This window comes from Amborella trichopoda, chromosome 7 (genome assembly GCF_054954075.1).
Source record: "Amborella trichopoda isolate Santa Cruz 75 chromosome 7, AtrichopodaSantaCruz75HAP2 v2.0, whole genome shotgun sequence".
In the NCBI taxonomy this organism is placed as follows: domain Eukaryota; kingdom Viridiplantae; phylum Streptophyta; class Magnoliopsida; order Amborellales; family Amborellaceae; genus Amborella; species Amborella trichopoda.
Window position 1 is genome coordinate 31698535 of NC_142342.1, and position 144179 is coordinate 31842713.

At 35.6% G+C, this 144179-nt stretch overlaps 2 protein-coding genes and 1 long non-coding RNA gene across 18 annotated transcripts; 1 reads left to right on the plus strand and 2 right to left on the minus strand.

Moving 5' to 3' along the window:
• Positions 1 to 16956: 16956 nt before the first annotated feature.
• Positions 16957 to 19223, minus strand: LOC148781344 (uncharacterized). Its single transcript, XR_016058764.1, has 2 exons — positions 18576 to 19223; positions 16957 to 17426 (listed from the first exon to the last, which is right to left on the minus strand). It is a non-coding gene; the product is annotated as an uncharacterized LOC148781344 (long non-coding RNA).
• Positions 19224 to 23176: 3953 nt separating this feature from the next.
• Positions 23177 to 27093, minus strand: LOC18426511 (heat shock cognate 70 kDa protein 2). The gene is made up of 2 exons (XM_006833156.4): positions 26771 to 27093; positions 23177 to 25247 (listed from the first exon to the last, which is right to left on the minus strand). Exons 1-2 carry the CDS (start codon positions 26982 to 26984, stop codon positions 23488 to 23490), a joined length of 1974 nt encoding a protein of 657 aa, XP_006833219.1. The 5' UTR covers positions 26985 to 27093; the 3' UTR covers positions 23177 to 23487.
• Positions 27094 to 41806: 14713 nt separating this feature from the next.
• Positions 41807 to 97018, plus strand: ATVPS33 (Sec1/munc18-like (SM) proteins superfamily). 16 transcript variants are annotated; one of them, XR_016058766.1, is made up of 25 exons: positions 41807 to 42049; positions 42149 to 42188; positions 42300 to 42380; positions 44382 to 44579; positions 45875 to 45985; positions 46075 to 46140; positions 51007 to 51111; positions 51236 to 51280; positions 59090 to 59146; positions 59684 to 59778; positions 66187 to 66238; positions 66375 to 66431; positions 68437 to 68499; positions 68609 to 68715; positions 69191 to 69313; positions 76696 to 76777; positions 77432 to 77502; positions 80945 to 81025; positions 89655 to 89712; positions 89796 to 89857; positions 91396 to 91575; positions 91838 to 92230; positions 94393 to 94486; positions 96400 to 96494; positions 96583 to 96857. XR_016058766.1 is itself a non-coding variant. In XM_020662491.2 (25 exons), exons 1-24 carry the CDS (start codon positions 41997 to 41999, stop codon positions 96487 to 96489), a joined length of 1971 nt encoding a protein of 656 aa, XP_020518150.1. In that variant the 5' UTR covers positions 41807 to 41996; the 3' UTR covers positions 96490 to 96494; positions 96583 to 97018. The 16 variants fall into 16 exon arrangements, 7 of the variants coding, with proteins under 7 accessions (XP_020518150.1, XP_020518151.1, XP_020518152.1 ...); XR_016058767.1 differs by having other exon boundaries at positions 91396 to 91537; XR_016058771.1 differs by lacking the exon at positions 91396 to 91575 and adding an exon at positions 92522 to 92641.
• Positions 97019 to 144179: the final 47161 nt, after the last annotated feature.

The window sequence follows — 144179 nt, forward strand, 5'->3', positions numbered from 1 at the left end:
AGCAGTCGAGACGGGTAAAAGAACAACCAGAGAACCATTCACAGATAAAAACATACAAGATCGAGCCAAAGCACAGTAACAGACGATCATATGAGAACAGAACAACGAGGATATAATCTCTGGCTTTGATACTATGTGAAGTATTTGAGACTCTTTGTGTCTATTAATATATATGAATATGCAAATTTGCTTTATATAGACAAATAACACTTTTCATAACAATTTCTAATACCCAATAAGCTAGAGAGCAAAGGACCATGTGGCCCATTTTATACCTCATACAAAGATGGTTCATGAGTCTATAATAGGATGAATAATAGGGTGTTTCTCTCTAAATGAGTTTTGACGAGTTATCATAGTCCGAGTCCTTGCGCAAGTCGTTACAAGGTTCACACAGCCATTTCATAACGAATACATGATCTTCAATTTAGGGTCTGGTGTTTCTGGGGATTTTTATGGTTTTCATACATAGAATATGCTCAGGCAATTTCAAAGTTTATAAATTGATCCGCCCTCTCACAAGGAGAGAGAGTGAGAGAGAGATATGTAAGAAGCGTGTGGAACGTTTTCAGTTAAGAATCTCTTTCATTTCAATTTGCACTTCTTATCTTCCTCTCCTGCATATTGAATCTTTCTCTGGATATGCAGGTTGGCATAATGAACGATAATATGCACATACATGGATAATGGACAACGCATGGTTGTGATTTTGAACCGTAACCCACCTGCCCATCAACAAAAGGTTCTTCATGTTCGTCTTAATAACTAAATTCCTTTAAATTTGAATGAAGTATCACTAAGAAAACAAAAATTGCTTCAAATGAACCTGGTTTGTCAAGCAGTTGCCAAGATAATGGTGAAGGAGCTTAACTTAGATGATGAATGGCTTCTGCATGAACTCTGCAAGGTAATTGCAATGGTTTTTGCTGCTTTGAAATCATGCTATTGGTGTATATGTTCTAATTTTGACTTTTTTGTATGAATTACTACCAAATGTTGGGAAATATTACTAGAAGTTTGCTCTTATGCGGTTGGTTCAGCATAGTTGCATTGTTTACTACGAGTAATGGTTCTATTGGAAAGTAATGCTTTTCCATTATTTGTTCTGTAATCAATAATAGGTTCATTTACTGAATGCTAATGTTTTCGGTTTCTCTTCTATTCTAGTTAGTCACAAAAGTATTTTTAATATTCACCCTCACCCTGAAAAAGATTTTTCTAAAAACCATTATGCTATATTGGTCTTAACTATCGATGACATCCCTAATCTAATTTATAAAACAATTATATGATCCTCATCTGCCTTGAAATATCTTTATCTTTCTATTTGAATGTTCGAGCTAATTGTAGGTATTAATGCTTCAATTATGTCTTTCACTTCAATTAGTGCAATGTACATGCTTCTAGATAGTTTATATACATATGCAAAGCTATAGCTTACATAAGGGTCACTCTTCCATTTGCTCTCACATATGCAGGTTTATCTGTTCATGCCTTTGTCAGAGAATTGTTGGATGTCTTGTGGCAGAACCGATTAGATACGCCTACAAAGTCATCTTAAACTCCTCTTCAGTCATAAATTCAAAGAGTTCATGTTCAAAAAAGAACTCAAAAACAAGTAACAATGTGCTCCAATTTGGTATGTCAGTTTTGAGAGAGAAACAATTCAAAGAATCATGTTTACTGGTGTTGCATGTCGGTTTTGACAGAGAAACACACCCACACCCACACCCACACCCACCCACGTACATGCACATATGTATACATGCATATATTTGGTTCAAATAATCATGGTGTTATGGATTTGTGGGAAGAATTTCCTCATGGCTTATGTCCTTTTTTTTTTATATAACAAGAGTGTTGAATATTATTTAAAGGGTGTGGTTTCCATAAGGTTGCAACCTTAGACAATCCATTTAAGGCACACCTTCAAATTTTATCATAACATTTAATTTTGATGTAAAATATTCTTAAGATTATCTCAAAATCTATTTTCAATTCTAATTATAAAATTTTAAACTCCAAAAATGAATTAAATCAAGTAGATCAATAAATATATGAAACTCTTGAAAATGGACGGTCTAGATAATTTATTGTAAGATGCACCATTTATGGGACTCAAAATTCTTTTTTTTCATGGTCATACATCTCGATGTCGAGACGATCAATTAGAGGGTTTTTCAAAATTAAAACAATCTTTACGGATGGATTTTTGAGGTGCATCTCTAGTTCTATATTTTAAGGTTGCAACCTTATGTAAACTTTACCCTTATTTAAATCATGAGGTCATTACGACCATAAGCACATAAAAAATGAAAAAAGAAACCAACATTAAAACAAAGAAAAAGAAACCCTTAACGAGAGAAGGGATGCCCCCTTCCTCATCTTTCATAATATTAACTTCTCTATCTATGTTTAAAAATTAATCGATCTGAATCGAAATCATCCAACGATGTTTAAAAATTAATCGATCTGAATCGAAATCATCGGATAATCACCAAGAGCGATTGGTATCGGTCTCATCACACAACAGCATTGGTATCACACGACGTCATTGGTATGATGGGCCCTCCTCACGACGTCATTGGTATGATGGGCCCTCCTCCCTCCGTTCTCATCACTCAAAATCATTGGTATCACACGACATCACTGGTATGAGGTGGGCCGCCTCGCTCCGCGCACGCGTCCGCGGCAATTGTTGTGTTGTCAGCTTCTCCATGAAACCAGCAACTCACCGCTCGTGCGCTAAAGGTCCTGGCCTTTATATGGCCATTTTACCCTCTCATTGTGAGTTGTGGGACAATTCCTGCATCTTTTCGACTTACATGGAGCTGTTAATTGATGAGCATCTAAAAGCCAGCATATTGTTTAGCGGTCGTATTCAATGAGCCACTAAATTTAATGAGCATCTCAAAACAACATCTAAAATGAGCATCTCAAAACAACATCTGAATATGATCATTAATTAACATCCTTATTAGCGGTTAATTAATGAGCATCTAAAACAGCATATTGTTGAGCACATCATTTTTCCAAATTAGCTTGTCGTATTCAATGAACCTCATCAACATATTTTTTTAATTAAATGCATTACTGTCATATAAGAGTTTTTGCTATGTATTACTGCCAAATTAGCATGTCGTATTTCTAAATTTTATTTCCATATGTATTCTTATTTTTATTGTAACCATTTTACATGTTGTCGATAGGCTTTTTTTAAAAAAAAAATATTAATATCTTTATTTTCATTTTTTTGCATAACAGTTTTTTGAATTTTTTAATATCATAACATTAGAATTTATTGGGGATCTTTATTTTTAGTAATATGATATGGAAGCATTTTCTAATAATTTTTTAATCATGTTTACTATACTGTTATAATTAATAATTATACATTGATAACAAAATCTTGTATTCTATTTATTGCTTTATTTACATTATAAATTATATAATGTATTATTTTTCTTATAGTTGTAAATAAATTTTTTTAATTAGATGCTATTATTATAAGACATTTTAGATTTGTTTGTACAGCAAAATAATTATTAAATATAAACCAACAGTTTCAATTTTATTATATAATATTATAGTTAGTTAGGTTATGATAATTTTGGATGAATAAAGCGAATTAATAAATATTTAATACTTTGATATGATTCTAATTCCATTTTATATGGAAAATTATTATTTTTATATTATTATAATACTCTATTATAATTAATAATTATATTGACATCCAGACAAAAAAAACGTATCAGTATTCACCTATTTTTATAAAGTAATGAAAGTACATAATGCATCACTCCTAATTACGTTTAGAAACTAAAATAACACTATTTTTAGAGATTTATACTTCATCCATGATAATTCTATGTTTCACCTTTTGTGTGATATAAATTTAATAGTTAACAGTAGTTCATATAGGGAAAGAACATCTCAATATTCGCATATTGATAAAAAAAAATGAATGTTATTAATGGAGTACCCCCATTTCTTATTGGATTCTTAAAAAACAACATTTATAATGAATTTTAATAATTTTTTTGGATTTTTTTAAGTATGAATCCAACCATTTTGGTCAATTCCAAATCTGAATCACCGATCCACCCAACCGGATGGGTTTTGGGGGCATCTAATCCAATGCACCAATCCATTTTTTAAACCACTGCTCTCTATATATATGGTTGAAGGTAATGTTACTGCCAGCAAATAATTCTTTAATGTGCGACCATATATATCTCATACGCCAAGGTGTAATAGATAAGCAGTTACACCAGTCCCTCGCATTCTTAGAGTCCCCTTCCACAAATAGGGAGTCCCCCAAGCTCGTCTCCTTTCATAGCTTGATACCTTGTAGGACGGCTGCCATTTCAGCATAGTCGCAGTAGCATCACCACACGGTCCTGCAAAACATAAAGCTAAATTCCCACTTGAATCCCTGCATACTCCACCCACCCCAATCCTACTTGGATTTTCCATAGAAGAGCCATCAACATTCAATTTAAAGCAACCACTCAAAGGAGGCTGCCAGCTGCTTCTTGGCCTCACCTTAAGAAATACTAACGAGGTTAATTGATCAAGATTATCATCTACATCTATTTTTGAAGTCCCCCATCCTTCATTAGTAATTCTAAGCCAATTCCATGTTTAAGGTTGCCAAATCCACTGCCACACTTTCGAAAATCCTCCTATTTCTTTCAAGCCATTCTTCCCATAACAATGAACCACAAAAAATATTCCAAATAATTCGCCCAACCCTTGGAACTCCAACAATTTTCAATTGATTCATAATATGCCAAACAAATGAAGGGAAATTCATAGAAAACCCAACGTTTTGCAAACCCCAATACCAAAGTGCAGAAGTGACCAGACAAAGTAAAAACAAGTGATCATGTATTTACTCGTCAATTTTACAAAAAAGGCATACATTTACCATGATCTTACCTCGTTTTCGCAAATTGTCCCCCGTTAAGCATTTATTTTGCACCAAAATCCAAATAAAAGCTTGCACATTATGAGGGATTTTCCAACTCCATATATCTTTTAAAAAAGGTTGATTTCATCTTACACGGTCATGGAACAAAATATCATATGCTGACCTTACCGAGAAGGCACCATCAGATTCCAGCTCCCATATGGCAGCGTCCTCTTCAAACTTGAGATGAAAAAATTCCCCAAGACACTTTGCAATTCCAAATACTTATCAACGACAGCAACAGGTAACCTATTGTATAAGCAAGTAACATTCCATACAATGGACTGCCCAATGCCACTACCTACATCATGCACAGTAGCCATCTGTTGCAAACTTCTATGATAAATATCATGGAAAAGTGCTTTCAATGAGAGGTTAGATGCCCATTTCGAGTGCCAAAACAAATCCATATCACCTTTACCCACCGTCCATCTTAAATGACAAAGGAAAAAAGATCGCATAGACACTGTTGTCCTCCAAATGGTTGACTGTCTACCAACATGACCTACTACAACCATATTATAACATGGATCAACTCCATATTTGGTTTTCAAGACATCAATTCAGAGATGACCATCCCTATTCAACGACCACACCACCATTTCGTAATTAGAGATTGATTGACAAGCTTTAATTTCGAATCCCCAAACCCCCTTCAGCCTTGGGTGTACAAATTCTATCCCAACTAATAAGATGATATCTCTTTGTTTCATCATCAAATCCCCACAAAAAGTCCCTCATCAACTTTTCCAATTTCTTGATGATATCTACATGCATAAGAAACATTGACATTTGATAAATAGGGAGGATGGAAAAGGAAGACTTAATCAAAGTTATTTCTTCCTCCTGATGATAGTTGTTTTGATTTCCAAATATCCAGTTTAGAATTAGTCCTCTTAATCACCAGATACCAAACCTCCTTAGGCAACCTAGAATCTGAAAGAGGCATACCCAAATATGTAATTGGAAGTTATTCAACTTTACAATGAAACAATTGTGCCAATGTTTTCACCACAACTTGATCACAACAAACCCCAATAATAGATGTTTTGGTGAAATTAACTTAGCACCCAAAGCAAACTCACAACATCTCAAGAATCTCTGAATACTCAACACTTGTTGAGAATTTGTCTCATAAATAACTAGCGTATCATCGGCATATTGTAGATGAGATATTGATGGACTGTTAGGGCTAACTTGAAAGCCAAAAAAAATATGACTGTCCACCACATTTTTAATCATCAAACTGAATGTTTCACCCACCAAAGTAAAGAGGAAGGGGATAAGGGGTATCCTTTTCTGATGTCCCTAGAAGCCTGAAAAAAACCTTTTGAACAACCATTAACCAAAACTGATAATTGTGTCGAAGACAAGCATCCTGAAATCCACTTCCGTCATTTAACACCAAAACCCATTCGCATAAGGATTTCATCCCATACTACCCTTTTTATACGGTCATATGCTTTTTCCATGTCAATTTCAATCATAACCCCCGGTGTCCCATTTTATGTTATTGGATGAATGCACTCTTAGGCAATCAGAACCCCAGCCATAATCATTCTACCCTTGATGAATGTTGATTGAGTGCCTAAATTAATACTATGAATAACCATTTTTAATCTTTTAGCTAAAACTTTGGATATGATCTTCTAGAGGCTAGTCAAAAAACCAATCGGTCAAATATCATTAATACTCGCCATTGAGGATTTCTTAGGGATCAAAGCAATAGAAGTTGAATTTATACCCTTATTCGATGATCCCCTAAGCAAAAACTCATTAATCATCAACAGAACTTCATCTTTGAGCAAATCCTAGAATTTATGAAAGAAAATCAAAGGAAAACCATCTGACCCAGGAGCCTTATCTCCATGCCATGCAAAAACAGCATGCCTCAATTCATCCATATCCACCCTCCTTTCCAAAAAAGTCACCACCACCGGTGAAAGTATTGTAAAAGGGACTCCCTCATAATGAGCCCGGAAATGAAGCTCACTAGTGAAGGTCTTTTATGAATGGTTAACAAATTCATTCTCCCATGCTACATAATCAACATTATCTATACCACTACATTCAATACCAGAAATATCATTCTGTCTACGCCATGCATTAGCAATAGAGTGAAAGAATTTAGTGTTAACATCTCCCTCTTTCAACCATTTGACTCTTGATCTTTGTTTCCAATATATTGAAAGAAAGACCTATGTGATCTTTTACTGGGGAATTTTTTTTTTATTTCACCCCTTTTGTTTTAGCAAAATATCACTTACAAGTGGTCTTTATTACAATAAGATAAATTTCAAAATAAAATCAACATAACAATAAAACCAAGATCTTAACGACTTGATGTCATTAAAACAATTATTGATAATAAAAGATAAGATTGCAAGAAATAAAAGGAAGATTGCTAGAGATTACCTCAACTGGGCTTATTACACCCACACTGATTCACCACCATCCGATGGCGTGGGATCAACTGTCTAGATTCAATCTCGAACTAAGAAAGCAAATTTCTGCCAAACTATTTCATACAACCCTTTTGTAACTCATCAAATCTAGATCCTAACCGCAAAATATTTTGGCAAACTTCCCAACCCTCCCTAGGGCTGGGTGTGCCGCCGCTGTGGTTGGGAGAGAGAAGATCTAGAGAGAGAAAGAGGAGAGAGAGTGGGGTGTGCCCCTTAAAGGAAAGAGAGAGAGCGAGTTGTGAGAAAGATAAGAGAGAAGGTGCAGAGAATGGGGGGACACCCTATCTATAGTGCAAAATTAGGTTTAGGGTTTCTCATAGTTTACCTCTTAAGTGAGATTGAACATAGACCGTCGATCAAGAGTGACTTGTGGGGTGAGAGATCTGAGCAATCCATTCCATAGATGGATCATCAACATTATGGAAGGTGCATGGACCCTTATCTCATTTTCCTAAACCATTTTCCCATCAATAGAAAATAAATTAAATTAATTTTAATTGAATATTGTGCATTCTATAAAATAGCACATCTCTACATATATTTTCCATAAATCTATCAAAGATATATCAAGGCAGTATTTACTTCCATATTAAGTCAATATATGATCAATACATATCCAATGCATATTTAACCACATGTCACAATTTAAAGTAACCAAAATATTACAAAAACGTATTCAAAGTGGGTGGGGCGTCCCACCTATGGAAGGCACATATGGGCCCCACCTTCTAAAAACATGGTGGGCCCATGTGCACAATGGGCCCCCATGATATTTTTTTATGCATTAAAAATAATAAAATAATTTATAGTATTTATATAAATATTTATACTATTGTAAAAATCAATATCTTTAATTTTATAAATCCAAAAAATATAAATAAAATAACCAGTGGTTCATAAAAATATATAAATAAAATATCCAGTGGTTCATAAAAAATTCAAATAATAATTCTAAAATAATTATCATCATAAAACAAACACAATTAAATTAATTCGATTGGAAAATGATCCATATGGTTTAGGAATTGAATCAGAAATCATGGGGTACTCTACCTTCAATTGTGGACTACGGACCACACTTACTTTATCAGACCAACCTAGTATTTTTCATGACCCACAGTCCAAGCAGGGGCTTATTAGTGGATCACTAAAGTTTGGTCGATGAGCCAAGGAGTCACAATCTCAGTCAGTGGATTATAGGTACTCCCCTAGAGACGAGTCAAGGTCACCAAGATCTGATGAAACCACAACTCTATGGTGTATAGGGATATCTTTTGTACATGCATACGCTTCACCATAAAAGATGGATATCTAGCTTTCCCAAACGATCTATCGATATACATGCCGTGTGATGGCACATGGATGAGGCTTTGGCCCCCGTCTTTGTAGGGCACCATCACACACAAAGGTCACACAATCCCTCGGCTCACTCATCCGAGCATGTGCTCCAACCTCATCAAGGGCTAACCCATTGGAACCTTTATCGGTTTGTTCTTCATGCTCAGGTAACATGGGTTTTTTCCAATCAACTGGCCTAGATCGTCAAGCACATATTGGTATCTGCAAACACTGTTTGTATAGTATGGTTCAAATGGGACCACACTCCCACTTAGTTTATGTTCCATTATATCAAATGTTTTCATTACAAACACTCATTAGGCCTTTAAACGTCACATAAACCCAACATCTCCCACTTGGCCTTTAAAGGCCTTACATTCTCTTTTCCTTACTTTCTCTCATTCCAATCTCTCTCACATGTCTTACAAAAACTTTAGGAGCAACCCCCTTAGTTAGAGGATCTGCAATCATCAGATATGTGGATATATAGTTAATCTTGATCTCTTTCAATCTCAGCTCATTCCTCAAGTAATAGAAATAAGGTTTGATATGTTTGGAATTCTTGTGAAACTGTGGCTCCTTAGATATGCAAATTGGCGCTGTGTTGTCGCATAAAATCCTTAATGCCTCATAATGCACGAGATGAAAATTGAGCTGATTAAGAAACTTCTTAATCCATATGGCCTCCTTGGCTACTAGACATCATGCCACATATTCAGCTTCTATGGTGGATAACGCTACTATATCAAGTTTCTTCGACTTTCAAGAAACTATAACCCCTCCAAGCATAAACAAATATCCAGATGTAGACTTCGCATCATCTGGACCCACGATATAGCTTGCATCTGAATATCCCTCTATTATTATTTTAGTTCCCCCTTTGTATGTGAGCGCATAGTTTATAGTCCCTTTTAGATATCTAAAGACTCTCTTAATTGCCTTTCAATGTTCCTCTCCAGGATTACTTTGGAAACGACTAACCAGGCTCATAACGAAAGACAATTCATGTCTTGTTCCCTTCATATTGTACATAAGAGACCCAACTGCACTCCTCTAAGGAACTCTTTCCATGGCTCTTTTATCAATATCTTCGGTATGACACATTTTATTACTAAGCTTCGTCTTTTTGTCAATTAGAGTTGACATGGGCTTACACTCAATCATATCAAACTTTTCCAGTATCCTCTTGCAGTAGGTTGTCTGGGAAAGTTGGATAGTTTTCTCTCTTTTGTTTCTTATTATTTTGATGCCCAACACATATGAAGCTTCTCCAAGATCCTTCATATTGAAGTGTTGTGCAAAGAAATTTTTCGTCTCTACTACTAGGGCAATCAAGCTACTAACAATTAGCATATCATGTACATATAAAGAAATAAAGACCACATCACTTCCACTGACCCTTTGATATATACAGTAGTCCTCATTATTTGTAGAGAACCTTACAAGTGCAAGGGTATTTGGAAATTATATGTACCACTGTCGCGATGCTTGTTTTAGGCCATAGAGGGATTTATTAAGTTTACAGACTAGGTTCTCCTTCCTTTTTTCCACAAACCCTCGGGTTGGGTCATGTAGATTTCTTCTTCTATATCTCCATTTAGAAAAGTTATTTTGACATCCATCTAATGAACCTCAAAATCAAAATGGGCTGCTATGGCTATAAGGATTCAGATAGATGGAATTTGGCAACAGGGGAAAAGGTATCCTCATAGTTTATCCTTTCTTTTTGGGTGAAACCCTTTGCAACCAGCTTAGTGTTGTATTTTTCTATTTTTCCTTTTGTATTTAACTTTTTCTTGAAAATCTACTTACAACCAATGGCCTTACGTTTCCGAGGTAGAGGTACTAATTCCTACACATGGTTTTGGTTGATGGAAGCATATTCATCTTTTATGACTTCTACTCAGTATTCCCTTTCAGGACAAGACAAGGCTCCATAGTAATTTTTAGGTTCAGAATCAGGATCCTCCCCAACTCTTACAAAGTGTTCCCTTAGATAGACGAATTGTTCTAGCTATAGGGGATGTCTACTGATTCGGTTACTTCGTCTTGGTTTGGGTCCACGTTCACTTTCTTTAGGGAGTTTAGGTTCAGGTTCAAGTTCAGGTCGATTGGAAGTCTCACGTTCGGGTGCTCGAATCACATCCTTGTTTGTGGCCTTCACAAATAAGTCGGCTTGTTTTTTACTAAACCTTGCTACAACGAATTCTTCTTCGAAGAAGTGAGTATCACAACTCTCAATGACCGCTCTTGTTTCAAGGTTGTAGAAATGGTACCCCTTACCATGATCTGTGTAACCAATGAAAATGGACTTAACAGTTTTGGGTTGAAGTTTGGTCATATTTTCGTGTGGTATGAGAACATGAGCTGAGCAACCCCAAACTTTCAGGTGATCAAGGAAGGGAACACGATCTATGAATATTTCTTGAGGAGTAAGTGAGATGGCTTTTGTGTGAGTCCGATTAAGGATATAACATGCCGTTAACACGGCTTCTCCCCTAAAGTCTAGGGAATGACTGGCATGCCCCATCATACTCCTTCCAATTTTCATCATCCTAAAAGATGGATATTTGGCTTTCCCAAACGATCTATCGATATGCATGTCATGTGATGACACATGGATGAGGCGTTGGCCCCCATCTCTGTAGGCTACCATCACACACAAGGGTCACATAGTCCCTCGGCTCACTCATCCGAGCATGTGCTCCTACCTCATCAAAGGCTAACCCATTAGAACCCTTATCGTTTGTTTTTTATGCCCGGGTAACATGGGTTTTTTCCAACCGACTGACCTAGATCGTCAAGCACAAATCGGTATCTGTAAACACTGTTTGCATAGTAAGGTCCACGAGGGTCCACACTCCCACTTGGTTTATGTTCTACTATATCAAATATTTTCATTACAAACACTCATAAGGCCTTTAAAGGCCACATAAACCCAACATATATCTCATCCATTCTCATCAAATTATGCAAGTTACTAACCAAATTCACCATCTCCATAGCCAAAACATTTATAATCACCCCATTATTCAAAGAAGAAACGTCTATATTTTGAATACGATTAGCAGTTTTGTGTATCCTATTTGTTATACAAAAATTCTTTTATTTTTTCCACTGAAGTAACTTATGCTTGACAATAATCAACTTCTTAAACAATCTTAAGCCAGCCCAGCCCATAACAACATTACTTTTCCAAGCATTTCTAACAATATCGCGCACTTCATGATCTTCCAATCATACCATATCCAATCTAAAAGGCCTACGTCCCAAAATAGAGTTTTTAGTTTGAATAAGAATAGTTGTATGGTCCGATGAAAATCTACCCAAAGCATTAACCCTGGCTAATGAAAATTGAGATTCCCAAACCTCATTAATCAAGAATCTATCCAACTTACTCATGATCAAATTATTCTCCGAATTATTTGTCCAAGTAAAAACAATCTCATTTAACAGAAGATCCATCAACAAATTACAATGAATGAAATTATTGAACAACGGCATATAAGAATTGTGAGGGGTATTAGAACTAATTTCATATGGCCATTGAATGAAATTGAAATCACCAGAATTAGCATCAGAATTTTGCCCAATGCTGGCGATGGGTGCACCATTAGTAGAATCAACACTTTCACTCTCACTTAGGGGAAAAAACATGGACGGTTCACAAAAAACCACCCCCTCATCATGAATTCTTGGTTTGATTTTGCAGCAATTTTGGCAGAATGCCTAGTTGCCTGCAATGGGATCTTTCCTTTCGTCTTCCAAACCTGCGTAACCACAGAAACATCCCTACCTACTGAAACCAGAGTTTGCTGAGACTCTAGATCATCTAACACTCCCTTCTTCAACTTTTCTTTCATCTCTTCTAGAACCTCACGTGTGGCCTAATGGAAATCAACTCTCATAACTAAGAACGTCTCCATATAGTCCTTATCTGAAGCTGATAATTGCACTTAATTGTCCTTCCCATTACCAATAACCCCATCAGCAAAAATTCCAGCCACCTGCTCAGCTCCTCCATTAACAAACGCCTAACCACCAACACTATTATCAGCATTATTCAATGCACTAACATCTTTTGGTATATTCCCCTCACCTCCTGCAGGGAATTCTAAAACGTTGGCAGTATAACCCTCTAATACCTCTTGTTCAACCTCCTCTAGTTGCATCAAAGGTGGCACAAATGCAATTTCCTCTCCAAACCAAGCATCAAATTGCTCACCAAAAAGTAATGTACCCGACTCAGATGGTGGAAGTAAACTGATGATTTTCTCCAATGCCATCCGCCACAATAATTGGTAGCCCTTGTTTTTCAGGTGGAGCCCTTTGGCTTGACCGGAACCACCTTTTTATGTGCAGCCTTCTTAAAGGGCAACCATCCTTCCGCCATATCAAACCCCAAAGAGGAAAAGATCTTATCCGCCTGAAACAGAAGATTAGCCAAAGCAAGAATGGCCTCTTCCTTAGTCCAACAGATGGGTTGTAACAACTCACCACCTTCCTTTTCTAAAACCATCTTATTGAGGCAATATTTTTGCATATAGTATCTGCAATCATAGCATTAGAGGCAGTTGGTTCCTTCTCCAACACAAAATTAGCACTGCTTCTTAAAGGTTCCACATCTTTGGTCCCTGAGCAATGACCTTTCTGAGGCTCCCTACTTCCTTCCACATGTATGAGCTCTTCAATCTTCTCTTCATTCAAAGAATCACGTCCCCTTCTCTTAATTTTTGCAAAATTATCATAGCCATCAACAAATTGAGAATCCTCACTAGAATCCAAAAAATGTTTGCTACCATTCAAAATAGAGTCGGCCTTTTTACCCTTATCGTGAATAGAAGTATCCATCATCAAACTTCTTATTCTTAGGTAGCCATACTTGCCTCTTGAAAAAAGGCAGTTTCTTAGAAACAGCAAAAGAGGATTGACTACCTTTCCATCCTCCATGTGGTTGTCCCTGATCTCACAATTTGGTCCACTAAACTCATCATTTTGTACTTTCTGATAAACATTAATTTTCCTCTGCGTAGGAAGCTGGGTCGCTATCTGAGGTGGTACCCCAACTTTTCCATTCTGTACATTGATATCTTTAAAAGATAATTTAAAATCAAAAGCCCCAAGCTTGAGGATACCTTCCTTGGGATATTTCAATCCTCATATTTCCACCAAAAAGACCAAGAATGATAGTTTGTCAGATTCCAATCAATCTTAATAAGACAACCACAAAGATTGGCCACATCTCTAAAAACAGTAGAAGACCGAGCGATGATTGAAATACCAGACACAGCAAGCCAAGCAAATCTTAGTTTGATCATAGAAGTCTCTAAAGTAGGACCCCATTTATCAACAAAATAATCTACACCTCTATACTTCCAAAAGCATTGTGAGACTACTATTGCAGATCTAATAAAACAAATAATTATACCTCCAGAAATGGACCGACAAAGACTAGGAATAGAAGACTAAGTCCTATCCACCCATTTTTTAAACAAACCAATCTCACCAAACACCTTTTTGAAAATAACGATCACCACTGAAAGTAATCTTTTTTCTCGTTCTCTGATGATCTCACCACCTTCCCTGAGAAATTAGACGATCAGGACCTCTTCCTTACATCTTTCTCAATCTCAATCATCCTTATCTCAAATCTCTTCCTCTCTCTATCTCCTTCACGAGGCAATCTCTACTCTTTCTCAATTATCTTCCTCAATCTTCATGCAATCTCTACTCTTTCTCCTTCACGAGGCAATCTCTACTCTTTCTCAATTATCTTCCTCAATCTTCATGCAATCTCTACTCTTTCTCCTTCACGAGGCAATCTCTACTCTTTCTCAATTATCTTTCTCAATCTTCATGCAATGTGACATATCAGAGGAAGCTTCCCTTATCTCTTTCTAGAGAGACAAAGACAAGGCGTGTCTACACAAAATCCATCCCTATTGAAACCCATTGGGGCCCTCCTAATCTGCATTCTCTCGGCCAACATCTTTAAAGAGGCATTTGCCGCCAAGTATTGCAGTACGAACTCATTCCTGGTTTAATATACCAGATGTGTAAAATTTATATACCAATCAGTAATCCAATGAAGAATTTCTCAATTGAAAAAGAGGAGGAGAGGCATTTGTTGCATAAGTTGAACCCATCCCATGGGATGCCTCTTATTGAAAACTAAACAGATAGGCTCTTCCATTTGATTTATGGTCTTAAAACCTGGAAATTGTGTATCGTAAAAAACTGATCGTTTTTTATCCTTAATGAAGTTGATATTTACTTTTATTTGTCTTATCAATTAATCTCGGATATGCTCTCACAGTGAGCGGTTTTCCTTTGAACTCTACTCAGATGACTACAATTCATTTATCTTGATTGATAGAATTCTAGTGGTAATGTTCAAAAAATCGACTCGACTAATATATACTCAGACTTTGGCCGAGGTGAGTCACTCTCCCGGGTTCGAGTAACTCGGGCGAGTTCATATCATACTTTAAAAAAGAATAATGAACGTAAATAAGGTTTATATATAATACAATAGCTAAATTTTACAATAGTAAGGAAGTAGTGTATTGGTAAATTGCTGGTGCCTTTTTTATAAGAGGTCGAGGGCTCTTGCGCACCACTTGAGTTCATTGTTTTTTTATTTTATATGTTTTAATAAAATAAAATACGTTTTTTATAAGAGGTCAAGGCCTCAAATCCGGCCCTTGTGCACCACTTGAGTTCATTGCTTTGTTATTTTATATTTTTTAATAAAATAAAATATGTCGGGATCTTGGCCTCAAATCCCGCCCCTTGCACCACTTGAGTCCATTGTTTTTTTATTTTTTATATTTTTAATCTAATATAAGACGTCAATTTTTTTAATAAAAAAAATAGGAGATCGTGCCCCTGCAGACATGAGGCAGCATCAGCATATGTAATGACCAACAAGCCACTTAGGTGCAATATGAATAAGATTGCGAATAACAATATATAAATAAAATCAGTACGTAGTTCACCATAAGCCGAGTCCGAGTCACCTCGGCCGAGTCCAAAAACCTTGCCCAGTGGACAACATCCAACCAGAACATAAACTCTTGATATCAATTCGAAATCCCCAAAGTAGTCCAAGGTGTTAAAATATTGAACTTGTTCCTTTATGGGTCATTTGGGACCTTGTAACATGTGGTGCGTACTTTTTGTTTCATTCTCCTATAAAACAAGAAGAAATCAAAATTAAGACCACAGTAAAAAGATAAGGACAAAGAATTGGTCAAACATCCTATCCGAAACATTCACAAGTTGCTAGCACTCACCTACCACAACTCTCCCCCATGGAGGTTTCTCATCCTTTTGTTCAACTGTAGGGCAAAGCTCTACTTCTTTGCAGATCACCAATGGCGATATTGTATATATTTTGGGAGGTGAATCTGACTGCTGATTGCCTTGAGGCGGCATTCATGCACAAACCACAGTTTAACGGGCATGTCCCCCTAATTTTGTCACTCTGTTCATTTCGCAGGAAGGGCCTGGTTAATTTCTCGTACATATTATCCTCTGTGATGTAACTTTTTTCTTGTGTTCATTAATAAAAACAAAATGAATAGGGACTCGTTATCCCATTGACTTACCTAAAAAAAACGGCAACCACAATCTTCTATTAAATATGGTTCTTTCCCATTGCATAGGTGCAACGGAATATGCTTGCAACTTCCTCGTTTTCCTGTTATAGTCTGTTATAGATATGTTATTGCATTCAAGTTTATATCACAAAAAAATAGAGCGTATTGAAAAACCCATGAAAATCCAATTCTGTCATATCTTAGCCTGCCAATCCTTTGAATGTGAACTTAACATGCAGTACAATGATTGTATTGACATTCTCTGAAAAGCAAAAGAAAGGAGTTCAAAGGAAAACAAGGGCCAAATCAAGCAATAAAGTTTGGGGCATGCATATGCGCCTCAGCAATCCCAACTACCCAGTTCTCACCTATTAGCATCCTAGCTCCAAATGAAAACATTAAAAAAGGAAAAGTCCAATTAGGATTTCAAATATTTTTTCAATAAGTAAAATTTTGGACCATTTATTCGTTTATGCATGTCAGCTTTGCACATTCACATTATGTAAAAGGGTTTGGAATTTCTTTTCTTTTATAGTTAAAGATTTTGGATTTTTAAACGCAAGGAAAACACCATGTCTTTGCCTAAACCTTTGAAGCTCAAGTAACCATACATTTAGAAGGGATGATACATGTTCGGAAAACGTCTCAGACAACATTTAAATACTATTACTTTTCTCTCTCTTACCTTCGAAGCTTGAATTTATCCCCAATCAAGAGAGAGAAAGTCGATATCTTTAGAGTGGGTCTTTGGCCGGAAACCTGTGACAATAAACCTTCCATGTCCTGCAAGGCAAGAAGGTTATGATCGCAGCTCATTGCAACAAGCTCATCGAGACCAATTCCATAACCATATGGAACCGGTCTAGTAACGTCTTGAGGAGGACTTGGTACTTTCCCTTCACTAGCTGCATGAGTACAAGTGCTGCTTGCCTCCATCGCGTGACCTTCTCAATGGGAGCTTTCTTGGCTGGAATATGGAAAAGTCCAAAGTCATCTGAATCGAAGGGCGACAAATCACCATCTGCCCTCTCCAAAAAAGAGGATACCCTAAAAGATTTGTATAATAATCAGAATACTCCAAAAGAAAGTCAAAGAACACCGAAAGAGAATCAGAGAACCTCAAAAGAATCGAAGTCATGAGCATCTTCTTGCTGAAAACCATTGAACAACGAACATATTTATTCAAGCGAGGCGGGATTTGCATACCACGAAATTTTCGGAACTTGAATAATAATGAAATTTCCCGAACGAATATGAGCCAATAACAATGAAATTTTCTGACCTCATATCTGAGGTTGACGAGCTCAAATCGGAGCGGAGCAGGATATGGTGACTCTGATACCAAGTTAGAGTTCGTGGGAGCATGCATGCACAGACATTGAATGGAGAGAGAAGAAGATAAAACACAACATTTACGTGGTTCAGGCTGAAGCATTACGTCTACGGATCTAAAATCCAACTTGCTACATCTTCACTATTTTGGATGAACGTTTATATCAATAAGCACATCTATATATAGAGGACAATCATACAATTACATGAGATAAATATATTATGATAACTTGAAGACCAAGTAACTTGGTCTCCATCTTCTAGATACCTAACCTTATCAAAAGATATATACATATACATCCATAATGATGTATATCAATATGAACCCGAGATATCCACGGATCCATATCTTAACAAGGAAAATACCATGTCTTTGCCCAAACCTTTGAAGCTCCAGTAACCATACATTTAGAAGAGATGATACATGTTCGAAAAACGTCTCAGACAACATTACATGCACCACATTACATGCACCATGACATAATAGATATATCTAGTATAGGAAATTCTTCTTGTGAAATATTTAAGCAGTGCATTCCAACTCAAATATTTAACAGAATCGTCCATGATTTCAATTACATTAAATAAATGTCTGGTTGGTTAATTCAATCCAGTATAATCTATCAACTCTTCTCACAAAGAAAGGAACAAGGTAAAACTACAGCTTTGTCACATGCTGCCAACCAGATTTATGAATATTAGGACAAAAATAAAATCAAGACCATAAGAAGTTCGTTCCTGTCAAATACCATTGTTCAATACAGTGTTCGCAAACTCAAAAAACTTGAGTTATGGGCATAAGAATGCACAATAAAATGATAAAAAGGGGCAAAAAAAGCACCAAAAAAATTAGTGTTTACTCACCCATTCCATTCAACGAAAACCGGTTCGCAGTAGAGGTCACGGTAGAGTAAGAGTGCTAGGGTTTCTCACCTGTAAATTTCGAATGAATCAATCAGAATTGGGAAAGACCTTTCATTGAAAGACCAATCAATGTGTCATTTTGAGCTTTTGGATGTGTATAGGCATGTCTGATTCATAGGCTTGTGGCTGAAGTGAACCAAAGAGAAAATTCCCCAAAAGTAAAGGAGATCTCAAGCAAAATTCCCAAATGCAGTTAGTTACTACAATGAATTTCAAGGTTCAATGCTTAGGGCTAGAGCTATTTTGGATGAGGACCAATCTTAACAAGGATGGGGTTAAACAGGTTTCTATAGTTTTACCTCTATATCCCAAATGAGTTGAGTTTGATGTAAAAGAGGGGTTAAATTGTTCTAGCCATGAACCCCTTAAGAAACACCTACGATTGTAAACAACTGCATTATGGGCAACTTATAAACAGGCCCCTAATCATCCTCCTTGGTTGAACCCCATTTGAAAACCCTCATTTGGTGGAATAAGAGCCAGATAAATGAGGAGAATAACCCAGTCATCCAATATTAAGAGAAACTGAGGAACTCTATTTCCTTTGCTCTATGTGATTCTCAAGTGTGAATTCTGCCAGTATAATGTTATATCCATAAGTTGAAGAATTCCTATAGTTTATAATGGATTTAGACCTCGCCATAGCTAAGATGTCATTTTATGTACAATAAGTGAGAATTGCAAAATGTATGTTCACAACCTTTTTGTTCCGGCACCCTTCCTGCAGAAGGTGTTGTAATATTTGATTAAAATTGTCTAAAATTTGTAAAACGAGAAATTGTAAACTACGACTCCCTTGAGCTTTGTAGAATTTTTGAACGAAATGAAAAGACATCCACCAGTGAAACCAAGAAAAAAGACATCGAAAAACAAAAAGATGAAATATCAAATAAAAGCTTAGACGCTTAGGTTATATAAATTCTAGTTTGTGTGAAAGGAGGAAGCCCAACTCATTTAACACTGGTGGCAGCCAAAAATTACATTTAGGATGTTTCATAAAACCTTGTGTCCTCTGCCACCATTTCAATAATATGCTCTTAAAACCGTTAATACAATATCCCACTGTAAATAGTACAGTTGCGAGGTTTCTATCTTTTATTTTTACAAAAAGAGTTTGGTTCGTATAAGGTTTTGACCTTAAACAATCAAAGAGAGGTTGCACTTCTAAATCTTGCTAAAGGATGCAATTTCCATGTCATAAGCTTTTACAATAATCTAAAAATTTATTACCACCCCTATTATGAAATTTAAATTTTCAAAAATAGTATAGATCGAGCAAATCTATAAACATTTGAAAATTTTGAAGATTAAACAGTCTTAAAAATGTGCTGCAAGATGCGCCCCTAGTTGAATCTTTGTTTTTGTGAAAAATTGTTTCATGCGCGCTGGACCTCATTTCTACAATATGCGGTCCAGAGGTATAAAGCATCTATCTTAAAGATAGATGCAAATAGGTGGTCCATCTAAAAACAATTGTAACTAATGGTCCAAATGTTTTCTTAATATAATTATTATTTCTAGTTTTCAAAAGAAAAATTCATACTCATGATCTCCATGTTAAAGATTATATATATTCTAAAAATTAGGATCAAATTATATTTGAAAATATATTTCTCGTCAAACCCACATTTCTACAATATGCGGGCTGGCCGCATGCTACCCGCTACCTTTTTTCTCTCTTTTTTTTTTAATATCCATACATCATAAGGTCAAAATGATCAATTGTAAGGATTTTCAACATCAGAATTATCTTTTTGGGTAGATTTTTGAGGTACACCTTACTTATAGTCTTATACCGATATAAGGTTGACACCTTATATAAACCCTTTCCTTTTACAAAAGTATCCTCAAGATTCATGTTTCACAATGTGTTCCAATGCAAAAGGTGCAAGCAAAAAATGTTGCCTTGGCTACCAACATGATGATAAACGAATACACTAACTCATTTTAATTTTATCTGAAATACTACTCTCAATTAGCAGTTTTTAAAAAACAAAAAACAAAAAAACAAAGCAAGGGTAAAATACCAATTCAACCATCTCCTTAGGTTAGGGTTTAGATGCATCCAAGAATGTGCCTACTGTAGTAGATGCACCCTTCTCAAATCCATGTTGGAGATGGATTGAGGATTAAAAAATTCACAAGTCTAAAATTGGTGGTTCTGTATCTAGAACATAATCCACCCTATTTTGAAAGCAAGTAAATTTAATTTTTCTTTTCTACATAGAAAAATTAGTTCCATTAAGTTTTTCAAGTTTAGATAGTTCTGACATGATTAACCTAAATGCCACTTTTAATTTTAGATAATGCCTAAAGGAAAAAGTTTATATAATGTAGAATTATAGATGCACCTAAAAAATCCATCGGAAAAGGTTGTTTTAATTTTGAAAAACTCTCTAATTGATCATCTCAATGGGATGTATGAATTTTTAAAAAAAAAGATTTTGAGTCCCCAAAATAGTGCATCTTGCAACATATTATCTAGACCGTCTATTTTCAAGATTTTCATATGTTTATAGATCTACTTGACTTTAACCATTTTTAGAATTTAAAATTTGATAATTAGATATAAAACTAGATTTTGAGATAATCTTGAGAATGTTTTACACCAAAATTACATGTTATGATAAAATTTGGAGGTGCACCCTCAATTGGATTGTTTAAGGTTGCAACCTTCTAGAACTACACTAGCTCAAAAATTTAATTGTATTTAAGAAAATGATTGCCGACACTCAGTGGGCTGACCTCAACGAAAAATTTTCTCGAACTACTTACATTCGCACTGCTGTGATGCAAGAAACTAAAAAAAAAAAGGCAAAAAAACTACTTTATGCAATTCTTGCACACAGCTAGTTTTTATAAATATATAAATATGTTTTAGCTCTAGAGAGAGAGCCTACAATGATATTTGATATTTTCAACAAAAATAGGGCATAATATAATCACAAAAATGAATTCAAGATCATGAAATTTTCTCAATTAAAGAGACCAAAGCATAGGATAATTATACCGAGCAATGATAATTGTGATGCAAATAGAATAGGTAGATATATCCCTAAATTATAAATTAAGCATGCTACATAAAATGAACAAGTAAATAAATCAGACTAATATGTAGTAAAATATATTTTTTTAGACACTGATTTTCAGAGCAGTTATATCTCTGTCTCTCTCTCTCAAATTTCAGCAACACTACACAATTTCAAGATGTCTTTGGTTTCGATTGCAAAAACACTATTGTACCTCAGACGAGTCACATCTTATATCCAAAGAGAATAATACCCTCCCAACCTCAGACGAGTCACATCTTATATCCAAAGAGAATACCCTCCCAACCTCAGACGAGTCTCGTGAATCCTAAACGGGAAATCCATATAATTGCAGACAAAAAATTTGGATTCGCCACGACTTCCAAAACAAGTAGTCTCACGAACCACGATCTTGTATTAAGATTTCTAAAATGGATAGAGTCAAACAACTTGAAGAATTATGTGTACCCTTGTTCTCTACACGTGTCAATGCGCACAACCAGAAGCCGACCCACTTGACCAAAGGCGCCTTGCTGTCTAAACTTGCACGTGCCCACAACCAGATGCCGACCCACTTGATTCCAATTTTCAAAATTTATGAAGATTATGTTTTGGGTGTGGTTTGCATAAGTTAAGGCCCTAAATTTTCATAGAAATGCCTCTAAATAATCATAGAAGAGCATACCCCTAAATAGTGTGTAAAGATGATTTTTCAACAACAAAAACTCATTTCCATCTTCAATTATAGAATTTAAATCTTTAAAATTGGATAAATCAAATAAATCTATAAAAAAGATCATATAAAATTCCAAAAAATTACCATTAAATTTGATACATATTTATAAAAATCAAATCCCACATCCACCTAATAACTTTTTCATATTTTAAATAATAACTTTTTCACACCCTATGTGATAACTTTTCTATAAATTCATACCAAATTTAATGGTGATTATATATAAACTTTTCCATAGACTCATATCAAATTTAATGGTGATTTTTTAAATCCTATACAACAGATGGAGAAAGGTCTTATAATATCATTACTCATCTATATAACACTTAAATCTATAAGCACTCGAAAATACTAAAAATTAACAGTACAAATAATACATGACCGGATGTACCATATCCCAAACTTGGAACCTTTATTTTTAATATAGATCTCAACATCATCATATCAGAGTTTATATATCTCAACGTCATCATTTCAAAGTTAAACATCAAGACAACCTCTTCTAGTAATTATTGAGGTGCGCCTCTATTTGATTGTTTAAAGCCTCAACAACCATGAGTAAAGTTTTTCCAAATAACGTACAGAACAATCCGTTCATTTAAATCATAAGGTAGAGCCGTCACTAGCCATCCTTCGATCAAGTAAATAAACATTAATAAATCAAAATGAATGATGATGGAAAGAGTTCAGATGCAAAGAGTTCAGAGACAATCGAGTCACAACCATTACTGCATCCAAATAAATAAGATTAACAAATAAAAACCAACACGCACACATAAGAAAAAAAACTAACTCTATTTAGTTATCCACCAATTTCCCACGGGAATATATTTTATCAAATCCAGCCAAAAAAGGCAATTGGCCCATTAGAAAAGGCCGCCGACCAACTATACCAAAAAGAACTAGTTCAAGAGTATTCGATGAGCATGCAATCAAAAGCAGCTCATAATCCCAAAACAAAAATAGAGAATGGCAATATGTAGAAGGGGAAAGGGGGGAAGGGGGAAGGGGGAAGGGGGAGGGGGAATTGTCTTCACCAAATACAAAAAACAAGCACCATGGATTGAAAAAGAGGAGAAAAAATTGCTTAATCGACCTCCTCGATCTTGGGGCCAGCACCACCACCGCTGCTGAAGGACTCACCACCAGGCATATCAGCACCACCAGCAAATGGAGGTGCACTACCAGGCATATCAGCCCCACCAGCCTGATACATCTTAGCAATGATGGGGTTGCAAATGGTCTCGAGCTCCTTCATCTTGTCCTCAAACTCATCTGCCTCAGCCAACTGGTTGTTGTCGAGCCATTGAATTGCCTGCTCAATGGCATCCTCTATCTTCTTCTTGTCAGCAGCATCGAGCTTGGCAGCAATCTTGTCATCCTTGATTGTGTTTCTCATGTTGTAGGCGTAGTTTTCAAGGGCATTTTTGGCCTCTACCCTCTTCTTGTGTTCCTCATCCTCGGACTTGTACTTCTCAGCCTCCTGGACCATTTTCTCAATCTCCTCCTTGCTCAGACGCCCCTTGTCATTGGTAATGGTAATCTTGTTTTTCTGACCTGTGGTCTTGTCCTCAGCAGAAACATTCAAGATACCATTGGCATCGATATCAAAGCACACTGTGATTTGGGGCACCCCACGAGGAGCAGGAGGAATGCCAGAGAGCTCAAACTTCCCAAGAAGGTTGTTGTCACGAGTCCTGGTCCTCTCTCCCTCATATACCTGGATCAAGACACCAGGCTGGTTGTCTGAGTAGGTGGAGAACACCTGCTCCTTCTTTGTGGGAATGGTCGTGTTACGGGGAATCAAGACAGTCATGACACCACCAGCAGTCTCAAGACCAAGGGAGAGAGGAGTAACATCAAGCAAGAGGAGGTCTTGGACCTTCTCATTGCCCTCTCCACTGAGGATGGCAGCCTGGACAGCTGCACCATAGGCCACAGCCTCATCTGGGTTGATGCTCTTGCAGAGCTCCTTCCCATTGAAAAAGTCTTGGAGGAGTTGCTGGACCCTTGGGATACGGGTCGAGCCACCAACCAAGACAACATCATGGATGGTGTTCTTGTCCATCTTAGCATCACGAAGGCACTTCTCAACTGGTTCCATACACTTCCTGAAGAGGTCCATGTTAAGCTCCTCGAATCTGGCTCGGGTGATGGTAGAGTAGAAATCAATACCCTCATAGAGAGAGTCAATCTCAATGGTGGTCTGGGCGGTGGATGAAAGGGTACGCTTGGCCCTCTCACAAGAGGTCCTCAATCGACGGAGAGCACGAGGATTTCCACTGATATCCTTCTTGTGTTTCCTCTTAAATTCCTGAACGAAGTGGTTCACCATCCTGTTGTCAAAGTCCTCACCACCCAAGTGGGTATCACCAGCAGTTGACTTGACCTCAAAAATTCCCTCCTCAATGGTGAGAAGAGAGACATCAAAAGTGCCACCACCCAAATCAAAGATCAATACATTCTTCTCACCCACACTGGTTGCCTTCTTGTCAAGACCATAGGCAATAGCAGCAGCTGTGGGCTCATTGATGATACGCATGACATTGAGGCCAGCAATGACACCAGCATCCTTAGTGGCCTGGCGCTGGGAGTCATTGAAATAGGCAGGGACTGTGACAACTGCATTCTTAACAGCAGATCCTAGATACGCCTCAGCGATCTCACGCATCTTCATCAGGACCATGGAGGAGATCTCCTCTGCCGCAAACTGCTTATCCTCACCCTTGTATTGTACAACAATCATGGGCTTGTCACCAGGTCCTGGGATGACCTTGAAGGGCCATAGCTTGATATCACTCTGGACTGAGGCATCAGAAAACCTCCTGCCAATCAAACGCTTAGCATCTGCATGCAACATAGAAAGGCATCAATGTTAAGTACGATGTAAATACAATCTCTACAGTATCTATCAAAGAAGATTTAACAGAGCTAAAACATGCAAAAGTATTGCAAGCATTGAACAACTTAAAAATAATTGTTGATTCACAAGTATACTGAATACTGATAAAACTTTACAACTGGAAAATAAGTGTGCCATAAGCCTTGTAAATTTTACAAAAACTAGGAAAGGAAAGTTTTTCAACAAGGAAAAAATTTCAAGTTAGAAATCTTGAATTAAGAACTGGCAAAGGAGATTTTCAACTCAACAAAAATAGGAAAAAACGACTGTAAGAAAAGAACTTCAAACTCAACCTATGGCACTTACAAGTTGTTACAGAAAACAAACTACAGAAACATTTTTAAAAAACAAACATGCCCAAACCGGCCTCCACCTACTTCTTCAAAGCACTGTAACAGGGGGCTCATTGCTTTGGGTTTAAGCTCAAACAAGGAAATAGAGATGTATGAAAATCCAAATCGAAAAATAGCTACAGGTCAAGGATACATAACTGACGAGGACAAGACTTTTTTTAAAAGAAACTGACAAGAAAACAACATTCCAAATATAATTCTAAAGACAAACATCAGGCAGAATCTATCTTTCTAAAAACAAAATACAAAAACAAACGAGACAAATTCACATTGCCCAAATAAATAAAAAAACAAGTAAACGAACACCAAGTTCACAACATCATAAAAGGCACATTCCTACATGTCAAACATATCACATCACTTTAAAATTTTCAAAAACAGTACTTACAAAAAAACAATAAACATTGTTATTATCTTACATGGTACATGCAAAACTGAATATTCAACAAGTATAAGAAATTAACCAAAACATGCACATATCAAAGAATCAAAGTTCTACAGCAAAAATTATTATGATGACTAGTTAATCAAAACACATGGATCTGATCAATAAACAATTACAAAACAAGTGAGAAATCTGTATTAAAAGAAACAAAAGAGAAGGCCTTGTAACACAAATTGCATACTTCAATTAAATAACTCCTTGATGTTATATTTCAAAATCAAAACAGCCAATAATCAATAAACAATAATGACTGCTGCTTAAACAATCCATTACATAACATGAATCAATCAAGACGGCATAATAGGGAAATCTCTCCAAATTTTTCAATGGCTAGATTCACCCTATAGCATTGCTTGAGCAAAATAAACCTTCAGATAACCAAACAAATGGCATAATCCACAGATCCATAGCCTCATTGCAAAAAAACCTAATCAGAGTTCATTGTTCCAAAACCTGAAGCATCCTAGAACACAAAGATCTACACCAAAGAAAGCGGATCTGATAGAGTTTCAGAGATAGATCACAAACAACTAAGCAAAACACGACTACAGAATCATATTTTGAGCTAGCATCCATCTCAAAAGACGAACCTACTACACATAACCTAAAACACATAGATCTATGAATAAAACAAGGATCCAGGTTACAGAGAAAGCTCAGAAAAACTCACCGAATACAGTGTTAACTGGGTTCATGGCAACCTGGTTCTTGGCAGCATCTCCGATGAGCCTCTCTGTATCAGTGAAGGCAACGTAAGAAGGGGTAGTCCTGTTACCCTGGTCATTGGCGATGATCTCAACTCTATCATGTTGCCAGACGCCGACACAAGAGTAGGTGGTACCAAGATCGATACCAATGGCTGGACCCTCTCCTTTACCCGCCATTGAAGAAACTCGAAAACCGGAACAAATACAGAGAATAATAGAGCAAAAACGCAAAGAAAGCGAAGAAAAAACACAACAAGAGAAGAGAAAACCCTAAATTATCAGATCTGAGATGAATGCCTGGGGTCCTGGCTTTTATAATGAAACTCCCGAGTTCTGGGTTCGAGAATGTTCGAAAGGGATATTATTGGCCGTCCATCTCTTGCAGATGGACGGTGGAAGACGTGTAAAAAGCACTTTCTTTCTCTAACCCTAGCGAATCAGAAGCATGTTTGCCCCCAGCACACCCATTTGACCGAATTGGCCGAACCCTCTGGAAAAATCTAGAATGCCCTTTTCCTTTTCGTAAATGATAACCGCGTCCTTTCTTATCGCGTGCCTGCGGTGGAACTCTCGCCGAAGCATCTAGTCAGTCGGCTGACCGATTACTAGATAGCATTTTAATTCTTCGGCAGGAGTATACTGTACATATTTCATTAATCAATAAGTTCATAGAAAATGGTTTTGATAGGATTGCAGCTCTATCAAGTAAAGTCTCATTTCATAACTTATCAAAAATTACAAGTCAAGTATTAGAAAATTTTTATATCAATCATTTTGGCTTAAACATTATGGTTGTGAAAAAAAATGAGCTTTCAAACTCTAAAAATAATATATATTGTAACAAATTATTTAGATTGTCCATTTTGCCCTAAAAATAAGTGTTTATATATCCGTGATATTAATATCATTTTTTGAATTTCGAATTTCATTATTGATGTTGGAACTTGATTTTAGAGCCATCATAGATATTTCTGTTGCCGAGAGTGCTTTGTGGACGAAGATTTAAAGTAAGGGTTTCTTTCATTTTTATGAAGCCTAGGCCTTATAGAAACATCATCCTAAATTTATTTGGGGAGGGTTTCTTTAATCCTAAATTTTGACCCTATAAAAATTAGTCCGTCTTTGTTAAATCTTGTGACAGCATCTTTTTTTTGTTGAGGTAATCTATGAGTTGAAGAGTTTACCTCTCAAAAAATTTGGGTCTTAGAATTGCTCTAAGTTTGAGTTTTATGCTAGGAAGTAAATAACAGTGTGATCCCTCGGTAACATAGAAACTTTAGTATTATTATATTCCTAACTTTCGGCCTCGGGTGAAATACATAATTCAAAATAATTAGTTAAAAAAATAATAATATTCCTAACTTTAGTTGAGAAAATAATTAGTTGAAAATACATACGTAATCACTTTATGCACAAAATCCCTTCAACCAAATTATTTGGAAAGTGATAAACATGAAACAGCAACATATTAAATGAGGGAAATGTAGCATAGGAAAGGTTGATACTTAGCTTAATTAAGGAAATGCCATTTTTCCTATTTGTTAAATGGCAATATCAGTAGCTCATTTCTAAGTTTTAACATACAAAGAGAGGTCTAATTTTTAATTATATAAAAAGAAAATACTTCGATGCAAGTTTCCTATATAACACAAATAGATTTGTATTTAATCATTTTTTTTACTTTTTAATTTGAACGAAAGTATAACGCAATAGAAATGGCCCTAGGTAAATACTAAAATAATGGATACTTTTATTTTGAATGCTATTATTCTCCATAAAATTAAGGAAATTTATCAAATTATATATAAGAGATCCATATCTTATCGATATTTCATATTTAATTTCAAAAAAAACCATCAATGTCTGAGTTGCAATCATAGTTAGCAAGGCGACATAAAAAACAAGATTTTTTCAAAAAAGGGTCATTTTATTATAATACGTTTTAAACTGCATTACTTTGAAAATATCAAGAAAAAACATGTTATTTTTATAAAAACGTTAAAAAAGAATTTTAATGATTTTTTCAAAAAAAGCTGATAAAAGACAAACTTCTCACTTATTGCATCCAAATTCAATTTTATTTGAAAAGTTGCATATTTTTATTCCTTATATTCCAAATAAATTTGTTTTAAAAAAAACTTTCCTGTTTTTGTGCATCCAATTTCAAAAATTTTAAAACTTCTTTCTTCATCATTTCTATTTTGGATTTCCTTCTATATTGATTTATACACACATACACACACACACATATATATATATATATGGAAAAGTCTTTCCATTGCCTATAGGAGAAAATGAATAGTAATTTCGCATACTCTCATCACTGTCCAAATTTCATCGCACTGTCATAATTATCTGGTAGTGTTTTATTTTTCATTTTTTTCTACAAATCGAAATGACTTGAAATTTGGAGAGTATGTACATCTTACTAAGGCTCATCTAATAAAAAATATAACAATAATTATCCACAAAAAATAAATTGACCAAAATACCCCCAAAATATTTCGGGGATATTTTGGTCAATGTTTTTCAGGTAAAATATTTTTTTAATACTTTGCAAAGATTCCCCTATATTTGACAAATACACGTTCCAAATTTCAGATCATTTTGATTTATAGAAAAAAATAAAAAAATGAAATACTATCGGACAATCGTGACAGCACGATGAGCTTTGAATGGTGATGGAGGTAGACAAAATCACTGATCATTTTCGCCTATAGGCATTGCGTAGTGTTTTCCATATATATATATATATATATATATATATATAAATAGTCTAAGAAAGTTTCAAATCCAATTTTTTTCAACTTTCTATCTTTATCTTCAATTCCACAATTTTGGAAGGTGCTTTCTCTCTGCCTTATATTTTGATTTTTTTTTTGGCATAAAAATGTTCCAAATAACTTTCAAATCCAATTCAATTTGTTTTAACTTGCTATTTCATCCCTTTTAAAAATCGTATTCTCCCAAAAAAAAAAAAAAAAAGTTATAATAATTCAACACCTATTTTCTGAAAAAAAATAAATTCCTTGAAAAAAGAATTGCGTATCCAAAAAAAACACAAACCATCACAAAGAAGATAATGATGAGAAAAAAAAAATCTACTTTTCTTGGCTTATACATTATTTTATTTTTTCTTATGGTCATTTTATCCTAGATTTGAAGTTTTTATCTAGCAAGAATTCCCCTTTTTATTTATACTGACAATCTACCATGCCTACTAATTTGTTATATTGTCTTTCATGTATTTAAATTTGGATCTAGTGACTTTGTTCTGCTTTATGATTTATTTTTTATTTTTGGCCTTGTTTGTATTTAATATTGGATCATGGGATGAGACATCAAATAGTTGACTTTATTATATCAGAGTAACAAAATTTTCATGGATACAACTCTTATGGATGGTTATTGCAAATTTAAAAATTTTACATATTTGCTTTTTTAGTCTGATTTTTTAATCCATGTTTGATATAATCATGATGTTTTTATTTACGATATTTTTCCAAGTCAATTTTTTGCCATAATTTTTGCATACGACTTTTTGAACCAAAATCGATTTAATCTCAATTTTGTAGTGAGCCAATATATTATTTCCCCTCGACCTTCTAACTATGACACTAATTTTGCTGGTTTAGACCATTGAAAAGGTAAAAGAAAGCCTCTAAATTCCATATAAGGTTTTGCAAGGAAGTTATTAATCTAAAACTTAAACATCAAATAAATTAGCAAGGTTATGAAGAGTGTTAAAAAATAAACAAATTATAGTAAAGAGCATTGTTTTAACTTTTTTCTTAATTATATTGGTGTTGATGACAGTATCAAATACAAAGTTTAATGAAATAAAGGTATTTTATTGGAAATATTTTTTGAGTCCCCTCGATTTATAAGTTAGAGTCTAGTGGTGAGAGACTCCATTGCCAAGGGTTCAAAATGAGGCATAATCCTTCTTCCTTCTTTTCTTTTGCAAATAAATGAGGCAGAAACATCTTGATCTATGTGAAATGGGAGGGACTTTAGTATCTTCAATCTTTATTTCACAAAATTTCACAAACTCTATCTTCAAAGTCTACTTTACCTAAAATGGCTACATGCTTTCATGGTGGCTCTAAAGAGTCTAGACCAACTTTACTAGTTTAGGTTATCAGATACATAAAGTTACAATGAAATATGATAATATCCATTTATTTACCCAAAAATCATATTCATAATCATATTGATGATACATAAATCCAATTTACATAAGAGTAGTCGACAAAACCATCTATAAATATGGTTGAACCAGTGTTTAAAAAACCGAATAGGTGGAGCAGATGTCCGCCCTTAATCCTTATTCGGATTGGCTAAATCGATGATTCGGATCGTTCTCGAATCTTTTGGATCGGTGTTCCAAAAGAATTAAAAAACAATACAATAAAATAAAAATAAAAATAGAGGTTTATGGGCTGGGGATTTAGGTGGGGACCACAAAAAATATTAGATAAGCTTAAAGAAAAGAGGAAAAGAAAAAGAAAAATTGAGGATTTGGGGGAAACCAGACTAGGACCTATACCATTATGGAACATGTTCAACCTCTACTAATTTCGCATCCAAATTAGTGACCCCGATCGGAAATCATCGGGATTTAAAACAGTAGGTTGAAGTTCGTTTCAGAGTCTCTTTTGGAGAAAAATGAAGCAATTTGGGGGAAGACTTCAAAAAAAATTTAATTCAATATAAATAAGTTAGATAGTTATATATATACAAATGATGGAAAAAATAAAAAAAAATAAAAAAAATTAAATAAAAAATTAAAAAATTAGATAGCTATTTCTTTGTTGGTCAAAGCTGAAAGATACTCCAAGCATACCCGAAGCGGTCCGAATTTGACCGAAGTAGCCTAAAGCGGTCTAAATCTGACCAAAGCGGCTGCTCCAAGCTTCGCTTCTCTTCAGTTTGTGCCTAAAATCTAACGGCTTCGGCCTCTTCAGCCAAAGCGGGAATTTGACAATATTGGGTTGAGCAATGTTTCACTTAGAGTTGACATGCCCAATTTGTAATTTAGATACAATTTCTTGTACTAATAATAGTCATATCAAAGAAATAGTCTCTCACTTATGTTTATGGTAAATTTAGTTAAATTATACTCATTTTTTCATAATAGAAGAAAAATAGTTTATTTTCCTACCCTTTTTTTTTAAAAAAAAAAGAAAAAGAAAAAAAGAAACCTTATAGGTGCTTTGATACTGTTTGTAGATAGGTAAAACCAGTAATACAAATTTGCCACGAATAGCAGGAAAACCTACTGGCCTTTATCACTATTGAATGTATGGGCAAAAAAGTGGCATTATTCCTAAAATTTCATGCTTGTAAAATAACTTGACTTAATATTTATCGAGAAAAATCATCTCAAAATAAATAACGATAGAATTGGTTTTTCTACTTTCTAGTCCATTTAAAGAAAGCTACAGGAGCTAAAACACTTAACAGGAGTGTACCTATCTCGGTGACCATATTTTCTCTCGACTCTCTTAGGATAGTTAATACCTAAGATGAGGTTATCACTTCCTCTAGGATTTGAGACCTTGTTGTGGGTTATTCTAGGTTCTTGAGTTTTTCTCTTCGGCCTGAAATTTCCAGTATTAGGCCAATAGAGGTTAACACCTAATGCACGACAGGCTTATTAAAGGGCACTTTGATCTCTATTGTGGAGGTTTTGTTTTTTTTTGGAGTAAGATTTCTTTAATTCTGGCCTTCTATAGGGTCTTAGAGGAGGAATCAAATCTATTTTATGCATCAAATTGTCTTGGATCCTTGACTTTCCCTCTCATGGTTCCTCGTTGCACCCTCTTCTCTCTCATTTAATTTTTTAAATTCTACTTCTCAGTCACTGGTTGCGCCAACACCCTCAGATGCCACTATGTTTAAGCATTGCGAATGTGTTGTCCCAACCCCAACCAGCGTGTTTGTTCTAGATGGGATGAGGTTAAGGAGTGGTTTGAGTAGTAAGGGATTGGGCTAAGGGACTATAGAGGGCTGGGACTGAATGGTTGTAATTGGTTAGCGGCAATTAAGAGTTTGTTGGTAGTGTAGGGTAATTAAGGGTTTGGGTGTTGGTAGGTCTAGTTTGGAAGTAGAAGATTTTGTCTCTATGTCTTGCTCTATACATACTCATTTTTAATAATATTTTATTATTGATGTTAGGAATTTATTTTCAGGCACCACAATATAACTTGTGACCTACGAACATAATCAAAATTGACCTCCAGATAGATAGTGTGTTGAGAGTGACAGCATTTGAATTTGAAAAAGATTATTTGAGCGGTTGACATATCTTTGACTTATCTTGGTTTGCCGTAAATATTGACTGTAACCATATCCTTGATTTACTAAGTCAAATATTATTATCTAGTTGTTCTTGTCTACTTATATATACTATTTATGTACCACTCAATTAATTAAGGGATAATTACACATTCTCTTTATGGTATCGGAGCTTGGTACTCGGCCTTGAATATGGACGCTTCTCTCTCTCTCTCTCTGTTGAGAGCTTTCTTTATTTTACAGGTGGCATCTTTATCTCTCTCTCTTTTTTTTTTGCTTATTTTATCTCTCCAACTTTTTTTGACCCAACATCTCTCTCTCTCCATATCCATTTTTCATTTTCTAGCTCTTCATCTTCATAACCCAACGTCTCTCTCTCGTATATATTGTCCTTTTCTATCTCTTCCTCTTCATAACCCAACATCTCCATATACATTTTCGTTTGTACTCTCTTCCTCTTCATATACATTTCCATTTTCTATCCCTTCTTCTACATAGTTGACTTGTGCTTTTGCACTCCAAAATCCTTCTTCTCATGTGAACGTAGAAACCAATAAGAAAAATAACGCCTCTTATTACCCCTTGTAAACCAGACCAGACCCTATTCTCTCTTATATGCTATTTAGAATGACGTCAAACACAACCTCATATAGTACCAAGATTGAGGGGATTACGCCATTTGTGCCCGGACTGCCTAATCTCTCTTGGGTCACGATCAAATTAGATCATAACAAGTATATGATGTGGAAGAATCGGTTGCTACTCACACTTTACAACACTGATATGCTTTCTTTTGTAGATGGAAGTTCCTCTAAAGGAGAACATTGAAAGCGTCAATGAATCAGGTGAAAAGATGCTCTAAATCCTGAGTATATTATTTCGAAAAAAAGATATCAATTGCTCCTCAGTTGGCTTCATGCAACTCTTACTCCAGCTATCTTCGCCCAAGTGGTTGGGTACACTACTGCTTGTGATACATGGTAGGCCCTTGAAAGGATATTTACTTCCCAAACTAATGCTCGATTGTATCAGGTCAAGCCTGTAATCTCTAGCCTTCGAAAAGATTCACTCACTATATATCGGTATATGGAGAAAATTAAATCTCTTGCAGATGAGTTGACAGTCACAGAACAACCAGTCTCACAAGAAGACTTCATTTTCTATGTATCGGATGGTCTTAGTATTTATTATGATTCACTGATTGCATCACTTACCACAAACATTGCGCTACCTTCCTTTGAAGCTCTCTACAACATGCTTCTTAATTGTGAGAAGCAGTTAGAACAATATCATTCTTCAACAAATGAAAATATTGGATATGCTTTCTTTACTCCCCGTGGCCGCAAACGTAAGAATTGAGCTCATGGTCACGGTCGAGGAGGTGGCCGAGGACATGATACTCATACTCGTATAGGTGGTTCATCTCATGCCTCTCGTGGCCGTGGGATATTTGCTCCCAATTCTTATGGTCCACCTGCCCCTCTAGGACGCTCATCTATTGTTTGTTAGATATGTAAAAAGTCTGGTCATAATGCCTTGCATTACCGACATCGCCACAATTACACATATCAACCTGATGATCTGCTAACAGCTTTCTCTGTCATGAACCTCTTTACAGATCTTTATGATTCTACTTGGTACCCTGATACAGGAGCAACCAACCACATGACAACAAATGCTAATAGCATCACACATCCATCTCATTATAATACTCAATAACATATTGTGGTGGCAAATGGTAATACTATTTCTATTAACAATCGTGGTACTACATCCCTTCATATTCATTTGTTTAGTTTTCTTTCAAGAGATATTTTGCATGTATCAAGTAAACCTTATATTTGTATCACGGTTTACTAAAGACAATGACTGCATATTTATTTTTCATTATCATAGATTTTGTATTAAGAATCGACGAACATGGAAGATTTTGCACGAAGGACCGACTCAAAATGAACTCTTCCCAATCAAAGCTGCAATTGTGTGAGACACCACAGTTTGCTGGATGTGTTCAAAGGAATTCTACAAGTGATATTTGGCACAAGTGTTTGGGTCATCATGGCTCTCGCATTATCGATCTTCTTGTAAAAAATAAGTGCCTCTCTGTGATTGGTAGACGAACTTTAATAGATTGTTTGGATTGTGGTGTTAATAAAAATTGTTGATTGAAATTTCATCTTTCCAACTCTTTATCTCCTATTGCTTTACACTTAATTCATACAGATGTGTGGGGACCAGCCCCTAAGATACTACATAATATTTGTGGGCGATTATTCAAAATACACTTGGACTTTCCCTCTACAGCACTATTGACTATTCCAAAAAATTTTAAAAAGTAATTGAAAACATTTTCGCTACTACAATAAACTTTGTGCATTTTGATGGTGGTTGTGAGTATGTTAATATATTATTCTCGCAATTATTGTCGAACTCTAGCATTCAACACCGTTTGTTTGGCTCTCATACTCCTGAAAAAATGGAGTTGTAGAGCGCAAGCATCGCCATATTGTTGAGACTGGTCATACTCTCATCCACCATGCTCACATGCATCGACGCTTTGGATGGAGGCCTTCTCCATGCTATTTTCTTAATAAATCGTTTGCCAACTCCAACTTTGGACTACAAGTCTCCATATGAAGTTATTCTATTTAGTACTCTACCATACTACAATATTTTGCGCATCTCTGATAAATTAGAGCCTAGATCTATTCCTTGTGTATTTCTTGGCTACAGATCCCAACACAAAGGATACAAATGTCTTGATCATGCCACCGGTCACATTTATCTTTCTCGCCATGTTCGCTTTAATAAAACTCTCTATCCTTTTGCAGGCTTGTCATTGGAAGACCAACCCACTAATATCAACCCTCGAGACTATTGGTTCAATCCACCTCCTTTTATCTCCTCACCACATGATTCTTTCATTGTTCTACCCTTTAGCACTGTTGCATCTCTCTCTGAGGTGCCCACTCCATTGCAAAATGTTCATCGGATTCCCTCTTCAACGACTATGCCTCCCTCTCTAGAATCTAGCCCGACCTTGCCTTCATCAATTGAATCATCCATACCAACGGTTGACTGTAGTCCTTCTCCTTCTCTCATTCTCATTCATCATATGATCACTCGCATAATAGATGGGACCCGTCGACCAAAAATACCCTTTAACTACTTCACCTCTCGGCATCTGCTTCCTACTTGCCTTCAAACCACGCTTGCTTCATCCCAACCCATTGAACCCACCTGCTATTCCAATGTTGTCAAAGATCCCATTTGGAGGGTTGTTATGGTTGATGAGCTTAATGCCCTTTTAAATAAGCGCACATGATCATTGGTTCCTGCCTCATCTGCCTCTAATATAGTTGGTTATGTATAAGCTAAAACAACATGCTGATAGATCGATTGAACAATATAAAGTTTGCTTAGTCGTTAAAGGGTTTAATCAACGATATGGCTTAGAATATGAGGAAACGTTTAGCCCTATAGTTAAAGCCCATACAATACAACCAGTTCTTTCCAATGCAGTTAATTGTGGTTTGCCCATTAAACAACTTGATGTTAAAAATGCTTTTGTATGTGGTACACTCCGTGAAGTTGTGTATATCAATGTTCGTAAAATCGAACCGAAACGGTTACCGGAAGCGATTTAATCGACCTAAAACCGGTCGATTCAACCACTCTAATCGGGCAAGTCCCGTACGATAAAAAAAAGTGTTAAAAAAATAAAAAAAACAATCTATGAAAATATGAAAAGCATATAAAGAATGTGATTAAAACAAAACACACTCAAATGACGTTGAAAATTAATGAAAAAAATGGATTTTAACGAATCGATTTGTGTCAAGGGGTATTTTTTAAAATTTTCTGAAAAAGATGGGAAAATATAAAAGTATCATTGACCAATTTTTTTTTTACCGTAATGTAAACAATATTAAAATAGTGTTGAAAAAATCGACTTGACCAAAGAAAATGAAGCAAAAACTTAAGTAATATATAATATAGCCCCTTCTTTTTGTCGACTGTAAATGGTGTATTAGTTAGTGGGTCTAAAAAAAAAAGATTCGTTTCCAGTTCGATTCTCATGGGCAGTAAATGTTTTGAATTTCATGGGCAGTAAATGTTTTGAATCAACGACGAAATGAATTCGAATTCTTAAAAGAAAAAACACAAAAATGCTAGGATTAGAACCATGATTCACATGCAACTTAACCATCAAAGCTAACCAATAAAACATTCTAACATATTTAATATAAATTTGGAGTAGTATTGTATGTAAAGTTTAAAATATCGGTTGATCACCAAAACCGCCCAAAACCGGAACCAACCTGTGACAAGCCATTGTCTGGTTCCGATCTAACAGGGCAGTTACCAGTTAGATCGGTCAGTTTTGTGAACATTGGTTTATATACACCAACCCCATGTTTTGTTGACAAGAACTACCCTAACCGTGCTTGTCACCTGCACAAAGCTATCTACAGTCTCAAACAAGCTCCTCGAGCCAGGTTCACTGGTTTTAGCTCTTATTTACTAAAACTTGGTTTCTTGTGTAGCTCATCTGCCACATCCATGTTCATTCATCATGGCTCCCATGGACTCATTATACCTCTTATATGTTGATGACATAATACTAACAGGGGTCGATTCTCATTTTCTATTTGTTGTTATTGTTAAGCTTTGCAACAGGTTTAAGGTTAAAGATTTGGGTGACCTCCATTTCTGTCTTGGTATAGAGTATGCTCTTGATCTCCTTAAATGGTTAGCTATGCTTGATGCGAACCCTTTCTCTTCTCCAGTCACTTCTACTTCCAAGCTTTCTCTCTATGATGGTGATCCTCTTAGTGATGTCTCAAGCTATTGCAATATTGTTGGGGCATTGCAATACCTCACAATGACTCGATATCACTTATGCAATTAATTAGGTTTGTCAATCCATGCACCAACCTCGCACCAAACACCTCGTTGTGGTTAAACACATTCTTCATTGTATCAAAGGGATTTCTAATCTTTGAATTACTATAAAAACGTTATTATGATGAGAAACTTCAGGCTTACTCTGATGTTGATTGGGCTGACTGCTCGGATAGTCATCGTTCTACTTCTGACACGTTTGTTTTCTTTGGACCGAATCTCTTGACTTGGCACACAAAGAAGCGACCTGTAGTATCTCGGTTTACTGCTGAAGCAGAGTATCGTGCTCTTGCTACGACAACTACAGATATTCAATGGACTATCTTTCTACTTCGTGACTTGCATATATTTTTACCTTCTTCCCCGGTGATTCACTGTGATAACGTCGGTGCCACATATTTAGCATCCAATCTGGTACTCATGCACGAACTAAGCATATTGATATTGATTATCGATTCATTCGAGAACATGTTGCCTAATGTTCATTATGTATTTCGGTTTGGTCCCAGCTTTGCACAAATCGGTGATATCTTTACCAAAGGCCTATCTCCTACTCGTTTTTATTCTCTAAGAGACCATTTGCCCATTCGTCCAGTTGCGCGCCATCTTGTGGGAGGGTGTTGAGAGAAAGAGCATTTGACTTTGGAAAATATTATTTGAGTGGTTAACATATCTTTGACATTTTTTGGTTTGTTGTAAATATTGAGTGTAACCATATCCTTAATTTACTCAGTCAAGGATCCTTATCCAGTTGTTCTTATATACTATTATATATTCCCTTGCTGTACCACTCAATTAATTAGTAGATAATTACACATTCACTTCATAGTGAATAACACTCTCTTTATAAAATTTGACAAGTTGATCATTTTTCAAATACTCAAAATGATCTTATATGCCAATCACTTTTTTTTTTTTTTTTGCATCTGTACATGGTTAAAATGATCTCTACATTTTTATGTCATGATAAGAAATCAAAAGTCCATAAAAAAACATCATACCATGTTGTAATAAGTATGTCTACAATAACAAAAGTTTGAAGGTATCGAAGAGTATTGCCCTCACGATACCTAATCAATTGACCTCTACGAGGGGTTTGGACAATACTGTAGGCGTCTTGAAATTGCCATCGCCAACTTATGATGCTTTTAAGCTATGAAAATTTTAGTCATAGAAACCATCGTAATGGAACAAAAAAGATTTAGAGATCCTCCTGATATGTTTGTCCCTTTAAGTGGTGTTCCAACCGCTATTTTGCTTCTAGGAATGCTAAATTTTAAATTTTAAATGAGAGTACAATGAAAGTGAAGCCCTCACGTGAATGTGATTACACAAGAAGTGTAAGGGGGATTGGATTCCATAGGGCTTTCCCTGAGAGATAGACATAGACTCTTCATCTTTGTCACATGGCGGTCACAAATCACAATTACTCCTAGTCAAATAAAATGGCTTGTGGTGTGTCACAAAATTTGTGAATTTTTTCTGAACTTCGTGTCTATTCATTGAAATGACCACCACATTTGAAATTTAATGGGTAATAATGATTGTGACCTCTTTATACTGAAAGTAAATGGTCTATTTGAGAATGGGCTTGGGGTTGTGGTGGTAGTATCACCTGAGTCCCAGTTAAAGGTCCTATCATCTATTGTCACTAACTTTAAAAAAATTGACTCTTTCCAAAATGGGAATGTCTTAGGAGAGACCATTTACTTTTCAAATAAGGTGGTCACAAATATGGTGGCTGTAAAGATTTTAGCTTCATCCAGAATCACATACGAATAACTGGAAATCCAGGTTATGCTTCGGTTGCAAGTTGATTTTTTAATTAATATTTTCTATCAATTTTTCATCCCCTCCTTCTCTCTCTGAAAAAATGCTTATCCTTAAAACCAATCAGTACTCTCTCCCCAAACCTCTTTTCTCTTTAAAAAAAACTCATCCTCACAAAAAACTAATTGCATGCAAGCTCAAACCTTCCCTCTTGTTGAAAAAATCCCTCCCACCTCTCTCTCTCTCTCTCTCTTCTTATCCATTTTGGTTTCTTTCTCTCTTTATGGGGTTTTGAGGTTTTTTTCAATATTTTATTATTTATATGTCTATGAGCTTATGAATTTTACTCTCTCTCTCTATAGTTTTCCCTTCAACCTCTTTGGTATCAGTAATTCATTTGTATAATTTCATAACCTTTTGAATTCTAATCTCTCTCTCTCTCCACACACACAAATGATAACAAAAAAAAAAAAACACGAAAAAACTTGCTTAACTGTTGTGCTCCTTATTCTTTCGATTTTCATTCGTCCATTCACTTGCACCAGTTATCTCTCTCCCTCTCTCTCTCTCTGTCTCTTATATTTCACGCACCTGGTAATAAATTAGGACTATTCTCTTTGTCGCTCTTCATCATCCATTCATTCACTGACAATATATCTCTCTCTCTCATCTCATTATTTTGATTTTCTTTCATAAGTTGTCACTCTCTCTCATCTCGTTCTTTTGATGTTCTCTCATCATTGGTCTCTCTCTCTTCATACATTCATTCACTAATAAAATCTCTTTATGGTTTTGAAGAGGGAAGATGAGGGTTTGTGAGCGTATGTTGTCTTCACCCATTCACACAGTAACACTATCTCTCTCTCTTTGGTTTTGAAGAGGGAAGAAGGAGGTTTGAGGGAGTACGCAATTTGTTTTTGGTGATGGTGTGTTTTTTAAAGAGAGAAAAAATAGGCTTGCCAATAAAAAGAAGCAAAATAGTCCCTTTAATTTATTTTATAAAACAAAAGTGTACCTCGAAATAATATGGTTGTTCAATATTCAATATTTAGATCTTTCGATAAATTTTTCAAACCCAAGACCCAAATTGTTACTCGACAATAGTCATGATTATTGTTGATTATTAAAAAAATATGGGTGCAGTTGGCATACAGATGCATCCGTAACTGTAGAGGTAACGTGCACTTTCAAATTTTATCATGGTATATAATTTTGATGTAAAATATTCTTAGGATTATCTCAAAATCTATTTTTATATCTAATTATAAAATTTTAAATTTCAAAAATGGTTAAAATCGCATAGATCTATAAACGAATGAAAATCTTATAAATGGATGGTGTAGATAGTATGTTGTAAAATGTATTATTTTTGAGATTTAATTTTTATTTTTATTTTTAATGGTCATACATCTCGATGTCGAGACGATCAATCAAAGGGTTTTCAACATTAAAACTACCTTTTCTGATGGATTTTTGAGGTGCATCTATAGTTCTACATTACAAAGTTGCATCTTTACATAAACTTTTTCCAAAAAATATATATAAAGTTGCAACCTAGAAGTAAGGTGCATATAAAAAATATTGTAGGAAAGAGTATTATGAAGTTCGAAAACCTTTCAATTGATCATCTCGACCTCGAGATGTATTTAAAAATAATAATAATTTTAAGTCATAAAAATATTGTATCTAGTAACAAATTATTTGGACTATCTATTTTTAAGATTTTAAAATTTTTTATATATTAGTTATGATTTGTAATATTTTTAAAATTCTAAAGTTTCATGAGACCATAAAAGTATACCGTACTTTTATAAAAGTACGCCGTACTTTTATAATATACAGTGGACACCTTAAAAAAAAAAAGCACAAAAAAACTCAACACGCGTGCGTAGATTATGCTCCTCGGGAGCATAATACCCGTGTGATCCGTATGAGACAGCGAAAGAGAGAGCGGGGTTTGACACTCGTGAGTGAGTGAGAGAGAGAGAGGATACATTACATTCGTTTACAGGTTTCTCTAGAAAGAGAGAGAGGATCCATTCGATTAGAGGTTTTTTAGAGAGAGAGAGAGGGGGCAGGTTTTTTTTTGAGAGAGAGAGAGAGAGAGGGGGATGGGGGAGGGAAATCCATTCTGTTGAAGGCCCAGAGCAAGGGGCTACATTGGATTACAGGTTTTTCTAGAGAGAGAGAGGATAATTCGCTTTGCAGGCCTTGATGGCCCAAATTCCAAGCTTGGACAATGCCCCTCTGAATCTCACTTCTCTCAGGTCTGAAAAATTTCATTCCTTTACCTATTCCAGTTTATATAATAAAACAAGCTACAATTCTCTGATTTTTTATTTTCTCTCTCGTACTTTCATGATCAGGGAGCAATCTCGAAAGGAGCTCATCAACATACTAAAAAATGTGAGTGTCCCAGTTTATCTATCGCCAATTTTCTTGAAAGATTTGTCTGATAATTTTTATTTGATCCCCTGACTTAAAATTATATGATTGCTTGATTTTAATTGAATTTAGATACGAGGAAGGAAGCTACTTCTTGTTGATCCCAAACTCAGCGGTTCTCTTAATCTCATCACACAGTTTTCACTTCTGAAAGTAAGTAGTGTTTTACTCAGTGTTTTGTCGTATAATTTGCTGCAAAAGATGGTGCTTTGAGTTCTATAGCTATCTATACCAATCATGGTATTGTTTTCCTTTAACCTTTATAAATCAATCCATTGGCTTGACATATGCGTTTGATTCTACGGAAATTGAAGTTTCAAAAGGTGGTTGATCAGTTCATCTCAAAACTATTCTGTAATTTAGTTCATATCATTCATGTGTGGCATCTAACCCTTGTATTATACTTAATTGCATTCTTGGACCTAATTAAATTATGCAAATGGAACATGCTTGAACCATTTGCCTTCCAAATCCTGCTCCACAAGAAAAAGGGACAGACTGAGAAAAAAAAGAACAAAAAAAAGTGAGAATTATGTTTTGTGTTGAACAGGCTCGATTGGGTTAGCGTCAAATGCTCATAATATAAACCTTCCACTTTGTCCTTTTAGTGTGAATCCGTTGATTACTTAGTACCGCAGCTTAAGTGGAAGCCTAGACGAAGATTGAATATTTTGCAAGGTAACATTCTTTAGGTCCTGCTCTTTCATCTGGAAATGAAGCTGGAAGCACACTAAAGGAACATTTAGGGCATTATCCAACTTGTTTTCAGCAAAATCTCAGTAACACACTCCATATAATTTTCTTTTTTAAATTATTGACACTATGTCAATTTATAGATAACTGCAATATGTACTCACAAGAAGTGAGTGGATGGAAGCGACAAACTGGATCCTCTTCTACAAAAAATGATTTTGTTTAATCAAAAAAGAAAGAATCAGAGGAGAGTTGTAGGTTATCTGCAAGATGGAAACTCTGCCTCTTGAGAAAACTGATGGAGGGTAACAAAGAAGAAAGGAGCGAAAAGGTGTGATGGAGGATAGACTGGGGAAATTGGCTAAATGAAACGCAGCAAAGGTATATAGTGAGGGAGATTGGGTAGGAAGGTAGAAGGGAAGACAGGGAGAGGGGGAGAGTTGGAAGAAAGCCTATGTACAATTTATAAAGAAAAGCTAGGAGGGGTGGGGGGGTTGGCAAAAGGAGGTGAAGAGACCTAACTAGACTAAGTGTCAAAACAGATTGGAAGCCACCCACAAACCAGGTGCTCATCTTCTGGGATGGGAAGAGAGGTAAAGTCCGTTCCAAGTCTAGTAGAACTGGATCAGAACCAAGAAAAGAAGTGCTGGGTGCTCAAAGAGAGAAAGAAAGTTGGCAACTCACAAACCGGGCTCTTGGAGCAAGAGAGAAAAGGTGAAAGGGCAGCCAACAAGCTGGGTGCTCAGTGTAAGAAAGAAAACTGGCCCACACTCCATATAATTTTCTTTTGTCTAATAAATAGTCCAAATAAATCTGGCTCAATGTAGTACATGGACTTTAATTTGCCACTCAATCCAATTATTTTCTGGCAGAAAACCATGATCACTATTCATTCAAGTAAAATCAAAGTAGTCATTTTGTTACTTCTTGAAGCCTGGATTCACTAAATTAACAATTCTTTACTTCTAAAAAGTTACATTCTCCCTTTATTATCAACAAAAAGGCTAGCATAGGGCTGGAAATAGATTTCCAGACCATCACAGGGGTCTCTTGTTCCGGAAATGCATTTTTGGGGTTTTGAGATGCGGCTTTACTTTTATCGTAGAGCCTAGGCCTTATGCTAACCGCATCCAGTGACCAAGTGACCAAAGAACTGTCATTTTATGTCAAAGCTTTGATTTATTGAGTTATATAGAATCTTCCTTTGATTTATTTTGTGGTTTTTTCTTGAGGCTTAACGTTGCTTGAATGACAAATGCAAAACATGATATTACCTGTTGAATGCATGAAATATCTTTCTATATGTTCTTCTAATAAGTCTCTCCTCTTTTTATCCTTTTTTCTTCTATAAAAGAAAAAAGTTACTTCTATTTTTGTTGGAAGAACTTATAATGGCTTTGTCCCTGGAGGTGCAATTCTTAGTTACTCCTCTTGATTGTTATATTTTTGTATAACTGACAGGAACATGCTGTGGAAAATTTGCGGCATATTTTGGGAGAGCCTATTCAATCTGATTGTAGAAGTATACTTTACCTTGTTCGCTCTGAAATCAATTTGATGAAGTTTATTTCTTCACATATTCAACATGATGTTTCCCAAGGACTTCAAAGAGAATATTTTGTCTATTTTGTTCCTCGCCGCACGGTCGTATGTGAGAAGGTAACTTTTACTAATGTCTTGTTATCACCTTCAAATGTTTGCTGATTGGGGTTATGAGCATTAGTATTTATGCATATCATTTGTGTAGGTTGGTAGATCTGCTTGATTATTAGAGATTTTCAGCACACACACAAGAATTTTGTTAATTTTGTTGATAGATTGCCATATGAAGGTATAGTCTAAGAAAGGTGAGGACCTTAAATTTTTCCATAACCTGTCTCAAGTCCCGGGTAAAGGAGGTGGGTTGTGTTAGGTAAGCAGTCAGCTTAAAACTTTTCCACATCTTATCATGAATCTTGAACCTATTTCATGTGAAGGCTCTAAAACAGTAAGGGGCCCAAAAAGACATGGATAGAAGTAGTGAGAAAAGATATGGTGACCTTTGGTCTTACTGAGGATATGACCAATAGAGAAGAATGGAGGAACATGGTTCATGTAGCCGACCCCAATTACTTGGGATAAAGGCTTTGATGATGATGGTCATGAGATTGCCATATGAGCATTGGATGTGTTATGTCTAATTTACATGTCTCATCCCCAGTTTTCTCCATATTGTATTGCTCTACTGATGCAGACAAAAATTGGCTCTTTAATTTTTTTTTTATGGGTTATTATTACTTTTTTAGGAAGTGGGAGGTGGGCATTGAAGGTGGTACATTTTTGTTTTTGGCAATGCTTATCTTAGATTTATCCTTGAAAATCCATTTTATTGAGTTTGTTAAAATGATAGAAGTTTATCTCTTAGATAGGATATGGACTTGGGATAACGTGAGCATAAGGAAAGAAGTCCTCTTCATATGGACTTAGGATTTAGAAAGAGATTTGGGGGCTGGATAAAGAGAGATCCACATGAGGAGAGAGAAGCTAGGGATAAAGAGAGATTCACACGAGGAGAGAGAAGATAGGGAGAGAAAAATCATAGGAAAGAGAGAGAGAAATAGAGTTGTATTTTTATGGGTTTTTTTTTTCTTCTAAGTGTATTTTAAGGGAAGAGGTCCCTTTTTTGAAAACAAATTATTGGGGCTTGAGTAAAGAGTTTGATCTTGTTGGACGGCCAAGCTTTGTATGCAGAAGCTATTGTAGGTCCCTCACATTGTAATGCTTGATCTTCTATTTAAAATCTGACTTTTTGGTTTCATTTCCGTTTATGTGCATTTAGTGGTTAGGGATTGTATTTTTGTTGCTTGTTTTATATTTTGTGCTGAGGTGTTTCGACTTTCACCTTCAGTTTGGTAGAAATAAAGCCTTTATCTCCTTGGGCATGCCCATAAAACAGTTATGTTTCTTTGTTGCAGATTTTGGAGGAAGCAAAGGTGCATCAGATGCTCACTATAGGGGAATATCCTTTATATACACTTCCTCTAGATGAGGATGTCCTATCCTTCGAACTTGATTTTGCATATAAAGTATGTAGCTCTTAGGTTGAAAGCATGGCATGAATCAATATATTCTTATGAGTCATCACTACTAATTGTGTACCTGTCCATATAAATAGGAGTGTCAGATTGATGGTGATACAAGCTCCCTTTGGCATATTGCTAAAGCCATCCATAAGCTCGAGGTGTGTGCTACAACTGCAACTTTCTACGATAGTCTATTTCTGAAAGAATAGTGTAAAACATGTGGATGAGAGAAATTTAATATGTACTAGAGTTGTTGTGATATCTTTTGGGTTGAAGTTCTTTAAATTTCTTGACTTCAGCACCATTGACTTTTTGGATCACTTTTTGGATATCTCATTTGCTCTTACATGAAGAATTAATTTTTTGTTTATTAACACAATTTCTTTTCTGCTTCAAATGTAAGTACATTCCATTTGGTGTTGTAGTGGAATCTTACCATGAATTCTAGTTACCTGGATTTCCTCACATTGGTGGCGACCCCTGCTCACAGAGTGGGGTTGCAGTCTGTTCGCGATTCCATACCAGGGGAAGTGTGATCCCAGTCCAATAGGAGTCAGTCAACAAGTTTGCGCACCCATACTTTTTACATTTTTAAAAGAAAAAAAGCATAAATGCATGCCAATCAAAAAAATAATGCAATATATGCATATCCATAAGAAAACATGAATGCGGAAAAAATGAAGTAATAATTATTCAAATCCATGTTCCATTTGTTTTCCAAAGAGGAGATTCTAATAGCTGCATCAGTTGGAAAAAGAGTTTTAAAATTCAGTACTCCCAACATCGCATTAACGTAGGGAATGGTGGTCCAACTTTTGCCACAAATTATTATTGGATTTTGAGCCATCATCTTTTTAAAAAAGTATACAAGAGAGCATGATGTCTTTCTTGTCTTTCTCTATATCTTTCTCTCTCTCTATTTCTGTATTTATTTGCTCTCCAGACCTCATGCTTCGATTTTTATTTTCAATTGAAATGGAAGCGGATATGTGAAGAAAAGGGTAAGACTTGTAGTAATTTCACGAAAATATTATTCTTTATTATCATTTAGAATGTAAGATCAAATAAATAACTTTAATATATTGTTATGAAGAACTCATATTTGAGATGACTCAAGCAAATAAAAATAAGTTAATACTCTCAAATATTACGACTAAATTATTTATGAGTACAACCAACATTTCTAATATATTAATTTTATATTTAAATATTATTATAAATTGTCATTAATCTTTTATTTTTTTAAAGTTTCTCCAAATTTATATCTTAGTTCTATGGGCACTTTCAAACTCGGGAACTCATAGCAATCAGTGATTCTCCAATCCTGCTCCCATTCCTGCACCACTCCTGCCTCCAACAATGATGGTATGAATTGAATCATCCCCGTATTTAGCGATATGTACTCCCTTCTAGTGTATTCCTTGGGCTTAACCATGATACATACTTGTACGGAGTTTCATTCTCCATTTTAGAATATGAGCGTTGTTTCAATCTGTCTATCATCCTTGAGATGAAATGCATACCACTATCAGGTTTAGAGGGCAAACTAGTTTGAGTTGAATCCAACATTGTTAGGGAAAACACTCATAAAGGAACTCCAGAAAATGCACAAATTCCTTATGGACACTAGAAGAGGGGATTCCTCGTAGGGCGGTAGTGTCCTTTTATGATCATACTTGTGGAAGGTAGATTGTTCGAGAAAATTGCTCTCTGAGATGAAATACATACCACTATCAGGTTTAGAGGGCAAATTAGTTTGAGTTGAATCCAACATTGTTAGGGAAAAAACTCATAAAGGAACTCCAGAAAATGCACAAATTCCTTATGGACACAAGAAGAGGGGATTCCTTGTAGGGCGGTAGAGTCCTTTTATGATCATACTTGTGGAAAGGTAGATTGTTAGAGGAAATTGCTCTCATAGTGATTACCATGTTAACATTGCACGAACTTGTGAATCTTTGTATGTGCTTAAATCCCACAACAAGCATATGGAAAGGCCTAATTTTTCTTCTTAGGGTTTTTTTCCTACCTCTAACTGTACCCTTCTTTGCTTTCTAACAAAGTTTTATTACTGGAATTTTGTGTTTTTATTCCACTTAAGATGGTTATGATAAAATTTGTAAGATAACATTTTTAGGATATTAGGCCTTTTGAATTTTGATTTTTGAGTTTGGCGTACCCATGGCATGTGGGCTTCTTTTATATGAGAAATAGACATATTTGCACTTCTTTTTCCCCGGGCTTCTTGTAACTTATCAAGCTTCTTTTTTTCATTTTTCATAGCTTTTTCTCTCGTTCCACTCTCTCTCAAAACCCGTGTTATTTCCTGTAGATAGAATCGTTAAAGAGAGTCAAGGGTTTGATGGAGAGAGGACGGATTTGATGGGGCCAATATCGGAGGGGGAGGGAAGGGGGAGAGAGAGTGTTTTTATGGGGAAGTAGCTTGATTGGGAGAACCAGAGTGCTGTTATTTTTTTTGGGGGAGGGGGGAGAGAGAGAGAGAGAGAGAGAGAGAGAGAGAGAGAGAGAGAGAGAGAGAGAGAGAGTGAATGAACAAAGACATATAAAGAGGAGGAAAGAGGCGTGGCATCATAATCGAAAGTGAGTTTCCTTGTCACGGTTAAATTTTGTTGGGGGCGTTGAACTAACTAGAATCATTTTTTTTTGTTCTGGTGATATTTCCGGCACATTGGAGTTGGCTGATAGGAGCTTCACCACTGAGAAAGCAAAGATTATGGAGGGAGATGAGTTCGTTTGCAGTGTGAACATGGAGAATATCTTGCGCTCGGTCTTCTTGGCAACTGCAAAATGCCCCTTCAAACAAAAGCAACAATTTTCCTTTTGTAGAGAAATTTGTTTTATGGGATCCAAGACTGTTGGTTTTAGAGAGAGAAATAGAGTTTCCAGGGATCAAGGGAGAGATGCAGGGTTTGGGATCTAAAGATGATGGTGGTTGGAGGGAGGAGATGGAAACAACTATTGGTTTTATGGGATTCGAGAGTGTTGGTTTTAGAGAGAGAAAGTGACTGTACAGAAATTAAAGCAGGTTTTGGGAGGTCAAAAGATGATGTTGTTTGGAGTAATTGAGGAGAGTGAAACAACTGTGTTTGCTTGTTATGTTGGTGATGCAGGGGAAGCATGTAAGGCCTCACACGCACAACAGAGCACCAATACCTCTCATTTGAAGAAATCGAGCCATAAGAATGTATCCTTCCCAAGAGAGAGGAGAGGTGTTGGGTCTGTTGAAAACAGAGCATGAGAGCATTGGTGGAAGACTAAGGTTATAAAAAGAATGTAAAGGGAGGGTAAATTTGTCTTTTGTCACTCTCAAAAGCCATCTCGAAATTTTAGAGCCTAAACCATAAGGCAAAAACAATGTAGGTCCAATATGTTAAAAAGCATCTTTCATGATTTTCTTCTTTAAAAGACTAATTTGGAAATAACTTTTCTCTAATATGTTGCTGGAACCAGACGGTTTTACGTTGAATTGGACAATTCAATTATTGAACTGTTTCGCTCAAATGGTTTTTCTTTTAAACTTTTTTTTTCCCTTTTTGGGTTATTCTATGGTTAACATGGTTCAAAGCCTAGGTTATATTTTGAATGGGATGTGAAACATTAAATTACTTCAGTTGCTCCTTCCTTTATGCCATGCCGATAAAATGATTGAGCTCAATTCTGACATTCAAAAGGATATAGTTGATATTTTGCTGAACGAGAGGATGCTTTTAAATTTTCATTTATATTAATAATGTACTTAGAGTATCAATCCAGAACTACCATTGTCTTGTACTAAGATATCAACCATACGCTTTTAAATGACAAAAACGCTTGTACTCATTTTATATGCATGATTATAAGGAGTACCAAATGTAATTTAGCAGTTTGCACCCTATTCTAAATGTAGGTATTTGAACTATTTTAACCATAGAAAAACCTTTTCTGTTCTTTTGTTTTCTATCCACTGGAATGGTTTAAGCTTTTGTTCTTGGTCCAACTGGTTGAACCGGGCAGTCTGGTCTGGTCGACAAAACCATGATTGACTCTGTTTCGTTATTGTAATGTCACTTACATTTATGGGCTCTCATCTACACCCAATTTTGAATAAGCAAATTCTTTGAAATGTGTAGAGAATATTAAGCATAAAGGAAATTAAAAAACTTGGAAATATTTGGAAATGAAGAAAATAAAAAATATAAAAGTGAACATACAAAAACAATGTAGAGAACCAGAAATCTTGCAAAAAACTATTAAAATTTGTCTGTGGGTGACATCGGACCACTCTTATCATGTAATCTTTTACCATTTTAGTACAAGTTAACTTCATCATCAAAAAAATTGTCTTTGTGGGAATGGTCGATGTCTCAATTATCGACTCATGGGGAATTGTTTAGTTAGCATGGACTCGAAACAGATTCTTTCATATTGGTTGCTTTCATCATTATAAATAGTCAACGATTCGGAAATTTTTAATTTTTTTACTGGTTACATGGAGAAAAGCCTAATTGCTAAACGTAAAAGCAAAGAAACAGTTAAGAGCGTTGGCAAAGAGACAGATGAATTCGATTGCTTGTTCAAATGAGATTTTGAGGTGAATAGTTAAATTTGAAGTGCACTGATTGTTGGATTGATCTTATACATTTTGAACTAGGTTCACCCTTTTTTTAATAATTATATAACATTGTTAATATCGAGCAAGTGGAGCAAATGGTTTTTTTGAGAGATCTCTTCTTTCCCTTGTTTTGTTCTGGATGAATGAGCTGTTGCGATCAATTGTTCTATACTTTTCTTTTCAGTCCGAGCAAGAACTTTTTGTATAAAGAGTTGTTAGTGACCAAGAGAAGCGAAGTAGCAAGAGATATGCTTCAAGACAATTTTATTTACCTATTTTGCCCTCAGATTCCTATCTTCCATGGATGCAATATTGTTTCCAAGTTCACGAAGTGATTGCCTAAGTTTACTACGAATTGATTGCCTAAGTTTACTAACTTTTGATTGTTTTTACTCATTTCATATTGGTACAGTTTTCGTTCGGATTGATTCCCAATGTGAGAGCGAAAGGCAAAGCTTCAACAAAAGTTGTGGACATTCTGAATCGCATGCATCGGGAGAATGCAGTTGGCTCAGATGTAATTCTTCTTGGAATTTTTCTTTATCCTTGGCTTTGATACCCTTTGTGATTTAGTCAAGTAAATGGACATGCTTTTACCTAAAAAGAATTGTTATGCTCACTTCATTTCCATGAAACTTTAGGTCGGCGTCCCAGAAATAAATACACTTATCTTGCTCGATCGAGAGGTAAGAAAGCTTATGAGGTTTTTTTTTGATATGATTGTGAGTATGTTAGATCGGTGAAATTGCTTCATCATCATAGCCTTTTCCCTACTAATTGGGGTTGGCATATGTGATGGCGCTCGTGAGCTTTTATTTTCTGTTTTAACTTTGAGCAACTATTCTACTTATGATTTTATAAACACTTCATTAATGTTAGTAGAATAAATGGGTTCCAACAAAGGGCTTAAGTTGATTCCATTATGTTTCTTTATTGCCTGACTTCAGATAACATACGTGCAGGTCACTTGCATGTCATTATTGAGCAAAGTTGGTTGTAGAACATATCCTTCTTTTTATCAATCATTTTCCTTCATGAAATATAGATGAGCCCTAGTAGAAGAATCCTATGTACTCTTTTGATTTTATTTTATTTGATACACCTTTTTGATTGGTCACTTAGATAAATGGATATTGCAGAAAGAAATTTTGCATGGAAGAAACTCATACGATCTATTGATAGAAAATAAAAGAAGGAAGCTTGCAAGCTAGACTTTAATAGCTTTGCATTGGTTAAACCAAGAATAAGATCTCAAAACTCAACTTTGAATGAAAATCCCTATTTATAATAAAATACCTTACTTAGAACATAAGAAATCTTGATTCTAATTGAACTAGAAGTCCTAATTAAATTAAAATTTGTAATGACACTTTGTCCTTGACAGTGTATTAAAAAGCGCTAGGCGGGTCCTAGGCGGCCTAGGGGGTCCAAGTCGCCCAGCGCCTAGGTGGGCGCTCAGAACTTCTGGGTGCCTGCCCAGTTGAAAAAAACATACCAATATACCATATTCTAAGTTGAAAAGAAAAAAGGATAGACGTCGAGAAGTGAATTTTGATAAACCATATTGTTAAAGCAATAAACTGTAACCATACAAGTGTAGGATATAAAAGTCAACACTCAACACAACAAAAATATACAGAAATTTAGAAAATATGCAGTCTAACAAAGGTCAACACTCATGACTCAACACAACGGTCAACACTCACTCAGCACCAAGAGGCAAGAGTTTTCAGTCGTGATCATCATCATAAAAAAAAATATCAATAGGGCAAGCCTCATCATATGCATCAGAGTCAAGGCCATCTTCATCAGAGTCATCTCCCTCTTCAATATAACGCTCTTCAATATAACGCTCGTCCTCTTCAATATAACGCTCTTCCTCCTCTTCTTATACCTTCTTCTTAACAATATGTGCAGCATTTGCAGATGAGGCCCTAGGAGTCTTGGCTGCTCAACCCTTTTCTTTGTGCTTCTCTGAACTCAAATATTGTATAATTTCCTCCCCGGTAGCCTCAGGATCATTTTTACACGGGTCAACATCCCCCTTAATACCGGCAAGGTATTTATTAAACCGATAAATGCCCCCATTAGTATCATTTCCACAATAATTACATTTAATACGATTTTTATCATTTGGATTCGGGTGATAGCCATACTTCCAACCCGGATCACCACTTCGACTAGAACCCGTAGAAGATACTTCCATAGAACAAGGCTTATTTTCATCATTTTCTGGTTCATCTAAATCAGAAGATGCTTAATCTCATCTCGAACTGCTTCAGGAACCTTTGTACAAGAAGCAACATTACCTCTAACACCAGCAATGCATTTTTTGAATCGGCTAATACCCCCATTGGTATATTTTTTAAAAAAATTACACCTTATACAATTTTTATCATTTGGTTTTGGGTTGTACCCATACTTCCAACCCGGATCACTTCTTCTAGAAGTAGCAGAAATAGATCTATGACAAGGATTTTGTTATTGTTTTTGTTTTACATAACTTATATATTGCTTGATCTCCTCTCTGATAGCTTCAAGAACATTTTTACAAGGGGCAATATCCCCCTTAATACCGACAAGATGTTTCTTAAACCGGTTTATGCCTCCTTTTGTATCTTTTCATTTGGATTCGAGTTGTGTCCATATTTTCAACCTGGATCTTCACTCCGACTTACTTCTAAAGAAGACATCCCAAAATAAAACAAGCAATCTAAAACATAATGTTTTGCACTTACTTTGATTGCTCAAATTCCAAACTTTGAGAAACACTTTGATCCAATGAAATATAGTTTTCTGGAGGTTTCTTTCTCTCTAAAAGGGGTTCTTGTGGGTTTAGGGTTTAGGTTTCAAATGAACCTAAAACTCCTCCTTTTAACCTTTTATATCTTAAAAAAAAAAAAAAGAAAGAAAAAGGGTTCGCCTCTAGGCCGGGCACAGGCCCTGGGCAGCCACCCAGGGCTGGGCGGGTTCCGTACGCCTAGGCGGTCGCCCAGGGACCACCGTCCAGTTTGGCCGCGTAGGCTTGGGCGATACACCCAGGCCTTCTGGACTGCCTAGGCGTTGGGCGGTCTCTTTTTTTGAACACTGGCCCCCGATAAAACATATAATTCCATAAGCACTCCATTTATTTCTCCAAAACTGCCTCGCAATCCTTAACTAAAAAAAAGAAAAAGAAAAAGGATAAAGAACTAGCACTCTTAACTGCTTCCCAACTTGGAGAATTAGGTTTCTCCACATTTGTCCACATCTATTCATTACTTTCTAGATCCAGGCCAAGATTTGTAGTTTGCGAGTTTGACTACACTTCGCTTGCACCACTCTAATTCCAATGCCCTAAATCTCTTGATTGCTCTATGCAATATCCTTGAGATCTTTAATGGCCTTGATTTTAATTAGGCTTTCCTGCTGCTTTGTCGCTGTATTCCTCACGACCAAAATCCTTATCTCTTGAGCCTGCAAAGAAATCAGTTGCACTAGCTTGTATGGAGCTAACATCCCTCTCCGATCTTTATCAACATTCTAATCATCAGCCCTATTTATAATAAAAAGTCCCTACTTAGAACTCAAGAAATCCTAATTCTAGAAATAATAGTCCTAATTAAAATAAAATTTGCAATAACATTTTTAACCTTGATAGACAAATAAGCACTCTTAACTACTTTTCCATGCAGCCCCTAAAATCCTAGAAAAGGCCTAGAAAACCCTAAAATCATTAAACAACTTTAAAGCAAGCCCTAATGATAACCCTTGAAAAATCCCAAAAATATATTCCTGAAAGTTAATAAGACCTGTTGTGCATCGATGGAAGTGGTGAAGAGGATGCACTTTGTAGAGAATTATCCTTCAACTGTAAGGACTTATTATGTACAATGTTATTTTTTTTATATCCGATGAATATTGCAAATATTAGTATCTGGATTTTTTTTGACTTTCAAGCAAATATACATCTCTTATGCTCATGGGTTATAAGTACTAAGAATATGCTTTTTCTTCTCCCTTGCGTTGTGTGTGAGGTCCAACCATTTGGCATTAGCTATAAGTCAATTGATAACGAAGCACTTAGAAAATTTGTGTCATGGCATTTAGGAGTTTTGGATACTTTTGCTAGTTGATGTTAAGAGATGATGTCCTTACATTTAGCTTACGGTGGCCATCCGTTTTTTTCCTTGTCTTTGAAGAATGATTATCTGCCTCATTATGTTGGGTTTCTATCTCTAATATTAATTGAGATGACTTGAGCTAATATAGCTGTAGGACTTGTTTATAGGCATAGGAACAGGGATATAACATTGTAAAAGGAATGCAATTTAGTTTGTGCCTTTGTAAATTGTTGTAGCACTGCCTGTTATGATATTGGAGATTGTAGATTGTAGATTGTTAGTAGTTAAAATACAACTAATATGTAAGAGATAAAAGTGTATAAGAGAGATTAAGTCTAGAAAGATAGAGACAGTTAGAGATAGATAGGTGAGAGAGTCACGTGAAAAACAAGACAGAAGCGTCATGGTTCAGTCCTATTGACCCCCACACCCCACTTATATTCTTTCGTACTAATGATAGAAAGCCTAAAGTACAAAGCTTCCCTTAAATAAGGGAAAAGAAAAACTAGTCCTTAGGGACTTAAATACCAGATGAAATAATATAGATTTATCTATTCACAACACTTCTGCTTAAGCTGGTGTATAGGTATCTGTCATGCATAGCTTGCTTAAGATCATTTGTAGTTGAGGTTTCCCAACATCCTTAGTAAGAATGTCTTCTAGATGGTCTTCTGTTTTAACATATGAAAGACAACTTTCCTTAGTAGGAACCTTTCGTGATTAAATATCATAAAAGGAAAAAAAAAGGTAAAAGAAAAAAACCAAATGATTCACAATATAATACGTTATAGCAAAAAAAAATCATAACCCTTATTCAAATATGTTAATACTTTAAAAATATCAAAATCAAAACGATGTCAGTCCAAACCTCGTCTGTTGGGTCTCCAAAAGTCCTCAAAATCGACCACTCGAAGCTCCAAATACTACCACGAACTATTGCCTTTGATTTCAAAAGAAATAATAATAAAAAAAAATCGATCTTTTGATAAATCATAGATTCGAGGTTTTTAGGGAATTTTTAGCTCTCTGGAGGCCGTGAATTCGGTTGTGGGGGTTTAGAATGCCCCCCAGAATCCTTCCCCCCCCCCCCCCCTTCTGTTTTTTGGGGGTGGGGGGAAACTACTAAATTGACCTTGGCCTAGGCGATTTTTCCGCCCTCGGCAAGTTGTGTCGAGGTGGCGCCTAGGCGGCCGCCTTGAGTAAACCGCCTAGACGGGCACCTAGACGCAAGCCGCCTAGGATCTCTGCCTAGATGCCGCCTAGGCATTTTGCTCACTCATCCGATTAGGCGTCTGGGCACCCGCGTTTTCGAACATACCATTGACATTACTATCCTACCAGGGGTGTGATATGTTATAAGAATCCAACAACCATTTTTGAAACACCAAAACATCCATGCTAGTTCTAGTTTTTTAACTCAACATTACAAACTCGACATGGATAGAAAATAACCATGAAATTATGATTCGATGCACCATACCAATTTTTCAAATATGAGTTTCCAATCCACACCAATTATATAATAGGGTTTCGACCAACATTAGTGTCTAGATCTAGGTTTTCCAGATCTAAGGTTTCGATCCACACCGACTAGGAATTTCGATCCATACCAACCAAATCTAGTCACGCACACGCACACGCACACGTACACGCACACGCACACGCACACTCGTCCTCACAATCAGGTTACATCATTAGGGTTTCAAACAAATAGCCCTAAGCTTCCTGCTTTGATACCAAGTTAAAATACACACTCACATGCACGTCCTCACAACCAGGTTACATCATTAGGGTTTCAAACAAATAGCCCTAAGCGTCCTGCTTTGATACCAAGTTAAAATACAACAAACTAATTTGTAAGAGATGAAAGAGTATAAGAGAGATCAAGATCTGGAAAGAGAGAATAAGTTAGAGAAGGAGATAGGTATGGGAGAGAGAGAGTCCTTGATCTGGAAAGAGAGAATAAGTTAGAGAAGAAGAATAGGTATGGGAGAGAGAGAGTCGTGAAGAAGAAGAAGAGGAGAGAAGGTCATTGTTTAGTCCTACTAGCCCCCACACCCCCCTTATGTTCTTTTATACTAATAATAGAAAGGGAAAAATTATGTCTGTACCGTATATAAAACGGGAAATATTGTCATATACACTTTTATAGGAATATTATTCGCAAGGATGTCGGTTCGAGATTTACAACATCGAACTTGTGCCTTTTCTGAAAAAAAATGCCTCACGGCCTTTGTTTTCCCTACTTTGGCTCGATGTTTGAAACTCTCAACATTGGACTAGGAAATTGACATTTTATTTTTTTATTTTGTTGGGGGCGTAGGCAGTCCGATATTTCAAACCTCGTACAACTGTTAATATAGGTCGTTTGATATTTCAAATTTCAGATTGCTTGTTATCCTTAAATTTAACGTAGAACAAGGTCCAGACTTAAAAACATCGGACTGAAAACATTCACATAACTTGGAACAAAAAGTGGTTCTAGGTTGAAAATCTTGGGCAACTTAACTTGTTCATGGTATATGCCCTGGAAACAATAGCAAGCTGTCCAATGTGTTGAACCTCGGACCACTTGTGCTCCTTATCTTAGTGCGAGAACAAGCAGTCCAAGATTCTAAACCTCTAACCGATACATTACGTACTTGCCTCGACACAGTTCGGGCAATTGAACCATATTTAGGGCTGTTTGATATTTGGAACATTGAACTTTTTCAAATATGCTCTCCCAATGAACCTGAGAGCCCAACCGTTTGGAAAAAGGGGAAAGAAAAGAAGATATAGAACCGGTCTGATATTGCTAATATGCATGCCCTTTCATGTAAATTTTGCATAAAATTGAACAAAAACATAGAAAATATAAAATAAAGTGGTACAGAGGTAATTTTTTCTAATTAAAAGTCCAAATTACAAAACTGCCCTTAAGTAAGAGAAGAGACAAATGAGTCCTTAGGGATTTAAATACAAGAAAAGGTATTCACAACATTAGTTTGCTTTCCAGCTTAGATTTTCTATTGGTTGTGCCCTTCCAAACATCATAATTATTCAAGTGAAGTTTAGGGTCATTATATAAGTTCTTTGGCAACCTTAAAAAAAAAAGGAAAAAAAAAAAGAAGCTCTATGGCTTGCAAAACTTTCTTTCTTGATGTGAGAAACTAATTTTTTTCTTTTCTTAACTCAATGTTCAATATCTGAAAATGGTGTTCGTTTGGTTTAATGGATGATAAGCTCCTAGAATAACTAACGTCGTGCCTGTTGGCTACTATGATGCAAGTATGTAGACAATTAAAATCTCAGTGAAATTTTTATATTTACTAATGGCATAATTTCAATAGTAATCTTTGGATTATTATTTCTTACTACACATGCATAGGGAATATCTTGGTGAATTTAAATGGGACAGAATGTAGAGATAGATTATCGTTAAAAATATCATATTAACCACCAAAGGAGCACTAATGTTTGGAGTGGTTCTTGTTTACAAAATTCTTTCAACTAGCCATTATATTCATGTTGCTGAAGGTGTTTATGAGAATTTGTTGAGATGCTACTAGAGGGATTTGTTGTAGGTTAGGCAGTGGTGGTGGTCATGAAAATTGGGGCCTGTACTCTGTGTATGCTATTAGAACTTACAATGGAAGGTTAGGTTTTGGATACACTTTTAATTTTGAGGGATTGCTTTGAACTGTTCTTGCTTAGCATCTTCTGCCAAGTGCCTTGCGATGGGAGGTTGGTAGTTATCCATCGATTATCACCAACAATCATGTTGTGGACATTCTCTGTAGGTAGAAGTCGCAAGGAGAAAACTAATAGAGACCATAACAGGCGGACTAAGAATTGCAGATATATAACTACCCAGTAGAACGAGAAACAAAAAGTAGACTATGTGAGCTAATTCGTATTTGTATTTTGCCCTAAAAAGTGGACTATGTTATTATGTATACAACTTGGTTATTTACATCTGTTTTGGACAGAAATGCCTGTACAGCTTATAGAGAACATTAAAACCCACATTATAATACTGGTAACGACACATACCCCAAGTCATCAAATTTATCTCAAAATATCTGAAGTAAGTGTGAGTACCTGTGATTCCCTTAGTTTGATGTGATAGAAGATAGAAAATTGACCCTGCCTTTTGAAAATTCATGTGGCTTAACTACTTTTATGTGTAGGTTATTCTTGTTAGTATAGTTTACATTGATTGCCTGACCATTTGTATCAGACAATTAGCATTGTGTCATCCCAGCGCACTATTCCCTATTATGAGCTTAAATTTTTTCTCTTATGGTTTAAATTATTTATTTATTTATTTATTTTGTGGGATGAAGAATATGAAATGATATTGCTTGGAAACTTTAGGAATGAGTTATTGATTTCATTTTCGTATTGTAGGTGGATATGATAACTCCTATGTGTTCTCAATTGACATATGAGGGACTTCTGGACGAGGTATGCTTATGGAGATTACAGTGCAATGGTTCCATGCCTATTCTAAATGGATCTGAAACTAATCATCGACAGTGTTATGAATAGATGGACAGCATTAGTTTAAAGTATATGGACTGAATGATATGATTTTGGAGCAGTGGTGCTGGTCATTTGAACTAATTTGGGATTGTTGTGTGCTATTTGGATTGACTGGGCCAAATGTTTCAGTCTGCCTCTATGGACTAATCTTTTCGTATATCTGAAAGTTTTTTCTTTTAAAGAAGTAAACATGTTTTTATATGCATATTACCTAGAAATTGTATGTTTGTCAACCTTTTTTTTTGAGAATGAATGTTTATCAATTTTTCAGTGGACATGACAGCTATCATTCTCTAGATATCAAAAGTATGACATATTCTAGTTCAACACTCTCCATGATGTTTTCTATTGAATATTTTGATATATATGGCTTAAGATATGTATATAATGTTTTTGTAACATTTGGTTCTTTTATCTGTTTGATTTTATTATTGATCTGTTGTAATACTTCCAGTGCAGTTTTTCCACATCAATAATGGTTCAGTTGAGCTAGATGCATCAATCATGGGGTCTCAGCAGAGTGGAAAGAAGATGAAGGTCCCACTTAATTCAAGGTCACATATTGGAATATGTAAATTATATTGGGATTGGCATCTGATTTAAGTGATATTTATTGTTCTTTTCTAAAAGTGATATGCTTGCATCAGATTTCTACCTTTACTTTCTTTCCTATATTTCTTTCTCCCCATCCCTCTCTCCTCCATCTTCTGGAAAATTTTCTGAAAAAGCTTTTTATAGAATGTTTCTAATGATGTTGTTTTGATTCTCGTTGGATAGCTCTTCATGACAATCTTTTTTTTTTGTTTTTTTAAGTTTTCCTTATTCATCCTTTCTACTTTAAGTTATGGCTCGAGGACATGTGTTTAGCAATCTCTGTGTGCGTGTTTGCGTGCGTGTGCATGTCTGTCGCATGTGCTGAATTGGTACTATGGACATTAGATGACAAATACAGGAACTCATGAATTGTTGCACTTGAAAATTGAAGAAATATTGTTAATCACAAAATCATCTACGGGTGACGTTGAACTCTTATGTAATCCTTCTTGTCTTTAATATAATGTTAACTTTCTCTCAAAAAAAAAAAATATTGTTAATCACAAAATCAAGAATAAATACAATGAAGGAAAATTCAGTACGAGATTGGTATTAGTCTTGTAAACAGAGAAAAGTATCTTTCAAGATATATCTTTAGGATCCTGTGAATCTCTTAATGTACTAATTGATCTCTTTCCCCCCTTCGCCCATTCTATGGAGTGCCTCTTCTTTGTAGGAAGTTCCCAACCTGTGACTTAATAGCCTCTTGATAATGATATCTTACTCTCTATCTTTGAATAATTATATTTCCGTGTTGTTCTCTTTGTGTGAGTGGTTATGATGGCTGAAGAAATATTGATGAAGGGATGATAGTTCAAATAATGGAGTGTGCATCGTGCATGTGTGCATGTGCTTGCTAGGATGGCCAAAGTTGTGGAGCTTAGGCCATCGAAGCTCCAAATCTGAGAGGAAGAGTTGGTAAAAGGTGTGTACAGTGAAGATGAGGCTGTTGGTGTTAGGATGGATAAGAAAGTGATATGCTGAAAGCTGAGAGTAATTGGTTTTGATATCCTTTGCATATTGATGGAGCCCTTGCTGTAGTGCTGGAGTAGAGCATTTCTTTGTCATGGATATCTTTCAATGTTTCAAAAAGCGTTAGGCGGCACCTAGGTGGCCGTGGGGGCCCAGGCCGCCCAGCTCCTTGGCGGGCACCCAAAACCTGGGCGGTGCAGTAGAAAGAAAAATGTTAGAATTTTGATATTCTAACCATAAATGAGGAGACTTTTGATATTCTGACCATAAATATTAGAATTTTGATATTCTATCCATAATCCATATTTGATATTTCCCTGAATGAGGAGAATTTTGATAGTCCATAGTCCATAGTTTCATACAATGCTAAAACCGTACAAGCATACACTGATACACACAAAAGTTAGATAGTAGAAACTAGAAACTAAAACTAAGAAAAAGAAAATATATAGAAATTTAGAAAGTATACGGTTTAGGACATGAATCAATAGTCAACACTCAACAATCAACACCAAGAGTCGAGCGTCTTCAACTTTGCATTCTTTAGTCATCATCATCATCATCATCAGAAGGAGTAGCATAAGCCTCTTCATATACATCAGATTCGAAGCCATCATCATCAGAGTCATCTTCCTCTTCAACATAACGCTCGACGTCCTCTGTTTCATCTGAATTTACGTCTTACTCTGTGCAGATGCGGCCCTCGGAGTCTTGGTAGCATCAAAATGTTCATGAGGCTACCAGGCTAAAAAATGTTCATGAGGCTACCAGGGAGACTATCATCATCAGAGTCATCTTCCTGTTTGTGTTTTACTGAACTCATATATTGGTTAATCTCCTCTCTGATAGCTTCAGGAACGTTTTTACAAGAGGCAACATTCCCTTTAATACTGGCAAGATGTTTTTTAAATCGGTTTATGCCCCCTTTTGTATCTTTTTCACAATAATTGCATCTTATTCAATTTTTGTCATTCGGATTCGGTTTATATCCATATTTCCAACCCTTATCTCCACTTCGACTAGATATTGAAGAAGACATCTCAAAATAAAACAACCAATCTAAAAAATAATTTTTTGCATTTACTTTGATTGCTTGAACTCCAAACTTCCACCTTTGAGATGTTTTCTCATGCTAATATTCAAAAACACCCTCTAATAGGACTAAAAAAACTCCAAAACTAAATTTAATCTTGATGGGTGATGTTTGGATCCATTTTCTGTAACTTTGAGAAACACTTCAATCGCATTAAAATCATAAAATCTAGTTTTTTTGAGGTTTTTCTCTCTCTAAAATGGGTTCTTGTGGGTTTAGGTTTCAAATGGACCTAAAACCCACCTTTAAAAGCATTTTTTTTTTTTTTTTTAAAAACCCTAAAAGAACCCTGAGAAAAAAACCCATTTCCGCCCCTAGGCGAGGCGCAAGCCTTGGGCGGCCTCCTGCTTAGGCGGGTGCCATACCGCCTAGGCACTGGGCGGTTTGCTTTTTGAATCACTGATATCTTTGCACTTGAGGTTCTATTAAATATCGGGTAGAGGATAATGTGCAAGCTTTCTGTGTTATGGCATTTTGGTGCTTTGGATATCAATTAAGTGGATTCTCCTACCTTTTATTCAAGTTGGTCCATGTATTGAGAAGTTGTGTCTGAAGAGAGAGAAGAGTAGATGGGTAGGTTGTAAAGAGGGAGAAGAATAATTAGAAGAAATCAGATGAAGCTTTCCACTAGAAAGTTGTTCTTAGAATGCCAAAGGTGGTCCTCATGGGCTAGTGAGAAGAATTCAAAGCAGATCTTGTTTTTCTTTCGTTCATTTGATTGACTTTCTTTCTAAGAATGTCTGCATTCTGCTGCTGCTACATTCTGGATATGTTGCTGATATTGCTTTAACTTTGAGTGTGCTGGTTTGTGAATGTGATTTAATGGCCATTGTGGGCTATGGATACTCCAGATGGTGTCTTGTTCAATGGATGGTCTCTCTCTCTTAGTACTCAGTTTTAGACTTATCTGGTTATTATTGTGTACCATGGATTATTGATGGCTGCAAGTTGCTTGAGGGGAATGGATGTGCATAAGGTTTGCTGGTGGTGGGGTGGCCTATGGTTTTTCATAAAAAATGGGGTGGCCTATAGTTAAGTGGAAGTGGGGCATTAATAGTTAGTGACTATCAATCATATTTGAGGATTTTCTTTGGGTCACTCATATTTGGAAAAATGAGTAGTTTTGGATTTTGATGGTTTTTGAACAAATACTAGTGTTTAAAAAAATGGTGATCCAGATCAGAACCGGCTTATCTGGATAAGGAATCGGTCAAACTGATTTCGATCCTGTAAAGTATCAGGAATCAGTCAATTCTGTCAGAGAACTGACCGGTTCTATTAGTCAGAGAGCCGGCCCCAATTTTTTCATTTTTTTTTTAATTTTTTAATTACTAGTTTTAGAATTCGGATTGCCGATCCGCTAAACTGGCTTAGAAATCCGAAGGTGCGATTTGGATCAACAAACCGTGTTTTAAACATTGCAAATAACTGTCTTGGGCCCAGTTTTGATGGCAGAGCAACTCCAACAAGAAGCTGTTTATTTGGTGTTTGTTTGATAACAAAGTCTTTTGAATGTTAAGAAATTTGAAAATCTCAAGAAAGAGTTTGTTGGCTTTCCATGTTTCTCAATAACGTATTATCTCAATGTGCTTCTTCTTCTCTCTATTTGACTGTATAGTTGAATTCAAGAATTTTTTATAGATGTAATATTTTGACTGTTTGGTTTAATAATAGGAGTAGAGATGAGTAAGTAGCTGAGATTGACGGCCAAGAAATACTAAAAAGACCGCACTTTCGATATCTTGGGTCGATAATCTAGGAAAATGGAGAGATTGAGGAAGATGTCGCACATAGACTTAGAGCTGGGTGGACAAAATGGAGATGTGCAACCGGAGTTTATGTGATCGCCGTATACCAATGAAGCTGAAGGGCAAGTTCTATAGGACAACTATGAGACTAGCTTTACTTTATGAGGTGGAATGTTAGGCAGTAAAAAAACAATATACGTATAGAATGAGTGTAGCTAAGACGAGGATGTTGAGATGGATGAGTGTCAAGACAAGAAAAGATAGAATTCAAAATGAATACATTCGGGAGAATTTAGGTGTGTCACCAATAAGTAATAAGATAGAGAAAGTAGACTTAGGTGGGCTGGCCATGTGTGGCGCAGACCCAGTACAACACTTGTTAGGAGGTGCGAGTTAGTTTAAGTGGAAGGCTCAAAAAGGACAAGGGATAGGCCCAAAGGACATGGTTGGAAGTAGTGAGAAGATATGGGGACTTATGGCCTCACTGAGGGTATGACCCTTAATAGAGGGGAATGACGGATCAGGATTCATGTAGCCAGCCCCAATTAGTTGGGAAAAGGCTTTGATGATAATGATGATGTTGATGACATTTTGACTGTTTGCCTGACAAAATTAGAATTTATACAAAGCTAAGTCTCCCTCATGCATTTCATTGAACAATTTTCAAGACTTGGTCATGGTACTAGAGCTCGAGTATCCAACAATCATGGTCGGTTCCAAGAAGCTAGTTTTTCATAGCCATTTTAGCAAACATTTTATAATCAGATTGTTTATCAAAGCATTTACCACATCTATCTCCTATGAAATTAATCCATGAAGCATATTGCCTAAATACAAATTTTCTAACATACAAATCCAAGCCCAAAGAATACTAACCAATTGTTTGTTATAATAAGATAAATTCCATGTATACAAAATTTCAACGCAAATGAACATATCTGTAACAACTAACAACAATCAGAACTGTCTCAAGTTATTGCCCAGCATCTGTGACTGCAAACACTCTAAATTTGCATAATATTACTAACTAAATTACCTAAACAACAAAAAGAAGCAAAAAATAAATAAAGTTCTTTAGTTTATTCATGGGAAAGGTTCCATAAGAATAAAATTCATTAGTTTATTCATGGGAAAGGTTCTATAAGAGAAATTAAACTATAGAATTTTCACCCTGAAGAAATGGGGTAAGCAACAAACTTGCAAATGTTAGATTTGAAGTGGAGCCCTTATGGCTGGGATTTTGAAACCCAAGGCATTTGAAACTGGAATCCAGATTCTCCAAACTTTGATTGAGTGGAGACTTAGTTGGTACAGTTGGGTTGTTCAGAGAAACAGAACATCACAAGAAACAAATTCAAATTCATAAAAAACACTGTTACACAACCAAAACCCAACAACAAGACCACTCCAAATAGATGGTTCTTTTACTTAAAGAGCTCACTTTCAAGAAGAAAACAGCCAAGAAACCTCCAACACAAGGCTAACAAGAGAGAGGGAGAGCATTCGAACTGGAACCGAGTTCCTCCAAATTCTGATTGAGCAGAGACCTAATTAGTACAGTTGGGCTCTGCAGAGAAACGGTACATCACAAATGAAATGAACTCAAATGCATAAAAACCACGGTTACAAAATAAAAAACAACCAAAACCCAATTACAAAACTAATCCAAATAAATGGTTCTTTAACTTAAAGATCTCTTTTCAGGAAGAAATCAGCTGAGAAACCTGCAAATAAAAGGTTAACCAGAGGGATAGAGGGCATTTGAAACTGGAACCCAGATCCTCCAAACTTTGATTGGGCGGAGACCTAGTTGTTACAGTTGGGTTCTGCAGAGAAACGGAACATTACAAAAGAAACAAATAGATGGTTTTTTTTAACCTAAAGAGCTCAGCTAGATAGGTAGGTGGTGAGGACCCGGTTGGGGGGGTGTTGAGGGTATTTCACTCCTAAATGGATGGTGGAAAAAGGGCTTTGTTCCCAAAATTTGATCTATCCTAAGGGGGCCTTATTTCATTGTATTCATTGAAGGAAATATGCATAATCATCCTTTTGGGTAGGGGATTATCTAGCTATTATGTTAAACCTACATGATTGAAAGATGTTTTGCAAATTAGTTGCTGATTATTTGCAGAAATATTGGGTTGTTGTTCTTGTCCATTGGATATTATAATGTCCTGATGGAGGTATATTGGATCACATTGGTCCTTTGTGGCTCAACAAGAAATGGGTTTTGATCATTCATTTGACTTTTCACTGCCATGAGGCTAGTCCCATTATTTATTCTAAATTGGATTTTTCTTTCCCCAAACTTTCACTTCAGTAATCCTTTGTTCTATAGAAAAGCATAATCTTTTTGTGATGACTTGTTGGGATATGGTAAATATGAGGAAGCTTAGGTCATGGATTAGGGTATTTGTGTTTCCTTACCAGTTTAGGAAATGCTTTTCTTAGTCCCTTCCAGCTATTTTGGCTGTTATTTTTTACTTGTCACTGATGCAGTTGATAAACATGTATTTTCACTACTTTCACTCTCTGACTTATAGTTTCCGTTTCAGTGATAAGCTTTACAAGGAGATACGAGATCTTAACTTTGAAGTGGTAGTTCAGGTGGATATTCTTTTGAATGTCACTTTATTCTGTCTGATCTTTCTTAATTGGCACCAGTATTTTGCAATAAAAGGTGCATTGGGATGGTCAGGTCTCCTGGATTTCTGAGTTTTATTTACTGTGTACTTTTCTTTAGGTGCTTCGTCAAAAGGCAACTTCAATGAAGCAGGATTATACAGAAGTGACAACTCAAGTAAGTTGTGTAAAGATACAATTGAAAACTGTTCTTGCACTTCATTCATCCAGTTTATATTTTTATGTGTAGTATTTTGCGACTGTGTTTGTAGGATTGTGCCTTTTGGACTTTAAAACAAACAATAACCTCTTATGCAGTTAAAAGTATAAAAAAAAAACAAAACAAACAATAACCTCTTATGTGTTGGAAAGCCAATTGTTTACCTTCTTGTCAACTTGCAATGAAGTGCAACCCTTTGGGCATTCCTCTAAATTTATAAGTTCAACTTTTTTTTTGTGTGGATATCGATACACCCATTTAAGATTACTAACTTAATACGTCATCCTTGTTTTTTTTATATTATTTCAACAGTCCATTTGACTGCTTGAACCTGTTGGCATGGAAATTTCCAATTTCACTCATGCACATAAAATAATTTGACACAACATACCCATAGGATGAGTGTAGCTGAGATGATGATGTTGAGATGGATGATTGGCAAGACAAGATTGGATAGAATTCAAAATGAATACACATTCGGGAGAACTTAGATGTGGCTTCAATAGGCGATAAGATGAGAGAAAGTAGACTTAGATGGGCTGGCCATGTGCAGCGCAGACCCGGTACAACACCTTTAGGAGGTGCGAGTTGGTTCAAGTGAAAGGCTAAAAAGAGGAAAGGGGGGTAGGCTCAGAAAGATATGGTTGGAAGTAGTGAGAAAAGATATGGGGACTTACAGCCTCATTGAGAGTATGGTTCTTGATAGAGTAGAATGGCGGATTAGGATTCATGTAGCAAATCCCAAATAGTTGAAAAAAGGCTTTGATGGTGATGGTGATGATGATGATGGCAAAAATGGAAATTGGCTTGACAACATGTTCTGACCTAGTCAGATGGATTTTTAAATTAATAGAAAGTGCACGCTTGAAGCACTAAATTCCTAATCTATTGTAGTTGGTTTGGTGAAAACTCATATAAGAGTAGTTTGTTTAGTATAATAGAATTTGGATTATCTCTAATCATACTATGCTTGGAAATTGCACTGTGCCAATGGCCCTACTCCTCCAAATTCTATATGAACTAAACTCTTGGGTATTTGGAATATATAAGGCTATATGAGTTTTTTCCTTTCATTTAGATGAGAAGTCCATGGATTTAATTCCTTAGACGTGTTGAATACGCGTGAAGTGATGCCATAGGAAGTTAAGGTACCATTCATCCAAAAATAACCTACAAATCTCTTTCCAAACAATTACAAAAAATTGGTCTTGGGGAGAAAAGAATATTGCTATGTTGGGGGTGAGTAAATGTCTTATGGGCATCAGTTTTTCTCCAAGTGGTCCATTATTTATTGAAGAAGTCCCCTTGCCCAACCACAAAATGGTATTGGGCAACAAAAAAGATCACCATCTTTTGAAACTGCAGGTAGGTGACTTGTGGAATCTCCTTATTCAGAATTATTTTGGACGAAAGATGTGTCTTACATTGTATGTTCATCGAGAAGAACAGCTGCAACAGTGAACCCTTCAAGAAATGAAGCTTGTATTGATATGCGTTCTATTGATATGCTACAGGCTTCTCATAGGTTAGGTTTGTGTCCTCGATATCGGAAGATTGTAATCAACAGAACTTAGAGGTATACATGGGATGGATCCCATTCAGTTGATCAAGGAATATAATAAAATGGGAGGCACTGCATCTTATATGGTATTATAGTTCCCTGACTTTGGCATATGGGAGGCCTTGTGTTACAAGTAGTTCACGTGATGGCTTGGAGTCGATTCATGGTATGGTGGGTCAAATAAGCTTCTTTCATCAGGCACAAGTTTAGCACATCTATTCATCAGTAATCAGAATGGTTCATGCCTAGGCATCCTAATTATTTGATCGACCATTATGTGCTTTTGATGTCTTAATTTGAAATTCTTCTTTTATTGGTTACTGATTTGGAATTGTTGTCTTTGTTGTGCCCTACAATCTGTCACCTTTATTGGCTGTCTCAATTTGGATATTGCACGTACAGAGTCAAACGGTGTCTGAGTTGAAGGATTTTGTCAAGAAGCTTAACTCACTACCAGAGATGACAGTAAGTTCTTCATGGATACTTCCATTGCTTCATTTTCTCCCCAAGGCTCCCTAGGGATGAATTTCTGTTGTTGGTTTGCTCGTTTATTTATTTATAATTTATACTGCAGAAACATATAAATCTTGCTCAAGAATTGTCCAAACACACAACGAAGCCATCGTTTTTAGGACGACTTGACATAGAGCACACGATTGTGGATGGTCAAAGTTATGAAATGTGAGCTTCATTTCTATTTTCTCCAATCCTTGGGCATTCCCAGTGTTTCCTTCTATTCTTTAATATATATGTTTAAAGCATTCACAAACTGTTGTCTATTGCGGTTTTTGTGAGTGATGCTATCATACTGTTAAGACATTATTGGCATGCCTACTTTTCACTTCAAGGTCATCTGCTGTAAAAGGACACTGTGGTGGATTTCATATGCACTCCTAAAATTTTCAAACAGTTGTCTGATTTTCATTTTTGGGTCGGGGAGGTGGGCTTCGAACCTTGACCGTTAGTGCTCTAGCCCTCACACACTGACCGCTAATCCAAGAGGTTGAATTGCTTGGCTTTCCTTTTTGTGGATCTGCATAAAGATACGTCTGCTAGATATCTAGTTATCTGACAGGCTAGTCTCTGACTTAGCCTGCGAATCCTATTATCTTGTCATAATTTTATCTTAATATAATTACATGTTTAACCAATCCAGATGCTTTGAGTATATAGAGGAAATAATCCATAAGCAAGAACCAATTGGCAACGTCCTACGCCTACTTGTGATGTTCTCCATTACAAATGCTGGTTTGCCAAAGAAACACTTCGATTATTTCAGGTATGGATCAGTATTTTTACTCTTCTTATCGGGTTTGTCGGGTGTCTCAGATATCTTGTATGTCTTCCTATATTAGTGTTTGAAAATGTTATATCCGTGAGTTGTTCTACGTTTCCGCTTTGCACGAATAGGGCTCAGATCTCTTCATGCTTAGCTTAACCATATTTTCTGCTGTCGACAATACAAAACTAGATCACAACTAGATCTGCTAATTAACATCTGGTTCAAGTTTTAAGAATTTGCTACTAGGGTTAAAAATTGCAGAAACCTAAAGCGCTTAGAAGGACAAAAGGGTGCCTTTTCCTTAAATGTTTTGATCAGCAACATTAATATTTTATGAGTCTTAATCATTATTAATAAGACCGAACTGGAGGTTGAACTAGTGGGCCACTAGTCCCGTCGAACCAGACTGGTTCACTTCTTAGAACGGTAAAAAAATAAAAGCAATAAAAAATTGAAAATAGATAAAAATACAAAAAAAAAAGGAAAAAACCTTACAAATTCTAAATAATAGAAAAAAACTCAGAAAATTATTAGGAACAACGAAAAAACCATAAATTATTGATGCAAATTTCATCGAGTAATAACAATGAAATTGAAGGCAGAAAGTCATAAAGTCAAGAATCATGAAGTTAGGATCTGTGAAATTATAAAAAAAAGAACCAGTCCACGCAAGTGTACCACGCAAGAAATTTGAAAGATATAATTCCATTTCAAGAAAACAATCAGAGAAGTGCAAAATTAGGGATCAATGTCTCCCTAGATCATACAAAGATCAGGAATTTTTCTTTATATGTTAAAAATTGAATACGGGAAGAGTTTTGAGCGCTCTTAAGCAGCTGTTTCATTTACATCCAATCTTAGATAGAAAGGAAGACATTTGATCCGTGGTTATAGAGAGTTACAGAGAATCAAAGAAAATTACAGTAATATAATACTGGAAAATATAACATTTCTGTATACCTTAATTGTGGAGGGTGTCAAGCTGGTTCTTCTTCTTCAAAGTTCCTTCACAACTTTGCTTTGAAATTAAATCAATTCTCTCTCTTTCTCTGGAAGTTGTCAAGATCTCTGTATAGTTGAGAAGCCCTGTGAATACCTTACCTTCAAACTTGTTTAAATCGTTCTTAAAGAATCCCTTTATATAGAGGTCTAAGATTGCTTGGCCAACGAAGGTTCTTCCAATTTGGAGACTTTCCTTCTTCCAATCTTCTGCTCCTATCTAGAGGCATTATAGGATTTCCAGAGATTTAATGCCTTGTTGGGCGCAAAATAACATGAATTCAGCATCAAAACTTTAAGATTGGAAAGTTCATTGCGAATGGCGGCTAGGTCTGAAAATCAGGGCCTTTAAATCCCAATTGTTATTAACTATGAGGTTTAAAATATGGTTGACCTCTGATCTTGATTTAGGATCGAAAAACGAATCAAATGATAACCATTTCATTAAAATCCATGCCCTGATCTTCGTAGATTAAATCACTTTCCAAAAACTGTTCATGTTTATATGAACTTGACAATTTTTATCTAAATCTTGAGTTCATTTTAAAAATAATGGAAATATCTTTTTGCGAAAGCTTATCCAATCACTTGATTTCTAGAATCATTCCATGTGAAATATTTCCACATTATGAATAGAATCTTTGATTTTTGGGCATGAAAAAAGGAAGTTCTTCTATGTTGCCATAATTCTCATCAATTTAGTGTTTATTCTTGTTCACAATACATAAAGCAAGTTTTCAATTCGCTTACTAAGACCTTTGGGACATTTTAGAATCAATCTTCATCAGACTTGACTCAAGACACATCAAATTTGGAAGTTTACTTTGCCGATACAAAGTTTATCGCTGGGAAGGTATTCATGATGCAAACCGTTGTCTGACCAAACCGGCAGTGGGTAGAGTTTGATTTGATTGAACCCCTTATTCTGCATTCTGTTGCAAGAAACTTGCAGGTAAAGAATTTTAATTCGATGGGTTCCACTGTACTTGTCCAACCAATGAGCTTTTAATTCTAGGTTCTTGAGACAATTTTCCATCAATCCACATATTTTCAGTGATGTGAGATCAATAACAGTGTCTTCTATGGGAAACGGGCTTGGGTCAAGATGGTAGAGGCTAGGTTTTCATAGCCTCTCAAATGCCATTCCTATGTAACTTTGTCAAAAAAAAAAAGAAAAAAAAGAAAAAGAAAAAGAAAACAGTGTCTTCTATAGCCAACAAATGTTTGTCGTGAGCCTGTATATCACAGATTGCGGCGTACAACTCAAAACTGATAGTGGATTGAATTTGAACCCCTTATAGGTGTCCAAATTATATAACATTTTAACTGTGGGTTCCGTAATTGTTTCCTTATCTATAGAGAAAATTTAATGGCACGATCCTGATTTGCAGCTCGAAAGTGACAGTGTACTGAATTTGATTTGTTTGGAACTTCTTATTGGTGTCCAAATTACATGAAATTTTAGTTGTAGAATCCCAAGGCATTGCCCTATTTACCTACAAAATCTCTCTTTGATTGAAGATCGCCAAGGTCTTCTATTTATGCTTATTGCAAACTCCATTTTTGGCAGACTGCTACAGATTTCTATCACTTTATATCAAATTTATTTGATCCCTTTAATGATTTCCAAATTGAACAAAATTTTGGCCACAACTTCTTCAAGCATTCCTCTTATCATCTCTTAAAATTTCAACTTTATATGAGTGATTGCGGTGGGTGTTTAGATGAACAAATCTTCACCTCAGAGGGCAGCTCATCAGCAATGTAGCTTGCAGCAAACTTTTGTAGCATAAGCAAATGGCTTCCTAATCCCTATATTAAATTTGAATTGCAAGTTTATATGACCTTTCCCAAACATCTGACCATTTCGAAAGTTCCCTACGAATACACTACTCATGGATATATCTCGCTGAGAATTTTGAATACCCTTGAAATTTTTTCCAAATTCATTGAAACTTGATACACAGACTATGATCCCCTCATCAAGCATTCTTACAAATCAATCGGACATCGCTTGGGCTCCTTGGTTTGGCTTCCGGTGGACTTTGGAAACCCATCTAAATGGACTACAAAAGTTTATCATATTTGGTAAGGAATCTTTGAATCCCTTTCTGAGAGAGAGTGCAAAGTTCAGCTCAGTTTGAGGTCAGTTTGGTACATTTTCAAATTTTCTCTGCCATACTACCCATGTATAATACGATTGCTCGCGGCAAACTCTGGTTACAATGATCTCCAAAATTTATGATTTTTGGAGCACAGGCCTCAATTATCATTTTGAGGATGTATCCACAGTTAAAACCCATTTGGAAGTTGTTGTTATCACTTGTTGAGTTCAGGACCATATGGTCATTCATGATATTGTATCTATATCTGGATTCTATTTCAATACATACCCAAACTCATGACTCCATAAGTCCAAATCCAAGTATCCAACAGTTCGATTTTTAGTTTGTTACATAACATAACTGATTACAATATACAATACTTAAATATTTTAAAAAATAAATCCAAGTCTCATGTCATCATTTTGTTTTTGAAGCTGTTCACTTTGTATTGGTTAAAATGGAGTGTACAAAAAATGTAACAACTGCTCAGGCGGTATTCCTATACAAAAACCCCTTAGGGCCCAAAAATGCTATACAGCGTATAGAGTAAAAACAAAGAGCCGTATTAAGTACAACTCAGGATGATGCCTTAAAGAAATTAACGGGGGTGCCGAAGTGGAGTTGGATAAGGCTCCCTCCTTAGCCAAAAAATCGGCAGCAGCATTAGCTTCCCTAAACATGTGCTGCCATTAGACCCTAAGGCCCCTATGAAGGTGTGTTATATCATCTAGTATATGTTGTAATCTCCAAGGGCAGTCGGCGGAGTTGGAGGCCCAAGTGATATGTTCCGAGAGTCTCCTTCGACCATCAAGTGGGGGCTCCAATTGGGTTGATCTTTCAAAAGCCCTCCAAGAGGGCTAGGGCCTCAACTTGTGTTGAATCTGGGATATCGATGGGGAGGGACAAAGAAAGTAGGATTGAGCATCATGTGATCTGAAAATTCCTCCTATACTGGAGGGTCTTGGGTTGCCAATCGAGCTGCTATCAAAGTTGAGTTTGGAGACTCCTAAATCTGGAGCTGGAGGCCTCCAAAGTGAGGCCCAAGAAATCCTTGGACGTCTCACGTTCAAAAGAAAGTGCCAGTTGCTAAAAATGTCAGCGTGGAACTTGTCACTTATCATTATTGTTGCACAACGTGTGCTAAATTTTTTCTTTCAACCTTTTATTGCTAGATAACAAGTTAACAACAACAACTCAGAAATAAGGAAGAAAAGATAAGAAAAGAAGAGAGAGAGAGGCAAAAGGCAACTAAGCAAAGACCAGAAATTTCTGGTATGATGGAATGCATTTTTGTTTTAATGCACTTCAGATTATGAATGCGGATATCAACCCTAACTCATTGCCTCTATATTTCCCCTACATTTTATGATTCATGGTTTTTGAATTATAAGTAGAAACTCCATAGCATATTTCAACCTGAATTACTCATTCCCTTTATGGTTATGGCGTGTTGTAATTTGGCTTTTATGATTGTTTTCTTGTCCTTTTCTTATCTCCTTGCTCCATTAATAGCATTTGATTACATGACAATTTCTTATGTTTTTTAATGCTTCCCAAACTTTCATTGTTGGCAAGAATTTAATTGAAATTTGATTGTGATAGAAAACTGTAATATTCTTCAAAAATGTTCAAATTGCAGGGGCTTAATATTGGGAACAATTTATGATTTTTTGGCCCTGAAGTATACTAATGATCTGGCTTTCTCGATTAAAGAGGGCACCGAGATTTCCTCACCCTGGAAAATTTTGTTATTTCTCTCTAGCCAAGTGACCCAGAGCGAGGTAGCCATAGAGACCCTCCAAAGGATTTTTTCTGCCTTAAGCCAAGAGAGAAAGAGGGAGACTTGGAAAAGTTGAGGAATGGATTGAGGGGTGACCCAAGACCAATTCAATAAGAGGAGAAGATTGCTCCAGAGAGCTTTGGCGATCTCACAATGGATAAAGAGGTGCTCATTTTTTCTTCTGCGTACCTATACATGGCACATCAGTTGGGAAGTGGAACACATGTTTTTTGAATTTGATCAATGGTGAGCACGTTTTAATAGAGCTCAATCCAACACAAGACTTGTAACTTTTGGGGGACATGACAGCTCCACGCCTTGGATGCCGAGAGTAAGGGGGATATGGTTGGGGAGGTTGATGGGGGATGACCTGATATAACGAGGAGACTGAGAACTGTCCTGAGGCCTTTGGATCCATATGATTTTGTCTTCTCCTGCTCAGGGGAGGTACACGTTGTGGAGAAAGTCTGTCAGGACCAGGAATTCTCCTAACCCGTGCTCAGCAACGTTCCTCTTAAAGTTAGGAGACCAGGGCCTAGCTGAGTTTGTGGAGCTGAAATTGTCGACCACTGTAGGATTGGCATACCGGGCTAGGCGAAATAAGTTGGGAACTGCTCCCTAAGAGGTGTGTGACTGAGCCACACGTCACTCCAAAAGCGAACTCTATTCCCCTCTCTCGGCTGAAACCGAGTGTGTTGGAGGAAGAGGTCCTGACTGTGGAGAAGAGACCTTCAAATACCAGAAATGGTGGTTGGGTTCTACACTTCAGAGCTCAGGAGTCCTCCCTATGACAATAGTTGTGGCGAATTACGGATACCAAAACCACCCTGGGATTTGGGTGTGCACAAAATTCGCCATGATATTAGATGGTACTTGTGGCCTCCTTCTCTTGACTAAAATAAGTCACGCATAATCTTTTCGAGCCTAGCTGCGACCGAGGCAGGGATATGAAAGAGGGACATTTGATACACAGGGGGTATTGGTTAAGGTGGCTTTGATGAGGGTAAGCCTACCAGTTGGAGAAAGAAATTTACCTTCCATCCCGCGATCATCCAGTCAAATTTGTCCATACTTAATGTCATTATTTTCATCTCCTTCTCTCGCATCATCATTGTATTTCTCTCTTGTGGTCTCTAAATCATCATTATCCCACCACCTTCGAGGAAAGAGTGAAATGCTATTTATTAGTACTGAGTGATAAAGTTTGAAAATACAAACTTACTATTACTAATAAATTATATATCATCAGAGCCTAGAAGTGGACTAGATTATTAGTTTTAGTTAAGAAACCAAATAGAGTGCTTAAACTTAAAATACATGTCCTTGTGGTGGTTCCATCTGCAATCAATTATCCATTTGCTCTTCAAGTTCAACAAACTCTTGCATGGCGTCCCATTCTTTAGCAATATTAATCTTCTCCTAGTCAATTGGGTCCGAGCATATGGGTCTTTGAATCGTCCTCCATTTCATAAGATTTCATTTTATTTAAAATCTTAAACATAAGCAAGAACATTCAATTATTGAATGCATAATGGAATAATAGTATAAGAGCCTGTTTACCTTTGCTTCAACCTCAAGTTGTATTGTACAAAGACCAAGTCGTTCAATATCTCGTGCTCTAGTGTATTTCACTTATTTGTGTGAATGCATTGGAAAATACTCCAATTCCTCCTGGAGTTCAACTTTGAATATTACGTAGTTGTTGGAATTGGGAACGGGACTAGGATTGGGATCGGAGGATCGTAAAATGCTAGATGATCCCTATGATTGGGAGTGTTGTCGCACAACACACATGTTAGGGATCTAGATCCCCAAATGTTAGGGATTGAGATCCCAACCTTTTGGTATCTTGCTCTCAACTTTTTGGGATCTTGATCCTAACGTTTTCAGGTCCTTGCTTGCATATAGTCTACGACTACATACTCTTTAAATTAGGGAGCTCTTTTTATTTATAGTTAGCAAGCAATGCAACTATACCAAAAGTATAGTTGTGTTGCTAACTGACTATAAATAAAGTAAATCATTGGTTGTTGTCTTCGTCTTTAAGGTTGGAATCTAGATCCTTAATAGTAGGAATCAAGATCCCTAATGGTGGGGATTGAGATCCGAAAAATTTAGAAATCGAAAACCTTTGAAAATCCCTTTCGTGGAGCGCTGGAGCAAGTTTCCGGAGTTGGATGGCCACCTATATTGGGAGATGCTGGTAACTATGGACTGTTATATCTCGTGGCATAACATTTCTTTTGTATTTCCTTCCAGTTTTCAAGGAGTATATATTTATAGATTAAGTTTGTTATTCTTGTTGTATGATCATTATGATAGTTATACTAGGGACTGAGAATCCTTCAAGAAAGGGGAAATTCTTTCACTTGCATAGCACCATATTCTTGACCTAAGGCCTCTTGACTGTACATGCTTTGTTTCTTTTGCATGGTATCATATATTTATAGTTTTGTCCTTTCACATCATCTTTGTTGCTCTTTCTCTATGAACAGGAGAGAGCTTCTCCATAGCTATGGATTTGAGCACATGACAACTCTACGTAATTTGGAGAAGGCTGGTTTATTCAAGAAACAGGTTATGTATATTGAATCTAGATTCTAGAATGTGCAATGTTTAATTTTGAGAAATTTACGCACATCCCTCAAAATTTAAAAGTTTCTTCATGTTTTCTCGTTATAATGTTCATATTCATTTTTCTGTTTTTTCAAAATGGCCAAATTGTCCTTACTTCAGGCTTTCAAGGTCCGAAGTGTAACATTTGTATAATATTCCGACTTTCAAATATGAAGTTAAAAAAAAAATTGGAGCCTTCAAGGTCCAAAGTTTAAGTTTTTTGTGTTAGTTTCGACAAGAACACTTTGGAAAAGTTTCTGAAGTTCAAGTTTTCTATGTAGTTCCTAAAAAACACTTCGGAAAAGTTAAACTTTGGACTTCAAGGTCCGAAGAAGGGGCAATTTGGTCATTTTGAATCTGAAGCAGGGGCAATTTGGTCATTTTGAAAAAAAAGAAAAAATGGGTAGGAATGTAATCATGGAAAATTTTTGGGGGAATTTTGGAATAACAGAAACGTTGGGGGATTTGCCTGTAAAGTTCTCTGTAATTTTCTGTTCAGTTGATCTCTATGTATAAACTATTAAGCTTTTTCTATCTTTAAGGAATCACTATTGTCTCTTTCTGCAGTCCAATTTCCTTATTTGATATTGTACTTTTATGTCTTCACATTTGCAGGAATCCAAGAGTAACTGGTTGACTGTCAAACGTGCAATGCAACTAGTTGTTGATGACACTGACACTGCCAAGTAAAAACTTCCCTGCTGTTTTTATTGATCACCTGTAATTGCTAAATCTTGCCTCTGCAACTTGATGCTTCCTACTAGTTATATTTCTATATAGATGTTAATAAGATGCATAAATTCCAACGAAGATCAATGTTATAATTCAGAAATTCTTGCAAGGCTATTCCTACTTTATGTATGGTTGGATCATAGATCAAATGTTGTGGATTTTCTGTTGGAGATCTCTGACATAATAATTGACGTTCTAGGCGAACTGTATTGTTGCCTTGGAGTTTTTAAACATTTTTTCCCATTTCTTGCTTTCTTCTCACCACTCTCATTGTTTTTTGTCTTCTTTCTGGTCTCCTTCTTCATCTTGCCATTTCTATCTGCATTTGGCCCTCTTCTATTGCTGGAATTTCTCTCTTGCTAGAGTTGGCAGAGAGGAAAGTGTGGGATGGGCTGGTGAGTTGTATTTTCATTTGTTTATTTTTTTTAAGGGGAGGGTGGTTTTTTTTTTGGCTTTTGTTTTTGGATGTTGTTGGAGGAGGGGGGATGGGGGGGGGGGGGGGGGGGGTTGGTTGTTGTGGGATTAGGGAACCATACTGTTAATTATCCCAAGTAAAAACATTGGAGTGTTGGCAATTGGAGGAAGGATTAAATGGTTTTTTGTAACTTGAAAGGAAAGGTGGACCAGGGAAAGGATGCAAAGGTGGTCGTCTTCTAAAGGAAAAACTGGTAGATGGGAAGTGGGATCAAAGGAATGGTGAGGCTTGATCCCATAGTTTGACTAGGCCTCCAAAGTGACAAGGTTGGTAGATCAGTTTGACAAATGTAGATGGTTGTGAGAGAAAGCCCTCGTCGATGACCCACGACTAAGTGAAACTACATACATATCTTGCAGCAAGATTTTGTTGACAAGAACTAGGAAGTCCGGCAGGAAGATTGCAAGGAAGTGTTGAGGAAAGAGACAGGTGAAGAAAGGGGAGAAGATAATAAATGTGGGATGATGGAAGAATGCCTTCCACTGATCACAAGAAGAGGAACATTTCCTTCCAGCTTATGGTGGCCATGCAAGTGATAGAAGGAATGGAAGTAGACTTGTTTTCTCCTTTATGTAATTGGGATGTTTTATCCTACGGGCATGACTTCTTCTAAGAAGTTGAGTATCATATGTTTGGCAAGAGGTAATGGGTTGTGGGAAGTAAGGTCCTCCACATTATGCAATGAAAGACAGTGTAATTAAAGCAGTATTTTTGGTGGTTCAACGAAGATCATTGGGGACATTGAGACTAAACAGCCCTGCTCGTCCACCTGTGGCATTTCATTCGAGGTGGGAAGAAAATATGCTGATTCACCTGACAAATCTGTCAGGATTTGGTGTTCACCTTTCCTTATCTTGGCTAGTGGAGCACAATTACAGATCTTGAGATTGACAAGGCTGGGAAAGCCTAACTATTATGTATACCATTTGTGGTTTAAATTTCCATGACCACCTTCTACTTAACTAGTCAAGAATATGATGTCCACATTAAATTGCAATAAGCAAATTTAAACCAGACATTGTCACATTAAATTGACAAGGCTGGGAAAGCCTTCCTGTTGAGAAAGAAGCCAAGACATTGTCACATTAAATTGCAATAAGTAAATGTTGCCATAATTTTCTAGACATAAAATAGCACAGAGACCCTTCATCAACTGACTAGGCTGTGATCATATACCGTGATGCTTCAAATTTTTTCTTTAGAAATTAGAAACTTTTACAAAATATCCTTATGCAGGATAGCATGGAAACGGTCTCTCAAAAGGAAAAATGCAAGGTTGCCACTTTAGATTCACTTATATAGTCTAGAAATTGATTAAGATTTGCTTGGTATCCTTGACTTTAGATGCAATTCTCCTTTTTTGGTAGTTGAAATAAAGATTTCTTCATACTAATCTTGTTTTGAAGGCATAATTTTCTTCATTTATATTTTAAGTTGTGCAATTACATATAAGAAAGTCATTGTTATGAGACATTGGATATCAATTGGACTTAGTTTTTGACTTACTTGATCTGGAAAGCTATGGCTAGGTCTGGGTTGAGGAAACCTTTTTTTTGGGTAAGTAGGGTTGAGGAAACTTTATACTTCAATGTTCAACTTAGGAACATCAGGGGTCCAAAGCGAGTACATATAGCAAAATAAATAACTTTCAAGCGACAATTTCCTCACGATTCAAGTGGTTTCGGAGGTCCTCTTCAGGATGAGCCTCGAAGGAATTTCAGTTGCTCTGTGGATGGCTAGGATTTGTAATTTCTTCATTCCTAGAAGCTGAATCTGTCTTGATTAGTTCGATAAGTTTTAGTGTAACTTTTCAAATTATAGAGCATAATTTGTGTCATGTTATTATGTGTTTATAGAGCATGATTTGTGTCATGTTATTATGTGTTTGAAGTAAGAATGCCATGCTCCTTGGCATTTGGAAAGGAAACCATGTATTTGGTTAATGATGTTGATGTTAGGGTTACTTATCGCCCACAAAAAAAAAAAAAAAAAAAAAAAAAAAGTAGAAACAAAAAAGATGTGTTTGAGGTTATTTATGAAGAAAAATAAAATGATAATGTGGTTGGGGTTCTTCATTTATATGTGAATCTTGTTCACTTGCCAATTTACTCGCTGATGTGGAGGCGGAGAGTCAAGGTTTGTGTGTATCTTATTCTGTATCTTAAGAGATTTTAATACAATCTACTGCTTTTGGACCTCATTTTTTATGTTATGAAGTATCATAAAGGTTCAAAAAGCAAAGGAATGTCATAAAATAGGCTTTATTTTCTTGCAAGCATTATTTATTTGGCTCTTAGCTGCAAGAGTTTTTATAGTTATGGCGATGCTTTAGTTCCTGAATTTTTATCCTACTCCCAAACCTCATTCCCTAAGTACTTCTTGCCCTGCTTCTTCCAAAAATCAAATACTTCCCCCTGCTCTCCATTCTGTTGCTCTTTCCTCTCTCAGTCGGGCTTCCACTTCTTGTAACCATAATGATTTCAGTTTGAGGGGAATTGTCAGATGCAACTGTCTTTTGTGCTGTGTTACATATATGATGAGTAATGTAGTTAATTCTTCAGTATAACTATAAATGTTTTTGCTGAGATGGCATTGATGTCCTTTTCATCCCTAGAGTATTTCTGTATAAATTGTATGAGCCCACGAGTCTGATCTTATATGAACTGAAATCTCTTTTTTCTTGTGCTGCAAATGTTTCCATTAGTTTGAGCCTGTAGTTTGCACTCTTTTTGTACTATCACTAATATCGCATGCTACAAATGCTCTCCTTGTTGAATATCTATGAAGGATTGATATATGTACTGAGTTGTATCCTTTTCTGTTGAAGTTAAATTACTCTTATCCTTTTCTGTTGAAGTTAAATTACCAACAATCACATTTAACGATTATTCAACTTCCTTTTTTCCCTCCCCATGGTGCAGCCCTAATGACATAGCATATGTCTTCTCTGGATATGCCCCCCTAAGCATTCGACTTGTTCAACATGCCATAAGATCTGGATGGTGAGTTCTTAGACTTATCAGACTTGAAATATCATATTCCGGTGTATTATTGATTTTAAATTTTAAAGCTGTTATCTAATTGGGCATCCACCAGTTCTATAGTTTATTTCTCTTTAGATGTATATCTGCCAGGATGAGTTTATTTCGCTCTATTTTCTACTTAATTGTTGTCAATTTCTCATATTTATGGGCTAGCAATGACTTTAGAGTTTAGTTAGCTTATGTAGATTTTGGATGGAGATGACCCATCAAAGGTGTATCTTGTACTGGTTTATTACATTCTGCTTATTTAATGAGGATATATCATATACTCAAATTCAGCCTAATTCTTTTGTGTCAATGTGTGGCTTGCTGGTTGCTTCCTAGCTCTGTAATTGGTCTAGCCAATTTCAGGCAAGTCATACCTTTAGTGTTTAGTTTTGATGCCCGATGTCAAGGCCCTGGTTGATTACCCTTGATATTTTCTATTCATTGGTGGGCTTTTGAGTAGCGTTAACACTCCGTATATTGTTGTTGATTAATTATAGTTGTCCTTCCCAAAGTTTTTTCCTTATTGAGTCTATAGGTTTTAGACGTTTTCCACAAATTTGAAGGTTCATAGGGGTAGAGAACTCCTCTTGCAGGGTCTAGAGATGGAGTTTCCATTGCTTCTATTTACGCTATATTCCTCTAAAGAAACAACGACCCTCGTCCATGTTGTATCCGAAGCCTTCCTGTGATCTGGATTTGTAAGGATTCATAAGGGTTGTTAGCACAACCATCTCCATCAGGATCTCTATTGCTTCTATGTGATAGAAGAGCATGGCTTGAGAGAGAGAGAGAGAGAGAGAGAGAGAGAGAGAGAGAGAGAGAGAGAGAGAGGTGCGTGAAACCCTATTGATTTTTACTTTGGGGTGTGTGCTTTTATTTATTGCATATACTAATTAGTCTTTACATATATGCCCTTGACTTTTGACAGTTATTACATGATGGTACAATCAATTTATGAAATGACTACAATAGACTCCATTAAGTATATATTATTAACAGGGCCTCTCAAATTATATATCGTGTTTGAACATGTACAATTTGTCTTTTGGAAAGTGATGCCTTTCACTTTTGAGTCCCTTGGTGTAGGAACAGACTCAAGACAGAGGTGGCTAGGGTGGTGGGTGCCACATAATGTCTTGAGTTCAATTTCTACCACAGGTAGGGCACCCATTCCTTGCTTATCTACCAAGAAAAAAAGAGGTATATGTAACGTACATTAGGGATGGGCTCAAGTCTAGGTGGTCAGGTTGGTGGGCCGCAACAAGGTGACATATTGAGTTCCATTCTTAACATGGGTAGGGTATCCCTTCCCCTCTGAGCTAACCCCCCACCCCCCCCCCCAACAAACAAAACCACAAAAAAAAAAAGTCCCTTGGTGATATCAATAGTTTTGACTCTCAGTCCCCATGGGGATTTGAATTGCCTGTTCTTCTATCTTCTCATGCACAAAATGATAAATTGATGTTGATGTGCTTTGTGCCATCATGAAAAATGGATTAGATGTGATATCCAGAGCACTCCGATTATCGCAATAAATTGTTTAAGTGTTGTAGCTTGTATTGAAGCGATATAATTAGGTCCGGAATTCAAGAAATCTCTAGTACAACACTAGCCAATCCTCTGTATTTAGCTTCTGTGCTTGATGCTACCATATATTTTGCTTCTTGCTCCTCTAGGATTTCAAATTCTTCCCAGATAAACGCAATATCGTGAGAATGATCTGCACGAGTTAAGATCTGCCCAATTGGGCATTTGAATATCCAATAATGGAGGCAACATTTCCATATGATATGTTGCACTTTGATTAATGGTGCCTTTGACATATGAGGTTATATGTTTTAAGGCTTCCAAGTAAACATTGGTAGCCCCACGCATAAATTGGCATACCTAATTTAGTGCAAAGGCAATCCCAGAATGACTGAGAGTGAGATAGTGGTGTTCAACTGCCATGCTTTTGTACTTTTCATGATCTTCAATTAATTTGCCTTCACCAGCTCTCAATATTTTGTTAAGCGCTGCAGCTGTGGTCGATGGTTTGCAATTCAACATATTATACTTTTCAAGTATATCCAGCACGTATTTATGTTAAGACAATCGAATTTTGTCTTGAGTCCCATCGACATCTATCCCAGAAAATGTCTCATTTCTCCCAAATCTTTCATTTTAGACTTGGTATGGAGAAATCTCTTAATATTTGGAGTAAGGTTCGGAGAACTTCATGTAATAATAATATCATCGACATATAAGAGAGTAATAACAATACCTCTAGTTCTCTTGTGAATGCACTGGGAGTATTCCACTGCTATCCTTGCAAATCCATATGCCTTTATTACATGATAAAAACTTTGAAACTAGTTAGGAGAAGCTTGCTTTACACCATAAATGGATCTTTTCAGTTTGAATATACATGTTAAAGGATCCGTTTCATTGAAACCAAGTATACTTCCTTTAACTTCTTGCGAAAACCTTTATTCTTTAAATCAAGCTGGAATAGAGGCCAATCATATGTCAAGGCTAATGATAGAACTAACCAACTGGGCTAACGGTCTCTTCATTGTCCAATCCAATGCTGGAGAACTCAGTAGGCGGCGCCTAGGCGCTGAGGGGTCCGGGCTGCCTAGGCACCTAGGCGGCACCCAGAGACAGGGCACTGAAATTTTCATTTTTTTTTTCAGGGTTAGGTTAAATGCCAAACCCCCCTGGATACCAGCTGATTGGACTCTGGGTTTCAAATCCTAATCCTAATTCCAAAGTGAACTAAGAAGCTTGAAAACTTAAAACACACCCAAACTATACAAATCCATATACTAAAATTGAAAAAAAATGCAAGTAACACAGAAATTATGAACAAAAAAGTTAGGACAGAATTATGTTTGATTTGGTTAGGTCTAATGAATTTTGGGAACATAGAAGTTAGGAGAGAATTATGGTGATTTGATTAGGTTCTATGAATTTTGGTTGTTAAAAAATATATTGAAACCCATCATACTAATGCACATTCCAAAGATGAAATAAAACACAAAAACCACAAAAAAGAAGAAGATATAATATGTCTGAATATCTCATAAAACCTAACCCAATACTTGAAAATCTCTAACCTTTAAAGCAAAGCCCCTCAAGATTTGAAAGGGGAAGCTTTGGTTGGCAAAAACCTCTTGTCACAACGACTTCAAGCCCCAAAAAGATTGGGTGCAAACATCTTTCGATTTCACAAGAAATAAAATTTTTTATATTTTGCTCAATCTTAGATTTCTCACCAAAAATCCGGATTTGGGAGTTTTTATTTTTGCTGTAAATTTGTTCTAGTAGGGTTTTGGGGGGTTAATATGAAATCCCCGATGTCTTAAATCCAAAAAATGAGGGCAAAATTATGGAAATTGCCTCTACCTGAAGGGAATTTCCGCCCCCTCTTTTCGTAATTATTGCGGGCTGCCTAGGGGCCCACCTTGTGACATATGCCCCATACCCGCCTGACTAGCCCTGGGCAATGTGCCCAGAGCCTTTGGCCTAGGTGCCCGGGCAGGTGAATTATCCACCATTGGTCCAATCCATGCTGGTGATCAAGTCCTTTTGCCACTAATCTAGCGGTAAATTGTTTGATACTTTCATTTGCCGTGTATTTTGTTTTACACATCCATTTGCTGCCCGCAACATTCTTCAAATTGGCCTCTTCATAGTTTCCCATGTATAATTCAGAAACATTGCTTTCATTTCTCCGGCCATTGCTTCAACCCATTTTGGATCATTTTTCACGGCATAGTAGTTGGCAGGTTCCTTTTGTTTGAGGGCTTTGCAAATAAACACTTGCTAGTTATTTGTAAAGCCTCCATAGCTTATCCATCGAACTATAAGGTGACATACACATTAAATCTTTGAATATTTTGACTTGCTATAATATCCCCACTATAATCTTCTTGTCTCTCTGATTCGTACCTCTATTACAATGTTACCCTTCTAGTGTATATGTTGCACCGACCTGTTTCCCTTTACTTCCATCTGCAATAAACAATCAACTCATTGAGAGCAACATTAGGCTGTCGTTTAGATGGATGTTGCTCATCATAAAGATATCGAAATCTTCACGGGGATGATGTGGCACATTCTCATCAACACTACCCGGTTGATGGGTGTCATTGGGAGTATGTCCTGGTAAAATATCGCTAAATATCGCAAACTATGCCCTTTCTGATTTCACTTTCATCTTTCTGTAGAATGGTTCTAGGTGGATTGCACATCCTTATTTCATCAATGGTGACATTCTTGATATAAGAACACATTTAAATCTAGGCTGTAGCAACAATAGCCTTTATAATGCCTTTATATCCTGTGAAGATGCACACATCTGCTTTAGGGGTGAGTTTCATCCTTTGACTCTGATCTATATGAACATAAGCATGACATCCAAAAGATCAAAGATATGAATAATCTGCATGCTTACCATAAGACATGTCATAAGGGGTTCGATCACTCAAAACATTAGTGGACAATAGATTTATGACATAAACAATTGCATGAAAAGCTTTAGTTCATAAGTATTTTAGGATCCCACTATCAAACATCAAGGAAAGGGCAGCCTCACTAATATGGCAATGCTTTCCTTCTACTACTTCATTTTGTTGTGGAGTATGTGCAGATGAATTTTGTTGCCCTCCCGTTAGTTTAATGTAGCATGAGATGTCACTACAGAAGAACAATATTGGTTTACAGAAATGATCATTAACAAAGTTTTTAAATTGTGTAAACGTTTCAAATACTGGGGATTTTTCCTTGAGGGAATATTAATAAATCCAAGTAGGACCCTGGTTTTTATGAGTCCCCCGACTCATATTATTATCATGTATGCTCCCTCTAACACCTATTTTTTATATCGTTCTTGGATCTATATTTGTGGAGATCCATGATCTACACTATGATGATCACAAATATAAAACAAAAATAACATGAAATAAAATTTCAAAACATTTTGTTTAAATTTTTTTCCTATCCATGGGATAGAAATATTTAGTTGTGGACGTTCATCTTAAAGATGAACGTTTGTGAGTCAGCGGGCTAGTGAGTCTGCTGACTCATAAAACACATTTTCATCCAAGTTTATCGTGAAAAACGTTCACAAAAATCTTATAATATCTGGTGTAAGAAAAGCAATTGGTGCAGATCCCTCATGGTAAAGCTTGAAGAGAAAGAGAAAGAATAAGAGAAAAAAGTGTGTGAAATCCCCCTTGATCTAACTTGGGGAATGCGCGCCTCTCTTTATCAAGTATATATAGTTGTATTGTACAATTAGGCCCTTGAGTATGATGCTTATGACAACATGGTACAAAACAAACTATAAATTGACTATAGTTATACATTATACATTATTTACATGTTCTTAACAGTCCCCACATATGAAAATGGATTAAGTAAAGATGTGATGAAGCTCTTTTATTGGAATTTTGGAAAAGGAAATTTCAATGTTTACCTAATTGACAAGCATGACAAAAAGATACTGACAATGATGGGATTAAACCCTCTCTACCTAACCTGCTGACTGAGTCATGACTGCAATGACCTAGACGGTGATGCCAAACATTGACATCACTTATTTGAAATGAAGAGACAAACAATGAGGGCTTCTTCAATTTATTATTCGAAACATATAGACGGCTTGTCAAATCACTTCAGCAAACGTTGTCCTGGACAATGGATCCTTCAAGAAACAAAGGATGGTGTAAAAACAATCTATGACTTATTTTCTTGAGTCAACCGAGAGACACAGACAATACTTGATTTTAGCAACTAAAAACACATTGTTCAAAAGTATCGACGAGTGGAACAGTTTACATGTACACTTATATGTATGCGATAAGGAGCGGGGACCCATCTCCAGTTATTACAGAAATTACTAGAATAAAGGGTTAGAGATAGAAATTTACTAGGATCACCTATTACATGGTTAGCTCTGGAAACCCATATCCCAACCCCATAATGTCATGGCTTCTATTGATGTGTTTAGGGCAACAACTTTGTCTTCATTACTTGAACTTTGTCGCTTCTGATCCACTACAATATGATTTCAGCGACTGCAAATATGACATGCCACCATACTATACCCTGGATTTGTATTCTGCGGGTAGTAATTGGCGCATGAAGAAGGCCACACCCTGAAATGGACAGAATCCATCTAGTCTTCCACGACCTCTGGTGCCATGACCCCCTGTCCACATCCTCCTTTTCCATCGTTATATGTTGCAGGATTACTAGCTGTGATCAACACGTCATGAGGATCATGATTCTGGTATGTGTTTTCTGTGTAGGTTCACTATGGAAGAGGGACTCATTAACAGGTTGTTGGATCATGGCAACTTGATCACCAAGCCCTTTAATTATGTTATAAGATTCAATTATTTTCATCTTCTTTTGCTTGGATCGTTGAAGTCCCAGCTTCAAGTGCATCACACGTGCCGTAGACTCCTGTGAGAAAGATTTTTGTGAAGCCTTCCATAATTCTGAAGTTGTGGGAATTCCAATGACTACAAGGATTTCTTTTGGGAGAGTTGCACTGATCTATCCAATGAGTTGCTGATTGGTAGCAACTGATTCTTTATATGAGAGGTCTGTGAAAGAGAGCTTTATTTTGCCAATCTCATTAATGTGATTTTTGATAGGGAGATAGAAAGAGGCTTTGAGGAATCATCTAAGTATCACATAAGTTTCTGACCACAAACGAATGGTTCGATGATGGCTTTCCCTGTTATGAAATTGGATGAAGTCAACTTTGTGGTGACAATAGAAAATGGGTTGAAAGAAGGCATTATGTTGGGCTAGAAGTTGAGAGGAAAGAGAAAGGGTTGTTGGAATATTAGGCACGTGATGCCTTGATAAAGAAATGTGAGCACTTGGTGCCCTAGAGGAAGAAAAGACGTGATCCCCTGGATAGAACACATAAATTAGGGTTTTATAGAAGGATAAATTTTGAGATTTTACCTAGAGGAATGAGAAACAGCTGTTGGACAGATAGGTGCATGATGCCCTAGAAAGAGAAGATTAGCCGAGATGCCTTAGAGAAAGAGAACTGGAAATTAGAGAGATAGAAGAAAGAAGGGCATAGAGAGAATTATGGTTTTAAGAAAATAAAGATAAAGAGGAAATAAAGAACCTTTTGTCATGGTTTGTGTGGAGAAAGATGGCTGCTTTTTGCTTTGAGAAGGTTGAAGAAGATGGGTGCTGTTTGCTGAGAGAAGATTGAAGAAGATATGGTGGGAAGATCCTTGAAGATCTAGGGTATTCGAACCAGCTATGATACCATGATAGAAAAGCTTGGATTGTAGTTACCAGGATCGCCTACTTTTGTTGGTGATCCCTTCTAGGATCCTGATGTTGTCCTGAAATGGATCTCTTCGGGATCTCAATATTTAAATTTGGGATCTCAATCCCCACTATTAGGGATCCCAATCCTGCTGTTCGGAATCTTGATTCAAACCTTAAGGACCAAGACAACCACCAAATACCTATCCATGAAACCACTTGCCAGATTCATATCTTTCGTGGTCCATCAAATACTTATCCATGTTTGAATGAAGACTCTTGCCAGATACATATCTGGTCACCATCGCCTATCACTTGCACTGAATCTGCATCCTTGCTTTCTCCCAAGATTGCTGTCCCATCAGTATTGATATTTTTAAAATGGTCTAGTCTTGCATTGGATTATTTGTTTTGTTTCTTCCACTTCTTAAGGTGATATATGGACACAATTTGTAGTCCCCTTTATAAGAGGCAACTTCAGCAGCTGTTGATATTCTCCATTTCAAGGTTCTACCAAAACGATAGGGAGGGAGGGAGGGAGGAAGGGCTGACCCAGGATAATTGGACAACCACCTTTTATTTTTTGTCTTATACAGGTGAAACTGCCACATCAAGTTGCTCCGAGTGGAACCAGGCTATGACTTGGAGACAGCAGTTACATGTTGAACTTTGCTCCCACTTCATATGGGTATTTTTCTCATTAAAAAACTTGCTGTTGTCCATATACTTATAGTTCACCCATTAGTACCAAAACTTTTTCTCGGAGCATGAAACCTTTGGATAAAATTCTTTATCCTATGTTGCACAATTATAAGGATTATAGGATATCAAATATACATCTCAGCCACATGTTAGCCTCTCTCGATGTCCCTATTATAGATTGCTATAGAAGTTTGCAATGGCTTAATATGAAATCCATGCATGTTGCTGGAAGCTGCTGCCAAAGACGAGCTTACTGAGTGATTGTGTTGGACGTAAGAACTGCCTTTTAAGCTGCCAAAACCTAGTGTCCTTTTCTATTAATTTATTTGGCTAGATTCTTACACGAATTGGTTACGGCTTGATTCAGTTGGAGACTTGCGACAAATTGATTTGGATGTCTAGGAATATCAGTGGTTTAATTGAGGACCTGTTTTTTTGTCCATGATTTAGTGACAATTGTGCATGTATTGGAAGCTAACTGATAAATACCAGTGTCTGCTCTGGATGCAATTTGATTTCCTTAGAAGCATCTTATTAAGGCTTCCTTCCTCTATTATCACAGGTTTTATTCTATATAACCATTTTTTCTTGTGTGAAATTCGAACTCCAGGCGTGCCATTGAGGATATCGTAAAGCTATTACCTGGACCACATATGGAACTCAAAAGAGTGGGTACCTATTGCACATATGTTGCTGTCATGATTTACTGGCATTTGTTTATTCTTACTGATTATGTATGCCATGCACGTAGGAGGGATATCCCAACAGTTCAGTATTGGAGACTCAACAAGAAGGCCTCGCCAACCTCGATAAGTATGTCTGCATCTTACACTATAATAAATGGGAAGACTAGATTGATACAAAACATTTGAACTGTCTGCCTTGGAAAATTCTGCACAACACATCTTTTTCCCTTTCCCTTGCTAAGGACACTGTTGTAAAAATATTAAAGATATCTGTGGGAGTGTCAGTAGATAAAATTCGCTGAATAGGCTTGAGACCATTGTTCACAAAATCGCCCGATCTAACCGCTAACCACCCTGTTAGATTGGAACCAGCTGGCCGGTTCTGGTTTTGGGTGGTTAGGGTGATCAACTAGTATTTTAAAAAAAAAAGTTCAAAAAAATGTATATAAATTCTCAAAAATAAGGAATTTGATTTGTAATGCATTTTTAAATATTCTTTACATTATGGTAAAGATTAAAAATTGTTTTGGACATTAATACTCACTTTTATATTTTCCCATCCTTTTTATAAAATTTTAAAAATAGCCATTGGAAAATATAAAATAGGTTAAAATCCATATTTTTTCATTAATTTTCAATTTCATTTGAATGTGTTTTGTTTCAATCATTCTTTATATGCTTTTCATATTTTAGTAGATTTCTTTTCAACATTTTTTTGACTGCCCGTGACTTGTCCGGTTAGAGCTGAATTGGCCGGTTTACTGGTTAGGCCGGTTAAACCGCTTCCAGGCCCATGTCCGGTTAACCATTTCGATTCAATTTTGCGAACACTGCTTGAGACTTGCTAGCGGTTGCTAACTTTGGGTTCAGAAATCAGTTTTCCTTCCCCAATTAAAAATAATAAATAAATAAATCATTTTTCCTATGAACAGTACCGAGTATGCCCCTGACTTTGTCTCCATGAAAATCATGATTTTTATCTGACTTGGACCAATGACGCCCTCTTCAGATTTGGGACTTGACAAATCAAGTTTAATTTTCCTATTAGTAAGTTTGCTTCATAATATTGACACAAATATACACACATGGCGACAACTCTATGTGAATTTAGTAGGGATATACGTTCATTGCATTAGGAGGTATTATTCAGAAGGTTTATGTACATGATATTTCTATAAGGACCAATGTATGCGAGGTTCTATTTTTATGTTGGCAGGTTTTGTCTTGATGACAAAGGTACCCTGTAGTTGAATGAGCATAGCACTCTTTTGTATTTTTTTTGTTTTGTGGTGAAGCTCAATATACGTCTATAACTTATGGTTGCTTGAATTATTTGGGATTCATATAAAGATCCCTTAACAGTTGCTTATTTTAATGCTTGATCATTATAAGTCATGGTTGTTAATAGTGCATAATTCTCTATGTGTCAGACGCTGCTTTCCACTTTTTCCCCTCCACCAGACAATCTGTCTTCTTAAAAATGTATTTTGTTACAAAATTTCGGTATTTGAAACACCAATATCTTGTTTTTCTTTTAAGAAAAAAAAAACACTTAGATATTCAAATGCTAATCTCTTATTTATTTTTTAAAATTAAAAATAACTGGAGGTGTCAGTGCTTGTATCATCACTACCTCATGATTAGTGTCTATGTTTTGGAAAACAGATATTTTGAAATTATATTTCATAACAAAACGAACGTTTTGGTGGAGACCGTGATTGGGAAGTGCTTCTACAAATTAGTACCAAAAGAATAAATTGATGAAGTGTTAAAGTCACCATCTCGAGAGGTGATGGATAAAAAGCTCGTAAGTTCGTTTGATGGACCTACAATTAATAACACCTGGTAAATCTTATTATCTAGTTATTATACAAAAAGTGCTGCCACAGTGTGAATCATAGTATGTTGTTGAAATGATGTTCTGACTTCTTCTTGCTACTTTCCTGGACTATCGCTCCTGCAAAAATGTTCTTAGGGAGAAATCAGTGTCCAGGGAGGTACTTTTTGCGAAGAAATATGCTGTAAAATATCACAGGAGACTCCAAGCATCTTTCTCTTGCTTGTGTATTTTGTATTGTTTTACTTATCATTATGTGTTGTGATGTAGGAGCAAGTAACAGGCATGCACAATGGAAGAAAATCAATAGAGAACTTTACGAGATGCAAATAAAAGTTGCAAGCCCTGCGTACTAGGGCCTAATATCCTATATATTTCTTTCAAAAGAAAAACAATAGAAATCCAAAATTTTAAAACTCTAAACTAAAAAAAGCAAACCTAATTCCTATTTATAACCATAACTTCTATACCTATTTAAGATTTTCTTGTTTTCTTCACGTCTCGCTGCATCAAATGAGTATCAGAGTAGGCTTGATCGCTGCAGGATTAGATACCCGATAGCCGTACAAGTTCCTCGAGGCTGAGTTGCACAATCCATTGCAGGCTAGACTCAAATGTTGGATCTGGTGGTCCATGGAGCTGCAGACCCGGAAGGCATGTTGGGTGAGTATGAGCTGCATGACATACGTGCAAACTACCCTACATTTTAGGGATATTTTCTAAAAGTTTCAGAAGAGAATCCGTTTGCGGTTATCTTTCGGATTGCAAGATTGACTGACAACTTATTGACATAATTGGTGTGCCTATATATGGTGAGGATCTTGATGAAGAACTGGTGATCAGAGAGGCATATGATGGAAACTAAGCTTTTTGTGAGAAGGGTTTTAAATTTTTTTAAATTTCAAAAGTTTAACAGTGAACACAAATGAATTTTTTCAACTATTATTCATGAAGGATTTTGGTCAAGCCCATAAATATACACAATATGTTATTACATGGAGATCCAGTGAAGGAGAACCAAAGTGCATGTTGGGACTACACCACCAACTGCAAAAATGAAGGAAAAATACAAAGGTATGCAAAGCACATAGAACATCAATTTTTTGAAAAGGAGCGATTGCATAATGAACTTAAGGACGAGTTATTTTCGAGGAGGATAGAATGATGCAGTCATTATCTAGGGATCATAACTTTTCACTCACATGTCCAATCATGGTGCTTCAAGTTGCAAATCAAAGATCTCTCATTATCTACAAAGGCTATTCCTAGGGTTTTTCCAGAGCTTTGCTGTTTTGGGCCTCAAATCCTAGTTTAAATTATATGCCTGAAAATAGTGACGAATTTTAGGATTATTTAGAGTTTTTTTGGTATTTATTAACTATTAGCAGTATTTTGGAGTCTTAAATTGCTAATACTGATATGAAGTTAATTTTAGGGTTTCAAATGCTTATAAATGGACTGTTTTGTATCTGTCATAGTGGAGCTTTTGAGTTCTAGAGTGGTGATGCTCGATTAATGTCGTTGCACTCCCCCTCTTTTGAGATTTTCTCGCTTTCTTTGATTCTCGCTGCATCAAGGAATTATTGATCCTACTAAATCTACCCTTCACAGGAAATACAAAATAATTCCTGAAAATTTCAGACAAGTCCAAAACAAAACCAGAACAACTAAAAACATCCATAGAAATCCTTTCACTGAACTCTGGGCATCGAGATGACTTGTCGATATTGATGAAGCTTTTTGAAAAGTTCTGGAACGCTTCAAATGGACATCCAGGTGACAAATCATGCCTTCCAAAAGCAACTGCAACGTGTTGTGTCCTGGAGTAATGTACTTGTAGCTCGTAGATTATTAGGACAAGAAATTTTGTCATTCTACTGCCTCTCTTTTGTACTTCTCACACTCAATAGTCATATTCTGTTTCCATTTCCTTCATGGTACTGAAAGCATGATTCCCAGACACTTCCTTTGATTTGCAAGAAAAGAAAATTTTCCTCAACTGAATCAAAACAGGATCTAAACCCTAGTGTGTCAAATTGGGATTCGCCCAAATGATTACCAATCAGCATACCCTGGCACTTCCTAGCAAAATCAAGAACCTTGGGTGATTTTTCCCATGTTTGACAAAGTGTTTTCCACCCTGTCCAGATTTTAAATCAGATTATTCATAAAACTCTTACCAAGGTGTGATATGACTCTCATATGAAAGTTGTCAACAATCAACCTGTTCTGACCAGTTTCAGTGTGTGTTTTCAAAAGATTTATTTTGTGCTAAACTATTTGCTATTTGAAATGAAAAATATACTTAACATGTACTCTGAACTATTTCGAATTAATGTGCCAATACACTTTGAGGTCATTTACTGTATCATGGAGGATATAGTTGTATTTTGTACATTATAAGGTACTTATTAATGTATCAATACACTTTGAGGTATGGAGGATATAGACATTGTAAGGTAATTATATTATAGCCTTTCACATCTGTACTTCTTATTTTCATGCATTCTTATATGTGGACTCTCAATCTCCCGAAATTTTCTTGGCCTTTAATTGTCACATCACTCAAATGAGATTCAAAATTGGAAAAATGCATCAGAAGGACTTAGTAAAATGCAGTGTGGATGAAATGATGAATGGTTTCCCGTATGCAAAACAGGAGAGGTACTATGACTTAGATCTTTGATTGTTGGCATCATGATGTTTATTGGTTATGCTTTCCTTGGGAGTGATGTATTATTAATCAAAATCAGATTGTTGTTTCTTGTTGCTACATATCTCCAAACTTATTATGGATGGGACCTTTTCTCCAAACTCTTGAGCAGATTGGTAGATGGGCGACGGTCTCTTGTTTTGGTTGTCTTTATTGGAGGAGTAACATTTGCTGAGATTTCTGCTTTACGATTTCTAAGTTCACAGGTAAAATGTAATGGAGGATATGATTTCTCATGATATTATTTCTAGTTACCATCTGAATGCATTAATGCTGATGCTGATTTTACATGTTCCCTATTCTGCCACTGATAGCTTCTGCTCATGTACCTGAGCTTAGTATGGGATGGCTGGTTCATATTGTTTATATGGTCAATATCTTTCAATATCCAAACAGAGTGTTTTCATTCAGTTGTGTGTGTATTTTGTACCCGCAAGAACAATTTGAAAGTAAAATCATGGTAGTTATGGCTTTCATGTGCATTATAAAAGCTGTCATTTACAAATAATAAACAGTCACTGCCAACAGTTATTGCAGTACATGACACTTGACGACAGCTTTCATTGGACCTGTTGTGGGAATGGTAATGGGGTAGGATCAAGGAGATGGAAAAATTTGAATTTATTGATTGAGAGCTCCTAAAAACTTGAAAAGAGAATTTTATGTATCATAGTTTTTGGGAAATATTCACGTTCATACGAGGTTACGTATTATTGGATCATTCTTTGGGTTATGTAGTAGGGATTCTAACTTTTGGGGCATTCAAGTTGGCTTAATGAGTCTTAGATCGAAATTGCATCTTTTTTATTTTTTTGAGATGCTAAATTATTAACTTGCAGTGGATCCAGATTTTGACCAAACATGGTCCCGGTCATGCTTTGTCTAACAAACTTTGGCCAATTGAGGGCCAAGCACGTCCAATTCCCGATCATCATGATCATCATCATCAGAACCTTTTTCCAACCACTTGGTATCAGCTATACAAATCTTGGTCCGCCCCATATCTTTTCAAGATCCATGGAAAGTTTTGGCAAGGTTTATGTTGGGTGCCTACCGAACACAACCCACCTCTTTTACCAGAGCTTGGGACAGGTTAAAAGAAAGTTTAAGGTCCTTACCCTTCCTAGACCCGTTCAACATGCGACACTAATCATGAAAATAAAGTGGACATCAAGTTCCCCCTTTTTCAAGTATGACAGGCTACACTCCTTAAAGGCACTGCCGTTCCAATTCTTGATACGAAATGATTTTTATCTTAGGTACTGAGCGAACCAAATTCGCTTGAGGTTTGTCCAAATTAGTAAAATGAGTTTTATAAATGATTTGTCGCCAGCTAGAACATGACCATCAGTGATACTAACCTTGATCTAGAACATTTTCTAGTTGATACTTAGTGCATCTTCCTTCATAGTTTGTAGTGAGAACATTTCCCGTTTACTCATTACGTCTATGTGTCAAGTCTTGGAATGTTTTTTCATATACATTAGTCCTAGAACAAGTGCCACTTTGATTTATATTCACAGGAGGCCAGTAAACATATAAAAGTCTCAACAATAACGGTTTCTGCTATACCTTGCTTATGTTTGCTTTAAACGTGGTTTGCGTCATTAAATGGTAGTTGCAATTTTCCAGCTGTATCCCTTCAACATAGATTTTATAGAGTTGTCTGCCTAAATTACTGTAATTGAAAAAATTTCCAATAGATGCATCCACATTTAATCCTGTCCTTGTTCAATGATTTATAAGCCAAACAAGCCAAAACAGTAGTCAGAATTCATATCAATGGGGAGGTGTCGTTGAATTAGAAAAACATACATTGGAGTTAGAGTATTAAATAGTATGTAGCATGCTAATGCTGTAGAAATGCCAGTGCTTGCTCCCCAGTGTTGTCAATTGTCTCTGACTCCTAACATGCATAAAAGCCAATTATAGGTTAGTCTGCTTGTATGCATTGATTAATCATGTGGTAAAACATTTATTGGCTAGATTTGAGGAATGGTTACACATGTTATTCTCTCTTAATGCAAGTTATTTGCGTGTTTTCTATCAAGCATGACATTGTAAATATAAACCTTTTGAGTGGGTCCCTGTTCTCACTTCCCTGATGCATGATTTGCAGGAAGGAATGGCCTATGACATAATCATTGCCACTACGAAGATGGTGAATGGTCAAACCTTGCTGGAAGGATTCATGGAGATCATGCCATAGAAATGGTAGAGTATGAAAATTGGCATATCCAATTCAACAATGAATATGCTATTTGAACATATGCCCTGAATAATGAACTGACATTTGTTTCAGGAAATTCTTCAGGTTTGATTTGCTGGGTTTTATTTTTGTCTCCTGCAATTCTCAGAGATTTTCAATCATGGCTAGGGGGACCGAACACACAGGAATTGAACAAATTACACGAGAAGGCTTTGTGGATAAATTGGTGAAGCTTTCTAGAAATCCATGAACTTTGTTCTTTGCTTGGGAGGAGAGTGAATTGAACCACTTGTTAAGAAACTACGTATATTGTTAATGTCTTTGACGTGACATTTTTGGTTCTTAGATATTATTCTTTCTTGTGTTCTCATTTGTTTAATTTCATTGCAGATGTTCTCTAAGTTCCAAGGAATTAGAGACTTTTGTATTTGAAGTAGGTTCAAGGCCTTGGTGGACAAGGCCTTGGACCAACTTGTAAATTTCCTAGTTTACTGAAATCTAGCAGCCAAGATTTGGATTTGCTGACTAAGCCCACAAAAGTGTGGCACTAAATTGCTAGTGCGTACTGTTAAACACCCTCCGTCATGCATGATCGCAGAGCTAGGCATGTAGAACTTCTTGTGACAGCAAATTTCAATTGATTCGAATACGTACTTGTGGTACTATGGGTGATTCCTTGTGGCCCAATTATTTTGACCCACAAACCTATATGAGGGAGTACTAGCTTTAAGTGACCCTTTGTAGGAGGTTAGCTGGTGTGATGTGGAGCGTTGATGCATGTGCACATGTGCGCTAGAAACAAAGGCCATTAGTAAGGACATTGGCAAGATGGTATGAACAAATGGCCAAAATAGTGGGGCTTTGGTGAACCATTTGGACCAAAGAATGGCTAGCAGATTTTAACAAGACCTGAGCATGACCAATGTACAAGAGGCATGATTGGTGGTACATTTGGGTTTGTTGACCAATAATTTGTGGGATTTTAAATTCATTATAACAATTATCATCATCAGAACTTTTTTCTAACTATTTAGGGTCGGCTACATGAATCTTAGTATGCCGTTAAGTCTTCATGTCTTTTCTTTCTACTTCTAACTATTTCCCTTTGAGCTTTTTACTGGAACCAACTCGCACTTCCTAATAGGTGTTGTACTGAGTCTGTCATACACATGACTAGTCCACTTAAATCTATTTTCTTTCATCTTATTGTCTATTACAGCTACACCTAAGTTCTCTGTATGAATTTATTTTGACTTCTATCTCTTCTTGTCTTGCTACTCATCCATTTCAACATCTTCATCTCAGCTATACAAATCCTATGGGTATGTTGTTTCTTGACTGCACAGTATTCTGCCTCATAAAATGCAACTGGTTTCATAGCTGTCCAATAAAACTTCCCTTTCAGCTTCGTTGGTGTATATGGCGATCGCATAAAACTTCGGTAGCACATCTCCAATTTCACCCAGCTTTAATTCCAAGTTTGTTATTTTCCTCGATCTCTCCATTTTCTTGGATTATTGACTCAAGATATCAAAAGTGCACTCTTTTTAGTATTTTTGGTTGTCAATCGTGACTACTTTTTTGTCTGTACTCTTATTATTACTAAACTTGCATTTTATATACTCTGTTTTAGTTTGACTAATTTTAAAGCCTTTAAATTTCAGAGTATCTCACCAAAGTTCTTTGTGTTGATGTCACTTTGAGTCTCGAATTGAATTGCACAATTGCCCTAGGTTTAGGCTTAATGTAACACTTATAGGCTATGTGAGAGTGAGAAAGAAAAACCATGGTAAGCACGCATTGCTGGAGGCGCATGGTCTTGAACTGCAACGTTAGGTGGTGACTAGCAATGGAAGTACAGTTCTTAATACGATGTGATTAATGGTCGAGTGTGCACGTGCATGTTCTCGTGTGTATCAAAGCCCTCGGCCAAGACCCTTGAGGGGCTTGTGGTGCCCTTAATCTATAAGTATACAGTGCAATAAAATGAGGCATGTCCCTTGTTCCCTCTCTTGTGTGTGTTGGTGCAAGCGAAAGCCTAATTTGAGGGAGTCAAAGCCACACGGTTAGGCTAGAGGAAGAATAGCTTTGTTATAGTTGGTATTAGTGTTTCTAGACTCAACCGAGGTGACTCGGACTCGACCGAGTTACTTGGCCTCAGCCTATAGGCAAGGCTGAGTACCCTGTACCGCTTTTCTATGTATATTGTTATTTCGTGGCTTTAATCAAGTTGTGTCTAACTGGTTTGTTGGGCATTATATAGGTCTTTGCTACCTTACTTTTAACTTACCCACGCTTCTCTCTCCTCTATCCCACCAAAATAGGGGCTCCGACATTGTATAAGTACGGTCTGGCAGTAGGGTTTCGGCACTGTATAAAGTGCGGTCCGGCAGTAGGGTTTCGGTACTATGTAAAGTGCGGTCCGGCAGTAGGGCTTCGACATTGTGTAAAGTGCGGTCCAGCAGTAGGGCTCTGACATTGTGTAAAGTGCGGTCTTGTAGTAGGGCTCTGGCACCGTGTAAAGTGTGGTCCGACAATTGCAAAGGCGGTGCGGTAGTAGATGTTATTGGATTCTAGGGCTCCGACACTAGGTAAAAGGCGGTCCGACAGTATTCAGTTTCGGCGTGGTAGTTGTCTTAGGGCGGTTTGGCACTTATGCGTTCTGGCAATGTGCTACTGGGTCCAAAAGTCAACGTCAAATCTAGCCAAAATGATTTTTGTGTACGGGAAGAAGTCAATGTCAAATATGGCCAAAATGAAAGTCAACATCAAATCTGGCCAAAATGATTTTTGTGTATGGGAATAAGTCAATGTCAAATCTGGCTAAAATGATTTGTGTACGGGAAGGGCATTTCCGTTTTAAACAAATGGACTTTTTTCCTTGGGGGTATTTGCATAGAAAGTTTGTTTTGGGGGAAAAAGTGAGAAAAGTTAGGTTGAGGGTAAGTTGCATAGAAAGTGTAGTCTTGGGTTTTTTTTGTAATTTTCCCTGAACTTTATGTATTTTCATTATTTCATTTTTTTTAGCATGACGTGAACTCGCCCGAGTTACTCGGACTCAGCCGAGTGACTCACCTCATCCGAGTACCTTTGGCTAAGTCGATTTTTTGAACACTGGATGGTATAATAGTATGGTTTGATGACCTTGGCCGTTGGTCAGAATTGGGAATGTGTCACTGCCTTGGAGGTTGGCCGTTGGTCAGAATTTGGGAATGTGTCACTGCCTTGGAGGTTTAGATTAGTATCTTCGAGGCCAACTTGGATGAGAGATGACCCTAGTGATGCTTGAAAGAGTCCTTCATGACAGGTTTTGTGGGTTTCCAAGAATGCGTGACCTTTGTCAAGAAGGCCTTGTATAACATTAGAGGTGGGTTAAGAGTCTCGTAGCATGAGAGTACCAGAGCAAAGGGTGTTCGAAGGTGTGAAGGACTATAATTTTCTGTAGGACATGAAGCATAGAGGTTGTTGATGCCCATGAGGAATACTGTGTTGGCATATATACCATCTACCCCATGGAGATGCCAAACTTAGGTGGACGATGATGTTAGGCACACTTGGAGGTGCAAGGTGAATACCTTGGAAAGCATTGAAATAAGAGTTGAATTATATATTTGTTCCAAGAAAGGTTTAAAAATTTAGCAATTTGGATTGAAATCACCCAATCCCAATTGAATTTTTAGCTGGACAAACTGGACCTTTAAATATGAATCACCCAATCACCCTTGGATCGCCGATTCTATTATAATGAATCGGTGATTTGTTACAATAGCGAGTCGAAACGCTGAGCCAGTAATGCTCATTGGGGTCAAAGTTTGATTTTTTTTTTTTTAGGCTTTGTGATGCTTTTTTATGTTTTTCTCTGCAATATTTTGGGCCTTTCCAATAAATTATTGATCGAAATCGTTGTAATATGGCTATAAACTAGGTTTTGGGAATCAAACATTCATAAAAGAAAAATTTCAATCGATTTTGTGTGCCTTTTTTCACAATTTCTGAAAATTCTATCATTTTATTGATTTAATCTTCAATTTCAAATCATTTTTGCTACAATTTGGTACGTTTAAAAGAGAATCGAAGCCTTTACATAATATGTATGTTGATTTGTTTGATCTACATAAAATTGTGGGTCGACTCTTGCTCGAAATATTTCTGCTGAAAAACATGACCTCGATCTAAAATTGAAGATCCCGATAAGATGTATAGCTCATTTTGGATAAAATTCAGTTGTCGTTTTTTATCATCAATGCTTAATCTCTCAAATAAATTAGGTAAGTTTATTTATCATTTAGTAATTTTTTTCTATGAATATTTTTTTGCTCGCATGTGATGAAAAATTTTCGGTTTTGAAAAATCCACCATTTTATCGCTTTAATCTTCGATATCAAACCATTTTTACTGCAATTTGGTAATGTTTGAAAGAGAATAAAATCCTTTACATAATATGCATGTGTGGGTGGAATTTTTCTCAAAATGTTGCTCCTCAAATATGTTACCTTGATCTGAAATTGAAGATCCCTGATCAATTTATAGCTCATTTTGGATCAAATTGAGTTGTGGTTTTTTTATTATCAAGGCTTCATCTCTACAATAAGTTAGATAAATTTATTTATCATCTAGTCATTTTTTGTATGAATATTTTCTTGCTCGCATGTGATGAAAAGTTTAGGGTTATGTAAAGTATGCCATTTTGTCGATTTAATCTTTGACATCGAATCAATTTTGCTGCAATTTGTTTCTTTTGAAATAGAATTGAATCCTTTACATAATATGAGTGTTGATTTGTGTGGGTGGATTTTTGCTCAAATCGTTGCTGCTGAAAAATATTACCCCGATCCAAAATCGAAGATCTTCATCAATTTATAGTTCATTTTGGATCAAATTGAGTTGTGGTTTTTTATCATCAAGGCTTCATCTCTCAAATAAATTATATAAATTTATTTCAATTAGTAGTTTATACTTATGACTTTTTCGTGCTTGCATGTGATGATAAGTCGAAGGTTATGAAAATTTGCCATTTTATCGATTTAATCTTCGATATCAAAGCATTTTATGCAATTTGGTGTGTTTGAAAGAGAATCGAAGCTTTACATAATATGTGTGTTGATTTTTCGATCTATAGTAGATTGTGGGTTGATTTTTGCTCGAAACGTTGCCCAATTTTAGGGATAGTTGAGAAATTGGTTTTTTTTTTAAAAAAAAAAAAAAAAATGATTTTGCTAGATAAAATTAGGTCTTGATGCATATAACGTGGGAATAAGTATTTTTTTTTTCTATTTTTTAACTATCTTCAATTTTATCTCATGACTTTGTAAATTTCAGGGGAAACTATCGACTTTTTTAATTTTATTTTTTTAATGTTATATTTTTCTGTTAATAATGTAGTATGTGTTATCTTTTTTTAATTATTATTTTTTCAGTGATAAGAATGAATGGTTAACAGCCAACCAAACTACAAAAATGTCTTAGTATTCACATATGTCTACAAAATAATGAAATTACATAATGCACCACTCCCAATTTTTTTTTAAACACTAAAAAAAATTATTTTTAGACACTAAAAAAAAATTGTTTTTAGATATTTTTAGTAATTTTTTTATTTTTATTTTTGCTAAAACCTACCAAACCGTCCGATTCTCCAACCTAGATCTCCAATTCAATAATCGATACGGTTTTTTGTGATGGCCGATCCGGATTACCAATCCATTTTTTATACCTTGGTTCCACATGGGTGTCTCGTGAGGTTTTACGAGGGCCTCAACTGTATGTGAAGAAGTTCGCATCTCTCATGTTAGACATCCCGACGGGCGTGAGTGCCGCAAGTGCTACTCAAACTATGGTAAGGCTAGAGTTAGACCTCCTTTTTCTGCACCGTATGAGGCGGTCGGAGTTGTGGTGGCAGCAGCGGATCTGACCAAGTGGATACAATGTTGGCAAAGGACTTGACTACGTATACATGAGAGGAGACTCTGTAGTAGCAATGAACCTAAGGGTGTGATGAAGAGGACGTAACTAAGTTTTTGTCAAAGCATATATGAGCCTTGACTGCATATGTGAGACTTGGGTCACGCCAAGGTTATGGGGACCCAGTGCAAGGCAAGCGTCTCAAGAGGATGCCATGGTTAAGGTGGGGGAGGTTGTTCCCCTTCTGAAAAGCTTGCGACACCCTTGATGATAAAACAAATCACAAAGGACCTGCAAGTCTAGTGCGGACTTGTGCGACTAAGCTATCTCTTCTATCCTGTTCTTTACATTGACAAGTCCATTGGAGGTAAGGCTATTCAAGTAAGTACCTCCTACCTTGATGGACTTAAGTGGGAGGTGAGGCTGGTATCATGTGGAGACATGTGGACTAGTCACATAGAGCCTGGTGCAAGCACAATGGCCGAGATGGTTGGATTTGGTGTACTATTAAGAGTAGTGTCCCAATGCTTGGTGTTCGACCGATGATTAGCCTGGCCTGACAGGATATGGGCATGACCCATGTACAAGATTCACGACTAATCATGCCTTTGAGTTAAGCAAGAGTGTTGATCAGTAATAATCTAGTGTGGTATTTGAGTTTAAGTTGTGTAACTGTATTAGGTATGGCTCATGTAAGGTCGATAATAGCTGAGCAGATATGGAATGGGCATATGTGGTTATTGATAATTGTAATAATCATGTATGTGGCCTATTATGTAGATATGTAATGGGCCTATTATGTGGTTATTGATAATTGTAATAATCATGTATGTTTGAATTGATATGTATTGATAGCATTGACTTCTTTTTTAGGTTGATTTTTAATGCTCGGCGAGCTTGTAACCACCACACCTGGTGGTGGGAAGTACGGTGGTCGAATACATAATCGTTCACAATTCTCATTCGGGACGGTACACATGGATGCGCACGTTTTAATGATTCAGATTGAATATAGCCTCGTCATTGTAAAAAGAAAAGAAAAGAATGTAGCCTCATGTAAAGGCGGCAAAGTAGTTTCATTTTCAGTTTTTTATTTATAATTTATGTTTATATGGAATTTAGGGCATAATTTTTTTTTTTTTTGACAAATTAGGGCATAAATCTTTTATATGGCATTTTAAACCATCGTGATCACTTATCCCAATTTATTTGGAGTCGGCTAAATAATTTGAAAAAAAATTTAACCATAATACACCTAAAACATTTAGGGGTATTTTGACCAATTTTTTATTAAAATTATTTTTTCCATTTTTTATTTAGTGTGTCATATAAAAAATGAATTACACGTCAAATTCTAGATAAAGATAAAATTTGAATAAAAATAAAATTATCTTTTAGCATTGGATTTGGGTTCAATCTAACCCTACACCTTACCACTGTAGGTCTGCCTGATATGGACATGAGGCTTTCCCCTTTTACTCTTTTCATGTTACTACTGAAAACAATGAAGCGCCTTTATTTTTTTAGGAAAAATATCTCTTTATCCCTTATTTTTAAGTTTCATATTTTGATAAATCCAAGATTTTAAAAGATATCTTTTAACCCCCTAGTTACTTTAAACATATTTTTTAACCTAAACAAATGTGAGAAAAACATGCTCTTTCTAAACACAATCATTTCTTTTTTTTCACTTATATATATCCCAAACTTCTCTCTTTCTCTCTCTTCCTACGTCTCTCACTCTCTTTTTGCTCCTGTATTTCTCCAAACACCTCTCTCTCTCCTCCCGGTAATCTCTCACTTCCATATAATTCTTTTCTCTTTAGAAGTTTGGAAGGATGACTTTTAAAAAAGGAATGTCTTTTTAGATTTGTTTGACCTAAAAAAACTGGTTTAAATTAGCTCAGGGAGTTAGAAAAGAAAAGGAAAAATAAAAGAAATAAAATCCACATTTTTTATGCCCCAATATATCTTTCAAAACTTTGGGTCTATTGTGAAATGAAACTTCAAAACAGAGGGTACGGAGATATTTCCCCTATTTTTTATCCTAATAACATCCAATTCAAATAGAATACTATTTTAGAATCATGCAACCCAAAACTAATTTTCTAAGAGCCATGCATATGTGCGAAAGCGCACCACGGATACTAGCATCCCATGATTTAGGGTTGGTAATGGACCCAGGACCCAATGACCGGACCGACCCGGGTTTGGATATGGATCAAAAAATTGGACTCGACAAGTCCGGGTCCAAATATTGAACCCAAACACTATTTGGGTTCGGGTCTAGGTTTGGTTCTTGTAGACCTCGACTGAATAATGGTAATTTTTAATATGTATAATATTTTAATAATATTTAAATTATTATATTTATATATTTTTTTGTTATAGTATTTAAATTATATATATATAATATAATATTTAAATATATATATATTTATATTTGAGTCGGGTCTGTTGCGACTCCTACCTTGATTCCCCTGAAGAATAATACCTCTTAAAAATGCTTTCAAAACGAGTGCAGTGCTCTTGCTCCTAACATTTTGGTGCCCTTATTCAGGCAGCCATTACACTTATGATTAGGGTTCCAAAAATCGTCATTCAACCTGTTCGAATGGGGCTGGTGGGATTGGGGAGATGGGGATATGTCCTGAGATGCGGACGTTCTAGGGAAGCCCAAAATTACCTGTTTCCATAAGGTTTTGATTTTTATTTCTTTTGGAAATTATTAAAAATATATTTTAATTTTTACTTAATTATAAAACGCCTAATTATAAAAAACTTAAAACTTTCATAAAGCCTGTCTACACTTTTTTTTATTTTGTTTTACTTTTAGGTTTTTTTTTTAATACCAAAATACCTTTCACAGTAATCGTATTACCGGAATGTTATTTTTTCTACTAATGCTAAAAAAAACAGCTTCTAAAAAAATGGGCAAATTTCTCCGCACTTGCCATTTTTAGCACCAATATTTTAGGGAATCCAAAAATTTAAAATATTTATAACAACATAAAGTCTTTCTATCGTCCAACCCCCCTATATCCTTTCTGCAGTGGACCATTTACTCAAATAAACAGCAAAATGCCACCGTTTTTTAAACAACCCTTTTCATCCCGGTTAGCCTCTTCGTCTCTCTCTCTCTCTCGGAACTCCATTTCTCTCTCTCTCTCAAAAGACGTGCTTCTCTCTCTTCCCCCTCTCTCTCTCAACATACCGCACCTTCTCTCTCTAGCCCCTGTTGCAGCCCCAACATGCTACAAGATCTTTCTCTCAAAACCCCGTCTATCTCTCTCTCAAATACCCAAAGCTCAATTGCAGAAACCCACTCACTACATCGTCTCCCTCTCTCTTCTCTCAAAACTTCGCTCTCTCGGTATTATTGTTGATATGGATGAAACTATCAAAGGGCAGCAGATTCACTGTTCGGGCATAAGGCTGGGTTTATCATATGGGTTTTCTTCTCTGTAACGCTCTTCTGAGTATGTATTGTAGACGTGGGTTTAAAACTGAAGCTATCGAGGTTTTTTAGGAGTTAAAACAACAGGTTATTGTCCCTTGGACTGCCTTCTTGGAGCTTCTAATGGGGAGGAATATATCAAAGTGTTCAAGGATCTGCGTAGGAGTAAAATGGAAATGAATGAGTACACTATGATCAACGCTTTGTTAGCAATTTCTCATAAAAGAAAAGAAAAAATGCGTTGTCAGCAATCAGAAGTTCAAAGCTTTTGCTAAAGGGAAAACAACTTCATTCTCTCTATTTAAAAACTGGGTTTGGGTCTTTTGTCTGCGTAGACAATGCATTGGTTCAATGGATTCAGGTTGCAAGAGAATTGATGATTTTCAAAAAGCATTTGATGAAATAAAAGAAAGAGATGTCATTTCATGGAGTGCCATGCTTCTGATGTAGCTTTTATAATTTTTTCATGGATGAATTGAGTTTCAATGAAACCCAAAGCCGCCTTTTGGAAGGAATTGCAAGCCTCTACAAAGCTGTAAAAACAGTACAAATCCATACCCACATGATGAAATTGAGAGAGAGAGAGACGGCGTTTTGAGGGAGAGAGGACGAAGTTAAAAAATGTTTCGTTAAAAGGTGTTATTTCATCATTTGTTTGGCTCAATAGTACATGGTCAAAGAGGTCTAGGGGGTTGGAGGATAAAAAAGATAGAGACATTAAGTTGCAGGTTCGAAACTTTCATGGGCCATAGTGATTAAGTATGGTTTTTCTTTTAAAAAAAAAGAAGAGATAGAAACCTTGCTGTCAGAAATATTCAGAATCCTTTAGTCTATTGAGAAATGGTTGTCAAAAATAAGAGATACATACGTATTTCCCTGAAAAAAAACATCGGAAGGATCGGCAAAAGTATAACGCCCTCTTGCCTCTTTTCGCTTTCCCACATGAAACCTGACGCCCAACTTTGCATCTAAAACCCTTCAAGAGGTCTCTCTCTGTAACCTTCGCAAAAAGTTTCTCTCTTGAAAATACGCACATACATAATCTCTTTAAAAGATTCAACTCTCTCTCAAACTCAGATCTACGCACGCACTAACACCCTCAAGAATCATCTCTCTCCACATATCCACAACAAAATCCATCTCTCCCCGCTGATCTCTATCTATCTATCTCTTTCCAAATGCTCTTTCGATCTGCAATGAACCAGAAATTTCCAAACGCTCTTTCGATTTGCATTGAACCTGAAATCGGAGACCTTTGAAACAAATTGATGGGTGGAGAGAAGGTTGTCAGGGCTTCAAATGGTTGTTGCGATATGAGGCCTCGTGCCGGTGCAGGTGGCACTCCACATTTGATCACTTCTTCCTCACATCCTCTGCCTTCTCCTTTTTCCATTGCGGTATAAAATATAAATTCTGTAATACATGTTATGTGCTTAAAGTATCGTGATGTTTAAGGCCTTCACAATAATGCAATTAATGTGAAGAATATTTTGGTAAAAAAAATCTAAAAAAATGAAGCAAAAGGGGTGTAGACGAGTTTTATGAAAGTTTATTTATTATTATTATTATTATTTTATTATTTTATTATTTTATTTAAGTAAAAATTAAAATATATTTTTGATAATTTCTTCTTTTTTTTTCCCTTTCTTATATCCCTACATTGATCCTCATCGAATATCACCCAATCAAATCGGTCGATTGGGAATTGATTTCCTAACATTTCAGGGCCTAATTCTGTTTTATAATCCCTTCTTCCATTCAAACCATAATTTGATCTTGTTATGGTTTGATCTTGTTAACCGTTTTTAAAATGAACAGATGGATCATATGCAATATACACTTCCAATGCATGAGAAGTCATCACTTAAAGTTACTCCGATGGATCATATGCAATATACACTTCCAATGCATGAGAAGTCATCACTTAAAGTTACTCCGATGATAACCTCTTATTTACATATGATACTCCGTACTTTTAAAGTTATTATAAGACTATTTACGTTTGGTACAAGGAGGTCGTAATCCCCGTAGTAATTAGATATGAAATCTGATGGCGGTGGATGTTGACAGTTTTAGAAACCAAATATTAAGTTTTCTATCTTGTATATTACAAGATATTAAGTTTCATATATTTGAATTTCCTATTTTGTGGGATTAGAGTTGTAATGAGATTTTTCCTAAAAGGCAAGAGTTGTAACTCTATAAATCTTTGGTAAATCTGATTAATCCCTATGAATAAAATACTTGTTTACTCTTTGTGGATGTAGGCTTGAATTACGTATATGTCTTGTTGATCTTTGTCTTTCTTGCTATGTCTGTTATTACAAATTCTACATGGTATCAAAGCATGCGGATCAATCAAATAAGCAATTACATTTTGGGCTGAATGGGAAGCAAATTCCAATAAGGAAAAATCACGATTCCGAAAGTCTATCCCTATGATGTGGCCTTGATAATCTTGCCCTAACTTTCACCTTATAAACGCCTTCACCAAGCTTAGCATTGATAATTCCTTCAACACATGCCACTGCAACATCGTGGTCGGCAAAAGCAACAAAGCCAAAGTGATTCCTCTTAGCTGATGGCATATTGCGGGCACGTTCAACTTCCATGGCCTCTTATCTAATATCCACGGACCTAAAAATTGCACTTTTACAAGCAGACTAATGTAGCTGACAATAGCGGCCGTCTTGGTGTAGCCGCTGCTTGCGATTAATACACTTAATCGTCCCATAAGGCGTCCATATGTTCTTTTTGAAAAGAAGTTTGTTCTAGTTAATCTTCGGCCCTTATTTCAATAGTATTGTTGGCACCTTTCCTCTATTTATCGGGGACGATTACCATAGAGAGTTATTTCTCGCCATCATTGCTACTAATCATGTAACAGTGTACCCAATTTCACCTTGATATTGATGTGCCCTTGACAATTTCTAGAGACAAAAACTGTCATTCTCATTGGGAGTTTTGGTTGGTTCTTATTGGGTCATCTTCTATTATTTAATCGCCCTTGTTATTGATTAGGTGAGTCTTCTAGTTCTTGTTATCTCTATATAATGGCAGATTCAGGAAATAACTCCAGCATGAAACTTACTATTGTTCTTTTTTTGAAAAATCTAAATTTCGACACATAACTATGAAAAAAATAATTAATTTTGATTTCAAAACCTCTGAAGAAAGTGTGGAGAAATCTTCTCTGGCTGCTAACAATGACAAGTATGAAACAAAATGGCTTCAAAATAATGGTGGGTGAGAGAGGCCTACAGATCTACCTCTTAGACCGCAACTATTCAAACTAATTACTGCAACTGTGATCATTATCAATAATCAAGTAACAACAATGGTTCTTCCTCCACACATGATCTTTCTTCTTCATTCTCGGACACAGTTAGCCCTTATGCTTCTATGTCTTCTTATGACATTTTTCTTTGGATAATATACTCGGAGGCTACAGATTAGATGAATGGTTACCTACAGTGACTATCCAACCTAAAAAATAATAAAAATATGAATCTTGTGTCTATTGCTAATGGTTTCTTAATTCCTATCCATGGTGATGATAAGGCCAATTTTTTCTCCAAGTCTCATAACTCAGAAGTTCTGTTTATGCCATCTTCTTCTTGTAACTTAATGTTTTTTAGCAGAATTACTCAGAGTATGTATTTCAATGTTATTTTTTCTCCCAACTCTGTAACTTTTCAAGAAGGGAAGAACATTGGTGAAAGAAACTTGTCTCATGAGCTATATTTATTTAATCAGGAGGCTTTAGTTGCCAGTTAAGATAATTCTGATATTAATAAATTGTGGTATTGGAGATTGGACACGACTCAGATAAAGTTTTAAAATTTTAATGCCCTCTCTATCTTTAAACTTTCATTCTTGTGAATTCTGTAATTTTTCAAAATAGACAAGGCTTCCTTTTCAGTCATTTATATATGTTTCAAAGGAACCCTTTTATTTGATACATTATGATGTGTGGGGACCAGCCCCAATTGATTCTTATGCCGGCTTTAAATATTTTGTTACTTTTATTGATGATTGGTCTCGTGCTACTTGGATATATTTATTGAAATAAAAAACAGAAGTTTTCCCTGTGTTTAAAGAATTTTCGAAACTGATTTCCACTCAATACAATGGCAATATTAGAATTATGCGGACTAATAATGGCACAGAGTATGTGAACAAAGCTTTTTCTGAGCATTTATTGAATCTTGGTATTATATGTCAAACATCATATGTTGGAATACCTGAATAGAATGGAGTTGCTGAAAGAAATTATAGATACATTTTGGAAGCTACAAGGTCTTTAATGTTTCATATGCATGTTCCAAAAATTTATTGGTCTGAAGCTGTTTTAACTGCTTGCTATCTAATTAACAAATTTCAAAGTAAAAGTCTTAAGGATAAATCTCTCCATGAAATTTTAAAAACTAGGAAAACATGATTTGTCCCATTTGTGAGTATTTGGATGCGTGTCTAGTGTTCATATAGCTAGGCACAACCATGATAAACTTGATAAACATTCTAGTAGATGTATATTTCTTGAATACTCCTCAACTCAAAAGGGATACAAATGTTATAATCTCACTACTAGAAAAATGCATATTTCCATAGATGCTCAATTTGTTGAAATAGAGTCCTATTTCCATTACCCATTGGAGAGCGGTTTGGAAAATAGGATTCAAGGGAGCTTTCAAGAGGTTGTTTTCCTTTGCCTAATATTAGTACCAGTGATGTATTCAACATACCCGAAATAAGTCATGATGATCAAGGCGGAGTTGAAAAAAGTCATAATGATCAAGTTAAAGTTGAAGATACATCTGAAACTCACCAAGCTGGTTTAGAAAAAGAAAACCCTGTTGTGGCCTTACTTGAGTTCCATCTCTAATAATTTTGAGCCAACTTATTTTTAAGATGCCAAGGAAGGCCATGAAAGAGGAACTTCCCGATCCTGAATCTGGCAGTCCAGATCCAGAATCAGGCAATCTGGATCGGGTATCACTTGGCCTATTCTTGATTCAAAGTACTTGATAAGAACCATACTTGAGACCAGTGTTTAAAAAATCGGTGATTCGATCCGAAATCGGGCATCGCCCAACCTGTTTTGGATTTGGTTGAAAAACGGGATTTAGAAAACTTGCTATAGTAAATCGGGTTGATGATGTCACAAACCAATGAATCTCTATAGTGTGACATCATAGAGGTCGAGTCACTATAGTGAACCCGATTTTTTGAATAGTTTTCTTATAAAAACGTTTGGGAGCTTCATGCTCACTGCATAAGCATCTTTATATAACTTATGATGTTGAGGCCACCTTTTTAAGGTGACATGCTCCCTCCAAAATCTTGGATGTAGGACTACTTTTAGCTTTCTACATTCCAATGGCAAGTTCATCATTGTTTTATCAAATGGGAGTGGTATTTAAATGGGTAAAAGCTTAGAGTGCTTTTTATTAGATGCCCAATGGTAGTTGTTTTGCTCCTTAGGAAGCTATCTCTCTACATGAAATAATCAACAAAATAATTTTGTTTAGATTAATAATATTTATTTTCTTTTTTATAATGCACAAAAAATAAAAGTACATATAGTTACGTTTTAATTACATATAATTACATAAAGAAATCCTATTTAATTAATTTACAAAAATTAGTATAATTATATTAAAATTATTATTATTTATTTATCTTAATTATTGTTAAACTTATGTCAGTATAATCATATGAATTTGATCACATTAAAATTTATAGGGGGATATTTTTTTTTAATCATATGATGTGGAAACATTTTCTAATATTTTTTAATCATGTTTACTATATATTATAATTACCAATTATACATTGATAACCAAATCTTATATAAATATTAATTTATTTATTTATATTATAAAATTTGTAATATTTTTTTATTATAGTTGTAAATAAGATTTTCTTTTAAGATATTATAAGACATTTTAGATTTGTTTATTTGTATAGTAAAATAATTATAAAACATAAAATTATAAACCAACAACTTCAATTTCAGTATATACGATTATAGTTAGTTAGGTTATGATCATTTTGAATGAGTAAAATGGATAAATAAATGTTTGATACTTTGAAGTGATACTAATTTCACTTTACGTGGGAAATTAATTTTTTTAATCTTATAAAATAGATGTATTTTCTAATATTTTTAAATTATTTGGATAAAATATTATAATATTATATTACAATTAATAATTATACAAACATCCAAACAGGAAAACAATATCTCAGTATGCATCTGTTTTTATAAAGTAATGAATGTACATAATGCATCACTCCTAATTTCTTTTAGGAACTAAAAAAACACAATTTTTAGATATTTGTGGTGATTTTTTTAAAACATTTTGGAATAAAAATTACTGATTCCGTTGATTCTCCGATCCGATCCACCGATTCCTTGATCTGACACGAGTATGGGTGTGACTGATTCAAGTCACCGATCCAGTTTTTTAAACATTGCTTGGGACATTGTCAAGTTACCTAAAGGGAATAAAACAGTTGAATGTAGATGAATTTTTAAAATCAAACATAATAGTGATGGATCTGTTGAGCGATATAAGGCCAGTTTGGTGGCCAAAGGATTTACCTAAACTTATGGAGTCGATTGTAAAAATATTTTTGCACCAATTGCCAAGATGAATAGTGTTCATGTTCTTTTTTCTATCGCAATTAATTGTGGGTGGTCTTTGCATCAGCTGGATGTTAAAAATACATTCTTACATGGTGACTTTGAAGAAGTCTATATGAGTCTTCCTCCATGTCATTCTAAAGAAAAGGAGAAAGGTCTTGTATGCAAATTAAAGAAGGCTTTGTATAGGCTTAAACAATCACTTCGTGCATGGTATACCAAACTTAGCTTAGCTTTGACGGGTGTCGGGTTTCTTAAAAGATCAGTTGATTATTCGATGTTCACAAAAATGGGAACTTTAGGTACAAAAATTGTACTAATTTATGTTAACGATATTATCATAACGATATTATCATTACAGATAATGATAAAGAAATCATCAGAAAGCTTACAAATTATCTTCATAAGAAATTTGTCATCAAGGATCTTGGTCAACTAAAGTATTTTTTAGGTATTAAAGTAACACATTCAAGAAAGAGACTTTTCATTTCTCAAAGGATTCTTAGATATCTTAAGTCGTCACCCGGCAGAGGTGTTTGGTTGAAACCCAATGGTTATACTAATATTATTGGTTATTTTAATGCTGATTGGGCAGGTAGTCCAATTGACAAGAAGGCCACTACAGGCTATTTATACATTGGTCAGACGAAACTTAGTTATTGAAAAAACAAGAAACAAAATGTAGTTGCTCAATCCAGCATAAAGGTCAAATATAGAGTTATGACTTCAACTACAAGTGAATTGATGTGGCTAAAGTACCTACTTCAAGATATGGGATTCCTGTTAGCATATGGATATCTTAATGCATGGATATCTATATTGATATACATCACTAGGAATACATATCAGTATGTATGTGTATATGTATAGGTATATATCTCTTAATTAGATGTCTCTTGATTATGATAAGATTAGTTAGTAATTATCCATAACTGTTGGGATTTATCTTTAATTTTTACTGGTCATATATTTATATGGGGTCTTGTATATTCTTGATTAATTAATAAAGAGTTCTCTGCAGTATTCTGAGTTTCTAATATGGTATCAGGCTCCTCAACCTCATATAAGAGCTTGCATCTCAGATCTGAAGTTGTCGGATCTGAGCTCGGCTTCAGATTCGTTCCGACTCTCTGTCAAACTGCTGCACCCTTTCTCTCTCTAAAGTGATATCGGTACAAAGTCGGATTTTCTTCATTTAGGTGACCCCTATTGCAAGCCTATGTGAAACGCACAAAGCTATGGCCCTCAAAATGGCATCACACCATGCCCTAGACTCTTGTACTTTCCACCTCCATACATGGAAACCCTTCATGTTAGACTCTCCCTTCTTTTAAACCCAACACAACACAAATCCAACAACTCTCTCTCTCTCTCTCTCTCTCTCTCTCTTCTTGATTCAAGAACCCAACAGAATCCAAAAAACTCTCTTTTTCTAAATAAAAAAAAAAAGTCTCTCTCTCTTTTATGTTAACGTCCACAAGCATCTTAGGTTGAAGCATACATGGAAAAGCTTTGTGCACCTCTTAGCCCCGCACTCATATTTCTAACCATACTTCTCATCCCTTATTTTTCTCACCAAAGGATCCAGGGCCTCAACAGTTGCTGCATCTATCTTATCCTTAACAATCATCACTTCCAATGGGTCTTGACCATGCAATTCGAATTTCCTCATTACACTTTGAAGGATCCAACACAAAGGAAAATATGACCCGACCCCTGATCTTGACATTACCATAAAAAAGTCTCCCCCTTTGTACAAAAACCATAAAAAAGACTCCCCCCTTTGCACAAAAACTTCAGCTCTCCTCTTCGTCCATGGTTGAATCAATCAACACTCTCAGTTTAATGCGAGAAACTCCTAAACCAAGGAAGCACTGCCAAATACCTCATATTTGCTTTCGACTCTCTGCCGAGTTATGTTTTGACTATATGCAAAACAACCTTTGTCTCTGTTCTGTCCTATGTTCTGGACTGCGAGTTATTGAATCTATCAGTCTCTGTTCTAGCATGTGTTCTGGACTATGAGTTGTTGAATCTATCTCGGATCCATAACGAGTTCTGTTGGCTCTTCCAAGTGTCATTCTGTACTTGATGTTCAAGCAATCTGAGCATGGAGACCACTGCTTTTATTGGTCACGCCATGTACGTGAAGACTTAAAGATCCAACTTGTTCCTTTATGCAAATTATTGGTCATACTCCAGCTGATTTGTATAAAAGCATCTTGAGTTCGAGGGAGAGTGTTAGCGCATGGATATCTATATTGATATACATCGTTAAGAATACATATCAGTTTGGATATGTTTCTGTATGGGCATATACATCTTAATTAGGTGTTTCTTGATTATGATAAGATTAGTTAGTAATTATCAATAACTGTTGGTATTTATCTTTAATTGTTACTGCCCGTATATTTATACGGGGTTTTGTAGATTATTGATTAATCAATAAAGAGAGAGTTCTCTACAGTATCCTGAGTTTCTAATAGTTCACAACTGTCAATCTAATGGAGATATTCTATGATAATCAAGCAGCTATGCATATAGCCTCCAATCCAGTTTTTCATGAAAGAACCAAGCATATAGAAGTTGATTGCAAGTTTAATTCAACAAATGGAAAACCACTTGAAGATGTAGGCCGCTTTCAGAGACTTTGTGGGCAGATTGATTTATTTGATTATGACATGACCAGATATAATGTTTATAGTTTGTCTAGTGAGTCAATTTATGCATGCTCCTAGATCATGTCACATGGAGGCTGTCGATAGGATTCTCAGATATCTTTAGTCGTCACCGGGCAGAGGTGTTTAGTTGAAACTGAATGGTCACACTAATATTATTGATTATTCTAATGCTGATTGGGCTGGTACTCCAATTTACAGGAGGTCCACTACCTACTATTGTACATTGGTCCGAGGAAACTTAGTTATTGAAAAAGCAAAAAACAAAATGTAGTCGCTCGATTCAGTGTAAAGGCCGAATATAGAGCTATGACTTCAACTACAAGTGAATTGATGTGGCTAAAGTACCTACTTCGAGATATGGGGTTCCCAACGATCAATCCAATGGAGTTGTTCTGTGATAATATAGTTTCCAATCCAGTTTCTCATGAAATAACCAAATACATAGAAGTTGATTGTCAGTTTGTGAGAGAAAATGTTCAATAAAAAATTATTAGTACTTATTATGTTTGAAGTGAAGACCAATTTGTAGACATGTTTACCGAAGCTATTATAAAGACAAAGTTCCATCAGATACTGTCCAAGTTGGGCTCCATTGATATCTATGTACCAACTTGAGGGGGAGTGATGACAGTTTTAGAAACTAGATATTGAGTTTCCTATTTTGTATATTACAAGATATTCAGTTTCCTATATTTGAGTTTCCTATTTTGTGGGATTACAGTTCTAATGAGATTTGTTTCCTAAAAGGCAAGAGTTGTAACTCTATAAATCTCAAGTAAACCAGAGTAATCCCTATGATGGAGATACTAGTTTACCTTCTGTAGATGTAGAGTTGAACCATGTATATTTCTTGTTGATCTTTCTTTTTCTTGCTATGTCTGTTATAGCAAATTCTACAGGAGTATCACTAAGTTCGCAGATCTTTCTTTTGGGTTGAGCCTAATCAATGCAATGCTCCTAGTAACCTGATTGCACATCCAATGGTTGAGATTGATTGTGAACTTATACACAAAGTAAATCGTCTTATGCACACTTTTTCTAATTTTATTATGGAAAAGTATAGAATGAGAGATCATGTACTTTTCATACAAGGTGGCCACAATTAATCTTCACCATTGAATGTAAAATTAGGTGGCTACATTTGTACTATTGACCAAGCTCAAACTTTAAAAAAAATTCTCAAACTTTGTGACATACCCAAACTATCAAATTCCATATAGGATGGTAGAAAGTAATTGCGACTACCTTGTATTAAAGGTAAATAGTCTCATTATATACAATCCCTTTTATTATTCAATTAAAAGAAAATACATTTTTTTTTTAAGAATCCCAATCGGCCAGCAAATATGTCCGGCTTAAGGCAATATACTTTTCAATTAAAAATTTCTCAAAATTTCTCCAATTTCTCTAACCTTTGAAGAAGGGCTTGAGCGCTTATGGGGAGTGATCTCCCCATAAGCTTTGAAGAGTTCCTAAGAGCTTATGGGGAGTGCTCTCCCTACCAAAGATGAAGGTTTTTCTCTACCTTTCCGATCCCATCATCCTCTCTGTCTCTCTCTTGAATGTTCTCTTTCTCATCTGCTCTCTCCCCCCCCCCCCCCCCCCCCCCCCCCCCCCCCCCCCAAGGAGTGCTTTCTCTCTCTAAATCCCTTGTTAGTCTCTTGCTCTTTAATGGTTCAATGGGGTATGTACCTATGTGGCTTCTCATACACATGCAGTTGGTGGGGCAAGAGAAAAAGACCACTACCCATCATCATCGTCGTCATCCAAGCTTTGTCCTAACTATATGGGGTCGATTAAATTTTATCCCGCCATTCTGCTCTATCAAGAGCCATACCTTTAGAACGTTAAATAAAAAAAGAAAAAAAAACAGAGTCATACCTTCAGTACGATCATAAGTCACCATATCTATATAACATAAGTTTAGGATTTATGAAAAAATGTGGCAATGTTTTACTTTGGTTGCCTACCTTAACCCTCATCCTTTACCCAGGCTTAGACCCCCATGATCGGTATGGGGTCGGCCAATATGAAGTTAAAAATGACGTTACCCAGAGTTATATAATGTGACCATTTGTCTTTTGTACGAAGTGGTCACAATTAATCTATACCATTGGATGTAAAATTGAGTGGTTGCATTTATTTCATTGATCAATCTCAAAATTCAAAAGAAATTTTCTTGAACTCTGTGACACACCCAAGCTATCAGATTTCACATTACATGATTAATTGTGACCTCCTTATACGAAAGCTAAATGGTCTTATTATATACAATCCCTATTAATAATAGGAAAATTATTTCATGCGCGCCGGACCACATTCCTACAATATGCGGTACAAGATATAAAGCATTAATCTTAGAGATGGATGCAAATAAGTGGTCCATCTAAAGATAATTGAAACTAACCGTCTAAATGTTTTCTTTATAAAATCATTATTTTTATTTTTTAAAATTTACTTAATTTTTTATATTCATAAGATCCATATTAGAAAATCCATCTCAAAAATAGACTTTTAAGAGTGGACACATTTCTACATGGTCTCATAGAAACCGTGTTCTTTAATAATAAGTTGAAAACTTGAAATACATGAAAGTAGATGCACGTTTCATGTGAGAGGCCTCAAAAAGTACAACATGACACAAGCTCTTGCCACATGTGATGAAAATGAGAGAGTGGAAAGATATTTTGATGAAAATGGGAGGGAAAGAGAGAGGAAAGATCTTCTGATTGTGAGGATCATCATCCATGAAAAAGGCTTTGGTGGGATATTTCTTTTGGCCTGCATTGTCTGGTCCTTGGTTTGGAGCACATCGGTTTCTATGAGATATCATTGGTAGGTTAAAAGTACAAATTATATTAAAATTCAAGTCCACTATAAATCACATGACTATAGAAAATTAAGTACGGATTCAGATTTGGTGAATCAGCCTAAAAAAATGGTCCTCTTAAGTATCGATATTTCTATTTTAAAGATGGAGGTTAAAAAAACTTAGATACATTGAATGTTAGAATAGATGGTGGAAAAAGAGAAGGGAAAGGTTTCTATACTTCATCTCCAGTATAGAAATTCTATGTTTCTTCTACTTTCCAGCCGTCCAATTTTGATCAAGAGAGCCACTCACCGTTTGATTTTAGATCCGATATCTCAAAGTATTTTATTTTTAGTTATATATATATATATATATATATATAAATTGTACGAATATGAAATTTGGTATGTGTCATTTTCTCATTGAGGCTCACCTATAAAAAATATTAAAAATAATTTTCGATAAAATATAATGATCAAAATATCCCGTGAAATTTCAGGGGTATTTTGGTCATTTTATTTTATTGATTTTTTTTACATATATATTTTTTGCTAGTGCAAGTTTAATAGAGGATTGGACGTACAAAATTTCGTATTAAAATAGTTTGTATAAAAAAAATTAAAAATAAAATTGTGCAGAGACATGATATTGTGATTGGGACAATCTTAGCCCTCCATTCAGAATGGATGGTTGGATAAGGGGAAGTATATAAATTTTATGTTGTAGGGGAAGCATAGAAAGCTCGTCCAAAAGAGAAGATCGAAAAATTACTTTAATTTTTTTTAAAAAAAATCTAGATTCATTATCATCATCCTAGTAGAGACTCACAACCCGAAATTTTGGACCTAAAATCCATGTTTAAGATGGATTTTAAAGGGAGACAACAGATCAACAGATGTGCCGGCTGACTCATCAAACAGTTTTCCATTAAGTATTAATAAGGTTGTCTAATCAATGGCTGTGGAGTGCGGATCCTAAAATTGAATCATACTTTTGGATCCGATTCATGATAAAGAAAATATCATATAAATGATCCGATTTTTTTACAAGAATATAAATGATCTGATCCATGACAAAGAAAATATCATTTTAAAACTGGCTTACTCTTTGGATCCCGAGAAGATATCATTATTTAAAGGGTGCGGTTTCTATAAGGTTGCAACCTTAAACAATTCAATTAAAGCGCACCTTAAAATTTTATCATAACATGTATTTTTGTTATAAAAAATTCTTAGCATTATCTTAAAATCTATTCTTATAACTAATTAAAAATTTTAAAGTTCCAAAAATGGTTAAAATCAAATAGATCTATAAATATATAAAAATCTTGAAAATGGACGGTCTAGATAATATGTTGCAAGTTGTACTATTTTTGGGATTCAAAAACTTTTTTTTTTTCTTTTTATATTCATAAATCTCGATGTCGAGATGAATGATTAAAGAGCTTTTTCAATATTAAAACAACATTTCCGATAGATGCTACATTTTGAGGTTGCAACCTTATATAAACTTTTCCTTTATTTAAAAGGGCAAACCACCTCACATGCAACAATGGAGGTAGCCGGACAAATCAGTTTCACTCAAATATTCCTACAAATTGGAAAATGTCTAGAATAATCTAATCGGATTCAATGAACCTAAACAAATAGAGGTAACAAATAGAGGTATGGTAATTTAGCACCACTCAAGTAGATCAATTCTCGTGATGCAGATGCCTCTATAGGGTTCGAAACCTGGAATATAAATTTTAACTAAATTTTTTTAAATAGGATTCAAGACCTAAAATAAGCTAGGGTATAAATGTTATTTAGTCGTTCAAGCGAAATGTTAAAACTACCCCCTTATTCTGGGTTCCAAACTTAAAGTAGGTTTATTCTGACATAAAAGACATTTTGGTAATTTGGCTCCTCTGATGTAATGGAACAAATTACAAAAGCTACCACTAAAAGTCCATGATTCCATGCTCATAACAAGGGCATGTAACAAAATGCTTAAGGAGGAACTTGAGTTACATCATCTTATTTAAAATTAACAACTTTATTGATAAATTAGTTCATTTTAACCATCTTAGTGCTTTTTTGAGGTGGTGTTGACCATTTTAATGGTTCCTTTAGTTATCTTAGATTAATTGATTTGTCTATTTGAATCAACTATGCAGTATGCTCTACCTTGAGTTTTTAAATGAAAATTTAAGATCCACTTAAAATGACCAAATGATTATTTTTAAAATAAAAGATCCAAATTTTTTCCTTTAGCATAATGTGGAGGAAAGATCCCAAATATCGTGAATATTAAAAGGTACCTAAAGAAGCATATAGGATTCTAGCTCAAGTGAGCAAAACGGGCACCAATTAAGGTATAAATTTCGCGCCCCAAAATTTGGGGATATAATCCACTGATTCCGATGACCATTCAAAGAAAAAAAAGATGTTGAAATGCACCATAAAATTGTATTATTATTTTTATTTCTTTATTTTTCTTTCACACAAAAGAGTGGTTTAAACATCCCCGGTCGACATTCATTGTATGAACCATTCTTTCGCTAAGGGCACGTTTGGTATGTGTGAATGTGAAAGTATTTTTAGGTGAAAAAGCTCCCTCATGTGATTAGTTGTGGAAGTTTTCTTTACCATCAATTAGCTGTCAATTAGTATAAAATATGCGTTGCGAACAATCAATGTGAAAAAACTCCCACACTGATAATATAGGGGTGTTTTTGCACGTGAAAATACATGTGTACTAAATGAGCCCTAAGAATCTGATAATTATGTGTATTTGAATATCCAATGTCTGAACCAGTTACACTGATCTCTTGTTTTAGCTCCAAAGAGTTGTCTGGACATCTTAACTATCTGCTTAAGATTAGATAATTAAGGTAGAAACTGCCTCTTTCATTAAAAAAAAACAGAAAAATCTCAACTATCTAATCCTAAGCAAATCGTTAAGAGTGTATATTGTATTTTAACTTTAATGTTTTCTATGAATTGAATTAGGCCCACATTTTGAGCGTCCATATTTCTCACCACGATACCAGTAAAAAAAAATACAAAACAAAAGTTCAATAAAAAATAAACAAAATGAACTTGAAAGTTCGACGTGAATTTTGGTAATTTTATTTTGCTCAAAATTTGAGTCCAATCTAATATATAAAAAAAATAAGGTTAAAATACAATACACAATTTCAACTATCTCATCAAAATTAGACAACCGATATTTTTTGAGTGAAAGAAGGGGTTCGGACATCTAGTGTGTGAATTGCTCTTTTGAGAAAAAAAAACCAAGTGTAAGTTGTTCAAACACTAGATGTCTAAACCCCGATGGTTGTCATGTTTTTTTTAGTGAAAAAGTGGTTACAAACTACTCATTTGGGCTAATTAAAAGTAACGATGATCTGGACGTTGGATGTCTAGATTGTTCAAATTGTAAACTATTTTAGAAGCCGTTTGGATACCTGGAAATATATTGTCTGTGAAATATATTACTGGCGTAATACATTACTGCGTAATATATTACATGCAAATGGACTGTTACTGTTTAGGTAGTATTTAGATGCAATCTGATGAATACATTGCTACTGTTTGGCTATGTCAGGAAGAAATATGGGAAATGTATTACCAACATTTTACCAGCACTTACTTATAAACTATCATTTCTTTCTTTTTTGTCACAAAATTTCACTGAAATGCGAAATTAAAGTCATCATCACATCATTCCAAAACTATTTTCTAATAACAATATCATCACCATTCTAAAAAGATTTTTTAATGATAACTGTACCATTTTAAAGTCATCATTACACCATTTCCTACTTATTTTGCATGCCTTTGGCACTTACATGGAATCGCATGTCTTCTAACATGATTAGACTTTAGTTTCAATACGATAAATCATTAGAATAATGTGATTGAAATAACATATTTTTATTATGATAAGCATTATTTTTATTTATTTTTTATAGAAATCTTTCAAATATCTCTATATGATTTCAAATAAGAAATAAATTTATGATACCAAATTCAAAATCTTTATGGTACAAGTTAAAAAATGGGAAGAAGTTTGATTAGTAAACTAGAAGGTTTGGTAATTACAGTAGAAAATTTTGAGGCATTAGAGGAGACTAAAGAAATAGGACTTATCCACACCAAATTAACTGGTTAAAGAGAGATAAAACACCTTATTCAAACCAGTTATTAGGGCTCAAGAAAGTGAGGCGTCGGGCTTAGAGAAGGATGAAGCATCTTATACAAACTAGTTATTAGGGCTCAAGAGAGGGGGCGGGCTTAGAGAAGGATGAAGCATCTTATCCAAACCAGTTATTAGAGCTCAAGAGGGGGTGGGCTTTGAGAGGGAGGGAGCACTTATGCAAACCGATTATTATGGCTAAAGAAAAGAGAGCGTAGGGCTTACTAGAGAAGCATGGCTTTGGTAAGTTACTCAGACGAGTTTGAGAGAGGAAAAATGGCGGGTTAGCATTTTTTTTTCAGCGGGCATCGTGTCTGCAAAAATTTCTCAAAGATTGTTAGGGCCGTAAATCTTGGGTAAACTCTTTCTATTTCCTTAGTATTAAAGTATACCCAAATAGTGGAAATATCATATTTCTTTGTAATCTATTGTCATGTAATAGATTTCCAGGTACCGAAATTGCCCCTTAGTAAAATATAGGTGCAGAAAAAGAGGGGCAAAAAAGAAAGCGAGGGACAGTTTGGGCATCCAATGTCTAAATCGCTTTTTAACTCAAAGTAAAAGAAAGAACAAAAAAAAAAAAGTGAAAAAGAGAGCAATCTGGAAATTTGATGTCTAAATTGACGGTAAAAAAAAAAATTTTAGAAAAGAGAAAATAGTAGGATGTATAAATATAACTTACATAAGACCTTTTTAATTTTTTAATATTTATAAGGAGCTTTTTTTTGTAAATTCCATTTTATTTTTTGTTTTGTTTTTATAAGGTGAAATAAAGATGATTTGAACTCCACCATGGCGGATCCGACACCGGTCGTGCTAGTCCCAAGCTCGGAGAGCAGAGGAGGGATGCGCTAGGTGGCCACCAATTCAAAACGTTGCCACATTTTTGAATCCTAAACCAATGTTATATATTCATGCTAAAGTGCACTCTTTGTAAGTGACGCATTGTACTGGAAACCCGATGCAATGATAAAATGAGAAAGAGTTAGCTAGGGCAACCCCTGGAAGCAAATCGTTACAATGTGCAGTTGCAGTGGTAATCCTGTGCCATTTTGGATGAGCACCGGTAAAGAAGCATAGTCCAAGAGAATAGGAATCATTTAGCTACATAAAATGTAGGAACTCAAATAGGTAAGAGTATGAAGTTAGTGGATACAATAAAATTAAAGGAAAGTCAACATAGCTTGTCTATAGGAAATTAAGTGGAACGATGCAAAAGGTAAGGAAATTGATGGATAAATACAAAAAGATAATATTAAAAATAATATAAGCATAATAAGAAACAAATATTTTAAGGATAAAGTAATAAATGTAAGAAAATAGGTGATAAGCTCATATTAATTAAGTTTGTATTAGAGGAAGAAATAATTAATGTAATTAGTGCTTACACGATACAAGTAAGACTCTAGGATAGAAGTAAAAAACAAAGACGAAATGGATGGACTAGTCCAAAGAATACAAATAGCGAGGAGTTTTTTTTAGGAGAGGACTTAAATGGTCGTATAGAAAAAAAATGCCAAGGAGTATGAAATGGTATATAGAGGATATGGATTTGAGGAAATAAATAAGTTGGTTGATGTTATACATGATGTTGCTTCCTCCTATGACCTAGATATAGAAAACACCTATTTTAAAAAGTGAGATGAATATTTAAAACTTATAAAAATGGATCACATAAAAACTAGATAGACTTTTTTCTAATTAAGAAGGCAGATATACTATATTACAAGGACCATAAGGGGATCCTAATAGAGAGCTTGACCACGCAATGTAAGCTCATAGCTAGGGATACCTGCAAAAAGAGATGGAAGAGAAGGAGTGAAGTTAATAAGAATTCAAGTACTAAGTGGTGGTAAGAATAAGCTGATCAAAGAAGAAAAAAGAACTTTTGAGCTTGAAGTTAATGTTATGTGGAATGAGATACCAGATTATATTACGAGAGTGGAAAATGAAATCTTAGAAGAATCCATAGAAAACTTGGTGGTGGAGTTATGAAATGCAAGAGGTTATTAGTGAAAACCGATTATACGGTAGAGCTCAGTAATGAATTAAAAAAAAAAAAAACTTAGAATAATATAAAAATACTTAAAAAAACCCTAAGAAAATAGTAGGGTGATTTGTATAAGGTGAGGCTCTAAACAATCAAAGTAAAACACACCTTCAAATAGTGTCAAAAGATGTCTTTTCAATATTAAAAATCTTTGTGACAGCTTGAAAATTTATTTTCATCTCTAGTTATAAAATTGAAAACTTCAAAATTAGTGTAGATCGAGCAGATATATGAACATTAGAAAATTTTGAAAATTGACGGTTAAAAAATGCATCACAATATGCACTATTTCTAAGACTTAAAATCTATTTTTCTCATGTCCATACATCTTGAGGTCAAGATGATCAATTTTAGGATTTTTGGGCTTCAAAACAACCTATTTTAGTTAATTTTTGAGCTGTGCCCTAAATTGATTGTTTCGAGCCTTGCCCTTATATAGATTCTTTTCAAAATAGCAAGGCTAAGCTTAAGACATTAAATGATCTATTCAACAAATTAGGGGCAAGAGAAAGTGAAAAAAGATGTTTCAAACGAGGCAAAATAAGAAAGAGGAAGTGCAGGGATCCCGATCATATTAAATTGCATCAAGAGTGGGGATCAAAGGGTCATGGTGAAAGAAGATGAGGTCAACAAAAGGTGGAGAATTGATATTAAAAAATTGTTAAGTGGTGACACTATGGGAGCACAACGCTAAGAAGAACCTCTGACATTGACGTGTTCAACAAGACATTAAGAACAAAAAAAATGCTAGATGAATAGAGAAAAAGTATTATGGTACCTATTTACTTCATAAAAAGAGATACAAAATTGTACAAACCATCGAGATATCAAACTTAAGAGCCACACTATAAAACGGTGAGGTAGAATGATTGAGCAATATTATGACATGAAATGAGTATATCAAAAATTCAGTTCAGATTTATGCTAAGGAGGTCAACAACTAAGGCTATTTTCCTACTTACATAATTAATTAAGAAGTTTAGAAAGAAAATAAAAGACCTTGATATAGTCTTTATAGATTTAGAGAATGCATACAATAAGGTACCTAGATAGTTAATTTGGTGGATGTTAGAAAAGAAAAGATTCTCTAGGGGATATATTGCCATGGTGCGAGATATGCACAAGGGAGAGATGACTAGTGTGAGGACAACTAGTGCAGTGATGAGCGAGCTTTCAGTGACAGTAGGCCTACATCGGGGGCCAATACAGAATCTGTATCTCTTTATTTTAGTTGTGGATTAGTTAAATTGACATCTATAGGATGAGGAACGATGATGTATGTTGCTCATGGATGACATAGTCTTGATTCATGTGACTAGAGATGGCGTCAATGAGAAGTTAGAAAGGCCTTATCCTTGAATAAGGGTGGCGATCAAAGAATTTCTTTTTGCACTCCTAAATTAGAGAGGAAGAGCAAAAAGACACATCATTTGTTTATAATCAGTGTTTCAAAACCCAGATTAGCGAGGTGGATCATCCACCCCACCCTGCATATCTGTGTTGGATTGTTAAATTGCCAATTCAAATTGGTTTTTGAATCAACAATCCAAAATAATACGAAAATAACAAAAATAAAATAAAATAGGGGCTTATGGGGTGAGGATTTAGCGGAGACCTAAGAAAAATCATATAGCTCAAAAAGAAAAAAAAATGAAAGGTGGGGTATTAGGGGGAACTAGGTCGGGACCCATACCTTCCTAGAGCTGGTTGAGTCCTGGCCAATTCCTGTTCCAGATTGATGATTCCCCAGTCTAATTTATACTACATTATTAAGACATAGTTAATGGATGGATACATGTCGCAATAATCAAATAGGATCCTATATTTATAAGGGATATAGGACATGTGACATTGAAATAGAGGGACATTAGAGTATGGTATACTGCTATTATTTGAAAAAAATCTATAAGATAAAGACTCTCTTGAAAAAGATAGCAATGGGTACTGGACCCCAAAAAAGAAAAGCGAGAGATGGCTAGATAAGAAAAAGGTCCCTAGAATATAGGAGTGATATTTCCCCATATGATCTACTTTTAGGGGTGGTAACGGATCTGGGTTGGCTAGACTCGAACCCCTAAATAGTATTTGAATCCAAACTTTGGACCCATAACTGGACCCGTTGGGTCCCGAGTCTACCCATCTGGCCTCGGGTTTGGTGGGATCCATTGCCACCCTATGGCTATATGAGCTTATTATTGTTATTATTATTATTTCCTTTTTTTACCATCATATACCCTACGACTATTAGCTTCTTGTTTTTGCCAACAATACTGTAAACCTTACCCATATTGTGACAGTATGAACATTTAGTGGGTGCCTAAAGATATACGATGGGATATATAATTGCGATCATATACGCTATGACTAAGGGTACAAATCGCGTCCGATTGAATCCTAACCCGAACCCAAATAATATACAGGTCCAAAATTTGGATCCATACCTGAAGTCGGGTCTACTTGTCAGTAGGAGCTCCATTAAGATAATGAAATGATTACAAAGGGAACAAAAAGAAGAAACTAAACATAAAAAGAAACAATTAGGTACCCCTATCTACTTTTGTTATATTACATAGGTATGAGCAACCATTGTTTTCTTTCATCTTAATATCAAAAATAATTTTATTTCTATGAATTTAATTATATAATGGGTGTAGTTTCCATAAAGTTGCAACTTTAAACAATCCAACTAAGGTGCACCTTCAAATTTTATCATAATATATAATTTTGATGTAAAATGTTCTTAGGATTATCTCAAAATCTATTTTTATATCTAATTATAAAATTTTAATTTTAAAAAATGGTTAAAATCAAGTAGATCTCTAAACATATGAAAATCATGAAACTAGAGATGTACTATTTCTAAGACTGGAAATCTTTTTTATTTTTTATCTCGATGTCGAGATGATCAATCACAGGGTTTATTTTCCGATGGATTTTTGAGGTGCATCCATGGTGGGTTTCTCAACATTAAAATAACATTTTCCGATGGATTTTTTAGGTGCATCCATGGTTCTACATTTTAAGGTCGCAACCGTATATAAACTTTTTCCTCCTTATATAATTGCTGAGATAGTATTTTTTAAACAATTTTAGTCAATGGGTAATAGTATAGCATCCATGGGAATATTACATTATACGTGGTGGACACTTAATGACACCAATAATAAAATAGCGAGTCAAGGCTTGGAAAATAGATAGATAGGATGGATGCGTTAGGTGCAGCTACTTACCCAGTTCCTGCCGGAAGGGGCGAGAGAAAGACGACTCATTCAGGCATCTTCACCCACATTCACAAAAGATCTCTCTCTCGAATAGAGGCAAAAAAAAAAATTGATTACAAGCCATCCCACCAATTCATTACCCCCTCTCTGTCTCTCTCAATTGCCTCCCTCTCTCTCTCTGTGAAATAAGGGGCATACCAGTTTCATTACCCTCTCTCTCTCTCAATTGCCTCTCTCTCTCTCTCTCTCTCTGAAATAGGGGCAATGAAATAGCCATCACACCAATGTCATCAGACACCCTTCTCATTAAAATTTCATCAATAATTACAACAAATGAAAACAAGTTTAGTTTTGCCCAACTCAAAACTAGCCATCACACCAATGTCATCAGACACCCTTCTCATTAAAATTTCTTCAATAATTACAACAAATACTAGATCAAAATATTTACATCGACAACACAAGCCACTTTTTTCCCCAACTATAATCTCTCTGTAACCCTTTTTTGCTAAAACCTTCCGTAATCATTCAGTCTTACTGCTAAATACACCGATAAATGTTCTTGGGTTTCTATTTCATTTTTCCAACTAATTGCCGTGCGCTGCGCGAATTCTGATCTGCCATTCTCCTCTTTTATCAAGAGTCATACTCTCGGTGAAGCCACAAAGCTCCATATTTTCTTGGGTTTCCATTTGATCCTCCAAAATAGGCTCCAACTTATTAACAAGAGAAACACATTTTCTCACAGGCCTGATTACTGCAGCTGGTGCAGTCTCGTCCCACACCTGCACGTTCTTTGCTGCCTTTGCCATTCTCTCTCTCTAACTTGCAGTGAAAAGTGAAAAAAAATCCGTCTCTCTTAATAGAACGTCAGTGAAAAACGAAGAAAAAAAAATGAAGAGAAAGTGGTTTTGGCATAAAAAGATATGCAGAGGATGTATCCCTTATATAGATAATGAGAGAAACTCAAAATCTCCGTCTCTATCTTCAAATGGTAACAGATAATGATTCTCTTTTCAACTTGCAAAAGAACCTGAAATCACGAGAGGAGAGAAATTCAAAATATCTCTCTCTCTCTCTTCAACTTTCAACTTGCAAAAAAAAACCCGAACTCACGAGGTGGGAAAAATAAAAAATATCTCTCCTTTTCTCTTTTCGACTTGCAAGGGAAAGAAGGGTTAAAGAAATGCAGAGGAGGTATCCATTTTTATAAGGGTAGAGAGAGAAACTGAAAACTTTGTGCGCGTGGAGAGCAAGACAGAATGCACGTGCGATATGCGCGTGATTAATAATTATCAATTTGGTGGTTGGTTTGAGTAAAGTGAGGTGTGGTGAGGTGCGCGGAAGCAGGCGAGAAAGGGGGCAGGGGGTGCGCACAAGTAACCACCGACCCAGAAATACTAAACTCCTGAGTTTTGATTCAGGGAAAGCTTTATATGTTCTCCCTACAACATACAAGTTTTATGCTCTCTACCATCCGGCCGTCTATTTTTTATCAAGAGATTTATTCGCCGATTGATCTTAGATCCGATGTCTCAAAGTATTTTATTTTTAGTTTTTTAATACAATTTTTTTGAATATGAAATTTGGTATGTGTCATCTTCTCATTAGGTGTACTCAGCGTTTTAAAAAACGCCGAGTCGAACCGGACTCCCCCGGTTCGACTTGGAAATAGTGAAAAAGGAACCGGATCGCCCAAAAATCAGAAATCGTCCGGTTTTAGAGAGAACCGGACGATTCTGTACAGTTAATCGCCGATTCACTGTACGGAATCGGCGAGTCCGAACAGTGAATCGGCGATTCCGTACGGATTTTTTTTTTTTTTTTTTTTGGTAATCCATGATAGATTTTTTTGTAATACTTGATCGATTTTTTGTAATCCATGATCGAATTGTTTTTGTTTTTTTGTAATCCATGATCGAATTTTTTGGTTTTTTGTAACCCATAATAGAATTTTTTGTAATCCATGATCGAAATGTTTGTTTTCTTTTCTTGTAATCCATGATCGATTTTTTTGTTTTTTTTTTTTTTTTGTAACCCATGATAGAATTTTTTGTAATCCATGATCGAATGTTTTGTAATACATGATCGAAATGTTTGTTTTTTTTTTGTAATCCATGATCGAAATGTTTGTTTGTTTTTTTTTAATCCATGATTGAATTTTTTGTTGTTTGCTTTTTTTGTAACCCATGATAGAGTTTTTTGTAATCCATGATTGAATTTTTTGTAATCCATGATCGAACTATTTTTTTCTTTTTTTGTAATCCACGATTGAATTTTTTGTTTTTTTTGTTTGGTTTTTTTTTGTAATCCATGATCGAATTTTATGTAATCCATGATCGAATTTTATGTAATCCATGATCGAATTTTATGTAATCCATGATTGAATTTTTTTGAAAATTTGTGATTTTTTTTGTTTAATCCATGATCGAATTTTTTTTTGTAATCCATGATAGAATTTTTTGAAAATTTGTGATTTTTTTTTTAATCCATGATCGATTTTTTTGAAAATTTGTTTTGTTTTTTTTTTAATCCATATTATTCAAAGAGAAAACGAGAGAGATGATGATTCTGAGGCCACCCTATCCCAGCCATATTATTCACATATCGAGTCCCAACAGCAACAGTGTAGGGATGAGCACGATATACTGTAAATTAAATGCTGAATGGCGGTTCATGCAGGGAAAGAACATATCAATATTCGCATATTCATTCAAAAACATGAAAATTCTTAATAGAGTACCCTCATTTTTTATTGAATTCCTAAAAACCAATATTTATAATGAATTTTAATAATTGTTTCGAATTTTTTTTAAGCTTTATTCTGACCGATTCACCCGATTCCCGATCCGGATCGCCGATTCGCCGATCCGGATCGGTTTTTTGGAAGCCCGATCCGGGTCACCGATCCGTTTTTTAAACCATTGGGTGTACTTATAAAAAATATTAACAATAATTTTTCAATAAAACATAATGACCAAAATATCCCTTGAAACTTTCAAGGGTATTTTTATCATTTTATTTTATTGAAAATATTTTTTTTATATTTTTCGTTAGTGCGAGTTTAATATAGGAATAGACGTTCAAAATTTGGTGTCAAAAAAATTTATAAAAAAAAATTAAAAATAAAACAGTGTAGAGACATGATGATTGAGGCAATCTTAGCCCTCCCTTAAAAAATGGACGGTTGGATGAGGGAGAACATACAACTTCTATGTTGCAGGGAGAACATAGAAAGTTTTTCCTTCGGTTATAACATGTTGATGGGTAGATGTCAAAATTGGCGCATGCTTTTAATAGTCCCCTTTCTCTCTTTTTTTTTATTTTAACTTTACAGCCCCCTAGTGTCTATACTTCATAGAAGATCTATACTTCCCTTACCATCCAAGCCATCCAATTTTGATCAAGAGAGTCACTTATCGTTTGATCTTAGACCCGACGTCTCAAAGTATTTTATTTTTAGTTTTTTTTATAAAAATTGTATGAAATTTTTAATATATGTAGTTGTATTTTTTCTAACATTACTTTTAGGAAAAACACTGAAGTTTCAGATGTTCAAGATCTAAAGTAGTCTTTTTGCTCAGATCCAAGCTTGCCACCCTGACGTGTTCATTCTAAGTCGGGGATATTAAAAACTTCAAAAATATTTAAAAAAAATATTTATTTTTAATATGATTATTTCTGTTTTCTATCATTTTTGCGAAAGCGTATTTTCTCATTTTTCCCTTCTTTTTAAATTATTTCTAAAATACCCCTGATCACAAGTTGATTTTTTTCAAATCCATTTTTGAGTGCTTCTTTTCTTTACCTCACATCTTTTTCTTTTTCTTTTTCTTTTTACATATTTATTCTAGTTTTTGGGATTATTTTGTAATTTAACATTTTTTACTGTTACAGTACTCAGCCCGAGTCACTCTTTCCAACACTGATCCAAAGTCACTTTTAACTTCGGATTTTTAATATCAAAAGTTGCTTTGTAATTGATTTTCATGCAACTTCATATACTTAAAATCTGAATTCAAGTGACTTCGAATTTTCAATATTGAAAGTGAAAAATCATTTTAAAAAAATGACTAGTAACTTCATATTTTCAATATTTGAAGTCAATGTAAAATTGAAAAAAAGAGAGAAAAAGAAAAAAAAAAAAAAAAAAAGCAAGAAGGGTATGCACGTAATATACAAGAATTTGAGGGATTTTTATAAGATATACCAGTAAATTTCTCTTTGCTAAATGGAATAAGATAAACAAAACAAAAACCCGCAAGTAGTTTCTTGATATATTATGGAGCAATCAAGTAAATCATAATAAAAGAAGCTTTTGAAGTGTGGCCTAGGAAACACCAAACACTTTACAGAGCAAACAAGTAAGTCGCTAGACATTTAGATTTTCAAAATTTGAAAACAACTAGATGAAGTACAATGATCAGTACACCTGAAATCTGCGAGACATTTAGATTTTCAAAATTTATCGAAGTATAGTGAAACATATTCTATCCTCAATATACATGGATTAGAATAAATAATAGTCACGTGCATTATGCTCCCTCTGGAGCATAGGTATAGTTTATCTCTATTCCTTTGGTCAAAAGATCTTTTTGGAAGGAATTTTTTTCAATCTAAAATTTTGGGAACTACGGCCATTTGGATTGGAAGAAATTAGGAATATTAGATTTTTGAAATCCAAAGAAATCTATGAAAAATCAAGATTTTCATCATGGATCTCTCAAATCTCTTATTTGGATAAACTATACAAAATTCATGGATTCCTTGCAATCGCTTCCATGTCCATTGTTGGGTAACAAAACTTGATACAGTTTCTCTTTCTAAAAGTTTAATATACTCTCTCTCTAAAACTCAAAAGTTGGGATAGTATGTCTAAAAAAAATTTTGAGATAGTTTCTCTCTCTAAAAGTTTAAAATACTTTCTCTTTAAAACTCAAAATTTAGGATAATATGTCTAAAACAAATTTGAGATAGTTTCTCTCTCTAAAATTTGATATGATTTCTATGTCTAAAATTTAATATGCTTTCTATCCAAAATTTAAAATTTGAAATTGTTTCTCTAAAAATTTTGAGGTAGTTTTCTCTCTAAAATTTTTAGGTGCTTACTCTCTCTAAAATTTAATATATTTCTCTTTCTAAAATTTTAAGATTCTCTCTAATACTTAAAACTTGAGATAGTTCCCCTCTTCAATAATTTTGAGATAGGCGCACTCTCTAAATATTTTTAAATAGTTTCTCTCTAAAATATGATAATTTTCTCTTAAATTTTAAGACACTTTCTCTTTCTAAAGGTTAAAATTTGAGATAATTTCTCTTTAAAAATTTTGCGATGGTTTCTCTTTCTAAATTTTTTTATGTACTCTCTCTCTAAAATTTTTTTATAGTTAATCTCTTAAATTTTAAGATGCTTTCTCGCTTTAAAGTTTCAAGTTTGGGATAGTTTCTCGCTTTCAACTTTGAAATAGTATCTCTCTAATATTTGACATATTTTCTCTCTCTAAAGTTTAACATGCTTTTTCTCTCTAAAATTTTGACATACTTTCTCTCTCTAAAAGTTAAAATTTGATATAGTTTCTCTCTCTAAATATTTTGAGAATGTTTTTCTCTTTAAATAAATTTAGGTACTTTCTCTCTTTAAAATTGTCATACCTACCAAAAGTTCCCTATGTTTTAGATTGAGGGAACCAATGAGTGAAATTCATGGGCTTTGGAAATTCAAAAAAACAGGTTTTGGTATGGAAATGAAATCATGTAAAAATAGGTCTTATTTCCATGATTTTGATTTTTTTGATTTTAAGTATCCTAGTCATTAAGCAATCCAAACAGTGGATTTTGGCAATATTCAAGATATTAGAAATCTATGCCTTAAAATCCATGTACCCAAATAGGGCCTAAGAAATTTGAGTTTTCTAAAATTTAAATTTTATCATCCAAAAATTGGATGGTCTGTATTCAATCTCGAGATATTATTTTTTTCGAATGTATAGAATAGAAAATTAGAAACATTTCTTCATTGAGGTTAATCTATGAGTTAAAGAATTTACATCCCCAAAATTTAGAATGATAACGTTTGTATAAGGGTGTGGCCCGAAACAATCAAATTAAGGGCGCCTCAAAAATTCACTAGAAAAAATTGTTTCGATGTTGAAAAACCCTCAATTCAATCATCTCAATCTCTAGATATATGGACATGAGAATACATAAATTGTAAGTCTTGAAAATAACGCATCCTATAATGTATTATCTAGGTCGTTAATTGTCACAATTTTTAAGTGTTCATGGATCTGCTCAAACTATATTATTTTTTAATATTTAAATTTTATAATTAGAAATGAAAATAAATTTCAAACCATCATAAAGATTTTTTATACTAAAAAAACATATTTCGGTGCTATTTAAGGTGTGCCTTACTTTGATTGTTTAGGGTCTTGGCCTCATACAAACCACACCCAATTTAGAATTTTAAAATGGGTTTGGTTTGCATAAGGTTGAGGCTCAAAACAATCAAAGTAAGGCACACCTTCAGAAATTGTTGAAATATGTTGTTTTAGTACTAAAAATCTTTGTGATGACCTGAAAATTTATTTTAATATCTAATTATAAAATTTAAAGCTTGAAAAATAGTTTAGATCGAGCAAATCTAAAAAAAATTGAAAATTGATCTGTTTTTAATACTTGAAATATATTTTTTCCTATATCCATACCTCTTGAGGTCGAGATGATCGATTTGATGATTTTTAGACATCAAAACAACCACTCCTAGTGAACATTTCAGGTGCTCCATAATTTGGTTGCTTAGGTTCTCACCTTTATATAAACTTATTTCTTTTTAAAACTAATTCGATATGAGATTTTACCCCAGAGAGTAAATGAAAATTTGATAAGTAGCATATCTTTTTGCATAGATAAAACACCACTGTTTTGGTTGTGGAGGGCAAGGACTAACCAGTATGACCTATGAAACTAAACAGTTGACAACTTTTCCCCCAAGTATATGCTTCTTAGCTACTGACGTGGCAATGATGGATAGAGATGAGATCAATTGTTATTATCATCACGAATATTTTTATTTAAAATTGTGGTTTGAAGTATGGATGAAACTTACTCTTGATGGGTATACTCATGAATATTTTGATTTAAAATTATGTTTGAAGTTTGGACGAAAATTACTTTTAATGGGCGTTTTTTTGTTTTTTTTTACATTTGACTTCTTAATGGTATCAAAATCAAAAGTGATGCCCAAGTAATACCGGATTTCATAAGGGTGCCAACCGGGTCCGGTGGACCAAATGGTTCCAGAGTGCCCTAGATATGCATACTCATCCCTGGAATAGGGATTAGGATCCGGGACCCGACCCGTGCCCGTCATGTTACTATTCGGGTCCCTTGACCCGACTGATAATTTCAAGCCACCAATAAAAAATAGAAAAAAATATAAAAACCCTCTAAATTCAACGCCAATATATAAAAAACTTGCACAATATTTTTTAGGTAAAAAATTATGAAATACCTAATAAAATCTAAGAAAGTGATGACTATTTGTTGATAATTATAGAAACTATATATTGAATTTCCTATAATCAGTTTAGTAGCCAAATATTGAGTTTTCTATATTAAGTTATTTGTGGGATTACTATTGTAATAGGATTTGTTTCCTAAAACTCTATAAATATCTGGTAAATCAGAGTAGTCCGTATGAATGATACAGTGGTTTACTTTTCATGAACATAAACACAATTGTCGAACCACGTATATCTCGTGTTGATCGTTTCTCTCTTTACTGTAAATTCTACATGGTATCAAAGCGATCTATTATTGGCCGTTGATAACTCCATAGGCAAATTTGTTCTTACCAAACGCTGCACTATTTCACCAACGTTTTATTGACTGGTATGCTTTGAATGAGAGAGCTAACGCCAGAGAGAGAAAGTCCGATACGTTAGTTTTTGCGGATCAAGTTAAGCCCGTCATATTTTGTTACGATGTTCTCTTTGCAAACTTTTGGACATTGCCTTTTTTGTTTTTTTTTTCTCTTTGCAAAGTTAATTGCTTGGATTGACAGAGCCCAACATTTTGGCGTCATTATCTTTGCAACGATTTCTCGTTTGCAAGTTTTGTTGCATAACTGTTGGGGTATGCAAATTGGGTTCTCTTGGCAAAGTTTTGGCTTGCCGATATTTTGGCTTAACAATGTTTTTTTTTGCAAAGTCTACAAAGTCAATAGCTTTGGATTGACGACCTTCTTTTTGGAAAGTTTTTTTTTCTCTCAATATAGTTGCTGGTCCAATATTTGTAAGATATGGTTTTGAAGGAAAGCACCTTGTTCTTGTGATTGCGCTCAAGCTGTTGGATGGATATTGGCGAGAGAAAAAAAATCGAGCTTATTGGGGTCTTCAATTATTTCCAATTGAGGAATTTTTTATTATTTAATTGTTATTTACCGATCAGGTCAATCCTTTATTTATTTTTTATTTTGAAGATAACTCCAACATGAAATTTATTATTATTCTTTTGAATGGACTCAATTATCTTATGGAGGTCACACCGATAGATATAAGGCCAAGTTGGTGGCCAAAGGATTTACTGAAACTTATGGAGTCGACTATAACCAGCTGCCAAGATGAATATTGTTTATGTTTTTTTATCTATCGCAGTTAATTGTGGATGGTCTTTGTCTCAGATAGATGTTAAAAATGCCTTTTTAGATAGTAACATTCAAGAAGACGTCTATTTGAGTCTTTCTCTAGGTTATTTTAAAGTTTAAACAAAATGAGAAAATGTCTTGTATGCAAATTAAAGAATCCTTTGTATGGACGTAAACAATCACCTCGCGCATGGTATGTTAAACTCAGCTCAGCCTTGATGCGTGTCAAGTTTTTTAGAAGTTCGGTTGATTCTTCAATGTTCAAAAAAATGATAACTTCAAGTACAACAGTTGTACTCATTTATGTTGTCGATGTTATCATTACAAGTAATGATAAAGATATCATCATGAAGCTTAAAAATTATCTTCACAAAAAGTTTGACATCAAGGATTTTGGTCCAATAAAGTATTTTCTCAGAATTGAAGTAGTACATTAAAAAAATGCACTCTTCATTTCTCAAAAGAAATATGTATTAGATCTGTTGAAAGAAATTGGAAAACCAGGAGTCAAACCTGTTGACACTCTTGTTGATATTAATTACAAGTTTAATTCAACAAATGAAAAACCTCTTGAAGATGTAGGCCGCTTTCAGAGACTTGTGGGTATATTGATTTATTTGACTGTGATATGACCAGATATAATGTATGCGGTTAGTCTTGTGAGCCAATTTATGCATGCTCCTAGATCATGTTATATTAAGGCTATCGATAGGATTCTAAAATATCTTAAATAGTCACCTGACAGAGGTATTTGGTTAAAACCGAATGGTCACACTAATATTATTGATTATTCTGATGTTGACTGGGCAGGTAGTCCAATTGACAGGAGATCCACTACAGGTTATTGTACATTGGTCGAAAGAAACTTAGTTAATTAGAAAAGCAAGAAACAAAATGTAGTTGCATGATCCAGTGTAGAAGCCGAATATAGAGCTATGACTTCAATTACAAGTGAATTGATGTGGCTAAAATATCTACTTCGAGATATGGAGTTCCCAACGGTCAAGCCAATGAAGATGTTTTGTGATAATCAAGCAGTTATGCATATAGCCTCCAATCCAATTTTTATGAAAGAACCAAACACATGGAAGTTGTTTGTCACTTTGTGAGAGAAAAAGTTTGGTAAAAAATTATTAGTATGCCTAGTGTTCGAAGTGACCACCAACTTACAGACATGTTTACCAAAGCTATTATAAAGACAAAGTTTCATAGGATACTGTCCAAGTTAGACTCTATTGATCTCTGCGCACCAACTTGAGGGGGAGTGTTGATAATTATAAAAACCATATATTGAATTTCCTATATACAATTTAATAGCCAAATATTGAGTTTCCTATATTCAGTTATTTTGTGGGATTACTATTGTAATGGGATTTGTTTTCTAAAAAGCAAGAGTTGTAACTCTATAAATCTCTAGTAAACTAGAATAGTCCTTATGAATGAGATATTGGTTTATCTTTCATGGACGTAAGCACCATTGCCGAACCACGTATATCTCGTGTTAATCTATTCTCTCTCGCTCTTTATTTTTTCCTTCATTGCAAATTCTACGCTATTGACTAACAAATAAATTTAATGGCAATAGACTTAGAGGCCAATCCTCCATTTAACAAATTGTTTCTTCCATATATGTGCCAGTTGCTTTAATGCTTTAATGGAACAAGATCCAAATCAACTCCCAAAATACGTAGGCCCCTGATTTTATGTATCATTCATCAACCAATTAACAATTATATAAGGAATTGCAAATAAAAATACATAATATGGATTCTCTCTCTTTCAACACAAACACAAATTCAGTTACTATCTTTCGTCAATATACACATCTCTCTCTCTCTCTCTCCCCCCCCTAAAACCAGTTCAACTCTTTCCTCAATATGCATTGCTCCATTTCAAAGAAGTTCATCTGTGACTATAACAAACGACTTAAGAATATAACATGATCATCTCAAAAAACAATTGCTAGATTTCCTACACCATCCCTTCCTTGCCAACAGTAAGTGCTTTTTTTGTGAGGGAAAATTACTCCAATTGCTATGGTCTCATTCTTGATTCTTCCATTCTTCCACCTCCAAACCAACAATAACAAAGAGAAAAAATCAAACCACCATTAACATAAATAAATAAAGGGTTTTGTTAAGCTACACCTGTCACGACCCCACTCCCTGACCTTTGTCGGAGGGCGATAGAGCAAGGGATCATGACCGGAGGTCGCAAATGTCACTCAAGTGGGAGTGGCTCAATGCATAAAAACGTGGAATTGAGAGCAAACAACGAAAGAAAACTGAAAATAAATCCATTCATCAAACAATTATCAAGCTCAAAAGTACAACCATTTCATTTCTTCCCATATTTAAAAGTCTTTACAATTTCTTTGTGGCACTACTGGCCCAAAATACACAAAATGAGGAATACATCATATCACTGAAATCATCAAAACATATTGTGGAAGTCTTCGGAAGACGGCTTCTCGAACTTCTTGATTTCAGGCTTCCAACTGCCACCCACCTATAACACAGCTGCCACTACCCTTCACTCTACAGTTATGAGATTAAGATGGAGTGAGCTAAAAGCCTAGTAAGCAGATCACTACCCTTGCATTCAAGACTATCAGTATATACATGATAACATGATCATAGTTCATCAGAAATCGCATTTTGTCTTACGGAGTAAGGTCACATATCAAAGGGCACACGAATGCCATATAAGACTCAGTTAATAGAGCATTACTTGCATATCACAGTTACAGTCAGACAACCTTACAGAATACAGAATTCAGAAAGCAGAACAGATTAGTATACTTCTGAAGTAGAAGCCACATCGATCAGGCTAAGCCAATCCTGAATTTGAGACTTCTACCCTCAGTCAAGAGGGAAGCCAATGACAAGTGGGAGTCCCACTTCATAATGCCCTCACTCACGCACACAATCCCCAGCGCACTTCCGGGTTTTTAATAGGTTGCGGCCTTGCAAGACAACCCTCAAGCGAGAGGGCGTTACACTACCATTGGGAGACCCAATGCATAGTGCCTCGGAGAATTAGGGGGCACGACCCAGCCAGTTAATTAATTACATCTCGACTCCACTCCTATCATAGGAGTCGAGATACAGTATATGCAACTACCAATGGGGGTCCCATCGCGTAGTGGTCAGAGAATTAGAGTAGTGGCAGAAATCAGAATGCATATAACAGAATTTAGAATATCCACTTTGCGTAGTGCCCGTGACACGTATATAAATATTCATAGTGTCGCGGTATGTTAGTATTAGTATCACAGGATGACAACGTCAATATCACAGAATGATAGTATCAATATCACATAATAACAGTATTAGCATTTCAGAATGTCAGTATTTAATGCCACAAAATAACAACATCAGTATCGCCTTTTTACATCAATGTCACATGATATCTGCATCAATATCACAGAGTAAAAGAGTACCAAAGAGTAACAGTGCCAGTATCATACATTATGAGAGTCACAAAATTTCAGTATTGATGTCACGCTTTTTGAAATTCAAGCAGTGACATCCAATGGAAACAAGGCTATAGCTTCAGTTCGTTTAGAATTTGAAGATAGCTCCAAAATCAATTTTATATTAGACACATCTATCTTTTACATATGAGTGATTTGAACACAATTGGACCTTATTTGGCCCCTCAAAAGAACCCAAGAGCAAAGACCCTTTATCTGAAATCTATTGTGCATTGAAGACAATGACATGTCTTTGAAATTCTATCCACATTTCAAATCAATAGGGATTTTCAAAAAGTGCTCAACATGTGAATTGAGGATAACTCGTAGGTGGTAGTGGTTTGGGCTAAAATGGATACTTTTTTATCAGTCAAACTTAGTAATATCAGAAGCATTAAATATGTGTTTTTGCTAGAACTGTCCACATTGGCATACCTCTATAAAACGAAACGTAACTTTCAATCTAAACAAAATTTCAAAATATTTTCTTCATGCAACTTTTATCTCATTCAAAGATCTTTCAAATAGCTATGGTGGGGTCAAAAATGGACATCGTTTGGTTAATTAAAATCAATGAACATAGGGGTATTAATGAAAAATCCAGAAAAACAATCCACAGTAACATATCCTCTCATTTTGAAGCATAACTTCATTTTTGTTGAGAATTTCAACAGTGGGAAAAAAACAAACATTTTACTAGACTCATGTATATTTCCAACGGTGGTGGTTTGAAGTCAATCGGACCCCATTTGAAAGTTCAAAGCCTCCGATAAGAATACACACATTCCTGGAATTCACAGTGGCATAGGACATGTTTCAAGAAAACATTCCATAGTCTTTATTTTATAATTAGAAACATAATAAAAACTATTTTCTCATAATGTACATACATAATATGCATTTCTCACATAATTTAATAATCATATATTCATTCTCAACATCCACCACTATCATGGAACAAAAACCCAAAATTTACTTTCACTTCTACTGCTCATTCGCATGCCTAAGTTTCCATACATTCCCATGACTACAATACAAGGGTAATAGATCCACTTAACTAATTAACAATGGAACCTCCTCCAAACCTTTGCTCACTCGCCCAACAATGGCTTCCCACAAAGCCACTCCTTCCCTTGTATCTTAGAGAGAGAGAGGGGTAAGAATGAGGGGCGTGGGTGTGAGAAGAGGCTTAAGTACTCATGGATTTGGGGTGGCTGGCCAAGTGTCACCAAGGAGCTCAAAATCTAGACAAGTGGCACGTACATCAACATGCATTAAACAAGTGTCACGAGCAACCCATGCATGTCAGAGACACAGCAGGCGCTGGTCCTCTACACAGTCGGCACTGGGCTCTCTACTCAGCCGGTGCTGGCCACAACTTCAGCCAGCGCTGCGCTCTCTACTCAGCAGGCGCTGGCGCTTCTTCCCCTTCACAGCCGGCGCTGCACAACCCAACTGGTGCTGGGCAACTCAACCGGGGCTGGCACTTCTTCCCCTTCACAGCTGGCTCTGCACAACCCAACCAATACTAGGCAACTCAACCGACGTTGGCCTCTTCACACAACTCCAGCTGGTGCTGGCCTCTCACTTCTATACGGCCGACGCTGGCACTTCTTCACCCAACTCCAGTCAGCGCTAGCTTCTCACTTCTATGCAGCCGGCGCGGACTTCTCACTTTTACCCAGCCGGCGTTGGCACTTTCATATCCCTGCCATGGCTTCTAACTGGCCGGAAAAAGTTTAGGTCGTTACATCATCCCCCCTTAAAAATATTTTGTCTTCAAAATCGTTAATTGAATAAATGGGGGTACAATGCCCGAATCTCATCTTCTCGCTCCCATGTCGACTCTTCTTGTGAATGATACTGCCATAAAATCTGGACCAGGGGAAATCTCTTTGTTGCGCCAAACTTGAACCCTTATGTCTAGAATCTCAATTGGTTGCTCAACATAAGTTAAGTCTTCCTTAATTGGGATTGGCTCATACCTCAAGACGTGATTCGTCCTCAATACTGAAACATGAAAAACATCATGAATATTGGCCAACTCGGGTGGTAAGGCTAGTAGGTATGTCGCGACTCCGATTCTTTCTAGTATTTCAAAAGGTCCAATGAATCGCGGACTTAGCTTCCCTTTTTTTCCAAACCTTATAATTCCCTTTGTTGGCGACCCTTTCAAGAATACCCGATCCCCTATTTCAAATTCAAGGTCCCTTCGGTGATTGTCGGCATAACTCTTCTGCACAACCCAACCGACACTGGACAACTCAACCGGCGCTGGCCTATTCACACAACTCCAACTAGCGCTGGCCTTTCACTTCTAAGCAACCAGCGCTGGCACTTCTTCACCCAACTCCAGCCGACGCTGGCTTCTCACTTCTGCACAGCCGACGCTTGCTTCTCACTTCTACCCAGTCAGCACTGGCACTTCCTTATCCCGTCACGCCTTTTAACTGACAGGGAAAAGTTTGGGTCGTCACAACACCACTTAGTGGTGTAGACCCTTAAAGTGCTCAGCATTTTTTAACACTAAATTACCCTTGAATTGTAATATAAAATTTTTAAAGTAGGAGCATTTTTATCATTTAGCGGGGTAGAATGGATATTTTTATAAGAAAATAGTGGCATTCTATTAGTAATTAAAAACAATTAATGCATCTTGTGGGTAATGTCACACACCATATCGGTGATATCATTGTCCACTATTGTTAATAAATGTTTTTTCTTCTATTAGAAATTTCTAATTTACCTTTGACTAATTACTTAAAATACCCTTAAACAAAAAGTTACTGTACTATAGGATAAGGGTATCTAAATGTCTAAAAATGTTGAGCATTTTAAAGGTCTACACCACAAGTGGTGTAGCCTAACAAGACCCATAAATAAATAACAAACCACCATAACATAGAAATGTAGGACATAATGCAGTATCAAATGCCCTACATGACATTTAAGCCCAATAAAATCAGATTCACTAACATACTATGGAATGAACATGTAGATTGAACATAGAATATAAAAATCAATTAATAGTGTGCTAACGGGCACACAACATAGAAATCACACAGCTAAATGTAAAATCAGCAACTGTTAACTCCATTAATCGTGTGGACATAACATAGAAATTGCATAGTTAATTGTGAAATTAGTAAAATTAGCAATTGTTTACTCAATTAAATGTATGTTAACGCACACATAACATACAAATCACACAGTTAACTGTGAAATCAATAAAATCAGCAATTTTTAGCACAATCAATAGTGTGTTAACGCACACATAATGTGACATTGACATCGACAGTAAACATAGTAAGATAGTAACATTGTTAACACAGTAGATACAGTAAACAATGAACTTAGTAAGTGTTGTGAAATACATGAAAAAATATTACAAAATTGATACCTAAGATATAGGAAAAAATTCACTTGTCCAATATTCAATCACAGTCCTCAATTGTATCATCAACAGTAGTTGATTTCTACTATAAAAAAATATATGGTGATGAGGTGATACAAGAAATTATGATGGTTCAACAACAAGTTAAACTGTGGGAACCATATATTTTTTGTTAGTAAAAATCAACCAATGCAAGTTTATATCAAGGATCAACAACGCTTACAATTGGCAATGTTAAACTACATATCCTCCAATATTTGTCAAACTTCTTTTTTCATTTTTCTGGTCATATAACTAATATACTAAATAGGGCTCAAACACCATTCTCTCAAATAAAAATGAATCACGCATACTTTGGGGAAATAAAGATTAACAGTTGGATACTTGGACCCCAAAAACATTTGTAGCATCACAACAAATTTTCAAACAATTACAAATGTGCCTTCCTCTCTCCCAATCAGACTCCAATAAAGCCAAATTAGACATTAATTCCCTTTGAGCAAAGTGATAAAATGCTTCTTTTAACTCAAAGGCAACTTCTAGTAGTTTGTATATCGAGTTCCATCGAGTTAGAACATCAACACATTTTTTTTTTTTTTGCTTTCAATCCAAAGGAACTTGATTCCCTTATTAAATATTTCTTGCCTTCCTTGGGATCCTTTAATGAACTTGATAATATCTTGGATATTATCAATTATCTTATGTATTAATCATATTCCATCTTGCACAATATGATTTAGATTATAAGCGCAACAATACACATGGAATATCTTACCATCAAATGTAAGTGCAGCCTTTCGAAATAATTAAGGAACTAGAGATGATACTGATACGTCATTATATGAAGCATTGTCCAAAGTTATGTTAAACAACTTGTTTTCAATATTTCATTGCATAAATAAATCCATGAGAATAATAACAACATCTCCAGTATGAGAAGATAACACATACGCAAAACTACAGACTCTTTTTTGCATAAGCCATACATCATCAATATAATGGGTAGTCAAGCATAAATAACCTTGGTTACGACATGATGGCCATATGTCGTGGTGACTAATGAGGATAATGCGACTAGGAATCTTATCTAAAACCTTATGCAATTTCTTTTTTTCTTTTCTGTACATTTCCAAGATGTCAGATTTTATAGTATGCGACTAACCTTCTTAAATAATGGTTGTAGATTTTTTACAAAAGTTTTAAAGCCAATATGCTTTACAA

Bases quoted from the DNA above. Each gene is read 5' to 3' on its own strand.
- LOC18426511 (XM_006833156.4), bottom strand. From the start codon at position 26,984: ATGGCGGGTAAAGGAGAGGGTCCAGCCATTGGTATCGATCTTGGTACC. The intron at 25,248-26,770 runs GTGAGTTTTTCT...TGTTGCATGCAG, and splicing joins CCCAGTTAACACTGTATTCG to ATGCTAAGCGTTTGATTGGC.
- ATVPS33 (XM_020662491.2), top strand. From the start codon at position 41,997: ATGGCCCAAATTCCAAGCTTGGACAATGCCCCTCTGAATCTCACTTCT. The intron at 44,580-45,874 runs GTAACTTTTACT...TCTTTGTTGCAG, and splicing joins GCACGGTCGTATGTGAGAAG to ATTTTGGAGGAAGCAAAGGT. The intron at 77,503-80,944 runs GTAAAAACTTCC...CCCATGGTGCAG, and splicing joins GATGACACTGACACTGCCAA to CCCTAATGACATAGCATATG.